Source organism: Tetrao urogallus (assembly GCF_951394365.1).
Source record: "Tetrao urogallus genome assembly, chromosome: 4".
Classification (NCBI taxonomy): domain Eukaryota; kingdom Metazoa; phylum Chordata; class Aves; order Galliformes; family Phasianidae; genus Tetrao; species Tetrao urogallus.
The window spans coordinates 46,614,649-46,736,544 of record NC_136817.1 but is presented as its reverse complement, the minus strand read 5'-3'; the positions used below and the strand labels follow the sequence as shown (position 1 = coordinate 46,736,544).

Below are 121,896 nucleotides of genomic sequence, written 5' to 3'. Positions count from 1 at the left end.
GAGACATTTCACATTTCTTTTCTCTAAAGAAAGTTTTGACGTGAGAGGCCACAGAATGCTCAAAACTTAAATGATCTGAAGTGCCTCAGTTGTTACAAGAAAAACTGGTGTGAAGGATAGAAATTGTTGTGTGATATAACAAAGGGACTAACTTATAAATACTAATACTTAATCATATACTAAGTATTTGAGAAACAAATATTCAAGAAAGCATTTTATACTAAGCTACTTTTAATATTGTGAAATAGAGACAAGTAATAATATTAATAGGACAGATGTTAACATAGACAAACTACATCAGCACTTCAGTGTCAACTAAGATTTACTATTTCATTATCTTCAGTGTGTGAATTTAGTTTTGTGCTGTGAATGTAACAACACAAAAGGTGACATTTCTTCCCTCCTCTTCACTTTTCTTGCAAATAGTGTACATACACAGTTTATGCATATTAATTTCTGTTGCATACAAACTAAACATTCTAAGAATAATAGCTACCTAAAGCCCAACTGAGGTATATTGAATACTGAGATGATTCAGTCATTGTAGACCATGAGCCACGCAACCATCACAACAGCAACTCCAAACATTGGCAGCATAATGAGGTTTTTATATTTTTGCCACAATGATTGTTCAATTTCTACTTCATCCCTTCTCCTCTTATTCTTTCTTCGTCCTTTTAATCTGTTTTCAAAAGCTTCCAGTTCAGCCTAGAAGAGAAAACCAGAAGTTGTTGATATTGCATCAGGAGTAAAAGCAAGAAAACACGGAGATTTTAAATAACATTCCCCAAAACCATTTATAAAAATAACTAGCAGGCCAAGAAAGTTATACATCTCTTAGAGATAAAGTGTAGCACCATATCTCCCATGCTTACAAAGCACTTTGCTTCCAAGTGTTAAACCACTGTTTAGCTTCCTACAAAGCACTGCCAAAAATGCAAACAAATGCAGTTTTACATATGATTTCTACCTCAACTTAAATATACTAAGCCAGTAGATTGCTATTTTCACACTATAGGTTAAAAATAGGGGAAAAAATACTTTCCTATTAAAGAAAAGCACTCGTATTTAAAGTATTTAAACCATTAAAATAACACATAGAAAAGCACTGGCTAAAATTTTAGAAGACGACCTTCCTGTAATAAGGAAGTACTCTTTTTTTTTTTTTTTTTTAATTAAAAAAAATAGACACGTGGCACTCTTCAAAGAAAGCCCTTATGTTCAGAAAAGAAGCAAAGCAACTGGAAAAAGAATGTCAAGCTACTATCCTGAACAGCAGTTTCAGAGTCTTTCTGGAATAGACACAATAGGATCCTCTGATCCCTCTTCCTCCCCTCACCACACTCCAGGAAGACACCTCCTCTTAAAAGGATATCAGCTCAAGGCAAAACTCTTCTTAGGGTGCAAAGCTGGAATAAAACTGGAACTATGCAGCTTGGATGAAAGAGTTTAAGAGTGGGACAGGACTCCAGTGATGAGCCTCCATTGGAGCCATCTGACTGCTAGGAATGCCACAAAAGATGCTGTAGGGGTGAGCCACCACAGATCAGAAACAGAAGAGCTCTGACAAGTATCTGGATTTTCAGTAGGGTTGAAGGAGTTAGGGAGCAGACATTACATGCACTGAAAGAGAGAACAGAGATCAGAGAGGCAGAGCACAGCAAGCCAGGACTGGCTGGGCAAAAGGCACAAGACTGAGTTTCAGCAGAGGAAATGTGGACAGTGAACAGAGCAAAGACTGGATATGAAACAAAATAAATCTACATGACTTCATGTAGATTTACACAACTTCATGTAGATGCCAGGAAAAATGGAACTTAGACAATAAAATAGGTCCATTAAAGAAAAAAAGAACCAGAGCGTTTTGGGAAATGGGCAGAGAAGCACTCCAGTAAATGTAATTTTAATTTGGAGCTCAAGATTGTCTGGTCTTCCTCTACTGACAGCAAATCCTTGTCAGCTTCATAAAGCACATCTTACTTCCCTTCCTGTGCCAGATACCACCAGAAGCAGAATTGAGGGGCCTGTTTTAATGTCTGTTACTTCGTACCTAATAAAGGAAGAAACTTGCACTTCCCTGACGATACAGGAGAAAAATTCAAAGTTCTACAACCTGCTACGCAAAACAAATTACTTTCAACTAACTAATCTTCCTTCTGAGAAGTATCTTAATGAAGCAGTTTTTCAAAATCCAATACGTGGAGGTAAGTGCAGAGTTCGTAAGATTTTATATATGTCAATATTTTACAAAAACACTAAATAAAATTTGGGTACACGTAAAAAATAGGTACACATAAAATTTGGGTACACATAAAAAATAGGTACACATGAACATCAAATGCCTCATGAACTGCAGTAATATGAATTAAAGTATAGGACTTGAATGATTATGTGACAGGTACTTAATTGCCTTCCTAGAGATTTTCATTAAAACCCAGCTAAAAATGAATATGTTGTTAAAAAAAAAAAGAACAAAGATTCCGAGATCCAGAATGAGAAAGATGCAATCTCTATCCTTACAGCTACGTACTGATTTTATATAGTTGTCATCATACCACAAATTTCAACTATCTCTGAACAAGTACCAAGGAACAGTTGTGCCCAGCCTTCAGATCACCTTATTTTTTCTAACTAAACAAGCGATTCCATCTGTAAGTGTCCTTATAGAAGTACAGCAAACACCAAAATGCAAGTTTGCAGACTTACCAAAGCACTAACTAGCTTACAGCATTAATAAAAACAAGTCTCAAGAAGCTGCAAGCAACAAACTATGCAAAAAGGTACTAATGACATCAAAAAGATGGTACAAGATGCAAACCTTTACAGAAGGTAGTAAGAACAACATATATGTATATACACATACATGAAGCAGCACCCTATGACAGTGATGTGCTTCAAGTCACATCACCAGATGGTAGATAATGAGATCAAATTGGAAAGGAACCAATGTTAGCTACCTGGTAGAAGTAATTTAGTGCAGTTCTAAAGACTATTTATTAGCTACATTTGTCCTTGAATAATCTTTGTTACGCTATACAACTGGCCTTTATTAATTAATCTATTAATTAATAGGTTTGATTACATATGGGTGAAGTCTTCCATCCCTGAAGTCACAGTCCATCACAAAAATATGCATACAGAAGTGTTTGCTGTACACTGCATGCTGCTGGACTGTAGCTCTGAAACCACAAGTAGAAAGCAATGGAGAAGTGACTGGAAGGAGAAACAGACTCTGCTGAACAATTAAGACAATAATGAACACACTGCTGGTGGAGCAATTCTGCTACACTGGAAGGATCATAAAAAAGTGGCTTCGATGCAGAAATCATTAGTGACTAGAATGCCTTCTGGAAGGCATAAAAACACAATCAGTGCAATACAAGCACCAGCAACTTTGAATTTCTTGCTCAGCAATTGTAAGCATATTGTTTATATGAATGCAAGTCTATTTGTATATTTCAGTACTTAACTTCCAGCCCTGTCATTTACAGACTATCTCTCCCCAACGACATGTTTCAAATGCTTTCTATGGGCTACACTTCCTGGCCTCTGTCCTGCAGCTTAGAGAACAAAAGAATTAGACGAACTGTCTATGAGACATATAAGGGAATGTATAATCAATATTGTTGACAGCTGAGGCATGACTGTAATAATAAACACTACACGATGACCACAAAGCAATGCCTGTCCCCCTGGACACCAGGCACAATGGTAAGTAGAGAAAATCCTGTAAGAGAAACAAAAGCAGGCCTTGGTGGAGCACCAGTTAACAGACACAGTACTTAGAGCCTCCTAGGCAATTAATTGAAGTTGTACCCAGCAGAGAAGCTCCCTACCCAAGAATGTCCTAATGAGACTGGGAGAATGGCACAAGATGATCAGCCATGTAAGCAAGTCTTCTGCACCCACTCCAAGCAGTGAGCCACTGCTGCAATAAGAATGGAATGTGCAATCCAGTTGAAAACTCGAGCATAATCTAATACAGCACTGTTTTGATAAATGAGTAAAAGTCAGAAACCACACACCAGACATAGAACACAACGTGTCAAATGCGCTGGCACAGGCATAAAAGCCAGTTGGTAGAAGTACATTGAGGCTGAAGCCTCCAGATGATAAACCTGAGCTAGCTGTCACCAGCAACCAAGCTACAGTTAATTTCTGAAACAAGATTAGCGATAGTGTTTCCATGCAGTTGGCACAGAAGCTTTCAGATTACAGTGCCAACAACATACATTCACTAGAGCCAGCAATTAAAAGAAATTCTCCACCCCACCAGACCTTGAAGGACAGAGACCAACTTAGGTTTCTTCATTTCATGAAGGGGAGAAGTTTCATTCAATAGTTCAAATCCCTACAGAGGCTACTTATTAATTCTGTGAGTTTTATGTATTATAAAATGATGGATAAAAATCAGAAGTATTTCATATTTGAAAAAAAAAAAATATATATATATATATATACACATAAAAAACAGTTATTCTAATGAGACATCAAACTGATTACCATTTTGCCCATAAGTATGAGAATTGTTAGAGAAAATATGCTTGCTTTTAACCACTGTAGATCACTCATGGCACACACCTAAGGGCAACATAACAGCTGAAAGCAGCAACTGGGAACACCACTGTACAAAGTAGACAACTTGGGCTGCACATGCATCAAATGATTTATTAACACAACAACGTCGGGGGGGATGGGGGGGCTGGAGAAGAATTAAGTTTGATACCTGTTGTCTTCGCTTCTCTTCTTCAATAGCAGCTTTGGCTTCTGCCTCTTTTATCTGTTCAGACATACAAAGTGATAAGCAACTGTTATAAAAGCAGGTAAAACTTATTCTCTTACAGAGCCATAATTACTCTATATAGAGCAGTTCTCAGAAAAGTGAGCAAAACTTCCACTAACTGAGCTATGAGCTTACTCAGATTCTAAAACATTCTGTGAAAAAGCTCTATCAATTCATGTTTGAAAAACATGGAACATAAGAGATGCTACCATGTTACAAAACCAAACTTCTGACTAACTGGAAAATTCAACTAACAAATACAAAACCTGGGAAAAAAAAAGTTTATTCATTAATGCCAGGGAAAATTCCTTAAGAAATTCACTGAGAGCTTTCAGTAACTCAATGCTCAATTCAGCACATTGTACACTGACGGGTAATTCCTACATATGTACATAATTTACACACGTACACACACACTTCTTTCTAAATAATTCAAATACACCCTGACTGCTAGAGCAGAAGGAAATCTCCACATTTGTACTGGATGACATACTGGATAATGCACACTCAAAATGCTCTAACGCCCTTGGCGTAATGCAAACTGTCAGTGTAATTACATTTGCTTCACCATCAGAAAGTTATATGGAAAATAAAACCTGATCATTCTATAGAACTCTTACATGGCATTCAAGGCAGCAAATTAAATGCCAGAAATTACAAGGAAAAAGAATGGCACAGAAAATATGAAAATATAAACATACAATGCACTTGAATCGTAGTTCCTGCATTATTTTGATCCTACAATAACGAAAGGATGTGAAGCCTGAACATACATGAAGAACAATGGGATGGAGTGGCTCCTGCCTAGATAAGAGCTGCTTAACTTGAATTCATCAGGTAAAAAGCAGGTGATTGACAGGACACAAAATATTCTATTTCAGCTTAACACTTGGCTAAACCTAGAAATCAAGCGCCACATGATATATATGCCAAAAATTTATGGCAGCTGAAAAGGAATTGGACATACTAGCAAATTGAATATAGATGCATCAAAGCCATCAAACATTAAGACACCAGCTCTGTCTCTGAAATTCCCTCAGGCAGGGATCAGTACAGTGACAGCAGTACCAGTATGCTGAGTCAGTGTATATGTGTCTGCTGCTTGTGTGTGTTTCCTGGACCTTCAACTCTGTATCCACTTAACAGTACCTAAGTAAAATAGATCACAATTATAGAATGTCCTAAGATGTAATAATATGATTGACAACTTGATATTAAAAACCATCTTGATCCCAATAATCAGTCCGTGTGTGTACATACATACATATATATACCGTTGCCAATATCATAATTTGCATACTAAAAATGGTAATTAACCAAATAAGGTATGCACAGGTGGAATTTGTTCCCATCAGTTTACAACATAAGAGCTCTCAAAGACTAAGCAGAAGGGATACCAGCTCATGCTTTAGAACACAGCAGCTCAAGCAGTCAAGCATTGTGCAAGCAGTTACATTTGTGGATTTTCAGATGATTTTTTAAAAATTGTTAAATCATATATGAAATATTATTAACAACTTCATTTAACCTAGACAAAGGCAGAATCTCTCATCAGGAAAATGTACAAAGATCTTCTCAGTCATGCATACCTGAAATAGGAAAGTTTGGTTTGCAAAAAACTGCACCACTATCCTCCTGGTATTTCACTGCCATCTAATGGCAGAACACCGGTTCCAAAAGAAAAATCAGCCCATGAACGTAGAATGAAGCAACAGAAGAGCTTCTTTTGTACACTGCTGTGGTCATATTTGTGTAAGATACATAAGTATAGCAGGCAGCTTAATTATTATAACCAGTGTGGAAAAAATAAATTTAGAATTACTTTGAGTAAAATCAACAGTAAACAACACTGAATTTCTCAGATGCACATGCTCACTGTGCCATATATTAAGAGGTAATTTCTTAAAAATTAACACACTTCATTTTTGGAAAAAATTTCATTTTGGATGGTCACTTTGCAAATAGTGCAAAAACTAAGCTCTCTTTGTATATAACTGCACTTTTAACAAAGCTATTTTTTCCAGTCTTAACATATTAAAAAGCAATTGACATTACAATCTAATTTTGCAGTGTGCATATAATAGAATACCATTCTAGAATGTCACCTGCAAGTCAACATAGGTTGCATCATACAAACCCGAAACAGAGAAATCCACATTCTTCTGTGAGAAATGAACACAAAGCTAGTTTATGCCAGAAAGTACATCCATGGCATTGCTTATCATAGCAACCTGTAGTCATTTGCTTGTTGTATTAGCATATTCCTCCTAGTTGAAGGCAATGGCACAGGTAAAAAATAGGAAATATTATCTGCTGAAGTAAAACCGCAGCTGACAATGCACCCCATCAAAAAGTGCGCCTTTGTTGATGCAGACTTCCATGAATTCACCCCACTTCAGTGCACTCCATGCCCTACAAACTCACTTCCACACTTTCACTAGAATGGTTTGTTATTGCTGGCTTTTCTATAAGTATATTCCAAGAATCTTAGCGTTCAAGCTCACTGCAAAGTTGTAGAATTTGGCTTATAGAGTACGTGCTAGAACTTGCCTGTCAATTCTGAAATTCTGAGCAGAAACAGACAGACGTTGTTTTTACAGTGAGGTTTTAGATTGAATGCTTAATCACATGTACTATTAAGTTGATAAAAGTGAACCAATTCATGCACCACTTCCTCGTGTTTTCAAAAAAGGCCTATAAAAACAATGTGGATATTCTATCTCTTTAGATGAGATTATGCAGCAGTTTCTTCACTTCAAACAAAACTACTGGAGAGCATTTATGTTTACAACAGGCTGAAAAGCACATGCAATTACTGAAAGCTCTCTATGCTTGAGGCAGACACCTAATACTGTGAGAGCCAATTGTGTGTCACACAATTTAAAGATCACACTTAACCAATCTTCAAAGTAAAAGTAAGGCCTAAATGAAGTGAAGTGCTTCTATAGCTCTTATTAGCAGCAATGATTTTATTATCATTGATTAGCACTACTTGGCTGAAGAGGAAAACTGCAGTTATAAGGTACATTAAAAATAAAGAAGAAATAGAGTTTTATCTTAACATAGTACTTCATTGAGTTAGTTAACACTATCTACAAGTAGTGCAATTCTCAAGAATAAGCCAGATTCAATAGTCCAAAAATTAAATGTGCAATTAAACCGTATACTGACTTACATCACATTTCTTGCTGTTATCATCTTGAAAAATAATGATCTGCTTGTTTTTTCCAATTTTTCTCAAGGCAACAAGGATAAATTATAGCTAAAATGGATACAATACCTCAGATGCCTTCCGTTTCATTTCCTTGCACAATGCATCACACTCCAGTGAAACTTGGTCTTCTTGTATCTTGCTGCACTGTACTTCCTGTTAAGTATAAATTGAGTTGTTTGTAACTCATTTCCCTACATAAAAATTGAATTATAATGTTCATTTTGTTAAGAAAATTATAAAACATTCTTATTTGGCATAATTACAGAATGAAGCTAATCAATAAATATTATTTGAAACCGTTATTGTATTCAAGCATCCTTTTCTATTTTCCTTCTTTCTGATAAGTTCTGATAAGCTCCTGAAATCAAGAATAAATCAATAAATCAGTTTAATTTTTCTTGTCTTTTTTTTCCACTTGTTTATTTATGACAAAGCAATATAACCTTGTGAACTCTGTTAAAAAAGATACCATGCAGAGTAACTAATAAGTAACTCTTATGTAACTTCATACCAATTCTCACAACTGGCTGAGATTACAGGGCAAGGTCTGGTCATGGGAAGATCTCCTTTACTTCCTCTCCTTCCTCCCCCTTACATTGAAGGCCAAAAAAAAACAAAAAACAAAACAAAGCAAAACAACAACAACAAAAAAGAGAATACTATCACAGACAGAAAGTTGTTATCTATACTACTAGCCTATGAAGAATTTTGTCAGGAAAGCACAGTAACATAACCTGAAGTTATTCTGGTTTTCATAACACTGACGATATTTACAACAAGTTTTCAATTGTAACATATAACAAAATCCAAAAACTGACTTTCCGTCAGAGCAATTCAAGCAGGTTAAGAAAAACCACCTGCCTAGATGGTTAAGAATATGGTCCACTGCAAGTTGATGGCTACAAATTCAAGTGGTTTATATGACCTTGTATGTTTACATACATAGCCTCATGATGCAACAGTTAATTTCAACACCAGAAGAAGAAGAAAAAATCCTCCCGTTCTGCACTCAAATTATGAACTCCTACATTTGATATTAGTTGTGATTGTTCAGATGAGGCATGTTTATAGGGAGCTTGGAATAAGTGTCCTACCAACTACCAACTTCACCAGTAGTATATACTGACAGAAGACTGGTACTTCTGTAGAGGAGAATTCAACTGTAAATATTAGATACTGAATTCTGTTTCTCCTTATCTTCAAGATCACATGGAAGGCCACAGGCACAAAGAGTAAATATAGAGGTACACTATCCTATCCAAAAAGCTAAGAAAGAAGTTCACTATCTGCTCTAAGCAAATATGCATAAGGAACTTCTGGAGTGAACAGATATGATCACTGGCAAGGGCAGATGCATAAGACAAACTTTAAAAAACATCATCTTTTACACTACAGAAATGGGCCAGATTTCACAGCTGCAACTAATACATGGTCCAATTATCAGTGGCTTATTCGTTCTATCATCATTTACCCTCTATACTACAGTTCTCTATGCAAACAAGAGCATGAATGTGGGGCTTGATCTGGAAACAGTGAGATGATATTTAAAGGTGGGGATAGTTTTTAATTCTCTTTCTGAAGGGAAACACCATTTCATTAGGAATCAGAAGGATCACTTCATGGCTATTTAAATGAGTGGCTATTTATTCTTTAAACAAGAATTAATAACCACTCATAACAACCTCTCCACCTTATTATAATCAAATTTACAAGACTAAAAAAAAAAAACTAACTGTCATCAGATTTAAAGAACATAAAACTTTCAGAATAGCAGATTCAGAATGTTCCATTTCTGGCCAGTCTACAAGTGAAAAAGTGAGCATCCTAAAAATTAATTTCACTGCTTCCTGCTACCACACTTTAGTTGGACATCCACATAAACACTGAACACATCCTGAGACAATAAAATCTGAGCTGGTCTAAACACAAATAGCTATACAGTGTCAGAACTCAACAGAAGATGATATCCAAAAACATTATGAATATTAAGGACAGTAACAACTAGATGTAACAGAACTATCATAGAAATACCCATTTTTCTTATTCAATTAAGATTGGCATAAGAAGCAGGCATACTTTTTAACAGGTATATAGAATAGAATCATAATAGATTAATTACGGTTGGAAAAGACTTCAAAGATCATCAAGTCCAACTGTCAATCTGTATCTTATGGAGGAAGAAGCAGAAGTACAAATACATACTCAACCAATGATATTATTGATTTTACTGAATACAGTAGTGAAAGACTGAAATTAATAAGAGCATTTAGTCACAACAAAATAATTTATCCACAGCAAAAGTCAACATTTCTTTGTACCACGGATCACTTGTAAATAAATAAAAGCTCACTATCCATAAGCAGAGACTGTTCAATTTGAAGCACTCACTGTGGGTATTACCATCCTTTCCCTTGAACATGCCCCCTGCAACATTTTGGATTGGAGAAGACATTTCTTGGAGAAGCTAAGAACTCTGGTGAAACTACAGTCTCTGTGGAAAGCTCAGAAGTAAACCGGTTCTTGAAAATAATTTAAGCATACTTTATTTAAGCCAGATAGTGATTTTTTCATTAAGTTATTAACACTTGCCAAGAGTTCCCATAAGCCTCTGTTCTTCCCCTCATAATACTTGATAGCCATAACAAGCCTCGTCCTTTTTCTCTATTAAAAGCTAAGGATGCTGATGTCTCTGTTTGCTTTAAGGGCTGCGGACAAACAAAACCAAAATTGTCAATTAGGGATTCAAAACATCTGTGATTGTTCCAATTTATGTAATTGTAAACTTCCTCCTTATCATTAGGAAAATGTGCTTTGACTTCTTAAATCACTCCGGATCATCTGATTATTTTCCTAATGGAACTACAAAAATTGAAGTGTGCTTGAAGATAAAGATATTGTGAGCCTGGTAGCTAACATGTTTCAAAATAAATTTTATGTTCCTCAGCAAATATTTCGACTGTTCCACCCAGACATTCAGCTGCTGCTATTGCTCTGCTGAAGTAACTGAATCTGTTCCAATCTGCACCAGAGACAATTCATGTTCACAAGCCTAGGAACATACAAAGAAAATACATCATTCTCAGAACTGTAACTTCAAAACTTACCTTTTTCAGTCTCTTACAAGGACACCTGAGTTTAACCTTCTGGCTGCAGTTCAGAGGACAATCACCTGAATGGCAAATCTCTTTACACCGGTGACCACAAGGCAGCTACAAACAGTTAAAGAAGAAATACCCTCAACAATAAATAACTGTAATTACATGCAATCTATTAACTAGCTTTATTTCAGACACAGCAGCTAAACAGAAAACTCATTCAGCTTATCAGGTTTGTTTTACTTGCAAAATTTGAAAGGAAAAAGTCAACTTATTTCACTGTTTCACAGTTTTTCAGTTCACGTAGAATTATTTCTTTTATTGGGACAGCTTGATCAAAAACCAATTTTTTCTTTCAAATATTACAGTAACAGTCATCTCCACAATGACTCATAGGACTACCCTAACTATCTGTATGCTGGAGGAATAAAAGTAGGTGAGGTAAGAAGAAACTGAGAACTGAAATGAAGTGTGTTGCGACTCAGCCTGACCTACATACTGCTAACAAGAGGGCAGAATTAGAAGCAAAAATACTACAAAACTAGGTGTTACGTGCATGAAGTATGCAGGAGTCAAATACAATCCACCAATATACTTACATCTGAATTAATTTCACAAAATCCTAAATTTCTGCATTTGGTAAATGCTGTTTTTGACATCTGATAAATAGCTTTTTGTTTTGTTTTAACTGTCAGTGAAATTTTTAACACTTGCACTGAAACTATTATTATTCATCACTGTATTAAGAACTGAGATAGTAATTTAAATATGCTAACATTATATGCATGTTGCATATGCATATATATATATATATATATGCGCATATGCAAGAGCATTCCCAGAATGATGTTAGATATTAAAAAAAAAAAAAATAAAAAAAAAATCACAGGAGTAAAAACAAGTTTTCTTCCACTAGCTTTTAGGAGCTCAACTGACCTTGCTCAGGTCCCATACAAAATCTTCACAATGATCATTTTTTCATTTTTAATTACATAAATCAATACTGTTCAATACTGTTGATAACCAAAGGTGATAACTCATGAAATACACCCAACTGATTCATTTTAGCACAGCTTGGAAAATGCTGTAATGTCTGCAGCTTTAAAATGCATATTTTTAAAATTTATTAGTAATTGAAGAGCTTCATATGCCACATCACCTGTTCCACAAGAATGAGAACACTAAATATATACATACACATATGCATATATATAATAAAATGCAGGTATATGCACTTTTTGTTGATGAGTAAATTTGGATTCTTAGAAGTACAGCACAGCTCAGTAAAGTTCAAAGCAAGAAAACCATACCTAAAATAGAACATATAACTTTCCAGCTTGAAATCACAGAACAAGTATGTCTGTTTTCATGTCAGTCCCAGTGACTTACTACACTGACAGATATTCTACAGATTGGGCATTGTGCTCTCAGTCACTGTCCCACAGTATTCCACACAGTACCAGGAGGAATGTCTCAGTCACCAAGTCCAAGCCCCCACTACAATCCCTGTATGACTGCATCACTCCTTGTTGAGTCTGGAGTGTTGCATCGCTCCAGAAGGAGTTGGGGGGGAAACACACTGAACACATCACCACAGCGGCTTTTTCAGGATCCCACTTTAAGAGGCAAGTGCTTTTTCTTTCATTTACCTTTATTTTATCCAGCCATTAGTTCTTATCCTCAAACTGAAATACTTATCTACTGTCCTTTCATAACAGGCTCTTTATTCCCATAATATTCCCTTCATTGAATTCCATGCAGCTTTAATCAATGTTTCTTGAATATAGTAGTCAGAACTGCAAGCAATATTTTGAATAACAATATAAGCAATATGAGCAATATATTGAAATAAGCAATATATTGAATAACATACAGTGCCTTAATTGCAGCTTATTCTTAACAGAATATCTTTCCCTATACATCTTCCTCTCTCATGCGCATTTCTCTTCAATTACTCATGATGTGACAATAAGAATTTCTGCTGTCTCCAGGAGGCTTATTATTGATCTTGACAAGCATAGCCTTTCTGTTTTTTCAGTATCTGAATCATGTCCCAAATGCCTGTGTTCTGCTGCACATGCATTTCCTCAGCTGTCACCTACTGACAACACACCACAGATTTTCAGAAGAAAATCCCAATGAGCTTCTGGTGCCAAGGTCATTACCAAAACCAGCGCATGAATAACCCTCAGTTTGAGCCCTGGGAAAATCCCCTTATTGCTAACATTGCTCAGTCCAACCACTCATGTAGGAATTTTTGTTATGGCTTACAACTTTCTTAGGTGATTGCTTAAAAAAAAAAAAAAAAAAAAAAAAAAAAAAAAAACAAAAACAAAAACAAAAAAACCACGAACCACAAGCAGTTGTTGTTGTTTCCTTCAGTAAACCCTAATCCTGGCATTGATCCTCTCAGCTTTACATGAATTAGCTGCCTACTACCTGGCACAGCCCAACTGTGCCCAACTGAAGCATGTAGGGAACCTCATCTCTTCTCTTTGTCTGGAGGAAAAAAGAAATTGGTCATACTATCAAAGAAGAAATTCGGTTTTGTCAGGCAGAACCAATCACCTGCAAATCAACTTGAACTCTATCTCATTTTTAAAACATGGGTTAGAAGCTCATGATTAAGCCTTGTACATGCTGAAGTCAGAGTACAGATCAGAGACATGGAGTCCTAACATGAATGCTGCTCCCCACAGCCTCTGCACAGTAAGGGAGACAGACTCCTTCTGGCTCCCTGCCCAACAGCATTACACACTGAAACAGCTACAAAGTCTCATCTGCCAGACATTCTGAACTAGAACCTACCATTTCAGATTCCTCTTCCATACTCATTAGGCACACTTTCAGTAATGATGTCAAAGCCCAAACAAACAGTTTTATAACTCACATGTCAGAGCTGCAAATTCTAGATAATCTCCATGTGCTACTACAGTAGAAATTTTCATGTTACATACCACCAGAGCACAGCACAGGAATATACTTAATCCAATACTGAAATCATATTTGCTTTTCTAGGGCATACAGTCACACAGTTCACACTCTGAAGGATGCAAGACAACAATGACACTGACAGTTTCAGTTGCTTCTCACCCCCTCCAATGCAAACACAACATATAAAATCAAGGGAAGCAGTCTGATGAGTGGTAAAACAACACCCCCATGAGCTAAGAGAACAGAAACAATCCTACCACTTCTGCCAGATAAGTGCTGTAGTTAGAAGGGAGGGGTTTTTGTCTTTTTTTTTTTTTTTTTTCCCAAACGTTGAGCTATTATAAAGTGCTAAAATATAATGTGTGTATCCCTTTAGATCTTTTTCACTGTAAATACTCTATTGTTAATAGCTAGTAAACTAAAGTCGGAAAAGTGTTTATATTTGTCAAGGCAAGCCCATTAAAAAAAAGCAATATAACCCACAACTCTGAAAGATTTGTTTGTTTTATAAGCATTTTCCACTTTGGGAATGCATATAAATTCTAACATTATGCCTGGCAGTTACAAAAACAGTCAACATTTATGGATGCTTAACCAATCTTCACCAGCAGGTAATGAACACGTTCTGTTAATACACACGTAAGAATCACCCCATTCTTGAGCAGCTGTCTCAAAAATTATAAACAAAAGTTGAGTTTATCACTTCCAACCCACTCAGTAGTTTTAAGTGCAGCTCTGCTCTCAAAGCTTTGTGAAAACTTCTGCTGCTTAAGCTAGACGTGGGAGAGAACATGCTTATGATAGAAGCAAATCTTCTGTAGCACAGCAACAACAAAATGTAATGGAATACTGGCAGGGAAGTTCAACCTCTACTGCATCCCACTGATGGTGCCTCTGATGTCATGGGCCAACATAATAAAATAGGAAGCATTATCTTCAGAGCAGCCCTCATAGATGTATCGCAATGGGGTCCCATGTTTCACATTAAGACAATAGCAGAGTGCACAGTAAAAGCACAAAGTACTGTTATTTTGTTGAAAAATTAGTAATTACACAGAGCAAAGAAAAATGTGTTAAACAGACCCACAAATACTGGTAATGGATATGTAAACAGTAGAAACTATGACTGTTAAAACTTGCATTTAAGATCTGTTCCAAAACATCTGCTAACATGATCATAAGAATTTAATCACCACTGATTAAAAAAAAAGTTAAGTTTCCTTCAATGGGATATTTAGCTATTGCTACCAAACAAAAAAGCAAAGAACTTTTTAATTAAAGCTTCCCATCCAACAGCTGTAGCAATATCAAAGACTTTGCTTCTCCCTAAAGCAGATAGGAAATATGAGCTGTACCACACAATATTTGAAGTCTTTTTTAATAGCTTTATATTACCACATCCAAAACAAAAGCATGAAGCCTGGCAAGACTTTTCAATTCCTGTTTTATTGTCCCAGTACAGTACAATCAGTAAATCAGTACAACTGATTTTCATGATGCTTCAAAGAAGCACACTACCTGCAATTCAAATATGGAAGTATACTATTTTCCACAGTTTCCATTAACCAAAAAAGACAAACATTTCAAAACTAAGACTTTAGTAGAATATTGTATTCTACTGAACCTAAACTGCACTGTGCTGAACTTGGAGGAGTTACAGAATACACTGATTTTTAACAGACATTAGTTTCACTGAGTTCTTCTGGTAAACCAAGTTCAGATTCTGACATTGAAAAGGAAATTCTCATAAACACTAACCTGGTATTTACTTTCAGGCTGCTAAGATAACACAAAAACTTTTCAGATTTGGTGTTGAGGGAACAATTTCTTTAGACAAAAAAATTAAGAACAAAGGTTATCAAAACAGGATTGGAGAAAGTAGGAGGAACTGAAAAACAATGATAGGAACTGTTTGAAGCAAGACTGTACTAGCACATTTCAAGAAAACTACTAAGATATAGAACTAGAAACACAGGAAGGGAACAGTATGCATTTTTATATAACTGATTACACTACAAAATTTTTCATGTAGATGAAACTACATACATCCATATCTACAGGAATGAGAATTTTAAGAGTTAAGCAAAAGCGTTATCCAACTAAAACAGATTCTGTTGTCCCAAGTTGTCTGTTCACATCCCACTGATTTCAGTTCTAAAAAGACCCTGTTCTACAGACAATGCAATTCTGAACTGCAAACTCGAATTCAATAGTACTACTGGATGGATTTTAAACCTCAGACCGAGTCTCAGGAACATGTCCAGAAAAATCACAACAGTTATATTAATCAAAGTCAAAGATGAGATATGGAAAAAATCTTTGAAGAGAACCTGAAGTACAGGAACACACAGTTCATGTTAAGAGATTAGAAGTACTATTGAAAATAAAGAGGAGGAAGTGTTGCAGCAAATTAAACCAAAGTAACAGAGAGGGAAATGGAAGGACAAAAGTAAGAGGTAAAGAGACAATGAAATAATATCCTAAAATGCTCCCCTGTTGGGGAGAGAACTTTCAGACATCCAGACGAGAAAACTGTGACAGACACATTCATTTACTCATGCAAGACACAAAAAGGATGAGCAAAATGAAGACATCTCAAAGACAAGGGTGAAAAGTAGAAGATGCAAGTAGGCATGCATCAAAGAGCTCAGAATTTCTATTGGGCTTTCACTGATTTGTTAACCTTGTCTGAAAAACAGAGACTCTTAGGAAGCAGGCAGGAATACTGTCAGTTCTGCAAGTCACTCAAAACCAGAAAGTCTATCTAGTAAAAGATAGGACACTTCTGAAACCAGAATATAATGAGATGAAAGTTTTGAACCCACATCTACTCAGTTGAGACAGAAATCAGACAAGGTGAGACAACAGATCTCAGACTAGAGGACGCCACAGGCAAACCAGCATAGCAGAACAAAATGCAACCAGTGGAGGACGAGCTGAACCAAATTACTTCTGAGTGCCAACTACATACTACTAGCAACAAAGTACAAGGCCAAAATGGAGCAAGAAAACAATTAACAAGTATGGGATTAAGTATTTTCAATGCATTGAAAATATGCACAAGCCTTTTCTTTATTGCAAGGAAGCAGATTTTCTGAGAAATTCTGAAGTGTTCAGCAGTGGAAACACTTTCCAAAATATCCCCAACTATCCAAGTTTTTCCACTCTGTAAATTTTCCAGTTCTACAGTAGGGAAACAGAGTGAAGAAAGGGCTATCACCCCTGTCACAACTAATGACAACTAAAGAACAAAGGCACAATAGTAAGTAATATATAGATTTTTGAAAACGCACAAACAGCGCAGAATAACAGCACTGGGAGGGACTAGAAAGAAGTCATTTCACCTGTCCCGTACGTCTTAAAGCAATAAAATCCATAACTGAACTAACCCCAATACATGCCTAAGCTGCTACTGATGAAAATTCTGTAGCTTTTCCAAACTGTTCTTCCCATGCTCTACAATCTTTACTACTCAAAGACAGTAATTAACATGAATCTTCCTAACTGATACAGCCACTAGTTCATAGTCTGTCATATAACAAGGATATTAATCTTCTTTACAGCAACCCTTCATACAGTCAGGTACAGTAAGGCAATTAACTCCCTTGTCTTAAGCTTCACACTACTTACTATGTTTCACTAGTGCACTCAGGCATTAAGAATTCATTTTACTTAGTTCCCAAATGCTTTTTCAAGTTTTTTTGTTTGTTTGTTTCCTAAAACTGTTGTGCAGTGATCACTAACCCTAGACAAGAAAAATCACAAATACAGTCCTTCGTATTTGTCCCAAACAAAGAATATCCTGTTATTCTGAGAACAAATATTCAAGATCAGTTTTCAACCACATCAAAGGACATACTCTTTCTCATTCAACCTCACCAGCTTCAAGCTTCAGCTGTCAAGCCATGAATGAAGTATTCATTGATATTGTCCTGGAGATATACCTCTGGTAGAATCTTAAGTTCTTTACTGTGAAAGTGGTGAGGTGCTGGAACAGGCTGCTCAGAGAGGTTGTGGATGCCTCATCCCTAGAGGTGTTCAAGGCCTGATTGGATGGGGCCCTGGGCAGCCTGGTCTAGTATTAAATGGAGAGGTTGGTGGCCCTGCATGTGACAAGGGGGTTGGAGATTCATGATCTTTGAGGTCCCTTCCAACCCTGGCCACTTTGTGATTCTGTGAATCAAAAAATCATTAAGGTTGGAAAAGATCTCTAAGACCAAATCCAACCATCAACCTATCGCCACCATACCAACTATACCACATCCCTAATTGCCACATCTTCACAGTTTTTGAATTGAACTCCAGAGTTCTTGATCCTCTGATACAACCTCCCAATTTGAGAGCTAGACATTAATAACTGTCCTACAGGTACAGTTCACAAACTACCCTTTGCACCTATCATTCAGCACATTTATTCAGATTAACCTTCTTTAGCTTGCTTGGCCTATGAAAATGTATAAAAACACTACATAAAGTAAAGTTTGCAAGCCACCAGACATTCATCAAATCAAATATTTATTTGTTAACACGGCTTACCTGTTTTGGACACTGATTTTTGCAGGAAGTAAGAAGATCTTTTTCTTTTACATCTGCGCTCGTTAGTTTTCTATAGAAGAAAAGATGTATTTGTGGTAAATTCCAAATTTAGAAAAAAGAGAAAAAAAAACAGGAGTCAATGCAATTAGGAATGTAATTTAAGTGCATCCCATTGCAAAGAGAAACGGGGTCATTTGTCCATATCCCATGGGACTAATATAAATGACACTAGGTCTCTATCAGACAAAAACACATAAATTAAGAGGATTTACAGTACTTTAAAGAGAACACAAAAAAAAACATATGTGCGTGGGATTAATGTTTTTGGAGCAACAAGCATACAGAGGATAATGTTCAAACCCACACTTCCAATTTATATCCAGTAAAGCTTATCTTCCCCCACTACCCACACACTCATAAATAATTAAAAAGGAGCACAAATGATTACTAAGATGTTTTCCAACTAAAACAGATAGGGTTTGAAGGACATTTTGTTTCAGAAATCCACATTTTTCTAAGAGTTTTAGCTGTAAGATCTTTTACAATAGCTACATTAATTCTAATTCTTGTTACAAAATTCTTCTTTATTTACTGTAATAAAAGAACTGTAGATAGATTAAAAACATCATGTACTATGTACATGCATAACTCAAAGTATTACCTTATTATAAAAGCATTAAGATCAATTCTGCTCATGAGAGCAGAATAACAAGTAGTTATTTTATAAGAACAACGCAATATATTACAAATGATAACCTTGAAAAGATGTTTTATAAACTTGCCATGGAAGTATCTCCCATCCCCAGACATTTCAAATGGTTTCCAATTAGAAGCATTCCAATGAAAAGTTGGGTTCAGTTCTGACACTTACAAGCATTCAATATACAGTACTGACAGTTTGCAGTGACACTTTATTTTAAGCATCTGGAGACATGATGGACAATCCCCAGGATGACAGGGTAAAACACATCGGTGAGGACAGCCCAATGGCCGTGGCTTGGTACACTCCTCTTCACATTGCAAACATTCTGGACCCGCCTAACAAAATAAAAACAAAGTAAGTGGCACTAAAGAAAGTGCCAAACATTTGTTTACTAGATGCCACTAACAAGCTTTTAGACAGAAGAAAGAGTTTGGGAATTTTTTCCCATCGAACTCAGCTATTCAGTAACTTATCCCCCAAGCAAAATATTAAAATGTGGGGTTTTTTTTTTTCTCTTAAAGAAATGTCAGTGTATATGGGACAAAAAGAGCTCTACTTTGTCTTTTAGACATGAAAGAACCTCTGAATATTATTGTTTTGGAAAAGAGCCATCAAGTCTGTTCATTTTCTATGGAAAACTGTTAGAAAAATAATTTCATATTCAGAACTAACTCTTCCCACCCAACGTGTTATTGTAGTACTTCAGTCATGATACACTGCTCTACAATACAAGGGTGTGGAGGTTTAAGAAACAAAATAATTCATTTTCCCTGCATGTATGATTGTTCATGTAGTCCTCCCAGAAAATATTTGATGAACATTAAGGTAAAATATGTTTCATTCCTACTTGTTCCTGTCCCAATAACTTAGACAGAACCCCAGTTTGGAAATATGCACAGATAAAATCAATGTGATTTAATAACTGAACCCATTCAGCACAGTATTCAAAACACACACAACCACATTCAAATGCTCAGTTTCACATAGAACCAACCAAAGTAAAGCCAATTTACCCAAGAATGAGGCTACACAATGCTTCTGCAAAAGAACTAAATCATAAAATCATCAAGGTTGGAAAAGACCTCCAGGAACACCCAGTCCAACTGTTAACCCATGAAACCATGCTCACTAAAGCACATCCCTCACTGCCACACCTGCACAGTTCTTGAGCACCCTCAGGGACAGTGACTCCACCAACCCTGGGCAGCTTGTTGCAGTGCTTGACCACTCTTCTGAGAAGAAATTTTTCCTTATGTTCAACTTGAACCTTTCCTGGCACATCCTGACGCCATTACCTCTTGTATGATCACTAGTCACCTGAGAAAAGAAGCTGAACACTATCCCTCTACAATCTCCTTTGAGGTAGTTGTAGAGAGCAACAAGATCTATCCTGAGCTTCCTTTTCTCCAGACTGAACAGTCCCAGTTCTCTCAGCCACTCTTCATGCAACTTGCATCCAGGCTCTTCAAAAGTTTCGTTGCCCTTCTCTGGACATGCTCCAAGGTCTCAATGTCTTCTGTGTACTGAGGGGCCCAAAACTGAACAGAGTACTTGAGGTGCAGCCTCATCACTGCCAAGCACAGAGGAACGATCACTTTCCTGAGTCTGCTGGCTGCGCTACTTCTGATAGAAACCAGAATGCCAGTGGCCTCATTGGCCACCTGCTGGCTCACCTTCAGCCAGCTGCCCACCAGAACCCCCAGATCCTTTTGCACCACACAGCTTTCCAAGCCTGTAGCGTTGTATGAGGCTGTTGTGACCAACGCACAAGACCCAGCACTTGGTCTTTTTGAACCTCACACAATCGGCCTTATCCCACAGATCTAACCATTGTTTTATGCTGTTTAATACAAGGACATAAGGATTTAAGTTTTAAATATTTTTCCTCTTATTTTCTTCCACTTACAGTTGAACAATCTTTGCTGCAGAAGTTTAAAAAGGAACCTTTCTACAATGATCATCTACAAAACACACCGTGCCTAAATCAATACCTAGGAAGATAGCAGCAAATGAAAGCATTTTTAGATTTGTGACAAGAAACGTAGCAAGCTGTGTGTAAATGCAAACAGCTGGCCTTTCTACTGTATTTTCTAACAGGCAGAAAAAAATCTTAGTTCCAGACAAAAATAATTACACACACACCAGCAAGAAATTTAAACAGCCCTTTTCTGAATACATTTGCCATTTAGTCTATTAAAACAACAGAAGTTTTAAGATATCAAAAACAATTGGAGTTCGTTCAAAGAAAATTGAGAAATGAGATCTATTCAGATTTCATATGTACATAAGCATCCCTTTTTTGAGAATGCATTGCCTCATCCAAAACGGAGCCAGGCATAACCTGACTCATACACACCTCAATTGGTTAAACTGCAGGAATAAGCAGACACTCTCTTATACTCATAACTAGAGATCTTTGAGTGCTGCCACTCTCAGTATTTATTGTTGTCATTCTATTGCTGGACTTTGTTGGTCCACAACAGCTTGCCCTAACAGCTCAAAATCTTCAGACAAAAAAATCTGCAGTCATTAATTAAATACTATCATAACTGCACTATAACTAGTTATCAGATAAACAACACCTCTTCTAAGACTCGAATTCAGAAATTAATAATCCTATTAAAGTTCACTGGAACAGGCTGCCCAGGGAGGTTGTAGAGTCTCCTTCTCTGGAGATGTTCAAGACCTGCCTGGATGCCTACCTGTGCAAAGGTGTAGGGAACCTGCTTTGGCAGGGGGGTTGGACTTGATGATCTCTGAGGGTCCCTTCCAACCCCTACAATTCTGTGATTCTAATACAATAAGCTAAAATATAATAGATATGTTTTGTATCCTATTGAATGCTTGCTCAGTTTTCTATATGACCAGAGGTGATGCTGTTTTGTTTTTTTTTGTTTTTTTTTTTGTTTTTTTTTTTTTTAAATTAATGCTTTAAAAGCTTAAAAAGTCTTTTTCCTCCAAACTATGACTCTCTCAAACCATAAGCTATGTGCTCTCGACTGATCAAAACTACAGCAACTTTCACCTCTGCATTTTCATTTGTTTTACAACATTATTTTCAGCAACTAAGATCTATAGCTCATAAGTAACAGTTTCTAGAAGAAATTGATAAACATGAATATATCGCTCCAGTGATTCAGAAAGTCTTTGCCTGCTCTGCAATCTGTGCTCTCTGCCACAGATGTCAGACCTTCTCAACCCATATCCAGCTCTTCTCAGTAAGCAGCTTTCCCAGTAGACTCAAGTGTGTTTGCTCAGAGGCATTATCAGTAGGTTGTTAAAAAAGCAACATAACATTAATCTACAAAAAACAAAATGTGCAGCATTTATGAAATACATAACACTGTCCCAGTTTTGTTGTCTAAGGAGTACAGACTAGTAACTGTCACAACATCAGTGGGAATAGAGCACACATATATCAGATTCCAGTGGAATCTGTAATAGATCCTATATGTTCGAGCAGCAAATTCTTTATTTTCCAGTTAAAACTGAAGACAGTATTTAAAACAAAGTAAAAGCAAAAGAGAAATCAACCTACCTTCTTTCCATCTGCATTACTGTTGATTTTAGTAACATGATGACATTCTTTCATACAAGTGTGATTCTGACAACTAAGAAGTCGCCCACAAAATCTTTTACACGAGTAGGGACCTGCAGAGTGACACGGCAATGGACTAACCTGGAAGTTAAAAATATAAGATTTCTATAAGTAGGTAACTTTGTATCTATCTGTTTATATTTATAGGCAGATAGCATGTGCATATAAGATTGTACATGTATACTGTGTCATATGTGTATGAACATTTATATACAACACACACCACCATTAGAGAAACTTTTGTTCTTAAGTACCTTGCAAAAGAACAAAATCAGCAGAAAGCAATCGACTTTATTTTTTTAATATATATACACAGACACTTCAGGCTCTCATCCCTACAATCACACATTTATTTTATGCTGATTAATTACACGTGGCAAAAAAAACCTTGCTAACTTTCACAACCTAGCTTCACTCCTTCCCATCTCCTTTTCCTTTTCTAAACATACTACTACAATCTTAAACCCCATAGTGCCATTTAGTCCTTCTTTCTGCTTTACATCCATGTCCACCAGGAAAGGTTCCCAAACAGCTCTATATCTATTACAAAAGCTGTCTATAGTTTGTTTCCACGGGGCGAATTGTGTTATGGTCATCACAGATGCAAAACATTCTTGCAATTCTACCTCTAACTTCCACTGATACTGAAATAGATAGTTAACAAGGTTAGCTAACAAAGTTACTTCCCTGAAGCTGAATGGTAAAAGTACCTTCCAATATAGAAAATATTAAAGGAAACTCACTCGTTCCTATTTTTCTACCATTATATAACATTCACGTGGAAAAAAAAAAATGTTTCTCTGGAGTTGTCACAAAATCCTTTTTTTAAAAAATCGTGATCATTGTACAGAGAAAAAGAGAAACTATTTCTGATGTTACCACGAAACAGGCTAATGTGACATAATTCACTTTGACTGTGATTTTATGTTACGGCTTTAGTTGACTGAATAGCTTCACTCTGCACCCCTTCTTTTTCTCTCTTCCAACTCTACAATCCTAATTGCACTCTCCTACCACTTACTTTGAACAAGCTCTACTACACATCTGTCTTTAGAGCAAAACAATGCAGCTAATTAAAATGGAAGAAAATAAATTGACAGAAAAACAAGTTATTTTATTTTGCCAGTCTCACAAGATGCTTGGCCATACAAGCAGGTGAGTAAGGTAGGAGAAAATGGAAGCACATAGGTTAGGGTGAGGAACATTCTCCCTTCAGCAGTGTGCACATGCTGATTTCCTTCAATCCTAAGTAAAACTACACAAAGCAGGATTTGAATCCACTTGCTTATAGAAATCTTTTTTGATCCCATACCAGAAAAAAAAAAAAAAAAAAAGAAAAAAGACTGGATTTCACATTAAGCCATTGCAAAACAGAATTCATTCACAAAACTTCTGAATTCCTTCTCATCCTGACCCACAGAAAATCTGTGAACAGGAAGAATCCATATGAGAGACTGAACTCCAGAGGAAAAAAAGCAGGGGGCTTCTCTTACATCCCCATATGAGAACTGCAGCTCATTATGCTGGCTAAGGCACTACTGCAGCTATGAAACATATCTGAATGCTGCCTGCCCCTACTGCCTCCTGCAAGCACACTACAGCTCAGTCCGTAATGGCTTTTGCTTTTGTTGACCAAATGAGTAAAAGCCAGCAACAGGCCTAATGAAAGAGAGCCTAAAAGAGAGAATACTGCTGTGTCCAATGAACATACACTGATTAGCTGAGCTTGCATCATTTCTGTTATCCTGCCCCTTCCCATTTCTCCATCTCCTTCCTCCTCCTCCCTCTCCTAGTCACTTCATTCCAGCAACAAGGTAAATAGTAAAAAGGATGTTGGAAGGTAAAAGAAGAAAAGACAGTAAGGAGGCATCATTCTCTGTTCACTAAAGAATAAGGGCAAAGAAAAAAAAAAGACATGACAGCTTTTAGAAGCTTTCCAGGACATTTTTCAAATGGAAAAAAAAACCATAACCAATAGATGCATCAGTTGGAATACAAAAATAAAAATCAAGCACAACAGAGCAGACTAACAGCATTCCTCCTATAAATTATCCACACATACACACAAAAAAAATCAGAATAATACAGCACAGCATTAAATTTCTACCAAAGAAAACACATACTCAACCCCCTTCCCTCCCCCCAGAAAACAAGAAAATAAGTATTCTTTCTTCCTAAAAACAAAACCGATTTTCCAGTATGTTCTAAATACTCATCATAAGGAAAACAAGAATATTTTCCTAAAACCTTCTGCAGGGGCTTTAAAACTTTTCCATAAAATTTGATTTTGAATATAAACATCAACTCTCAGAATTAAATTTTAAAGAGACCACAGGTATGTTACTGCTACGAAATGTGAAAGTCAAAAATAAAAGTAAACCACCAAGTTTTATTTTGTGGTGGCAACAATTATGACGACAGGTGATTTTCACACCTACAAGTTCAATCAGAATTGGGTGCTGCTTTTAAGTACTTTGATTTATAATAAAAAAGAATTAACAACTGCTCTAATTACATGTAAAAATACTTGAAATTGACACCATAAAAATACTTAAAAGAAAGCTGCAAGCTGTAGCCACAGAAAATCTTATTTTAGGCTAAACATCTTGTAGAATGGTATTTCAGTGAACACAAATTTGATAAAATTATGTTTCCTGAAAAGTAGTTTTAAGCCTGTTATCTCAAGGATAAATCACTTTCCTAAATACATAAAGACATGCAAGAAGTAGAACTAAATCTATCCCTTAAAATAAATTAAAATGTCAAAGAGAAATTTAAAAAAAAAAAAAAAACTTCACTGATACAATGCAGCACCAACACTAGTTAAAATTATTGTCCAAGGGGAAATGTAAAGAAAATAAATTTGTACTAGTAATAGCATACAATTCCTAAACTGCTTGTATCCATTCTCTCTTCTGTTCATTATCTGCAGGCATCTTGGTAAAGCACAAGGAGCCCTTGTAGACTGTTTCATCCTCAGCTAATTGCTTTTTGTACCTCACCCATTGCAGGCTGTATAACAAAGGTCCAACAAAAGCAAATCATAGTGCAGCAATGAATCCCCCTCTTCATAGGAAAACTTTCCTTGAGAAAACCATTACACTGCTCACCTGTGAAACTTTCAGATTTGCCTGTGAAAATCCCCTCAGGGGCTGGAAACTATTGCAGTAGAGCAACTGTTCAGAAATCTATACAAACAATTTCTCCTTCTAACAAAAGTAAATTACTTTGAGGTGAGAGTATTTGTTAAGAGCCAACAAGACCGTAAAACACTGAGCAAACACTATTGGTTTTAGTGGGTTTTTTTTCCTTCTTTTTAGAGATCTCAGAGCAACATTAAATGTACAAGGCACTGAAAACACACTGTAAACACACTGAACTCGCACAGTAATAAACAAGTCATTCTTTTCTTCTGCTACCAAAGTCTCTAAGATTAGGACACTTAATTCCTCTCTAGAGGCTGCCAAACTTGAGCAGGAAAGAAACATTGCACTCTGTTGGCCAAAAGATGGAAAGTTCCATCTAATCTCAGTAAACATAAATTCCTTAAGTATAAACTCTGAGATTCCTCCTTATTTTTCTACAGTAAGCTGTAACAAAACCATGACCCAAAGTCATTAACTGATTCTGCTAAGAGCATTATGCAACAGAGAGGGGATTTCCTTGTTCAGATATTTTGAAATAAGCAGTCATAAATACACTTTGAAATTTAAATCATTTTCTCTAATAAGAGAAGGGAGGTATACGAAGTTCACATCCTTGCAAATCTGAACAGTTCTAAAACAGCTTACATTATCTAGCGCACTTTAAGTTGAGCTGATTGCACAAAGTTGCTTTTTTTTTTTGTTTTAATGCAAGCTCACTAAAGATAGGATGAGATTTATTATGATCTATCACAAGAGATGTCATTCATTCAAAATAAGATACAGTTGATATACCTGGAAGTTTTGCTGTGGAAAGCAAAAAACATAAATCAGCTGTTCCAACTACAAACAAAAAGACATGGTTATTCCTTTCATGCAGTTCAAGAACATACTTTTCTTTGGCAACTAGCAAGCTGAAAAGCAGCTCTGTGGAAACTGTCTTCACACAGCATGTTTGGATCAATAAATGTATTGCACGAATAGACTGCTGTTTTAACTTTGTTAAAAAAATCTGTGACATTGCTACCACATATTGGGCCACCATTACAACTCATACCAAAAGATCATTAAAGAAGATCAAAGAAGAAAAAAAGTGGGTATCTTGAATATTTAAAGTTTACTATTTTCTAGAAATTTTCACGAGATTAAAATAGAATTAGGTTTCCTATACTGGTATCAGCTGTGCTTTGATAGTGCATTACTTACCAGTAGAGGTATTACCGAACCGAGGTGTAAATAGCAATATGTTTTTAAGATTAGTTTAGCAATTATTTTTTAAAAAATGAGAAAAACATGCTGATCTTCTATTCCTTGACTTCTAGAAATGACTGTGAATACTGACACTATTACTCAGGTTCAAGTGTTAATTTGATTTTCTTATTATACTATGTAAGCCAGAACAGCCAATGACTTGATTTGAGATGGAGAAGCCTAAATCTCAAAAAGGTAAGCTAATAATTCAACTGTGTTGTCTGACATTATCCATTTGCGCTTAGATCAAATCACTTGAGAATTTTCTGGTACAGCACTATATTCTCATTCTTTTTGAAATGAACACAAAGACACACCAGGTGCTGGGAAATTGAAGAAACAGAACAGGGAGAGAAGAAGAACTATACAATGAAGCGGGAAAGAAAACCACAGAACTACATAGTGAAGACAGAACAAATCAATTTAAACACTATTTGAACAAATATGCAATACACGAATAGCTTCACAAATATGAGTTTTCATTTCTGTCCAAGAACTCTAATTTAAAAAGGAACTAACACAGCTCTGATAGGTAAGCCTTTGTGATGTTATTTCATTGGTTTTAAAACATAAAAAAAGCTACATAACATTTCTCCCTCGGTACTTTTTCTTGCAGATTGACGAAGCGAGATACACTTCATATCTTACTTAAAAAGCCAGTTTCCAGACTCACCTCATGCTGTCCAAGACACTCCCTGTTAAAAAAGAGAAAAAAAATTTAGAAAGCATGTATTTCTTTAAGTAGATAAGCGATAGTGTCTTTCACAGGAAAGTAATACATTTTTTAAAGAAACAAAGTGCAATTCAGGCCAGTGCAGGCAACACATGGAGCTAAAAAAAAAAGTAGGTCAAAACCTAATTTGCTTTTGAGCATGAACTAAAATAAAAAGCCTATTTATTTATGTAGGTCAATGCCTTCACCTTTTCAACAATTTTTGCTATTATTTTATGATAGCAACTCCAGAATTTCTAATACAAAGCAACTACCTATAGCTACGTGAGGTCTTTAGTACAACAGGATATCAGCAAGAAGAATCAGACTTTTGTAGATCAAGGGACCCACACAGCAACCTTGCACTCAAGCTGGGATGTACTGGTACCAGATGAGCAATTACTTGCATGAAAAACTGGCAGGATCACCAGGTTCAAATTGGCTGCATGCTACTTGAAAACCAATTACAAGTGGAATTCTTGTTAATTTGAGGATAGCAATGCCGCTCAAAAGCATCTCGACAGACTGAAGGAATATTTTGTTAGGAAGTTCATGAAATACAAAGTTCTGCATCAGGGACTCTGTAGCACAGGAAATTTCTGTTATGCAACTTTCACAAAGAAAAAGAACATTATAGTTGCAACGATCTATCAGAAGAGTTTGGGTATTCCAGAATTAACGGTACCTAATACTAACAGAACTTCAATTTGCCAAGCACAATAAAACATAGCAATGCTATGAACCCAATAAAATTCTTATTAGAAAATCAAATACAGCTTTCCCAGTATAGGTTCCTTCTCACTGAGCAAACTATCTTCTGGAAAAGTGCCTTTGAACTGAAGGAGGTGATTTTAAGATGGGAGCTCAAAAGGACTAAGAGATGTGCCCTACATACACCTACCTACACAACACTGTTCCTGAAGTAATGCACCCAAATACTGAAACCAAGCTGTCCAGAACTCTATATTTTTCACCTTTTGGGAACCTGGCTTTGAACTCTGAGCACAAGTATCAGGAGTACTGAGTAGAAATACTTTCCATTAGCATATAATAAATTATAGGGAAGATCCATGCAGTGAACAACAGAAAAACAAAATAGCAATTAGTTATACAAAGTTACAATCCTATAAACTAAAGAAGAAAGAAACTACATGGAAAAAATGGGTGTATGTCACTTAAAGACTACCAATTTACAATGTCAGTCTTTGAGATTTTAATACTTTTCTTTTAAGGCAGCATTGTATTAGAAACAACCACTTTTTATTTTCCTTCCATATAATAAGTACATACTACCAGAACTATTAAACCATCACCAATACTTCCAGGTTTATGAATGAGAATGTTGTTCACATAAGCTCACATCATCTGAAGAGAGCAGTATCTACATGTCCAAACTTTGTTTTCTTTCTTTATTTATTTAATACTTACACAGGTATGGGAACTTCACAGGGTGGACATGGCAACACAGTCTGAATAAAAGCTGGCTCAGATGGCTGCTCCCAAGGACCTGCAAATTGATGCTAAGAGCAAAGTACAAAACACCATTGGAACCACGTGCTTAAACTTAAATAAACTAATTATCTAAAGAGATTCCTAAAATAATAATAATAAAAAAAAAACAATCCACTTTCTAGTAATTTAAAAAACAAACAAAAAAATGAATAGAAAACCCAATACCACCTCCCCAGATAGAACAACAATTTCACCTTTACAGATAAAAAAGGCCTGTGGCCCTACTGCTAAAAATAAAATGCAAAGCCAAAAACAAACAAACGAAAAAGAACAAAAAAGCAAGCATTTAACAGAGGAAAAAAAATGTAAAAAAATATATAGAAAAACTCCTACTAAAAGCTTGAAATCATCATACTGAAATTCACATATGCATCGTATGTGAAGATGTCAAACAATTTCTTCTAATTTCTGCACACTTTGATGGTTTAGTAGATACCAATTAAACTTAATTTTTTCCTTCTCTCTTAAGAATTACCAATTGATTATACTTGAAATTAAACATATGTAATGAAATTCCAGACAGTAAAGTTCTTATAATTTCCTGAATTACCCTAACTGCTAAAGGCTACCCAAGTATGTACATTACAAATTAGATTACAACAAAGGAACTAGAATCACTTAGCTTTTCAATTAAGCAGTATGAATACTTCTGTATTCAATTACTTATTCTGACTTCCAAAAGGCTTCAACAAAAGTTTAAGGCCAAACAACTGTTTCTTATTCTTCAGCACACAAATAACACCCCATTTTTCACTAGTTACTTACAATGCCAGTTTGTTTCACAAGTGCTTCATCGTGGCAGGAAACAGGGCACAAATGACCACACCTTAACGTCTTCTGGCAGGACTGACGACAGGGAGGACACCGGCCAAAGTGACAATAGTGCTTCTCCTGGGTAGGGTGATGACAGGTAGGAGGGCGACTGAAGTAAAATGCAGAAATCAATATGGCAGCAAGGAATAAGACCACACCGTCACTGGGCAATTATGGCTCAAATATAAGAATTAAAACAAACACTGTTTTTAAAAATACGTTTAATTTTCGCTTTCCTCGTGGTGAATATTATGGTCAAATTATACATGATTTCCAAGTGAAATTAAAGTAAAAGCCGGTTTTGCATATTACAGTTATTACAACCCAACTCAATTGCAAGCTAAGTAATCTTGCGGCAGCTCAGCAGAAAATACTGTTTTTGTTTTCACTGCCGAGATTTTATGTGAACTGCCTTCTGAAGGTACCAGAGACGACCTGAAGAAGGGAATGGACTACAGAGTCAAGGTTCAGTGGAGCAGAACCTCTCCGTAACGTGCTGCTCATGAAACCACAGCAGCTAAGAGTTGTCTTAAATGAAGAATTAGCACTTATCTCTCTATCCGCATGGTCAAGGATGCAGAAACTGACAAGCAATGTAATTTTTACTTTTTAAACTGATATATTTTACTACTTTCTTTGAAGGTATTTTTAATTCCACGATGGAACCAGAAACACGCCCACTTTCTATACTGACCTGCACAGCTGTTTACATTTGGGAGGCTTGATGGTGCGCTCTCTGCCACAGGGCACTTTAATTACAGTTTTTCCACAATTGCATTTCACATCTACAGTCTCTGGACACGGATTACAACTACCTAAAATAAATACATTAACAGCATGATCATCTGAATGAACAGCCGATTATGAACAATGGTAATCAATGTAAGTCTGAATTTGCATATGGTATCATTATCTTCCTCCAGTGATCTAAATAACAAATGGCTGTTAATTTATTTCTGCTTACTCAGTTAATTTATTTCAAATCCCTCTTGGGAAAGGCAATTTAATCATCATAAAATAACTGTAATTATAATATTGATTATGCTATCATTTGTTAACTGCTACCAAGTCTGAAACAAATCCACCCACTCATTTTATAAAAAGAAGCCAGCATCATTAGAACCCAACTGTTTGGACAACACAAAGCTTAATACTGTCACATACATTTTGTTCTTATATATGTATGAAGTCATTTTTCTTCAGAATACAAAAGAAAAAAAGAAGACATTGAAAAAATGGTAGGATACTGTTTTGGACAATATTAAGAAATGTTCATCCTTTACATATAATTAATGCTCTTTTGAAAAGATCCTCTTCATCTCTAAAGCAATTCATACTACTAATGCAATATATATATTTTTTTATTTTAGTGATAAAAATCACTAAAATATCTGTTTTTAAATCTAAAGCTCTCCCACACTATTTCTTCAAGTGCCAACTGTTGTTCCATTACTGAACAATCAACAGTAAGAATATGCATCTTAAAAAAGAGGGATTTTAGCTTACTGACCATGTTGCACTCAAACTTTAAGGAAAACAATGCTTTGCAAGCATTATGAACAGCACAAGTTTTTAAGCAATTCTGACAGACAGCTGCTGAAAAAAAAAAAAAAGGTTGAAAGAACACAATCTTTATAAATGGAACTGTAATATATAATCAGCACATACAAGTAGGTGCTTTTATAAAATAAACAAGGAATCTGAGGTTATGTTGCCCTGAGTGATTAGCACGCATACCATTTACTTACGATACACTTACAACTTGTACACTGCTAAATGCCAAGTGCTTATTATCAGCAGCTATCTCTCAGAAATTCTGAGAACAGGAACCTTTTCAAGGACATGACCTGGCAAGCTATTTCTAGGAGGTACACTATTTCCTTTAAAATCAGTGGTCAGTAAGATATATTAGGTCACTGCTAACGTAATCTGGATTACAAACTGACTATAAAATATGCAGTCACAACTTTCAGGAGCAACAAAACCACTATTGAGGAGGAGGAAGAAACACACAAATATATATTTTTAAAGTCAAACTCACTGCCTCCATTAGAAATACTTCCAAACACTGTGACAATAAAGTATCACAAATTGTAATAGGCTAAAATTTGTTAGCACGCAGGAGTTAATCTTCTACATCTGATACTATAATTATTTGCTTCGCTGGGTACAAATTCTCACAAAATCAACATCATTTGTTTATTTATTACTTAAAATACTTTAAAGTATTTATTTCTTTATCATTTCTTCTAATAAGAATGTAACTATGAGAAATCATTAATGTCACTTCTAGCCAGGTAATAAGATACAATCAGCAACAAATACAAGCTAACTATTGAATTTAAGTTTATCCTGTTATGCAGCGTTGGCTCCTTAAAGTTTTCCAACCAGGATTTTGTTCTGTTATTTAGTTACGATTTCTTCACTATGTTTTTGAGGGACCTTTCTACCCAAACCATTCTATGATTGTATCAACCAGCTCAAACTAATGCAGAAAAAAAAAAAAAGTAACCAGTTGTTTGTTTGTTTGTTTGTTTTTTTCCTCTGACAGTTCAAGAAGGGAAGGAACACAAATACTGGGGGGGGAAGGTGAAACAAAAAACCTACCAGCCTGTGGTAATAGATTTAATAGGACGTTAAATGGGACAACTAACATATTTACCTTTCATAATCCTCTTTAAGATTCACTGCCACAAAAGCAAGATTGACTGAACAAGTTGTGAATTATTTCCTGAGGCGCTGCAATTTATAGTTCAGAATAGCAAGGTAAATTATACAGGCTATTCTGCTGCTACTTCAGCAGGGCACTAGATTCTAGAAGGAAAACTGCTGAGAAAATAGCCCCCTTTCAGTCATTCCAATTTAATCCCCTACCAAATTAATGTCAAAGCAGTTGGTCAGGATAAAAGTGGCCAGGTAATTTTGGTATTCTTCAGGATATTTTTAACCAAGGTCACTAAGTGGTGTAATAAACTTTTTTTTTTATTGATACCTTTCATATATTCAGTAACAAATTTTTATTTTCTCATCTGTAAGACACATTCAAGTTCAATCAACATTTTTTTTCTGACTACTCATATCACACATTGTATGCTAGGATTTTCAAAAATGATGAATGATCAGTATTGACATTTTTACATGCAGCTGGACTTCATTACACATATTTAGTGACCAGAATTATTCAGGGAGAAGTCAAGCAACTCACTTTGAATTAAGCAGTTGGAAAGGGGATAGAGAATTTTCAGAGGAACACTGCTAAGTAAAATTGGCAGGCAAATATCCTGGCTGTCATTATGTAAGCCCTTAGGCTCCAACCAGCACCAAAAGTCTTTCAGACACATTGCTCCCACAAAAAGCCCACATGCAAAGGGGAAGAACTCATGAAGCACCACACAGAGTCATACAAGCACTAAAGTAAACCATATTTTGTTTACTATTATTGTTTATCACTACAGGCATCCTTCACCTGTTCTTACCTCTGTGGCAGCCTGAAGGACATTTGTGATTTCTGCAACCTAGGGTCCGTCCACAGACTTGATCACAAGGTGGACAGTTTCCAGGACAGCACTATTGAAACAAAATACTCTATGTAACTCCAAACTTCTGGTATAAATTTGTCCTCTTCTACTATCTTTTTTCCCTGCCCCCAATACTTCTTGAAATATTATTCATGAAATTTAGTCAAATTTCCTCAAATTCATTTTAGAAATAGAAATGAGGATATCAATAAAGTTGTTTAAAAAAAAAAAAAAAAAAAAAAAAAAATCAAACTTAATAAAAAGCTCACATATTTTAAAGTGACCTTTTGACACTAAAAAAGCAGAAAGCTTCCAAAAAACATTAGAACATCTTAAAAGTTAATTTATAAATACATATATGTTATTATCTAAGGAATATATTTCTAACAGACTGTTTCCAGACACTTACCTTTCTTCTGCACTGGTGCTTTTGGCAATCACGAATTTTAGTACACTTTGTCTCACATAAATAAGGCTTATGACAAGGCATGCGTTTAGTGTGCTTCCCACAGCGACACTGTTTTTCAACTTCCTGGGCAGCAAGGTAGGGAAAAAGCAAGGTATTTTTAATACACAGGAACCCCACCCCAAGAAGAAGAAAGAAAAGAAGAAAAAAAAAGGAAAGGAAAGAAAACCATGCAAGAGGAGTGATAAAAAAGATATTCTACTACTAGCTGGAAAAAAAAACATTCATGGCCAAGTAATATTACAATGCTCTAACACAGATAGTGTATTTCATGCTCTAAGAGCAATAGCCAACGTGGGATTCTGTGTCAGTACTGCAAATGTTGTGCTCCAGATGGTACGGAAAGACTTCAGCTTTGGTCTCACCAGGATGGCCACTTCACGAGAACCACTTGAGTATGCAGTGCAAAACATCAAGTGTAAATGCAAAATGAATTCATGCAAAGAACTACCTCACCAGCACAGTAAATTCATCTTCTGCGTACACAATTTAAGAAGTAGATGAGTGGGTTTTCTCTGACATTCATCCCAGATATAATATACTAACTACACATACTAACACCACAGACCTGGCTGTGGTGTTCAGTCAAGAGACAATCAGACAAGAGCTTTACAGGCCAGTCCACAGAAGCTCCACAGATACTCAGGTCTGAGCAAAACATTATTTGCTTATTAACAAGAAAACACCAGTATGTAACAGCATCTTCTCTTTCATGAATGAAGAAATATTAAACAGAACAGCAAGGAAGTTTAAAGAGCTGGGGAAAAATTGTTTTTTTCAGGGTGTATTTAAGTTACAGTAATAAGACATCTTTATCTCAGAAAAGCCACAGATTTTGTAACAGATGTCATTTCATTTTCCTCAGTAGACTGCAGTGTTCTGAAGATGGAGTGTTTGATAACAGCAGTGTATGTGAAACAGCTACACAGCTGGACCGACCTGTCGGCATATTTCACAGGGACCTCGATGGCAGCGCTGCAAACATTTATGGATGCCACATTCTAAAGCTTTGTCACAGCTATCACCGCAGGTGGGCACATCTTCTGTGCAAGGCAACATAAACTCTAAATAAAAAGAGAGAAGTACAAGCAAACATTAGCAGAACAAAATTTAGAAAACAATGCATTCTGCAATATGACTTCAAACACAAATTCTCTCTCTCATTTTTGCAAAGAGCTTCCCCAGAAATAATCACATGGACAATAAAACCCCTGCCACTAAATCAAGCTTTGAAAGAATGAAGCAAAAAGGTGTTTCAGCTTTTACAGTTGACTGTAAGAACTTTTTACGGACCTTGTACTGCTTAAGTAACCTAAACTGCTGACAGTCAAAGGCTGGATGACATTTATTTAATTTACTGGGAAAAAAAAAAAAAGGCTTACTTGATTTTCCACATGGACAGAACCTTTTCCCAGAACGAGGACAGTCTCCACAGGGACCAGCATGACAAACTCGTTCACATGTGTGATTACCACAAGGTAAAGCTTTTCCACACACCTGGAAAAGTCAGAGAACTCAAGTGAATGCAGTGTGACAAAATGACACATTAAGATAAAGCAATCCAAGAAAAAAGAAAAACAAAAAACAAACAAAAAAAAACACTATGGGTGCCTGATATCTGGATGGAATTAAACTTCCTCAGCAATGAGGAGCTAATTGTACCAATAGCTTTGTTAACAAGCCTTCTATTTGCTGAGTTTGCCAAATGAAACTGATCACCCCTGCAGCAATCCTGATTGGAAGACCACTGTACACTGAAGGGTCAGTGATCCACAAAACAGCCTGAGCAGACACAGGCCTGTAGTGTGGTAGGCTAGAGGCCCGTGTGCTGCACACATTCCATGGCCAGAGATTAAATCTAGCCAGTTAACAGCAACAGTGACTATGCCAAGCAAACAACCTTGATTTCATCTAGAAGCACAGCAAGAAGTTCTCACAGGAACATCCTTTCTGTTCGGCAGTAGCAATGATTAATAGAATTGTTTTCTTGTAACAAAATCCTGTAACAGTTTGAATGACCAAAACAGAGTAACACCTGCTATGGACAGGGTCTGCACAGCATGCTGAGCATAGATCCCAGATGCACTAAACGCTGCATAGCTTAGGATTTCCACCATTTAAGGGGTCATAATATTAGTTATACTATTCTTTTTCTATACAGATAAATAAACACCATTTTAACTGATACTTTATAGAGCCTTCATTATTATTCTCATACAGAATTGGGTTTTATCAATCCATAATACACTGAGTAAATTTTACAAAGACATGAATGAGGAGAGGAAAGGTGTCTTCATGAACATACCTGCTCACAGTGCCACTGAGGACTTGCACAAAGCCTTTCTGCTGTCTGCCTTCCACAGATGCACTGCTGTTTACTGACACGTGGACAAGGCTGACAATCTCCTGTATGAAATCGTGAAGTTACACTGAGCATAGGAATTAGATTTTTTGTATTCAGCTTGGAAAATAGAAATATTTCATAAAAAGTAAAACAGCTGCCTTTTTGAAGCCTCAGGAGGCGGTCTACCTGAGTGACAGGGATTCTCACAGGTATGTTGTCCACACAGCAACATTCGTCCACATGGCAGATGACATGACCACTCCTTGGCACTGCACCTTCGGGGCACTGGTTTAGCTTTCCTGCAGTGACAGGATGTTGTGACCATCTTTGGGCAAGGTGGACAGGGACCTAAGCCCAGCAAAGAAAAGAAAAAAAATCATTAACAGCTATTCAGCAAACGCATCCTTCATTAACACCTATTTTATTCTGAGAATTTTAAATACAGTCAGCTTCAATTTAAAGTAAAATTATGCAACAACTACATAAATAGAGGTCAAATAATCAAAAGATACAACAAATTTACCTGGATGACAAAGTAGCAAACATTTATGCCCACAAGGAGGTTTAAATTCCCTCTCACATATTTGACCACAGGAATGAGGTACCAGCCATGGGTCCACTGTTGGATTCTCTACTTTTCCACAGTAACAGTAATATTTATTGGGAGTTTCAGACCGTTTGTATTCAAACCTACATTTTGGGCTTTGAGAAGGGAAAATGGGCAGGAAAAGAAAAAACATTAGTTTTAATTATTTCAATTTCCCAAGTTTGTTAACAGCCTACCAATTAAGATTCTTACAACTAGTATAACCAAAAAAACTGTATCTATAATAAACAGTAAAGGTCTTGCTATACATATATCTGTCAGCCTTGATGGTGTCAGGTATTAAAAAAATGCAGAATTCCTAAAGATTGGTAGGTATGAAAGGCCTGGAGTTTGTCAGTTCCACAGGGCCTAAGCACTTTCCAGTGTGAACCACTGATAAGGGAGGCAATGCAAAAGGAACAAAGCAGCTACCAGGCAAAGACAACAGACAAGCAGCTCCTCCTCAGATAAGAGCAGAGTCCTTGAATGGACTTTATCATTATCATCGCCAAAGAAAGTCTCAATTTGCCCATATATGCCATTTCTCTGAAGTGACTTCATTGATTTTACTTAACATTTAAGTACACAATAAATGTCACCTGCCTTGAAATTTTTAAATGTACTGTTTTTAAGCACAGTGTTTATAGAACTAATCTGTAACAAAGCAGGCATTGTTAACTCGTACAGAACTTGAGACACTGCCAGCCAATAACTCTATACCTTATTTCCTAAGCAAACCTGAGCTTGTCTGAGATTCTACACTAGAGTTTTTGAATCCACCAGGCACTTTCAATCAAATTTGACAGAGGATTCTATTTTAGAGAGATTACATATACCCACATAAAAGCAGGTGAGAAAATTATGGTACAAAACAAACGTACAGAGAAACCTTAACAATCAGAGACAAAGTGCCAAAAAAAGTCAGGTTCATTATTTATGTACCCATAGTATTACCACCTCTACACAATCTCATGTAAAATTCACGACTGACTTGAGTTACAAATGGACTTGAAAATCGTAATAAGTAAAAGAAAAGTTATACACCTTCCTGCTTTAGAACTCACTTTTAAAAATTATAAATTTCATTTGCCAATTTTAAGAGACACAGATAAATAAGTAAGACCATTTAAAAATAATTATCAAAAGCTGACACAATGGATCATTTGCTTTTTTACAGATTAGAAAGAATTTGATACAGCAAAATATTTTTTAATATCACTGAAATATTATCAAAGCACATTAGCAAATACTTGAAAAGAATTCAGAAAAATAATACAGAAGCAAGTCTTCTAAACTTCTCCATGTATGTGTTTGCATGCCACTTATGGGTACCAATCCTTCCTAAAGCAACTCCAGTTTCACAACAAAAGTATCTATGTAAAAGTATTATGAAGAACTCACCATGGCCATGGATAATCCTTCTTCCCAAAATCATCATCTGTCAAGGGAGACGACACAAGGAAAAGACTGTCTTTGGCCCACTTTTGGATACACACCAGGTGAAATATACAGAAGCATCCACAACAGCTCCAGACCTAAAGAGTAGATATGTGCCACTTTTTGTTTTTTAATGAGTATTTTTTTCCCCGTTTCAATTGATGAAAATTCACATCAAAAGAAAGACAATCTTACTATTTTCCCATTAAAAAAAAAAAAAAAAAAAAAAAAAAAAGATTCCCAAAGGTAAATTACACCTGTTGTTATCTCAGATTAATAGAGAAAGTTTTGTTGCTACAGATTCACATCCCTATTATTCTTGCTGTTTTCACCAAAGCTTATGGAGCCCATGTAGCCATAGAAATACTGAGTTAAGCACACTTTTGGAGGTGATACAGAGTTACCTCTTGCCCAAAATGCAATTACAGCCACCTTAACAGTTGCCTAACTTTAAGTTCTGGGGGGCCCCTTAAAGATGGAGTCTCCAGTCACCTTGGGCAACCTATCAATGTGTAGCACTACCTTTCCTGCATCTAGTTTGCACCTTTCAAACCTCAGATTGTGCCACTGCCCTTTATTACACCGTCTGTCACCACAGAGAGGACTGGCTTTAGTTTTCTTCACAGCTTCTAAGTGGCCAGAGCCTGTAATCAAATCATTCCTTTGCATCCTGTCTGCCAGACTAAACAACCCCAACTATCACATACCCTAGGTCTCTAAACATTTCGGTAGAAGTGTCAAGAAGCTTTCCCTACTCAAGTTTCAACAGTTACCTAAAAACATTGAGAAAAAGACTTTTTTTACAAGAATGGCTTACTACATGGTCTTTTTTTCAAAGAGCTAAAGAAGTATAATGCAAAAGCAGCAGCAAACGCTTAAGAGAGCTGACTTTGATAGTATTTTCTCTCCATCACTAATCCTCTGTGGCTTCAGCTCACTCCTCACTGCTAGTTCTGGAGGGAATTACTATTTTGCTTAGAATATTAACCTGCTGCTGAAAATAAATTCAAGTTATAAAAATGCAGTTTTATGCCTTTGGAATCTTTCACATGATGTGTTAAATTGGCAGCTTAGAATGAATGAAATTTTCAGCAAAAGATAAGCAGCAGAAATTTCTTCGTCTTTTTAAACATGTATGATATTGCTACAATTAAAATACTTGAAAGCATACTGTGAAGTACTTACAGCTTGGTTCCTTTTAACTGAAGCAATGCAGATCAGACATGTCATAGCCCCTGACTGAAAAGCTTCGTTCATGTACTGTCTTGTACGTTCCAGTTCACTTGCATCTCCATCTTTAACGTACAAAAATTTTTAAAGCAATTTTTAAAATTACGTTTGATCTGCAATTCTGTACATGTTGAGACTGTTGTAAGAAGTGTTTTTTTTCCTCTGAACAGAGGCCAGTTATATTAATAAAAAACCACATTATTACAAGTACTTAAGAAAACTGCAAAACTGTACCACTGGTTCCGCTGAACAAGGCAAGAAGCACAGCAAGTATGCACTGCTGGGAACAAGTATTTTCAATACATCAGAAAGAAAGAAGTACATCAGAAAAACTGTTTTCCCTCCAATTGTGCAAAAAGTCTAAGTTATAACCAATAATATCATCCCTTCTACGCTTTCATATTTAAATAAAAGTCAATATACAATAAAAGTTTACCGGTTTGATTGGTGTAAATGGTGAATGTTTTTGCCAAAATCTTCCCTTGTTTTATTTCAGCATCTTCATCATCATCTTCTGATGAAGAACTAAACTGCTCCTCAGCCAGCTTTCTTGCTGCAGCCTGATTCGCTTTCTTAATTTCATCAAATTTCTTCTGTGAAGATAATTCTATTCAAAAGAAACAATTGTCGCGATCTTAATCATCATTAATCGTTACACCACATTCAGTCCTTCGCCCTTACAACCATTTTCTACTTAGCAAGTTTGCTTATCTTACGTTTCTGAGGATGCTATTTTGTTACACTCCCAATACCACACAGGAAAACATACACTACTTCCCCTCCTTCGCTGGGCATTATACATAAAATCCACAACAGGAATTACTGTCTGTCGATTACCTGTGGCCTTCAGAGGTTCTAAAGCAGCTGCTGTTTCCCACACGGGACTACACGCCCATCTTACCGCCCGATCCCTGCCCGCCGCCGCGCAGGGTCCCCACCGCGCTCCCCATCAGCTGCTAACCACCCCGCAGCCATTCCTGAGGTTCACCGCACCGCTCGAAAGGCACCGACTGCTGCGGACACCTCGGCTCAGCTCCGGGTCACTGCGCACACACGGGGCTCCCGAAGAGGGAGAAGGGACCCGCGATGCCCCCGCCGAGCCCCGGCTCGCTCCGCCGGCAGCGTGGCCGGGGCCGCGCTCGCCGCCACACGGGTCCGCCTCGCTCTTCCAGGTCCCCGGCCGCGTTCTGGGGTCTTCCCGAGGCCGGGCCGGGCTGCTGGGCCCCGCCGCAGCGCTGAGGGGATGCAGGGGCACTCACCACAGGTCCCCTCGCCGCCGCTCGCCGCAGCCCGAACGCACGCACCGCCGCGGCCGACAGCGGCAGGAGGCCGGGCGGCCGCCCCGGTACGGCCGGAGAGCCCATCCCCGAGCCTGGCGCGACCCCGGCCCCGGCCACCCTGCCGCCAGGCCGCCTCCATCCCTCCCCGCCAGCCGGAGAAGGGCCGCACTCCTCACGGCCCGGCGCCTCCCGGCCGCAGCCGCCCCGAGGCGAGCTCTCCGCCCTCCCCGCCGGCTCGGCCCCTCCGCACGGAAGCGGCAGGCGGAGGTCTGACTACAGCTCCCAGCGTTCCTCGCTCGGCAGCGAGGCGAGAAGCGGCGGGACGGGGCCGAGCGGCGGCCCGGAGGACTACAGCACCCAGCGTGCACCGCCGTGCGGCCTCCGGGCTCCTTTGCGCAGCGCGGAGGTGCTGCCGGCTGGGGGGGGAGCGACGGTGCCTATGGTACGCGGGGCATTCGTGTGCTGGCTCCGTGAGCTCTGTTTTTATGGGTTTCTTCCAACAAACACATATTGATGGCAGTTAATAAAAGGTTTCATAATAAAATTTCATAAAAGATCATAAAGAGCCTGAAAATGCCAATAAGCTAAATAAGCTGCTACAGGTCAATCATGGTTTCATTTGTTTTGAAATGTTAGTGATAGGAAAGTGGCAGCTAGCGGCTACAACTCGTCACTGAAAGATCCAAGAGAGACAACGTGCACAGTAGCCCTTTGTCTTTATTAAGACTCTGTATAATATTAGTAATTCCATAACATTTCTCTAATACAAGACCTTAAACTCTTCAACAAAGATGAAAAGTGCTTCTTAAGTGCCTAGTAAGCAATGACACAGGCCCTATATGATGCTGCTGCCATGTGGACTATCAGTTATAACAAGAATTCTGGTTGCAAAGTCCAACATTCATAATGCAGAAAATGCCACTTCTTGTTTGCATTGATAGGTCTGAATTAAATGCATATCCTTTTGCCTCACCAACACATTTTCCAGTGTGTTGTTCGAAGCACAGGATCAAGGGTGAATGAACAGCCATCTCATATAAATATTCCATATAAAATCTACGTGTTTATTACTTCATAACATTTAATTCTCACTGTGAAATCAGTTGTTTATAGATTTCTCCCATTCTAGAATCTTGTCAGCATTAAAAAATAAAAATAAATGAATACACTTTGCTCACACAAAAGATCCAATATATAGCATTTCCATCTTACTAAAGAACAGAACAAAATAGAAATATAGATACATTATCAAGTGATAACAGTTTTTACACATGTACTGTTTAAGACTGGAAGTCCAATTGCCCAAGACATTAAAAATACTCTAACTACAGAATTATGTATTCTCTCCGTGCACTCCCTTTCTTCACTCACAGTCACTAAATTAGTCCAACATCAAGTGACTATGGAAAAAAATATACTGAAAATACCTAGGCAAGTCTGAGACCACAACTAATAAAAACAATTTTTCCAATGAGAAAAAGACAAATTAAGAAAAAGCCATGGAGATGATGATTTTTAAATGGGTTGAAAACTTACCAGACTTAAACCTGTGAATTTAACTATATTAGTAGTAAGAACAGAAGAAAGAAATACCCAGACAATTTAAGGGAAAAAAAGAAAAAGTATTTTCCCCAGAAGTAGCTACAGAAGATGCTGCAGGGACAGTCAGGCCTCCTTCCATCATCTCTTCCTTTTGCACTCTGCTGGTATCCATAGCTGTTACTTTAGCAACATAAAGATTTTTAAGCAGTTATATTTGAGGAGGAGTAGTCAATGCTCAGCACCCATGTGTTTGCACAGAGCAGAGCATTCTTCAGTATCTGCTATCACTGTGGAAAGAACAGCTACTATTCTATCTATACTTCTCATACAGATATGTAAAAAAGGCCAGGGGAGGGGATTTTCTCCCCTCCATACTCCAGCCTTTTCCTGTAATATTCCTAAAAAAAACCCCACCATTTTAAAACTGCCCATTCTTACTTCAAGAAATCAGCTGAGGTGGACCCAATGAAGTCATAATATTTTCCAGATCCTACAACCTTCAATACTCACATCTGCATTGTAGATATACCTAATTTTTTAGGAACAGAAATATGTAATACTATCCCATATTTAATTAATCATACTTTAATCAGCAGATATTAAAATGTGTTTGTTTATACACAAATTATTATCACGATTCATGCCTATATTCACTTAAGATAATTAATACAGTTACCAAACTTTTTTTATCTTTCCATAAGAAGACATGAAGAAATGATTTTAAAGCAGTCAGGAAAACCTTCAATATTCCTACACAAGTAGAATGCATTAGGCATACAAAGGTGTAACATCAAGACTGAGATTTTATGTCCCATCCTCATTCTTGATTCTTCTTTCCTTCCTAAAGATGTCAAATATGTGTTGTTTTTAGGGAATTGGTGATATTACCTCAATGGATAATTTTTCGTAAGTAATTGTTGGGTCATACAAGCCTAGAGAAGAATGTATTCAGTCAGAAAGACTGGACCTTCAGTCCTATTGCCAATCGCTAGGTTTTTATTCTGTTTTTGTCACTCCAGGTTTATCTGTGGATGGATCTGCTTCTTCAAAGTCTAAGAATTCTTGCTCTATCACTGGCTTCAGTATTTTCTCGATTTGTGTAAGTCTTTTTTTCAGTTTCTGTTGTGCAGCATCATACTCAGCTAGCAACCTGGCAAACTTTGTTTGTAATCTGTCCATTGTTCCTTCCATATAAGCAACCTTCTCTTCCAGGTCTTTAGGATCACTTCCTAAATTTGCAACTTCTATGTCCAGCAATCCATCTTTCATGAGGATTTGTTTACCTTTTTCTTCCAGCATTGCCTTTGCATCAGGATACTCTGTTAAAGCCTCCATGAGATCATCTTTAGACAGACAGAATAAGTCTGAGTATCCGATACTTCTAATATTGGCTGTTCTTCGATTGCCAGCTTTGCTACCTTTGATATTAAGAATGCTGATTTCTCCAAAATAGCTGCCATCACTTAGGACTACGAATTGTGTCACTCCATCATCAGCAACTACTGCAAGTTTGCCTTCTTTGATAATGTACATTTCTCGTCCAATATCTCCTTTTCTGCAAATATAGTCTCCAGGACTGTATACTTGGGGCTGGAGTTTCAAAACAAGTTCAACCAACAAACCGGCTTCACAGTCCGCAAAAATCCTAACTTTTTTTAATGTTTCCAGGTGAACATTGATTGCAATCTCTGCTCTTAGTTTGTCTGGCAGATACTTCAAGACTTCCCTTTCATCCACAGCTTTTTTGTTTGTCCAGAGATAGTCAAACCACTTTATAACTCTTTTTTCCATGTCTTTACTTACATTCCGAAAGTGCATATACTGCTTGATAGCATCAATCTTTGCTTGAAATTCTGCCCTGGCAGCATTCATGTTGGAGATCATAGAGCCGACGTTACCAACGATGGTAGCAAAAATCAATACTCCCACCAAGAAGTCAACAACCACAAAGAAATACTCAGAATCTTGTACAGGAGGGGGTGTTTCACCAATAGTAGTCAGGGTCAGAGTGGACCAGTAGAGGCTATAGACGTACTTTCTGGTCAAACGGGCAAATTCAGGATGAGAGGTGTTGGGATAGACCCATGTGTCAGCCCCAAATCCAATGGCTTTTGAGATCGAGTAATACACACAGGCATTCCAGTGAATAATAATCACAATGTACATGACAAGGTTAGAGATCCTGAAGATATTTGGGTAGTTTGTCCTTGTTTCTGTTCGCTGGAAAAATTCAAACATCCGAGCTACTCTGAGCAGTCGGTTTATTCTCAATTCTGGGTAATTCAGCCCTAACTTAAAGTATAAGAGGTCAGTTGGTATGATTGACAGAAAATCTAATTTGAATTGCAGGGAGCTCTTATATTTCTCTTTAAGCTTTTGTTCTTCTTTCACTAGAAGACCTTGTTCCAGGTAACCTAAAATCAAGTTGCATGTAAGTATTAGATTTTTTTATTTTCAACTTTTTGTATTTAGTGTCAAACCAAATGTAAGCTGAAAGACACGTTGTGTGCAACTTCCAGATCATGCATAACTTTTTTTTTTTTTTTTTTTTTTTAAAGCAATTTCTCGTGTGTTCAAGCATTCGACTTAGGACCATATGGTTCAGCTTAAGCTAAAGTATACAGCTTTGAAAAGAATACACTTCTAGTTCTGACCGTTTTCCTTTCACTGATGAACATTTGGGGGGGAGAAAAAAAAAAACAACAACAAAACAGGCCATAGGAAGTTTAATGGAGGGAAGGAGTTAGAGCCTCGGACTTTCTGTGCCGTATTAGAAGTATCTAGCTCTGGGTGTAGTATAAGACTTTAAAATGAACATACTAATAGAAAGAATGAATTATCAAGTATACATACCTGTTCTTGTCCGTACAAACATGTCAGCAATATAGATGACATCAGAAACATAATCAACGATAAACCATACAGGTAAGTAGTCATTCTGAAGCTCATCAAAACAGGCTCTGAATAGGAAAGGAAAAAGTAAGTTACCATGAAAAGAAAATGAAATACTTGCATGAAATGAATGAATGAAGTGAATTTCCTACTAGGTATATGCATTACAGTTTGTCAGAAGTTTTATTAAAGGACTACCTCACCTAGCAATAATCATTGTCCAGTTGTACATGACAGGCATTGTGATGCAGAACAACCAGTTGTAATACATATTTCCTGCTGGATCAATGATGAAAATATCTTTCTTCTTCCTGAGTGATAGGTAGAGAAAAAGAGCGATGAGAAGAGACTAAAAATATATGCAATAAATTCTGAGGAACAAAGAATTCCAGAAAATATTAACGTTAAATAAAAGGTCTTTATTGAAGCTAAGCTTCCTTGAATGAATGCAATAAAACAATTGTGTGAATATGCATGTTATATGAGACAAACTATACCTTCCTCACTGTGAAAAATCTAGTTCTGAGCAAGATGAATTATCAGCACAATTTATATACAGAAACCAAAGAACATGAAAACAAACAAAACACTTTTCTCTTCACTGGTCAAGAAATGATGATTTTTCCAAGCATAATAAAAAGAAGAAAAAGCAAGAACTTTTAAGTCACATAAAAATTTACTTGTTTATAGGTGACACTGACATGCAGAAGACCTTCCTTTAGACCTTCCTTTGCTGCAGAGCATTATCCAAAATATATTACATAATCACAATCCACACGAGATCTTTTGTATTTTGTGTTTTGGTTTTTTTTTATGTCTTATTTTTTCCATGCAGCATTTATGCTCTCATTCTATTCTCTACATAGAAAAATAAATCAGAACAATTCTGTTCTAGGAGAACAACATCATTCCATGTACCAGTTCACTCATGAGTAAGCATCTTGTTTACACCACACCCATCAATGCATTTTTTTAGTTGTACTTAAAAAGTGATTTTGTCAAACTAACATAGCAAGACCTAAATGAAAAATACTTACTCTTCATCCTTTTCTTTCTTCTTCTTATCTTTATTTTTGTGTTTTTCCTTTTTTTCCTTGTTCTTTTGTCTTTCTCCATCCTTTTTATTTTCTGACTTGCTACAAAATAGATTTACGTTTGCAGTTATTACGGATTAAGCTAAAGCATGTTTGGAAAATTAAACGCTTTAGAAATAGTAGTAGACACCACTGGTAGCAAAAAACAGTGCTCCAATCAAGAAGTTAACAAGCACAAATAAACACTCAAAAGCCCTTAAAGTAGATTTTCTGCCTTACCTCTTCTTTTCTTTTTTCTTTTTCTTCTCTCTTAAGAAAAAGAAAATACAGCAGTTACTGTTTCCTCATTTAATTATTAGAATCATCTGAGTTTGTTAAGGACAAAGAAATATGCTTAGCTGCTTGGTCTTGAAAATTTGTTTTTCTTATTGCATTAATACAGAACTACTTCTATTCATAATTAATAGATAAAATAGCAATAGCTTTGGTGTTGAGGGTGATCTTAATATTTGATGTCTGTAAATTTCAAATGTACATGCAATCTCTTTTGGGATTACTTGCACACCATAACTGCTTGTAAGGAAACTATTAGGTACAGATTATTCCTTTTCATGGCTGCTTAAGCAATCAGTAAAGCAGCACTATCACTATTTGAGATTGCAAAGGTACTTACTCGTCTTTATTGCTATTGTTGTTAGCATTGTATTGTGCAAATGCACCGGGTAGATACCATTTCCTAGGGAACAGCAAAACAACAGTTATGTGTTATACTGCTGAAATAAAAAAAAAATTCCTCTACATTGTCACAAGCTATTTGTCACAATTTTAATCACGGACTAAGTAATCTATGCAAATACTTACTATAAAAAAAAATCTATATATACATCACATCATTATAAAATCAATTTATTAATAGAGGAAGAAGAAAATCAGATGAAGGCAAGTTATCTATGCTTAATTATTCCCAAATTATTAAATAATAGAAAAATAAACCAAACACATAAGATTGGAATGGAATGAAGCAAATCTGGCACACCTGTTTTCCCCTTTCTCTGTCAGTCCAGGATCCTCACTGGTGTCTTGCACCACCACGCTGGGAATGATTGCATGGGAGTGATGGGTCTCAATAACTCCTACCTTCATGGTGAAAATTGTCTTAGCTTGGGTAAGAGAGGAAGATTAATTTCAGAAAGTATCACAACTAGCAGAATATACCTTTTTTTTTTTTTCCCCCTAAAGATGAATCTCTTATTTCCTTGCTTCCCCCCCAAATTCCTAGCAGTTTTTCCAGTTTCGTCTCTCACGTGACATTCCCTCCAGGTAAAAATGGTGCTGTGGGTGCTGCAGTGTGCTGAATGATCAGGCAACTGAAAAAATAGGAAATTTTTTTGAAGCCTTTTTTGCTATTACATTTGGTTTTGAACCAAAGACTCAGAAGTTTTTTCGTGGAGATGGATAAATAGATTCATGAACAGGTGACATCCTGAATCCTCAGTATGTTTGACATCTGAAAGTTACAATCTGATGACAGCAAGAATAGCTGCTGTAACTCTGTATTTGAAGACTGCTGGAGAGTTCTCATTACTTGTGTAGCACTTAGGATAAGCACATCTTAAGAAGAAATGCTGGAAGCTATTTATGTCTGGCTTGTTCATTCCAATATATATATATATATATATTTAAAAAAAAAAAAAAAAAAAAAAAAAAAAAAAAAAAGCTGTAGGGTGCATAATTAATATATTCTATCCTGTACTGCATAAACTTCTAATCACTGAAGTAACTAACTTCTGCTGCCTCTTTGCCTCTTTCTGCCACTATTCTTATGATTTTGTCACTTATATCTTCATATCAATAGCACTGCTAATTGTTGGAGCATCACTGCTGTCTACAAGCGATCTGCTCTTGAAAGGGCCTTTTAGTTGGGATTTCAAAATAGATGCTATCCACTGCAATATCAATATCCTTCTGCATATGACATCAGACTGTAGAGATGCCTGTAAGCCACAAACTGAGAAATAAGTGCTGTTCCACTGGTAAATGAAGTAAAGTGCCATGGAATAAGCCAGTCTTAAAGTAATTCCATTCTGTAGTGAAGTACACAGCAAAAGAGAATAAGGGTGCTACAGCTGCAACAGTACTGCCAGACTTACCTGACTTGATTAGCCAATGAAACTAAAAAATATTCCTGTACAAGAAATAGGGGAGGAAACCCATGTTTCAAGCAGCTGACAGACATGAGTAACACGTGTAAGAAATGATACAGAAACATACATAACTCTACAAAACAGAAAGATGAAGATTGAAAGCTAACATCTGTTCTTTCAAGAATAGTCCTAAATATTGTCTAGCATTGCTGATCAATCTTTAAACACTCAACAGCAAGCATCAGGTCGAATGAAGTGTCACAGGAAAACACATAGCAAGTGTTAGGTCAGATTCACTAGCACCCTAAAAGCTGTAACAGAGTTTTCACTGACTTGCACCAAGGGTAGACAGTACTTGAGTGTGTGGAGACTGAAAGTATGCCAGGTTAAATTAAGCAGCTTTGTATCTGCTTACAGGTACTCTGAAAGATCTGCTAATGCTGGCACACAAAGCCCCACCCTGGTTTGACCTATATCCTCCACAGAACTCACAGAAAATGGTGTAAAATAAAGCTGTGTCCAACCACTTCCAATCACTTGGCATGAAACAACAGCAATAATGCTCATCCCAAAGCAAATCATGCCTGTCAGTGTACTCTAAATCAGTCCACATTAACACTCGCAGTAACAGCTTTTCTAGGAACCTGGTTTTCATGTTTATCTTTGCAGAAGAATGACAGCAAAATAGATATCCTAGACTTTGTGATATGGAGACGTATTAATTTGCCCATAAGATAGAAATTAGACAATGAGAAGTGTGGTGAAACAGGACGTGTAGAAAAACCACACCTATCCAGAATACATAGCCGGAGATACAGGACCGGAGATTTCATATTTCTGAGGCACAGAAAGCATTTATTGGGCATTAAGTATGCTTCAAAACTATCTACACATAGAAACTGGAAACATTTACTATCCTGTAGTCCCAAAGAATTAAATCCAAATCTCAGCTCAGGTGGTTGCTGCCCTAAGTTGTCTCCCTTCTCACGCAGTCAAGGACAAATAGCACAAGAGTATCTTCAAATTCCATTAGCTCCAGCACACACTGCTTAGAACCTTGAAACTGTTGAGTCTAAAGCTCAGAAATAATAATGCAGCGTGTGCCCCATGCCAACTGAACAGACACAACAGTTTCTCCTGGTCTGGGGACTGTAGTCACTTTGTTACAGCATTTGTATCACAAAACCTGGCATTAAGAGCAGCAGAACATTCTCTGTTAAGCCCACTGGGCCCAGGATCTCCCTTAAGGCATTTCTGATTGCCTTATAGAGCTTTTCCATGCAAAATATTTCAGGCTGCCTTTGCTACGTTGTATCACCACCGCGTTTCCTTTTCTGTGGTTGCACATTGTTTCTTGAACTGGTACATTGTCACATCTTGTTACACTGATGGTAAGTCAATGCCACATTGTAGCATTCAGGCGTAAAGTTTGAAAGTAACACAGATAAGTGCTTCCTTTGCAAGTATTTTAGGTTTCTTGTTGCTTTTTTTTTTTTTTCTTCCTGTATCACCAACAGTTGGCCTTCACTCCCTTGAATTGCTAAACGTGACCACTACAACAAACAACTGCCTTGTCAAATCTTATGAACTAAAAATTAAATATGTAATTCCTATGTGTCAAAATCTTCATGGCTGCAAGAAAATGAAGGCAGCATTATCCTACAGGACTGCAGAGAATGGAAGATTAACTTCCACCTCTCCTGCTTTCTTATTTTACCCATTTCTCACCTTGTCATTGGTCCACTGCATTCCAAGCCACAAAAAAAAAAAAAAAAAAAAAAAAAAAAAAAAAAAAAAAAAAAAATCATCATCAGCTTTAAAACATGAAGTCTATCAAAACATAAATCTGCACTAACATGCAAAAAGTGTCCCTAGCAGTTCTGTAGTAAAAGCTTTCATCAGTGCGCACACTTACCTTGGCAATGTAATCTGCTGCTTCTTGTAGCAATTCCACTCCTCTAAATGAGCCACGTTTCCTTACTACATAAGTGTAACCACCGTGAAAAGCTAAATACCATCAACATATCAGAATATCAGACTTAAATCCCTTATTAATTGATTTCTCAAGGAGCCAGCTCCATGTGTGGTTCCCTGAATTATTCCCAGGGAAGGACATGGTTGTTAGAGGAGGATTTCCTTGACCTGGTGATGGATTTTGAGATTTAGAGAGAGATGACAGTGACAGTGGCAGTCACTATTATCCTCCTCCTGAGCAGATGCTTACTAGCCCTTTTGACACGCTGAGGAAATGGCAAATATTGGAGCACACTCTGTCTTCAAACAAACAAACAAACAAACAAACAAACACCTGTTAATAACTGTATACTTGTTGTCCTTTGCTGGCCCATTTTTTAAATAATGCAGATGCATTTTTTACTGTAACAACAGTCCTTCACTGGAATAGAAGAAAGAGAATAAATCCAAATTTCCTGTTTATGATCTTATCGTATTGATGAATAATAAGAAACAGCTTCAAACTATTGGAGGTTCTTCATTTATCTAACATAATTTTTACATTCCTAGTTCTTTAAAACATAAAAACAAACAAATAAACCAAAACAATAACACCACTAATTGTGTATATGTATTTAGTGGAAAATCATTGAATCACAGACTTGCAGGGGCTCAAGACATATATCTTTCTGTAACCAAGAGCAGGAGAAAGCAATACTGCTAGCATTCCTATAAGCCAACATAAACTTTGCAGTGCGCATGATTGAGTTGTCTTTCATGAGTGGAAGCAAAACTTGTAGCTTTAATCACAAACCCAAAATGGTGCTCAGCACCACAGATCAGCCTCCTGACCAGGAGAACAATTCAGCCACCATCTGCTGCTATGACTTTCCAACGCTGAAGATAGTTCATTTTCTTTTATAAATCCAATACACATTTGAAATTTAAAATATAAGAAAAAAAGTTTTAAATGAAATAATGTTCAACAACAAGTAAATATGTAATATTATGTCCACTGGAACCCAGCTGTACAAATCTACAATAAAATATCAACATAGCAAATGGAGTAAGATGGAAATAGTTCTAGCCATTGTTTCGTAGTTGTTTTTGAAGGGCTGAAATTCAGTTCCTATCCCAAACTCACAGGCATTAAAAGAATTTCTGAAGGCCTAGTATTGAACCAGGATTGGTTTTATCTGTCATTCTCACAGCCTTTTGCCTGGTCTGCAGTCTGAATGATCCCAGTGTTGAATGCTGAGCAGCTATTTCATGAGTGGCCAGAACATGGTGGCACTGAGTGACCAGAACTTACACCTTGACTGTGAATCTCTTGAGCACCAAACTATAATTGTGCCCTTAATGGAGAGCAGATCTGTACTTGGCAGATGTCTTGCCCAGAAGTTTTAGGTGTTCAACAATGTCTATGCTGTATCCAAACACAAACTTCAAAGTAAATTCACCTTTTTAATCTGGTGGAGAACAGTGAGTTTTCTTTTAAAATAACCAATCCTGTAAAGGAACCCAAACTTCCATAAGTTGCTCTTACCTGTTTTACAGGAGAGCTTTTCAGCTCTCAAACATAAGAAGTGGAGCCCCACTGGGTCCAGCCAGTTCCCTATCCAAAACTGAGACAATTCCATCCCCCTTTAAAAGCCAGTTAACAAGTTTCCATTGACTGTGGTGACAATTAGACTAGTTTAGAGTCAATACCTCTTCCCAGGGATACTTTTCATACCATTTAGTATTTCAGTGAAGTAACCTTAACTGCTGGGAGGATCCTTGCACTATTGGATTATCATTGTAGCAGGCCAACTTTAATCTATTTCTGTATCCTGCTTTGTCAGTGTGTCTGTAATTCTTCTCAATCCTATTAAAGCTGTCTCTGGTTTCCAACACTCATAATCAACACACTTGATACATGGAACATAGGTATTCATAAATAAATGCATTTTAACAGAACAGTGCAGTGTCCCAGCTGCACAGGTTGTAGCTCTGCAAACAAATGATTGGGTGGGACTGAAGCTGGGGCAGGCTCATCTTCTGCGAATAATTATGTGTCTTCTAGTGCTGATGCTATTTCAGCATGCAGTGGATGTAATGTCAGAAAGGCCATAGCTGAGAAGGCTCCAAGGCTTCTGGCTAGTTTAGTACAACTTTGTGTAAATGTGCAATGAGGAATTCAGAATCAAGAAGTACAGTCAGCACCTGAGAAGCCCAGCGACTGGAAAGCCAGCAGTGCAAGCAGTGTCACCAACAGTAGGTGGCACTGCGTTTTTACTTTAGCGTTAGAAGGGTTCTGGGTGGAGAGGAAAGGACTACACGCGGTTTAAGATGCGCGTTAGTGTGTTACATTCATGGATGGAGATGAGGCTGGGATCTGAAAGCACCGGGCAGACTTCCAGCTCAACCTCCTGTGAGCGTGAGGACTAACGAGCACAGAAATAGCACCACGATGGGATCCTATGTCAAAGCTTGTATAGAAAATAGATAATGGTGGCCATACAAAAGTGCCCCTAACTCTGAATAGTCTGGCTGGATTTCTGTTTAGATTAGTAGAATTTTGTTTCAGACTAAAGTAACATGGGAAAGCTGGGCTGATTATTCAGAGTAATTTTGCTAAAATACAGACAAAAGTTATTCCATTGAGATTAAGTCTTTTTATTTCAAAGAAAATCATTGACATATGATACTGCCTCTGATAAAAGTGGTAGAAAATGCACTGTGGTGAAAATAAACTTGATATACATATTCTTGATTGCCATTCATTGTAGTATAGCAGATAAGAAGACACTCTCTGTGCATTTTTAAGGCACCTTGTACAGGGCTAGTAATTTCACAGCAAGCACAGCATTTTGATCCTATTGAACCACAATCCAGAAGCACAGTTTCTTGTACCAGTTGAGATTACTTCCTTTACACGTTGTTCCTACAGGTCTGAACTCCACAGGTTTTATCAGTGGGGCAGAAAAAGGAGGTTTCTGATGACAATTTTACTTATAAATGTAAAATTTTAAAGTTGTCTTTAGGTTGTTCTATTTTTATCAAAAATTAACAGTTAAGATCAGAGTTTGCTTGGCAGCCAGTTTCAGCAAAAACATTCTTTGCATAGGTTACAGAATTTTAACACAACTTTCTTCTCCATTTTCCAAGGAAAAACAGTACAAAAAACAATAACAGCTTCTTGTAGCATTTTCCTTTATTTTCTTTTGGAAAAAAAAATGAAAACTGCCACAGAATTGCTCTGACTGTTGATACACACAAATCTGTTATTTTGTACACAATAGGACTGATCTTTTCTTAGCTGTAGCTGGCAGAAGTCCACTGGCATAAGAGGAGATGCACTGATTTATTTGCATTAGCTGATGCTGCAGGCATTGATCTAAATCAGTCACATGTGCCATTCCAAAGGGTAAACTCACATTATTCTCCTCTTTATCTCATATGATAAGATTGTATATCAAGACCTTAATTTCTTACCCAGTTGACCTTTACACATCATCCAAAATAAAGAAAAATATATCACTGTTGATAAATGAATCTTACGCACTTTCTTTCTTCCAGGCATTGTCTCAAAGTTCTTTGAAACTTGCTGAGTATGCGGAGTACTATAAATCATCAATGAAAAATATATGCATGAACCCACTAACTTCTGTAATTATGTTATAGATTGCCAGTCTGCTATCTGTCTTGGATTTTTATTTTTTTTTTAACTTTTTTTTTTTTTTTTTTTTCAGAAAAGAGTTTTTATTGTGTTTTGACAGTTTATTGCAGATTTTAAAACATGAAATAGGAGCTATATAAAGAAATGTGTGTGTGTGTGCGTGTGTGTGTGTGTGTGTGTGCACTGCAGCCCAGATATCAAATATTCTGGGCCCCATCAGGAGAAGAGTGGCCAGTAGGGAGATGGAGGGGATTGCCCCCCTCTATTTTCTCCTCGTGAGGCCCCACCTGGAGTACTGTGCCCAGGCCTGAAGCACCAGCACAAAGAATATTCAGATCTGTTCATCCAGAGGAGGCTTGGATGATGTTCAGAGGTCTGGAGCACCTCTTCTGTGTGGAAAGATTGAAGAAGCTGAGCTTGTTCAGTCTGGAGAAGAGAAGGCTCCAGAAGACCTCACCACAGCCTTCCAGTACTTCATGGAGGATGGAGACCAGCTCTGTACATGGGCTAATACTGACAGAACAAGAGGTAATGATTTTAAACTAAAACAGGGAAGACTTATTTAGACTTCAGAAAGAAATTCTTCACTAGGAGGGCAATGAGGCACTGGCACAGCTGCCCGGAGAAGCTGAGGGTGTCTCATACCTGGAAGTTCTCAAGACCAGATTGGATGGGGCCCTGGGCAGCCTGAGCTAATAGGTGGCAGCCCTACCCACTCAGGGCGTTGGAACTGGGTGGACTTTTTCCAGTCCACGCCCTTCTATGGCACAATCTATATTTCAATAGAGAAATAAGTGTATCTCAGATTAAATATTCTCTTCCTTAATTAAAAATACTTCAACATCCATCATCTACTGAAGGAGCTGGCTGATGGAGAAATATACCTACAGAAGTATTAACCACATTGTTCCTCAGTATTCTTCTGGGGACCACAGTGAACACCAGAACCACAGTGAGCACTCTGCAGAATCATCAGTTGAGCTGCTTGCAGGAGCAACACTTAGAGAGCTTCAGTTGCTGTGCAGGAAACTGGGAACATGACACATGAGAGAGCCATAGGCTAATTGCTTCTGTTCACCCACCTCTGGGCAAACAGCACCAGAATCTGCTACCTGCTTATGGAACAAGTGGCAAAGAACAGCATGGGCAACATGTTGCATGCTTTTTGTAGTTGCATGCTCAAAATGCTCACCTCTTCTCCCAGAAGTGAATAGGAACAAAGTAAAATTAGAGCATCATTAAATCATTAAATCATTTGAGCTGGGAGGGACCCTTAGAGATTACCTAGCCCTGCAATGGACATCTACAGCTCAATCAGGTGCTCAGAGCCCCATCCGGCCTGTCCTCAATGTCTCCAGAGACGGGCTTCCACCAACATTGTGGGCAACCAGTTCCACAGGCTCACCATCCTTATTGTAAAAAATTTCTTCCTTATTTTCAATCTCCTCTCTTGCGGTTTGAAACCATTTCCTCCAGTCTTACTACAACACACCGTGAATGCACCCCTGGAAGTGCTCCAGCAGGTAGGTCTGTATCACTCCTGTACTGAGGGCTCCGGGTGAGGCCCCACCAACACAGAGCAGAGGGGCAGGATCACCTCCCTCGACCTGCTGGCCAAACTTCTTTTGATGCGGCGCAGGTTAAGGTCGGCTTTTTGGGTTGCGGGGGCACCCTGCTGTAGCAGAAATGAGAGAGCCGGCTGGATGCAGCAGCTGTCCAGGGACGGGCAGACACTGGTCCGGTCACGCCAGGACCTGGGCTCGCAAACGACGGACGCGGCACGCGAGGCGCCCCACGGGCCGCCTCCTTCGGGGCGGGACGGACAAGGGACAAACAAGGGTCAGGTAAGGGACCGGGCGGAGCCTTCGCCGCCGCCGCCGCCACCTCCTCCCGCCAGCTGCAGAGCCGGCGCGGGGCGCCCGCAGGCACGGGGCAGCCACGGGGCGCGATCGGTCAGTGCTGCGCGGGGGGTGCGCGGCTTTGCGCGGCTGCGAGACCACCGCGTTGCGCGGAGTTCTGAATAGGAAGCGGCTCGGAAGCAGGAAGCTCTGCTGCCGTGAGCAATGAGCATCTGTCCCCCCACCACGGGGCTGCCGCGATGACGGCTGCTTCACTCCGCCGTGAGGTCACGCAGGTGCTGGCCGGGGGCTGTGGTGCTGGGAGGGCTCCTGCCGTGGGTGGGCGGTGTGAGCGGGGGGCGAGGAGCGCCCGTCTGCTGAAACGGTGGTAATAATTCGCGTGTTTGTCTTTCGGGCGCGGTTTTGTAGCTGTAAACTCGCTTTTCAGTTTCTTTTGTGTGTTTCTGGGAACGCGGGTGTGCCGGGAAGCTGTAAACCGCACGGTCGGGGGTTAGTAGGGATGGGCTGGCATCTCCCCGAGTGGGAGAGGTGGGCACGGCTCCTGCCAGCGTGACCCGGCCTGGGAATGCAGCGAAAGTGGACGGTGATGCATCTGGTAGAAGCAAATGGCTGTTGGGATGAGGTGGGAGCGGCATGATGGGGGGAGGGGGGGGTGAGGCTGTAACTACCAGCCTGTGGGACACGGCAGTCACTGGCTTCTGTGGGACTGCAACACTGCAGAAAGTTACACTGGGTATGAGCAGTGAACCCTGCCTGTCTGCCACCTGTCGTCAGATGGCACTCGGGTGGCTGAGGAAACACCTTACCAGGAAAACAGTCAGAGGTGAATTGGTGGCCACCTCCATCTCTGGATGGTTTCCTGTTGCTATCAGTCTTGAGTCAGAACTCCCAGCGTTTATTTCTGAAGGAGCAGCCCTGGTGACTGTTTCAAGTTGACATTTGGGAGTGGGGAGGAGAAACCAGCTTAGCTACAGAAACCAGGTGCTGTGTGAACCACCTTCCTCGGGAGCCCATCGACTCTTGCAGCTTTTCCAAACAACCCTTAAATTGTTTGCAATGGGCCACAAAGCCACACCAGGCTCCTTTTTCCACCTCTCCCTCCATTCTTTGAGCTGCAGAATACCATCGTTCTTTTGCAAGTGGAACAAATGATAATAAATAATAAACAGTGGCCAGAGCTGCTCAAAGTGGCACTTCTCAGCTGTTAGAGGGGACATACCAAAGATCCAGGCTCTCTTTGTAAATGTGGGCAATGATTGGGTTTCAGAAAGGAGTGGCAGTCACTCAGTGATGTTCTGCAGGTGTCATGATGAAATTTTCATTATTAAGTGTCATACAGTCTGATGGGGAACAGAAAACTGAAGAACAAGTAGTAGTATCATATAGAAAGGAGTAAGCTGCCATTTTCAACAGGTAGACGAGTGCACCATTCACAAAAAAAAAATGAGAAGAGTGTTGTTTTCTTCCCTGTAAAAACACAGCACACTGGCACAAAAAAAAAAAAAAAAAAAAAAAAAAAAAAAAAAATTTACAACCTTGGGTTGTTAACAGACCATATTTATGAAGAGTTTTTGTGCTTTCTTTTAATTAAAGGCTGCTGCTGCCTCTCACACAAGGCCTGCAGTAGCCAAGTGGTGTTACAGCCTTCGCCAGTCCTGTTTAGCATCATTGTAAGAAGTTAAGCAATCCACTCGATGTTTCATTCCTTTTCTCTCTCTCTCTCTCTTTTTGATGTTATTTACTTTGCAACTTTTTCTTTGATCCAAGTACCTCTAAGAAACAAAACTAAAGCTGTATTACTTTGCAGATGGAAAAAAATACTGTAATATTTGTGAATTCTCCTTTCCTGAAGGATTTTTTTTAGATAATCCATAGAGTGTACAAGAGCAGTTAGCCATATATCCAGGTTTTCTTGGATATACACTTTTTTGCCAGATGGCAGTTGAGGAATCCAAAACTTTTCTGGGTTTTCTGGCCACTCAGCAGAGGAGTAGCTCTAGCCACGTTGCAGACATTTAGGAAATCTTCAGTGTGCCTATGGCACACATTCTGCAGAGGTGACCCGGCCATTTGCAGGAGCAGGTGACATATTCAGGTCATGTTGCATTTGCGCTGTATGCAATGACAACACGTATATAAACAGCTGTGTGGGAAATCCTGGCTGTCAAAATACATCAACCCTAACCTGACACTGAGTTACAATGATACAAAAGAAACTCGAACTGTAATGGAAACCTTTATTTCTACTGTCTAAGTAGATCAGCTCACCCAGTTTGATTAAAGTTACATGTTTTAAAATCACATTCTGCTACCTTTCTTCTGCATCATGTCTCAGATTATCTTTGTTTTCCCTCTTGTTCATTTACAAGTATTTGCTGCAGAGCAGCTAATGCCTCTCATAAAACATATTCAATTCACTCTGTGACAAAGCAGATTGAATAGCTTTGCTCTTGAGCCTTCACAATCCCACAGCAAATGGGAACAAATCCGTAAAGGAGTGCTCAGCAGGGTGTGCTGCAGCCAAAGACCACCCAAGTTAGCTGGCAGGCAGTAGGTCTCAGGGTAAGGGAGCAGGAGAGAGGAGCATGAGGCAGGCAGGAGGACATGACCTAGGAGCTCTCCAAGCTGGGAAACCATGGTAATACTTTACACTAATACTTTGGGATTTAAAGATATTTTCCGGTACAGATGCAAATCTGTATTTCTTGTTCCTGTTTCTTTTCTTCTATCCTATTTCTTTTGGATTATTCAGTTGCAATTTCTAGAAATTGCATGATTTCAGAAAAGTAGTATCCTCATACTATGAATTAATGTACTGTAACTGCAGGATTTTAATTTTCACCTGCAGTATAGGGGCATACCCATCCTGTGCAACCGTTTTTATAAAAAAGTCTGACTTAGCAATTCAAACCAACTTCTGTTAGATAGAAGCTCTCTTGGCAAGCAAGGAAATATGCTTGCAGAGCCTGAAAATCAAGTGGAATCTTACAGCAGTGTGCTTGCTTCACTGTGTGGCACAGGACACTCTAGAGCAAGTGTTCTTCACTCCTTACTTGTACACGGTGGTACCTCTTAGTGTCAGCATTCTCAGCTGCAAATGAAGATACCGAGAAGCTGTCAAACTTCATACCATTTTTAATTCTTCTGATGTTTTACATTTTCCTTCCTAAGCAGTATTAGGTGAATTATCCAAGGTTAATCATTGTTAATAGTGTAATGAAGTAATTCTGACACAACAGTAATACTTCTATAGTTTAGGTAGGAGGAGACACAGAGGCACGTCCTTTTCTACTAAATATCCAAATGTTTTTTCAGTTGAAAAAAAAGAAAAAGTATATTGGTGCCATTAGTAGGATGATTCCTTCGTGTGTCATTTAATTACAGGGGAAGCACAGAAAACAAAATGATTTGTTTTATTCAGTGCTTTCTGTAAATTACAATAGACTAAGCTTTTGTACTTATGTTAAACTATAAACTGCTGATGTATATCTTAGCAATAAAACCTTTCTTTCCAAAAACAGACTGTCCTCAAAAGCTGTTTCAGCCTAATTGTATGATCCCCACTACATGTGCGCTTTAATAACAAAAACCTGGAACTTCTGCCTAAACTGCTGTATGATGCACTACTGGTGCTCCCCCATGCAAAATAATTCCTCCTTTTGTTCTTTTCTTTTTTCATGGATTTGGCTCTGGGTTTGTGTTCTGGAGACGGGATCTATGCACAGAATAGAACACTTTATTGTGAGGTTTCAGGTTAGCTGGGACAGAACTGTATGTGTTGTGTGGATTTTGTGCTGACACCAGGATCTATCCGCAGGGCCAGAGGGGACATGGAAAGGAGCAAACAGCACAGGGTCAGGCACTTTCAGAGCTGTGCCTGGTGAGTGAACAGCTCTCCCTGCTTCCTCCCTCAGGTGCTGTTTTTGGGCTCATGCCATCATATCTACCAGGCCCGGGGCCAGGCCTTCAGTGGGGCCAAATCCCTCCTTCTCCCCTCTCCCCTATGGACGGGACTTTTAATGAAACGAGCCTGAGGCCTTCTAAACCTCCAGGAAGCCAGTACCAGCCCTACATTGGCCTGGCTCTGGCAGTCAGTTCCAGCATCTTCATTGGATCCAGCTTCATCCTGAAGAAGAAGGGCCTCCTGAAGCTGGCCACCAAAGGAGTTCCCCGTGCTGGTAAGCAGCGTTCCTGCTGGGCATGGCTTGATGGTTCCAGTACCAGTTATGTTAGCACTGCCATACAACTCCTCTGTGACAGCAGCCAGATACCAAATGAAGTTCTGCCTTTGTTCTAATCTTCAAGAAGTCTTTATTATTTTTCCTTAATTTTTTTTCTGTTTCCTTTGAGATGGGAAGTTGTGAAATGGTCATTAGATCTCCTGTATTCTTAAAAGCCAAAAGTGCAGTGAGCTATAGAAGTATTTATCATAAGAGTTTCTACAGATAGTACAACTAACTTCCATTGATGGCAGCAGATGCAGAACTAGAAACGTGTCAAGAGGTTTAAAAAAACCTCTTCAGACTGACCTGATAATTCCCTTTACGGCATTTACATGCATAGAGGTAGCAGTTATTCTTTTGTTTGTTGCATTTATTGCAAGATCTGTTATTCCAGAGATTTCAGCACTTGAAAAAATGATGTAACTGAACGCACAATTTACTTATATTTTGTGCAAAAATTAATGCATGTAGTGACATTTTTCTTTCTAATTTCTTTTGATTTAAATCATAAGCAGAGTCAAAAGGCAGATCTCTGTATAAGAATATACTGGATCTGACCTGGGAAGGCACTTCAAAACATTTGTTAAGCTCATCAAGAATCTTAGTTGACACTTCACTTTTTCTTGTCACTTTTCCTTGGTGTGAATTAGTCAAAACCATTTCTCACAAGTCATAAAGCAGCAGAGTGATTAATAAAGATGTGAGTCAAATTCAGACAAAATATTAATGTCACATCCAGATAACAGGATGTTTCTATACTCTATATGATTTGATCCAAATTTGAAGCTGTGCTTTTTTGTTAAAATAAGGTGATTTCTCTCTTCTAAGGTGAGATTTTTTCCCCCATTTCCAGGGCATGGTGGGTATTCCTACTTGAAAGAATGGCTTTGGTGGGCTGGACTGCTTTCAAGTAAGTCACGCTTTATCTCTCAACTATATATAAATGCTGCATAGAACAGTTCATTTTTAACAAATTCATTCTCTATTTTTTCACCCACCTCAGTTAAAAGAAATATCTTTGCAATCACCTTTATGACTGAAACGATTCTGTTATCTATTTTGTTTGCTCTTTGGGGTTCTTTGCAGAACAACAGCCTCTTCTTTATCATCTAGTCAGAAACAATATGGTTGAATCTGTCCAGCTTCTACGCATTGTCACTGTTCCTTACAGGAAGGTGTAGGCAGCGCAGAGCTGTTCTGTAAATGCCTGCCTTCAGCTTTGTCATCGTAGTCATACTGCACACAGTACTTAGGGGATATGCATATAACTTTCTCCAGTCCTTACTTCCATTGTGTTCATCCAAATGTTCTTTCTTCTGCAGTGGGATTGGGAGAAGCTGCAAACTCTGCTGCTTATGCCTTCGCACCAGCAACCTTAGTTACCCCTTTGGGTGCACTGAGTGTTCTCATAAGGTCAGTGCAAACTGGAAGCAAACTGATCATTCACTGCCTGAGGGAAAATAATGTCTTTGGTTAACAGCAGATAATTTTAACAAGAAAACTGAAGGGCAAATACAGATAAGAAAGGCTTGTTGTTCCTCAGCAAGGAGGATCCCTTGATTATTTAGAAATTAATTTCCTGGGTAGAGGGAATGAAGTCTTGTCTCAAAGACTGATCCAGTCTTTGCAGCAGCCTTCCACATATTCCTTGTGTGTTTCTTACCAGCATATACCTGGTATACAGCTGATGCACAGTGTTAGAAGGCTGCAACTTATTTCCTCCTAGAGAAATGACACTTTCCTAAAAAAAATCACCTTATTCTGTTTCTCAGTATGGACTGGACAAAACTTTAGAAGAAAATATGGCATTCTCCCCTTAAAATGTTTTCAAAAACGTTTTTTGTAATAGAAGCATAATTTTATATCAAGACTCACTTACTATGCATTTTTGGCAGATTCACACTAATCACCTGGCTGGATGCTGCCCCTCCTTTCATGCAGGTGGCAATTTTTCACAGAAAGCTTGTGAGAACTTAATGTCAATGCAAAAAATAACTGAAATTTGATCAACAGTTTGAAAAACTGTTCATGAATACATCAATACGCATGTGGCTATGCCTAAGGTTGTCTGTAATTCTTGATCATAGGCACTCTTTGGTTGCCTTTTTTTGGGTCATGTTATCCTTAGGTTAAATCTTAATCCTCTAGAGAGCTCAGAGAGAGATGGTGAGGAGCTGTTACCTAAACTTGCTTGTGTTTGTTCTCATGGCAAATGGAGTGATTTAAACCATTTTTATGAGAAAACAACAGCTCACATGATCAGCTGTGAGTATCCGAGGGCTCTGTATAAGCAGCCCATACCTCTGACCCAGGCAATCACTAATAACCAGTTCCTTAAGAAATTCAGATCCTTCAACCTAGAGGGATCTGATCAGAGTTGCTAAATTCCCCTAAAACTTCAGATTGACCTTTTTTGTGCAAAACTCCATGTAATTTGGTTGTTTCAAGCATGTTTCCCCTATATCCAAATTCAAGAGTCTTCAAGTTGCTCATATTACAAAGTCTCCCATGTCTGTTGGACCCGAACCTTTTATTTCTGTTTTGTCAAACAGTGCTATATTGTCATCCTACTTTCTGAAGGAGAAGCTGAATATTCACGGCAAGTTGGGCTGTGTTCTGAGTGCTTTGGGTTCTACAGTCATGGTTATTCATGCCCCAGAGGAGGAGGAGATCACCTCACTGGATGAGATGGAAATAAAACTGCAAGATCCAGGTCTGTACACTTAAGCTGACATATATCATGGCAGACACATGACAGATTTTGATGTGTTCTCCCTTCTTTGGATCTGTTGGTGAGTGAGTGGATTGGGATATCTAATCAAAACGTCCTGTCTGCAGAACTTTCTTAGGCTGATTGTGCCAGAAGCCCAGAATCCTTTAATAAATGCATGAGCACAAACGGCTTCTGCACACGTACCGTATTTCCCAAAGATGCAGGCTTAAAAGCAGCTCATCTTACATGGCTTCTTGCAGATTATTCGAGTAAGAAATGATGCACTGAGTCTTCCTGCCCTCCAGCACGTTGAGGAGCTCTAAGGCTCTATACGCCAAGTTACTTCCACTTAAAATAAATCACAGCTTTAAATAAGGTTACTTTCAACCAGTTCTTAACGTACTTCATTTGAAATGCTGTTCAATTCTAAGTCCCAATTACTACCTTGCTCTAAGTAAGCAGTCTTTCATACTAATTCAAACAAATATCCTTGAGGTAGCCCTGGAGTACACTTCAAAGAGAATGTGTGTTTGAGAAGCGGAAGAATTTCATATGGATGAGTGTAGCATAGGACAAAATGAGCTAAATTCAAGTTAGTTCATGAGTCAGCTCATAATTTAAAAGCTCCTACAATCAAAAATTAAACATATAGTTGGCATTTTAAATACAAAGCATGTATTTTGTGTTTATTTCAATGCACTGAGTTTGTGCACCAGTTCTTAGAGAAATTGACTTGAAGTTGAGTGACTTTTAGCATGTGTTTGAACATAGTCTGATATTTCATCTTTCCTCTTTCATACAGTGTTTGTTGCGTTTGCTGTTCTCCTAATATCTGTTGTCCTCGTGTTGATTTTCATTGCGGCTCCACGGAGAGGTCAAACTAATATACTGATCTACGTTTTAATTTGTTCACTTATTGGTGCCTTCTCTGTGTCATCTGTCAAAGGCCTGGGCATTGCCATTAAAGAAATGCTGGAGTGGAAGCCAGTTTATCGACATCCCCTGGTTTATGTTTTGGTGGGAATCCTATTGCTCTCAGTCAGCACCCAGATCAATTATCTCAACAAAGCACTGGACACATTTAACACATCTCTAGTGACACCTATTTATTACGTGTGTTTCACCACGACAGTGGTGACATGTTCCATCATCCTGTTCAAGGAATGGAGTAGTATGGACCTGGATGACATCCTTGGGACCCTCAGTGGATTCTGCAGTATAATAATTGGAATTTTTCTATTACATGCTTTCAAAAACATTGATATCACCTGGAGTCAGTTGATGTCCAGTGTTACAAAAAAAGAATCATCATTGCCACACTGCGAGTATGAAACCTCTCACACTTTACTGGAAAGCATGGAAGACCCAGCTGTGTTATATGGGGAAGACAATGTTTTATTCAGCCAATGAAACTCTCAAGTGACAGTTTCTCGTTCCACTGTCATGAACTGCAGACTTACCTGTATCTACCAGACCGCTCTTCATCACTGCTACCCTCTGGAAAACTGCCTGTAAAGGCACACTCCTCTGTGTGCCAGATGTTGGTAATAATGAATTAAAATGTTCAATAATTGACATGAGGGAGGGACAGAAACCTGGTGGTTATAATATGTCAAGAAGTGAACGAGTTTGTCTATTTTTTATGCAACATCTCCTATTGGAGAATTTTAGCAAGAAAGGATTTTTTTCCCACATCTTGGGCTGTTCAGGGTGATGCTTGCCAGAGATTTAGCAAGAGAGCTGGATTATTAAAAATGACTTCTGATCAGCTGAGATATATATGCCAAGCAGAATCTCTTCATAAACAGGCTGTGTAATGTGCAAGCAGTAGAGTAAATGTTGACACTTCGGGTTCCATTGTTCTGTGAACAGAAAGCTCACAATTTTTCCGTAGGAACAAAATGGTTGCTACTGCTTGCAGCATGCTTGCACACGTGCTTGTGTTGTGCCAAGTTTAATCCTGATGCCAAAGCCATGCACTTCCTTTCTGAAAGGTGTTCATGAAACTTCTTACTTGTTAATGACTTTTATTTTAGTGAGGATTTAGAAGCTATGAAAACCTGAGAAGTGGCTCTAGGGATACTTGAAGTTATTTCTAAACTGCAAGCATCTTTTTTTTCCACTTGAATAGGTTTGTAATTGACATATGTACAGGAGGAAGTAGTAATTGTACCAATCACCTAGACATTATTTCTAAATCCTTGATTAGATGAAGCAGGAATTCTGTATTTCCTACTGGACCTGCTTATCTACTTTTATGTGTAAATAACATCTACTAGGAAAATAATGTTATTTTCTTGCAATATCAGAAAATCAAAGTTGATGCTTATTTCCATGGTGTACAAGAACTCAAAAATGTTACAAAGTAAATTATTATCTTTTGTATAAAAGCTTTTGCTAGAAGAGATATTATTTTTGAAACTGTTCATATTTAGTAAATGATTTGGAGTAAGTTTAATTTTTACTGAAATTATGCTATTATTTTTCTTGTAATAAATTATACATGGTTTACGTATTAAATGACTGGTGTTTTGTAAGCATGGGAGAAAAAAGAGAGTAATCCAAGTTTACAGTCAGCAATAAAATCAGTTTTAGTAGCACATCCTGTGCACACACACAGATTCAAGATGAAAGATGTCTGGATGAAGTCCCTGCAGTTCATGTGAATCTGGCTTGATCGTGACCTTCTTTTAGTAGCTTTGACTTCTGATTTTTTTCCGATAGGAAAGAAAATGTTGTACTCTCTTAGAAAGGCCACATGTGAAACTACCTGTAAATAAAAAACCTGCAGTATTCTGATGCAGGTGGAGGGCAGAATATGGGGAGACCGAGAGGTTTTGGTGTCTTACAGAGTGACTCAATTTTTTTGGATGTGTTATTTTCACCCTTATGTTCTACAGAAAACATCAGCAAGGAGCATTTAATACTGATGATAACATTAGCTGCCAGAAGACAAGGATTTTGAGGAATAAGATTGGTAGGCAAATGAAATGTCTTCCCTTCTAAACTAGGGAAGGAAAACCAAAGCTGAATATTAGGGAGTTTTTTGTTGTGCTCATGTTTTATGGACAGTATTTCAGTGAACTTTCAGCAAAATGGCAGCAAAATGAGAGCTATTTTTTAAAGTAATCTGAAATTTTTGGAAAGAAGGCTGTTTCTTCAAAGAATGGTTAATAACTGCAACAAAGGAAACCTTAAAGGCAATACATCACTAACCAAATTAGGGCTTTTAAATGCAGAAATGGAACCATCTTGGTAGTTACCCATTGCCATACCATAACTTGGGACAAACAAGCAATTAAATTAATTACACAGCTGTGCTGATTAGATGTAGGTAAATCAAAAAGACTTGCATAGGTTACATGATCTGCAGGGAATTTGGAAGGAAGCACATAGGTCATTATTCCCTGTAAGAACCTGCCTTCCCAGCCACCCTTAAAACAGCCATGCCCCAGTCAGGTTTGCTCCCAAAGAATCCTCATTCAGAACTTGAATTTCTTTACTCATGATGGTTGTGGCCTGGAGTTCTATCTTTAATCATATACTCATAGCAAATGTCATCCTCTTACTATTTAAGTTCCAGCAACACCAAACCAGCAAATGCATTAGGAAACTTTTAAGTGTTTTTCCCAAAACTGACTCCTTTCTGGCAAGTTTCTAAACTGGATGAGAGGTAGGCAGAAGCCAGGCTGGATGATGCATGAGGAGTGGCGCTTAGGTTCGTTTGTTACCTTCTTATGAAACTTCATTGTGTAGGGGTGGGGAGGGAAAGCTGCTCTCAAAAACAAATGGCACTGTAGAAAAACTTGCCCAAACATGTAACACACTTGCCAGGAGTACTTTTGAGGATGAAAGTCATCTCATGTTCTGAAAATATGCTCCAGTTTGTCAGCAATTCAGCTTTTGATAGAAAAGGGGTACATCCTATGGGGTTGCTGCACAGAAGCTAGGACAACAGCTTCTTTTTTTTTCTCTCACCCACGATACCAGCTGGCTGGTAGTCTGTTTTATGATATTTGATGAGGAAACAGTGGCCAAATTTTTGCCATTGCTAAGCACTCTTAACATCCCTTCGGAGACACTGTGCTTCCTTCCAATCTTTACTGCTCTTTTAATAGAACCATTTAGTTTGGAAAGTCCCCTAAGAATATCATATCCAACCAACCACCCTTTAGTACAAACCATGGCCCTTAGTGCCACATCTACACATCTCTTTCATACCTCCAAGGACAGAGACTCCAGCACTTCTCTAGGCAGGCCATTTCAATGCCTAATCACCCTCTGTATAATCAAACACTTCCTGATAACCAATCTAAACCTCCCCTGGCACAGCTTGAGACCATTTACCCACATCCTATCAACTTGTCACTGAGAAAAAGAGACCGCCATCCTTCTCACTGCAACCACCTTCCAGATAGTTGTACAAAACCATGAAATCTCCCTTCAGCCTTCTATTCTCCAGATCAAACAGCCTCGTCTGCTCCTCAGATATCTTATTTTCTATCAAAAATCTCTTTTGAAATACTCAAAGGTTTATCAGGAAAAAAAAAACCAGCTAGCAGACACATATGCCTCTGTTATCAGTGGCATGAGTGATTCTCACTGCTCACCTATCATTTCTTTCTCCTTTTTTCTTTTTATATGTCTGGGTTTTGAGGTATGCTAGGAGCCACCACAAAGACTAAGTTGGCCTGTTGGTCTTTATATGGGTGTAGCTTCTCGAGTAAGTAAACATGCCCTACACACACAACCCTTGCCCTGCCGGACCTTCCTTCTTATTCCATTGATCCTGAAGCACATGATAGTGCTTTTTAATTTATTTACTGTAAGCCTTGTGACATCAGCTATTAAATTCATCTGCGTCAGAGTGGTGACATCAGCCCACTCACAGTTTGCCCAGCCTCCAGAAAGGTGGAATTCTGAAAATGAAGGAATGGTAGGCAAGTATTACTTTCCATCTGAGACCAGTGTGTGTCAAAGATACACTATGGGACAACTCAACAATGCAAACAAAAGCAGGGTGCTTCAAGAACTTGAACTTACCAGAGCCCCTTTTAATTGCATGGTACTGTGGTATTACATATTAACTTGTAGTAATTCATGTAGCAAAACCAGTTTTACAAGAGCTGTTGTAAAATATTCCTCTTATATTATTAAAAGTCCCTGAGTGCATTTATACTTCAGACAGTTTGAATTATTTTTTTTTTGTAGGGAATCATCAGCTCAAAAGCACTGTATTACTATACTACAGGCATAAACTTGCAATGAGCTCAAAGCAGTGGTTTGTACAGTATTGTATAGGTTTGTGTGCAGTTAGAGGGCTGAGATGGAACTGAATGCTCATGAATAAGTCAGTTATAAAAGTAAACAGAGCCATATGCTGGTGGCAGTTCTTTCAGCAGATTACACAAAAGGATGAGAATATCATGTTTCACTTGAGCAGAAGGATCTTAAAAGCGTGTGTGTGAAGTTACTCCCAAATAGTAAAGTACTCCCTTCCCCAAGGGGTGGTAACTATGAGAATGCTATTGCAGTAAAAATGAACTATTATTGCCATGAATTTGGCCCAGAGGTGTCATCACCTTCTGGAAATCCAAAACTCGGAATGATTGATTGTATTGTTTCATTTACTTTTAAAATGTGGAAATGAAAAAACTTGTTCAGATGTCCATCATTCTTCATCTACTGGCTTGGAAGTATTTTGTCTACGATGTGCTATAAAATGAAATATGATGTACTTACCTATTAACAATTCACAGCACAATCACATTTTTAAACTACTATTTATTTGTAATGACCTGACTGTTCTCTGTATTGAAAAAAATCACCAAATTCACTTGCCTTTTCTGTAATACATTTGCACTAACCAAAATTAAGAATTAGAAGTGAACGATAAACTAACAGGCACAGTTACAGATATGGTGCAAGTAAGGTCTCACAAACTCTATTTGAGCTAAACTAACACAAAACACTTTCTTTGATGGCCAATTTCCAGCCTCTCTTTGTTCACCATTTTGGGCACTGGCAGGAGGAGGACTAAGAAAAGCATTTGATGGGCATTTGAGTAAGCTGCAGCAAGCAAGAAATGGAAGACAGTAAAAAGTTCAGGGAGAAGCTTGAATAAAACAATCTTTACTTGTTCTCTCTGTTTCACACAAAATTAGCCTTTACCTATGAGCAAGATTAAAATTCCTCAGGGGTGCTGAGCCCTTCCAGCTGTTTGGGATGTGGGTCAGGAGCTGCCAAAGGACAACTGCTGCCTCCACCCCTTCTGTGTGTCTAGATCCCCAGCAACAGGCAGTGCAGTATCCGGGCAAAAATCCGCATGCTGCTCTGGTGGCTGAGTTACCTCTGAAACTGCTCCATTTCTCCAGTGTTATGCAGTGCAAAAGGTTTTGCCTTTAGTCCTGGAACTTTTTCACAGGTCCTTCCACCACTTTTGCTGCTGCTAATCACTATTTCCTTGTGCATGAACCATATTAAGTAACAAATCATCTCTTATCAATATTGTTACAGGAATTAGCGTAGCTCTGACAAAAAGAATAAGGAAAAGAGCTTATGTGGTGAGTAAGCTTGGTTGCTTCTTTCTAGATAGGACATTTTTCATGAAAATAAAGGCTTGAGAGTACAAATCCAGTAATCCAGTCTCCTCGGGTATCTTTCCCAAATTAGGCCAAGCCCAAACAGCTTCAATACAGGGATGCTGCTAGCATAGTTTAAGTAAAGACTGCTCTAAAAGGCTGAAGTTTTCAGTATAAGCTACATTGGCCAGCTCAATGCTCACTTTTCAGTAAATACACCTGCATAAAATCCCCAATTATCCCATCTCCATTATATCTGTGAGGGCTTCTACTAATTCTGCAAAAGTAGGACGTCCTTCAGGTTTCTGGAAAAAAAAAAAAAAAAAAAAAAAAAAAAAAAGCAGAAGAGACATTTAAATTAATAGAAGTTGGTTACAAGTACAATTAAAGCAACCACTTAAAATTATTATTCATATTATTATTTTATTTTGTTGACACAGATTGAAGAGATCAAGTTTATCTTGTTCTGCACCATCAGTGTGCCAGAAATCAATAGAATGAAAAAGTACTTTCAGAAGAAAGCATTTATATGCAAAATTCCTCTGCACACTACAGGAGGAAGCACAGGGGATATATCAACAGGGTATATATATTCAAAACCAGCGATGGCATAGACCTATTGTGTAGGTTATATGCTTGGTATTTACTGAATGCAACAGTCAAAAGAAACAGAGGCTTTTAAACTAGATGTGGTTTGTGAAAAAGCACAGCAAAAATTACTGAGGATTCTACAAAGTAGAGGTTTATTGCTCCAGTTTTTGAGGATAGCCTTCAGATCCACACTGCAAGTGAAGTAATGTCACAAGAAAGACCAACAAACCTCATGCCAGCAGCTGTACATGACTTTGTACACAGTGTGCGATGCCAAATGTGGTCGATAAAGTCGGTTACCTGCAGAAATCTCACGGACAACTTCATAATTTGATTTACTTTCAAAAGGCATTTTGCCTTCTGTGAAAACTTCCCACATCAGTACACCTAGAAATGAATCAAAATATGTAGGAGTAAACAAGTTGTCTAATAATACCAGAAGTCCCATTCTTTTCTATGTATTTAATAATGAATGAAAAATATAAGCAACCTGAGGTGAATGAAAAAAAAATTGAACTGATGTAATTATGCTCATATTGAAGTCAGTTAAAGTCATGGTTCATGAAAATGAAATTAATAAGCATTTGGTTAATGGAGACATATGTCTGTTGAAAACAATTTTTTTAGATTAAAAGTGTGTTAAAAAAAACACACACACTCTTCCTATACAGACAAGAATTGAAAAATGAGATAGACTAAAGATTAAGATAGGAAACATCCAGAAAAGTTGCTCTTTCCTCAGTCTTATCCGTAGTTTGGGGGAAACAGCTTGTCACACATTAACCTAACCCACCTACCAAATGACCAGATGTCAGATTTACTGCTGTACTTTTTGAAATGAAAGACTTCAGGAGATGACCACTTGATTGGAAACTTGGCACCTGAAGAGCTGACATATTCATCATCAATGACGTATCTAAAGAACATCAGCAAATACCGTGTATTTTAGTGAGAGTTAAACTGAAAGCAGTTCTGGCAGCACCTTGCACAGGTAGTTTACAATTCCATGAAAATACTGTGTCAGTTTGTAAGAAAAGAAATTATATCATTAATTTAATATAGAATGCACACTGGAATACATGCAGTTAAAGAAATTTTAATTTAAATGAGTAATTTGATTGCTTGTGAGAGGTATGTCATAATTAAAAGATTTAGTGCTATTTGTGTGCTCACAGGATGGCTGTTGTTATCACCTCCTGGGAAAAGTCCCTATGCTGCAGGCAGGAAAAACAGCAGCAATACATATTATTATTACTTTTTGAGAAGGAATGGTCTTAATTTGTGCCCAGGGAGGTTCAGTTTGGATATTAGGAAAAAATTTCTCTCCAAAAGGGTGATGAGGTATGATAACAAGCTGCCCAGGGAGGTGGTGGTGTGACTATCTGGAGGAGTTAAAGAAATGTAGACAGAGCACTAAGGGACATGGTTTAATAGGCAATACAGTGATGAGTTGGTAGTTGGACTAAATGGTCTTCGTGTCTTTCCTAACCTTAATGATTCTATGATTCTATGAATTTACGTGCCCAACAAGGGCATTTATACAGTAATATATTAAAAGGCTGAGCCCAATATCCAAACAAGCTCTGTAAATTTTCATGAGAAGACAACAGGTATGCACTACACAAATCTTACAACTGAAGACATAACGGTATCTTTTAAAGCACCTTTCAAAGGATGTTGCACTGAGAGAATCATAGAATTGCTCAGGTTGGAAAAGACTTTCAAGATCATCATGTCCAACCTCAACCTAACCGTATCACCCTATCTAACAACCCTCTGCTAAATCATGTCTCTGAGCATTTCATCACCCAAGGATGGTGACTCAACCTAAACCTCCCTGCGGAGCCTATTCCAGTGCTTAACAACCCTTTCTGTAAAGTTTTTCCTGATATTCAACCTAAACCTTCCCTGACACAACTTGACGCCATGAGAAATTGCTTCTTTGTGTCCCTTTCTTATTTTTGGGGCAGGCACAGAAAGATGAGAGGTTACTGGATAAAGAACATACAAAATAACAGTACTAAACTGGTGTGTTCTGAGCTCTGACTAATTAGGGAGTGTTCTCATCACCTCTCAACAGTGGACAGAGCTTTGCTTCTCTGGCCTGTGCGTGCACTCTCTCTTCATGTGTGGTTGGTCCCCTCACTAAGCAGAAAAACCACTTCCCTGCTAAGAACCACACGTCACACTTCCTGCCCACGTGTCTTCCTTCCTCACCTACCCTGTTGCTGAGGCTCCAAAGGCCAGCGCCAACACCTGCCTCTGTTCCCAGTGGCTTTCAGCTCTCACTGGGCTCGGAAATTTGGAGCACTCACTTTACTGAGCCTAGAACCATGCAATCATACAATGGCTCAGGTTGGAAGCGACCCCAAGGATCATCAGGTTACAAACCCACTGCCACATGCAGGGCCACCACCTCCAGATCTGGTACTAGACCAGGCTGCCCAGGGCTCCATCCAACCTGGTCTTGAACACCTCCAGGAACGAGGCATCAACAGCCTCTCTGGGCAACAGGTTCCAGCACCTCACCGCTCCCTCTGTGAAGAACTTCCCCCTGACATCTAATACAAACTTTCCCTTCTTGAGCTTAAAACCCCCTTGTCCTATCACTATCTATCCTTGTAAGAAGTTGATTCTTCTTCTGTTTATAATCCCCTTTTTAAATATTGGAAGGCTGCAATGAGGTCACCCTGCAGCCTTCTCCAGGAAGCAGAGTGAGCTTCTGGCAGCCCAGGGCACACTGGGCATTTCTATGTCCACAAACTACTGCTTTCAGTAGTTTCATTCACGAGATATTTTGTTCACCTGTCTTGCACTCAGCAAAAGGACAATATGACACTCTGTTCACAGTACAACAGATGAACAGCAATATTATTGATTTGATCAGAATTGCAGATGCTGTGTACAGTGAAATTTCCCACACCAGCAAGCAAGAAGTGAGGGTGGTGATGGGCCTCGTCCCAACTGACACAAAATAGGGCACTCACTGAGCTTGTATCTCCTACCTTGCCATGCCAAAGTCAGATACTTTAACAGTGTGTTCAGCATTGACTAAACAGTTCCTTGCAGCCTAGGAGAAATGAGAAAAACATATCTGAAATCCGGCCAAAGGCATTTTTAAGAGTACAATTTTTAAGAGGAATACAATAGATAATCTACTTTCAGCTCATGTATTTCATATCCTGAAAGGAGGTGTGTGTCTTGCTCAAAAAGATGAGAAAAAAGTAAAATTCTGGCTCAGTGTTGGTGAACACCTTTCACTGCTGTGCGATTTCATGCACATAGCATATACCTGCATGAATGCTTGTATCACGAGTTGCAATAATTTCAAATATCCTTGCACAATAAAATAACTTTTCAAATGCAGAGTCTAGTTATCCAAGCAGGTATTTTCTTGAATGTTAACATCAGGACACTCAATACAAATTACTAAAAAAGCGTTTCTGTGGCTCTTAATTCCCTGTGTCTGAAGGGCAGGGCAGACAAGCCACTTATATATCCCAGCACCAAGGTAAGGCAGCAGGGACCAGAAGAAATGTGAATACAGAAAGGCTTTGTTAAAGCCTTGCAGGGCACAGAAACACCCCTAAATTTCAATGGCATGTTCTATAGCATCAGTATTCAGTGAACCTCAGAAAACCCATTGTACTTACTAAATCACGGTGAATGAAGTTATTTCTCTCCAGATACTCCATCCCTTCACACACATCCAGGCACATGCCCAGCAGCATGTCTCTGCTGAGCTTCCCCCGCCACTGTCGCAGGTAGTTGAGCAGGCAGCCATTCTCCAGGAATTCAGTCACCACATAGAGGGGCTTCTGGCGTGTGCACACCCCGTACAGCTGGACCAGCTTTGGGTGGGATAATTTCCTGTTTAACATTGTTTAAAATTGCATTTCAGTTAGTAGATCATTTGTTTCTGGTAGGTAGAATCATAAAATCAAAGAATACCCCAAGTTGGAAGGGACTCATAAAGATCATCAAGTCCAACTCAAAAGGTAACTAGACCTTTCATTCATGATCAATTATCATGATAATTCTGAGAAACACCTTCAGTGTTTTGTAAACATTATTCAGTTCAACTATCCCTGGAGTTGTCCTCTGCCTAACGCATTTCTGTAAGCAATTTCCTCAAAAAGGTTCATTTTGCAAAATTGTGATAGTCCATCAGTTATACAGGTGGAATGACTATAAACCTTGATTTGGAAATATGAAACGGAAAGGTCTTATTTTGTCTGGCTTTCAGGCAGGGGATATGAGAGGCTGCAAGCCCATGGCTTTCCCTATAGGCTCTGCTCAGCCTGACATGACACCTCTGTTTTTACCTCTTTCTATGGATTGAGCCAACACCTGGTCCGGATAATTCCCTAATTTTCAAAATTAGCAGGAATGGCAATATAGCTTCTAAGAAGTTAGGTTTATTTAGTTCTGCCCATGCTCCTAGAGGCACTGAGTTATAGACAAAAGAATGGCTGTAGGAGTAACTGTCAGCACATTTATTGCCTGCTAGGCTCCAAGTGCAAAGCAGCACACATGCTAAAGAAAGGCCCCGGTGAGCGATTTAGCAACCATTACACTAGCTTTTTGGTCCACTATTCCCATCACAACATCTTTGTTTTAAATGGACTTAGGTTATGTTTGTTTCTTGGTCATCTCAGTGTCATCTGTGAGCCAGAATTTGTACTTACATCATCAATTTGGCCTCCTCCATGAAATCGTCTTCAGACATTGCACCTTCATTGATTTTTTTGATGGCAACCTTGATGGTTGCTTTCCATTTACCCAGATGAACAATTCCAAACTGCCCACGCCCAAGCTCTTTCATAAACGTCAGTTCTGAGGGGTTCAATTCCCACTCCTCTATAAAAACAATCCTGTATATTACAATAGTCTAGGAGACATGCCTATCTGCAGTTAATGTACACAGCAAAGTATCACAACTGTTCATCAGCTATAGCATGGATTTTGATTATCTGGAATTTTCCACACATGTATGTGCTCATACATGAGTGGTACTTTACAGCTTGTAGAATGCTGTTTAAATTGTTTAACGTAGGAAAGCCTGAGGCTTGAAGATAAGGCAAGAAATTGGCTTTGATTACCTCTGAGGATTTTTTTTTTTGGCACTGTCATCTATGTTTTTAACTTTAAATCAGTCCAAAAGGGCTAATATAGCCATAGAAATAGTCACTGTCTCTATTGAAACTACCAATAGTTCTGCCCTCCAGAAATATTAAGCCTTGATACTGATTCACAGTAAAAATGCACCGTACAAATTCTGGAAATTCATATAGATACATATACACGTACATACAAATACATATGTGTATATTCATACATACACATCCATCAGTTAATATTAACTTCCTGATCTGCATACACAGCACCAGCATTTACTGCTTGTTTTCTAACGCTGTGTAAGACATCATACTTATTTCTAAAACTTCCATAATTGACAAAAGAAAATCTTCCCCATCAACAATATTAATTTTATTTTCATAGACTTTTAAATAAAAAAATCAAATCTGTTAAATGTATATGTGAGTTTCTGGTCTGCTTATGGAAGTCCAGAAAGGCATTAGTGGTTGTGAAAGAAGCACTTCACTAAACTGAAGGAATTGAGTCAGGCCTTTCATTTGGATTTGACACCTGAGGTGTGTGAGCCTGGTGATTATGAAGCTGGTTATGTGTTTCTTATGGTTGGTAAATTTAACAGACACAATTATTAGCTGTATGAATGCAATCTCAACTCTTTCCCAGATACCCAGGTTTCCACCAAAACAAGATGAAGAATTTACCATAACTAAATCCTGCTGTTGCTGGTGAGGAACATCTGATTGATCTGACTGGATGTCGGAGACGGGTGATAAGACCTGCAGGAAACAAAGCACCATTATTCTGTTGACAAATTGCTCCATATTTAAGTATACTACATCATACTTGCTCTCAAAAAATATTTTTGTCTCTACTCACTCGTGGAAAAAAACGTTTTAATCCATATTGAAATGACAGGCAGAACCAAGAATGAATGGCATTTTGAATGCTAGAAATTAAAAAAGGCTGCCATGAGCCAACAAGCAGCGGTGGCTAAATCAGGTAGGCTGCAAGTCAGTGTTAGAGAGTCCTTGTGCCTCCCAATTCTGCCTTTTGTTTGTGTGTGCCAAAATCTGCAAAAGCTGCCTGCTGGTGCATAGCACAGCTCCTGTTTTTCTCCTGTTTTTCCTCACATTGCATGCATGCAAGCCACTGAGTTGAAGGCAATGAAAGAACTATGATCAAATTTAATGCAAGTCACATTCAATCAAATATGAATCAATAGAATACAGAGCGGGTAAGAACATAAGGCTTCTAGTTTCATTCATTTTTATGAATGAAATTTCATTCATATATATGAGTTTGGTATTTTCATTTCCCCCAGGATATATGCACATTGCAGCTACAACTTCAGCAGAAAGGATCACAGTATACTTGAATTTATTACCAACAGAAAAAATTGTGTATCTTTTTGGAAGGGAAGGATTAGTTCAAGACTGACATCCAATTTCTCAAAGTCTTGATGAGCTTCAGGACATCAGTAGTAAAACCTTATCAGCTTACATCCATTACCTGCAGCATTGTGTTGATGATATTGAATGAGCTCAGGAATAGAGGAGAATAGATATTTTTCTGCTACATAATACTGTTTCAAGTGGTTTTTCTTAATTTGATAATGTCGAATGTCTCCACCATGACTTCTGAAATCAACAAAAGATTATGATTGTCAGTAAAAATACTTGCTACTACAAATCTAACTATATTTCACAGGTATGGCAGCCAGAGCACTTTGTGTAAAAACAGGCAAAATGGGATTGTAAGGCTTTATTGTTTGTGCCACACTGCTGAGATGATCAGTCCTTGGAGCAGAGTATTTCAGGGTTTCCGTGAATGCAATTGATCTTATCGTAGGATATCGGCACACTGACTCCCAAAAGCCCAGCACCAGCATTTCAATATATGGGCTGCAATTCACTGATTGCAGTGCTGCACAAATAGTGCTGGTGCCTCACTGCTCCCTTGCACCATATATCCAGCCTGCCCCTCATCCCAAGGAGTTTTAGGGAAACTCTTCCTTCACATTTTCAATCAAATCACAACCATCAGAGCAACTCACCCTTTAGACCGTGAGTATACAGACAGTGTAAGGATTCCCTGTTGGCTTGAATCTCTGACAACAAATGAGCCTTCTTTGGACTAAAAAGAAATGCAGATATTTACTTTCTTGAATAAAAGTCTCCTGAAATAGCACTTGCAGATAATTACTGATTTCAGTGGTGTACCTATGACTACTTGGGAGGGTGATAAAGCAGCAGTGAACAAAGCAGAGCAAAATTAACCAAAGGAAAATATCAAGTGCCAGAGTTAAATATTTTGGGTGAATTACACTCTTCAGTGTGAAATAGTGAAAATTCTTTCATTTATTAAAAATTCGGAGTATACAAGTCACTAGATAATTGCTGTAAAACAATTTAATCTTTGGTGTTCTTCTCTGCTCTATCTTGCCCAAGCCCTGTGTTAGCCCTTGAGCCCTTGAATTTTACACAAGCTAGATGACATCTAAATGCCCATCAGAGATAGAGGATAGAACACAGCACAGATTGTTTGATCTGTATATAAGGAAGGATCAGGGGTTTTGTTAAGCTCTGCCACCTCACTAACTTCCTGCAAGGATTTAAGTCTTCAGTGTTTCATACCAAAGACAAGCACAGTAAGCTCCATGTAACTCATGTCATTCCACACGGAAAACCTTAATAGAATTTGCTGGGGTTACAATGTAAAATTTTAGGATGTCTGGACAGTCTGCACTACACTGTACCCCAGAAAGCCATCCTTTTATTTCAAAGTACCTTCTCTTACTGTGTGTCAAACAGAGTCGGATTTGGCTGTTGAAACTCTCATGATGCCTCTACTGATAATCCTTTGTAGATATTAACTCAACATACAGGCTGAATTACCTTCTGTCGTAAAAGTAGTTCTGCCTGGCTTCTGTTGATGCTCTTGCAGTACCACCTGCAACAAGAAGATGACACATCAACTTCAGCCAGTACAAATTAACATTTGTTCTGCTTCACAGAAATAAGGGTTAGTCTTAATAGTTGCTCTGTCTCCAATGTTAACACCTGAATAGAACCTAACCATTGTTGCATATCAAGCATCTCTTAATTTGGAAATACTTCATTAGACCACAGTAAATATGACAAATACTTTCCCCACTGAATGTGATTCACTATAATTAAACGTGAGGTGAAATAAAAGGAAAAAAAAAAGGAAACATTTATGCTAAATTTTGATGAATTTTACAGTGAAGCTGCTTCAGCCCCCTCTTCTCTGGAGTTATGATGTATTTTACTTTTCTCTCCAGGAAACCAGGGTGAAGAAACTGAAAATAGATTCTGGATAGTCAAATGGATGTTCACAAAGGGAAGAGATCAGAATAAAGAGATACTATGTAGTAAGCCTACAGAAATAGGACATATCTAGATTCTGTCATTATGATTTATCATAATTATATGATTATTATGATTGATTTCATCAATCACAACCCCTAAATTCTTCTAAGCAGGGCTACTCTCAAGGAGTTCTTCTCCAAGTTTGCATACACACCTAAGGTTACCTCGACCCAGGTTCAAAACCTTGCACCTTGTTTTGTTGAACCTCATTAGGTTCACATGGACCCATCTTTTGAATTTATCGAGGTCCCTATGGATGGCATCTCTCCCATCTGCTGTATCAACTGCACAGCTCAGCTTGGTGTCATCATCATATTATACAGTTCAAACAGATAGACCACAATAAAAATGTTGAACACATTCTAAGGGTGATATTTTGTAACAACAACAACAAAAAGAAGGCTTCAATGAAGAGAACAAAGAGAACAACTGTTCACAGTCAGTCTTCTGGTAAAAGCTGAAAGATCAAGCGCCAAAACTTACCACTCAATTTTTAGAAAAGAAAGTAGAGTCATTGTCTTCAAGAGTACTTACTCATATGTTTCTAAATTACTTTTTGTGTTCTCAGTAACATAGTTGCTAGGAATTAGACCTTCGTTCCTGAAACGTATTAAGGATAATACAGTAGTAAGATGTAAAATATTAACAGGACTAAGATACACATCTTCTTTTACTGAATGACAGAAGTTATTTATACTATATGCCTTTAGATACTGAATCCCAGCATGAGAATCAAATAAGAATATAACTCCTTTCACCTGAGGCAAAGTGTTTCTGCCCTAGACTGTGAATGGCTACTGAAATGACTGTACTTAGTAGAGTGCCAAGAACAGCATGTTAAGGAAAATTTTCAAGTAAAATCAAAAGAAAGATTAGAAAAAAAGTGACATTTCTTCCAAATCAGAAGTCACTAGCCTTATTTCTATCCTTGTAACAGATCTTCAATACGAAGAAATAGGAAGTGTGTGGTTGAACATATACAAAATAATAACAAAGTGGACTCTAACGGCAAATCTGACTTGAGAATAAGTGTTTAAAAGTATTTAAAGGAGGGATGTGAATGAAAAGGAGATAGTTATTACATAACATGTAATCACTCTTCATATCAGATTACAGGACACACTGAGAAATTGTGGAGAAAGAGAAACATCACGAAAAAATATATAAATGCAGCAAGGATCCTAAAAAAAGTTATCCAGTTCTCTAAAATGTCCAAGAACCTTTGATTAGGGGCTTTGTTCAACTTAAATGTCTTACCAGTCTCTGTGGTCTTTATGAAGACTTTACACATACACAACACGTGGTAGAGCACTCGAAGCATATAAAGCTGGATTTTCACATGGCTCAAAGCCCAGTGGTTCACATAGTCCTCAGATGTACTTATGTTGTTTTGGAAGTTACTAAGCCTATGACTTAACCTTGTATTCCCAGCAGAGAGGAGTTGCCACCTCATTTCTGGAGTGCTAGATACTGTCCAAACTCTTCTCAATTAACCCGTGTCCCTTGTACATACATTCTCTATACCTTCAAAGCTCCATTAAAATTACATGCACCTCATCCTACATGCTTAGAGAGGTGTAAGATAATCCTACAAAGGGCTGTTCTTTTTATTTCTCTGTAGGAAGAGGGTTTAAAATTAGATGCCCAGTCTCTTACCCATACTGGTCTCTAGCCTTCCACCAGTGAGGATCATACTGTTCAAGGATAATGTATTCTTCCGACTGCTTGAGTGTTAAATCAGAGGGTCCTCTAGCAAAAAAGTCATATAGCGCAATAACTCTGAGTTTCTTTGTGTAGTCTTCAAAAGCCTCAGCAGGTAGAGGAGGTAAAGGCTTGTTCTTTACATGCAATTTCTTCTTATGCTAGTGAAAAAGAAAGTATCTTCCTTAATTAGTATTTTCTCTCATCTATTTCTTGTATAATTCCCCTACTTCTATAGCTTTTCAGTAACTAAAAGGTAACAATCATGGTCATAAATTCCTGCCATAACAGCACAATAACCTTGTAAAACTATTACTTGTAAAACAGTACAGCTCACAGTTGAATAGTTTGGTATCAAAGTCAAAGTTAAAATGGGAAGTAAAGTAAATAAAAGACAAGCCATCTACCTAATCTTCCCCCTGTTCTTTGGGTGACTGCTACATAGTACAATTGCTGGGACAAGTTAGTGTAAATTAGCAGAGCAGCATTGAAAACAGTGGCAATTTGTCTGATGAATTAACATGGAGAGCACTACAAACATTTTTAACAGTTGAGCAGGGACATAAGCTTTTTCTTACGCATCAGGTTAGGTTTTAGTTTTGCCTTCAGTTATGCTCTGACAACTCAAATTAATTAATTCAATTCAGATCTAGCAAAACTGAGGTGGACTTTTCACATGAAGCTGAGCAAGGTGGATGGATGTGTGCATCAGTACAAGTTAGGGGGTGAAGTGCTGGAGAGGAACTCTGCAGAGAAGGACCTGGGTGTCCTGGTGAACAATAGGTTGACCATGAGACAGCAGTGAGCCCTGATGGCCAAGAAGGCCAATGGTATTCTGGAGTGCATTAAGACAAGTGTGACCAGCTGATCAAGGGAAGTGATCCTCCCCCTCTACTCTCCCCTGATGAGGCCATTTTTAGATGACTGTCCAGTTCTGGGCTCCCCATTTCAAAACAGGCAGGGATCTCCTGGAAGGAATCCAGCAGAAGGCCACAAAGATGATAAAGGGCCTGGAACATCTCTTGTATGAGGAATAGCTGAGTACCATCAGTCTGTTCAGCCTAGGGAAAGGAAGACTGAGGGGTGATCTCATTAATGTTTATAAATATCTAAAAGGAGATGGAAGGCAAATGGATGAGGCCAGGCTCTTCTCGGTGGCGTGTAGTGATAGAAAAGTAGTAATGGCTTAAAACTTGAACAAAGGAAGTTGCATGCAAGTATGAGGAAAAACTTCTTTACAGTAAGGAAGACAGAGTACTGGAATGTGTTGAACAGAGAGATTGCAGGGTCTCTTTCTACAGAGATATTCAAGACCTATCGGGGTGCCTACCTATGTGACATATAATAGGGCACCTGCTTTAGTACAGGGCTGGGCTCAATGATCTCTTGAGGTCTCTTCCCACTCCTTCAATTCTGTGATGATGAAATTGTGCCTTCCTAAAGGATAGTCCCACCTTTCCCACCTCCACCAGCCAAACTCAAAAGTTAGAGAATGAACTACCCTCATCCATGACAGCAAACTTGGGAACCCACTACAATCCTGTCTTTCCATCAGAATGAATCTTTTGATACTCTAATTTTTTAGATAATTACGCAACAAAGCAACCTATGTGCTCAAGAGCCAGTTACTCCTCTGCTTGTTTCAGCAGTGAGCCACTGGAATCATCTCAATTTTTTTCATCTGCCAAAATGTTACTTACCTTACACTTCCAAGTAGGTGCATAGGAATCCTCTGATTGAGAGGCTGTGTACTGGGTCTCCAGGTCAGTGTCGGGGTCCACATTTATCTTTGTTCTCATTGCTCTAATTTCAAAAAATAGGAAGTGTTTTTGTGATTACACTTATATAAACATCCACATGAAAATATTTATGGAAATGTACAGCTTCATTCACATTAGGGATGTGCAGGGTAGAGCTTCTTCAAAATTGTGCACAATTAGTATTTCTACTGAAGATAGATGGACTTTAAAAATTTTACAACAGTTTTTAAAATAGATGGACTACGTATAAACATTTTGACTGTCTCAATTGCTGAAAATCTGAAGGATTTCACATACCGTTTTTGTACCTCACAGCAGCAGCAGCAGCAGAAAACAGACTGGATGGTGTGATCTGTAAATAAGAACATTTTCCGCATATGCACTGATTGTTTGTTTATGAAATTTACATAATGAATGACTACTTAGCTTTATTACTAATTCTTTCTTGCTGTGAGATATCTAGCAAAACATTAAGGTGGAATTTGCATCCACCAGAGAGAGCTGAGCTTTCCTCCCAACCCACCTGTATCTACCACTAGCAGCATTAAAATCTCTTTTAGTTACGAGGCTGCTCATTAAATCAGAAAGAAAAAAAAAGACATCAGTGAGGTATGTACTGATCTAAACGACCATACTGCCTGTACACAGAATGACATGGGAATATCATTATGGACAAGAGATAGAGAACTGATCCTCTTCAGCAATCAGAATTTCTACATCACCTGAGCCAAATACAGACCAGCATTTGCATTAGATTTTCTTATTCTGAGACTTATTCAAAGGACATACAGTATATTTTATTATTTAAATCAATACTGATTTCCCTGATTCTGTTCCAGCCATTCACATAATATATTCATTAACCCAGGTTTAACAAAATATGTGCTTTACACTTACTTACTAGGTGGTTGTTAATTCTGAAATAAATACAACAGAAACACCATCACTTACATTGTACATTTACAGAAATGTTAGTGTGGTATATCTTGTATGAGGAGCAAGGATAATACACTATAATTCCAGCTGATTTAAAATGGATTAGAAGTCTTGAATGGATTATGAAGACTTGAAATCTTTAAAAGGTTGACATCCGCACTATTCCAGTTCGACACAGGCTCTGATATGGAGGTCATAGCACAAGAACAGGTCTCAGAATGTTATTTGAAATAGGGTTCCTAAAGTCTAGGTATTTTGCTCTTTTAGCTTGTTGACAGTTGGACTTGGTGATATTCGTGGTCTTCTCCAATCTAGATAACTCTATGATCATTTACATGATGTATCCTTGCACACACCACATCTTCACTTGTTTCTCCCTCATACAGTTTTTGGCTTGTTAATCCTAATGACCTGTCTTTGAATAAAAAGGTTTTGTTTTTCTGTCAACCTGTGATACTATTTGTCAATGTATTTTATCAGTAGTTCAGCAAAGTATGCTGATGTGCCACCAAAACATTTAGTAGCCCATGCGACAAAAAAGCAATTTTTTTCTTTATAAAGGAATGTGAGTCAGTAAATCTCACTGTAATAAAAGGAAAAGGAGAAAATAACAGATGTCAGAAAGGTAAGAAAAAGTAGTTCTCAGTCAGTTGTGGAAGAGACCTATTTTATACGTGTTTTGATTAGAGTATTTGTCATGAAAGTTGTAGGGCATTTCCCTTAGACTTAGAGCAGCATCCTGTAAAGAACCTGCTGTGTGGGAAGGTGGCCGACCTACAGTAATCAGAAGACACAATCAACTGTTTGATAAAAGTTTCCACTAACAGCTATGCAAAATACCCAAACCAGATGACAGTGACAATTTTCTTTGAAGAAACCAGGCCAAAAACTTGAAGGTAATGTCATTTATTTGCTGCACAACTGAAGTGTATTAAGCTGTCTCTCAGCTGCTTAAAACTACAGCAGCTTAACTTTGAACACAGTCTCTAGCATTGTTGGGCAGTAGAATTGAGTTTGCTAGTGTCTTCAGTGTGATCAAGCTTGGAACAAACAATCCTTTCAAAAAAATCAGCTGGGAAATATTTCTGTTTTATTTATATTGCTTTTCTGCTCCTGGGAAAAAAAAAAAAAAAAAAAAAAGACAGAAAGAAAAAGAGAAAAAAAGAGAAAAGAAAAACAAACAAAAAAACCCTAGAAGTTTAATTATTATTTAAGTGAGGTGCAAAAAGAAAACTTGTCTATTTCTGATGACACCCCATGTAGTCATTAAATATGTCATTTCTCATTAGATTTGTGGTCCTCATAGAAGCTTATTAGAAATAACTAGAAACACTTCAGAGTTTCAGCGTAACGTGAAATTGATGTTCAAGAAAGATTTTAAAGATGGCAACACATAGCCAAAGCTGGAAGTCAATGCATAGGTTAGACCATGGCTGTAGCCAGAAAAGCCTGTCCTACACCAACCTCCTTTTTTGACATATTTGGCCAACACTGCAAATAGTGACAGCTTTGCCGCGCTTAACAATTTGATTAAAGTGGCCTACATCCATATCTTTGCTAGCAACACAAGCAGATCTCTACATGTAGGACCGCCTCCAGATGCCCCTGTGATGCTCACTGCACAGCTACAGGAAACCTGCACTTCCTGCCTGAGGCTTTTATGGCTGCACACACCCTCCCAACGACTGAGGCTCTTCCTTTGTCTTTACCTTCTACTCAAAAGCTTTAAACCAAAATTTAAAAAAAGTTAAAATTAAATAGACATCTCTCCATATTTAAATAAAAAAATAAATAAATTTTAAAAAGCAAGTAAGAAATTAAAAGTGGATTTTTAGCATTTCTTCTTGAATCTCTTTCTGCTAAATCATATCACCCTAAATCATATTACAGGAATCAATGGAATAATTCTGATTTCCCTGTTTTGAATTAAGGACCTTTTCTTAAACAAAACACTGGATTCAAAGATGTTTAGTTGCATACATATTAGTAGCCCTTGATCCTCTGATCATCAAAGAGTTCATTATTAAAAAATTAAGCAGTGGTGGTATCGGTGAATGCAGCACTTCAGAAAGAAGAAAATTCTCCAGCACCCACAGCGCCACTCATCCTTTCAGTCCACGTTCCCTTGAGCTCTGTCAAAACATAAGCTACAAAAATACATTTGGCTTTGATCCTTAGGAAGTAAGGATCTCTAAGAAATCAGTTGGGTGGAGAACCTGAAATGTAGGTTCAACTCAAACAAGATGAGAATTTAGGCTACTGAATCCAGGATTCTTTAGCTGTGGGGAGAATTTTCTATTTCTAATTTCCAACAAACGTTTGCAATCTCAGAGATCAGCCAATTCTACAAATAATTTAACAGGGGGACAAAAAATGTGGCCCATTTCATTACTAGTATCTTTTTCTTCCTAGAAATTAGTTTTTTAAAAGTTGCATTTTCCTGATGACAGATTAACAAGTATGAAACCTAACACCAGCACAAACCATGATAACTTATAGGACTACGAAATCAATTTTTTTTTTTTAGCTTGCCTGGTTTTGAGAAGAGAGAAGATATATTGACAAGTGAGTCCTGTGGAAGAAGCAGAAATCCTAGGAATGAGATGTCGACACTCACTTGACAAACACTCACAAAGCAGAAAAAACAAAAACAAAAACAACCCAGAGAAGACACAGTGGAAAGATGTAAGTTCTTTGAGATGGTCCATTGCTACCAGTAGTTTTCCTAAAAAAGTCCTAGAACATCAAGCAGAATGCATTATGTTGATAAAATTGTGTGACAGTATGCATATTGGTCACAAATGTGCAATCTTCCCCATCTTTAGTTATACCTCACTCAATTTTGTAGACTTTGGGAAATAGTATCAAAGGATTAGACAAAAGCAACAGGTTGCAGATGAGCTCTTACAATCAGCATTTTATTATTTCTTAAGTCTCTTGATCTGATTCACTTTGATCACTTTTCTGATTCTCTGCATCTCAAAGTGCTACTGATTTTGAAAGTGCCATAGTCCATTTCTAGGATATGTATTTTTATAGTATGTTCTGCAGAGTTCTTGCGCTTCAGTAGGGATACGTTAACTCTGTACAACGCTATTCTGAGGAAAAACTCAAATTCAGCTTCACCCAGCAAAACCAAGTCTTTACCATAACACTCAATATGCCTCCTAATCAACTACGTCTGATATCTAATCTAGTAGAAAATACCAGTAGTTTGCCGCTAAAAATACTTCAAAAGACAAGCTTTCAGCTCTTCAAATGTACAAACTTAGGCTTTCTGTATTTTTCCGTGTGTAAACTCTGCACCAGAGGAAAGCAGGCTCAAGTTCTACCAAAGTTTTTATTTGTATCTAATTTTTATGTGCCACTAAGGACAGCATATGGGAATATCTCCACATTTATAACAATTTCCATCAGAAAAGACAGATGCTTTGCTGAATCCGTCATATAATGGATTCAATTCCTATTTATGTATTAATTTTGAAAGTCAAGAAAAGGAGTCCAAATACAGATCACTCAATCTGCAACCAAGCTGCACAAGAGAAAACTGTTGGGTATCGTTATAGCAATAATTAAGTAACTCATTTGCTATGTACACACAACTGCTGCATGAAAAAATACTTCAAGAGAAAAATGTGGGCCAGTTTACTTACAGGTTGAAAGAATCATATCTGGTTCTCTTCTTATATTCACATGAAAATGTAAACCTTCCTTCATCAGCTGTGCCTGTAAATACCCCAGCAGTGCTCTTAGCTCTTCTGTGAAGCAAGGTAAAACACCAATACAGCCTGTCCCCGCCTACTTTCCTTAGAAACAACCTACTAGATATTAATCTCATGCCCGTTAAGTGGCTTTTTTTTTTTTTTTAAAAAGGAGAAATCATGAAAAAAAGTCTGCTTTCTAAAATCCAACATACACTTTACAGAAAAAAAAAAAAAATATATATATATATATATATATATATATATATATATATATATATATATATATTGAACTATAATCAGTAGGGCTAACTACTGCTGAAAATGGTAAAAACATCCAGCAGCTGTATGCCACAGAATTTGGTCCCATTCTCATACATTTTTGATCCTGACATTCGGGGGGGGGGAAAAAAAGTTTTAATAAAAAGGAGGAGAAAACATGAAGTTGATTAAGGAGTGACTGAGCTCACTCAGAAGAAATGATGACATGGTATTTTAACCTGCCTTTGATTGCATGAGAAGGTTGCCAAGAGAGCTGCCTCAAAGCCTGTTCTGATTCATCCCAAAATTAATCATCTGAGGGTATATTCAACTGAAAAATGCATTCATCTAAAAATGAAGTGGCCTTGCAGTTCCTGATAGGTCACGTAAGTGTCAAACCCAATGAGGGATATGTAAAAATTATACTTGGGCAGCATAAAGAGGCAGGTGAAGTACAGCATTTCAAGAGTCATCTTAAGTGCACATCTTCACTAAGGAAATCTGCCAAATACCAGTACAGTTAGGGTAATCTTTATCATACAGATCAACACATAACTGTTGTAGAATAAAGAAACATCCGTATAGTTTACTAGAAATTATTACTCTCCTGATAATTCAATGCTTCATATATGTTTTAAGTGAAATACTACTTATTCCTGTAAAACTATTTACAGTGTCAGAGGTGTTGGCAATGCCATACCTTGCAGTGTCTCCACCAAGAAACTGGAATTCAAAGGAGCAGCTAGGAGGAGGATGAGCCTGGCTCACCTTAGGTCATCCACGTTACTTTTCCTGTTCCAGGTAGAAAATGCAAGAATTTTCCCTTTAACAATGTTTGCTGTTGGTATTAAATTGGTAGTGGTTTCGACTCAACACTTCAGCAAACTCATTCTCATAGCTGTGAGACTTGATCGTTTAAAAAATAATAATAATTTCAATCCTTTCTGACACCCTGTAAATTTCTGATGCAATATCACAAGGAAAAGAAAGCATTTCTTCATACAAGATACTTCTTCCTCATTCAAAATATAAAGGCTTAGACAAAGCAGTGAGAGGAAACTAAGCCCCTCCAAGACAGAAATGATGAAATGCAGAAATGATGGAATGTGTCAAGGTAACTATATTTACCTTTAATAACTTCATTCAAAATAACTTCGCTATCTTCTTCTCTGCATGCAAACTAGTTTTTTGAGAGCAAACTGGCAATCTATTCTGCATTACACACAGCACAAGGGCATAGATAGTGGTGGAAGAAAAAAAATAAAGCATACATGTAGCGGAATTAATCAAAAGGTTGGTACAGAAAATTTGAAGTGCAAATACTCTTCAGATGCTTTGGTCCAAAGTTAGGGGAATTGAAACAAACTTCAGCAAGGCTGAGGAGATGTCAGCCTCCAGCACAGGGGAAAGAGTATGCAGGTATTAAGGAGTTCAACCATTTCTGCACTAAATACAGACAAATCCAATTAAATATATATTCATATTAAAAATATATGCATTTAATAGAAAGCATGTGTACACACAGACATGTATATACACGGACAATCACAATGCCATATTTACACGAACAATGAGTTTGGCTTACGACGCACTGTCTTGACAGTAAATCAGTGGCAACTCTTTACATGTTGTTCCAAATAATAGTTAACACTCAATTTATTTATATACACATGTAGTACAGTGTTGTCTGTTAAGAACAGAAAGATTAAATCAATGTACATACACATGACAGTCAGAAAAATAAGTCCTCCTTAACTACATTTGAGTGCATTTTCTCTCATTTACAACCCCATGCATTGAGAGTTGTATGTAAGTCAAGGTAGGACAAGCTTGCATTTGAAAATGTCAAGGGGAAAACAGTTTATATAAATAAATGCATGAAATTTATATATTTACAATACCTACAGCATATAAATTATTTTACAATTAATCTAAAAAAAGGCACTACGGTATGTTGACAGCCAGCTGAATCTTGGACTGATTCGTCACGAGTAATGTCTTTGGAAGGTCTCTGGTTCACCAAACAGCCTAGAATAGCTCAGGGCACATCATGGCTCAGTCCTGAAGCAACACTTTTGAGTGTTACAACAAACTGAAGACTGTGCTGTTAACAACTTACTGCGTGCAAATGAAAGGGGCAAATTTGCGTTCCTGGTATGTCATGAAACATCCATGAATAGTGTTTCTGGAGAATCCCTAGAAACATTTGTACGTCAGTAAATAGATACCTTCATTTTTTTAAGCATGCACATGACTACTACTGCTACCTGTGTAAAGAGAAGTTCAGAAACATGGACCACATGTATATGAACCCAAATCAATAAATGCAAATTAAGCTCCCAGACTTGGGTCATTTTTACTTTCTTCCTCCACAAAGAGCACTACTTTCTGGCTACGCAATGCTTTATTTTCAGAGAAAATACAAAGACTGTTATTACTGTTGAAGATACCATGCCTATTTTCCAAAATCATGTGAAACTGTCCTTGTATTGAACTAAACACTACGGGCTCCCCACACTGTTTAGCAGCATCTAGCAGCATCCAGGACCAAACCTTTGAAAACAAAATATCTCTGGAAAGTGGTTTCCTTTCTGTACTTGTACTGATATTGCCTTTTCTCAGAAAGCATCTTCACCCTCCGCAATGTCAATAATTATATGGAGCAAGTCTTCAAAAGTTGGGCGTCCCTCCGGTTTCTAAAAACAAAAGTATGTACAGCCATGATGAGAAAATAACAAAGCTTTGTTGGTTTGGATAAATCTTGGTCTTAGTATCATTCTGCAGAAAAGACTTTACCACTTTATTAAATGTGATGTGGAAAAAAAAATATTTTCTCGTGTAGATTTTGGATGCATTGCAGTTTCATAAAGTGTCACTTTTATTTCCGTGCTGTGAAAAACTATAATATGTACTGCTGGACTACACCTTTCCTGCAATTCATTATTTTGCATAGTGCCACACTTATTCATTTCTCTCTCCATACCCATCCCCACCCCAGCCCCAATATATTATTCCAGTCTTCCTTTATGCAACTTGTTCATGCTCCTAAGCTTTCTGAGCATTATTCTCCAAAATCTTTTACTTCCATATGATTTTTCATATAATGCAATGAGACTGCACTGTAGACTTATGCAATATTATTCTTCATTTATTCTTCTGTCCATATAATTCCCTATGTGTTGTAATATCCTCTTTGCTTTGTTTAACCAAAACAGTACACTGAGACAGTCCCTTTACTGACCTTAATGACAGAGTTAATGTAGCATCTTTTGAATGTGAGTGTAAACTGCACCTTACCTCCACTTATCAACCTAAATAAATTTGTATTACCTGCTGAATTTTGAAGCCTTGCACACTTCTCAAATAATTAATAAATTGATCAAGCAATATCTAGAGATATCTAGAGTTAATCATATTTTATGACAAAGACTGACTGCATGTTGCCATTATTTGTGCCCCATTTGTGATTTGCAAAGATTCCTTCTCTCACACAATGTTTGCTTAGGTTTTACTGTTAATAACCTCTCATGAAATCAATACATTTTTAATCAATTAATTGACGTTCATATGAACTCTAAAAATACATCTATATTGAAGGAGTGTTAACAAATAATTTAGTTATCTCACAGGTGATTTATTAGTCCATTTTAATGGAGATTTCAAGCAGGTTATCAAATACAAACAAAACTTAATGATCTATAATTTCCTGGCTCCTGTGAAAAGCCTTTTGGGACCATAGACATGTTTGTTATTTTGCAGCCCTCCGGGACACTGTAGTTTTTAATCTGCTTTTCATTTCATAAACCAACTGCTTTGTAAGCTTTAGATATTCACCTGTCAGTTTGGTGACTAACTACTTGTTCCAGCACCTTCTCAATCAAGACAAATGTCAGACAGCATGTCATCTTTCTTACAGGAAAAGAGCAGACTCTCCTCAACAGCCAATGCAGAAAAGACAAACTAGAAAATCAGTCATTTAGCTCTTTCCATCACTAGTTCCTCTGATTGCTCTCTGAAAACTGGAGGCAACTAATGAAATACAACTAATCTTTTCATATGGCTTCTGTTTTAATATCATGTTTCCATGATAATTAGTAAAGTGAGGCAGTATCAAAACAAGTCCTCAATTCTGGACTATTTTGACTAATACAGTTTTGCAAGCAGTGCTTGTATGCAGAAATAATCATGATCAATTAAGACTTAGTGATTATTTCATTTTATTACTGAACTTATAGTTCATTTATTTCACAGAAATTTCTCCAGTGGCTGTTATCATTACAGCTGTACACTTGAAAACCTGAGAGAGATATATAGCTCCAAGACTGTCAACTATTAGATCACAGGAAAACAGGCTTGTACCTTCTTATTTTCTCACCCACATTCTGTGTGCAAAGCATGTGTTCAATTAATCTCAATTGTATCAGAACTATATTTGACTACTCTGCCCCACTTTCCCCCTCCCTCCCTTCTTCTCACCTAAGGTATATATTTGTCACTGAACTAAAACCATTCTCACATTGATCCCTATACAGAACAATTCCCTCTACTTGACTCAGCTGACTCTTGCTGCAAGAAATTTACAAGTTGTCTACAAACATTCAGCTGTGGTCTAGATCTCACCTACTGCACCCTATTTTTTTATGCACTATCTACAGTAGGTAAAGGAGAACCTTCTTATCCTTGAATTCCTTATTATGCCTCTCTCACACCAGCTGTACAGAAAAGACACCCTGTTCCTTTCTGTCCTAGCAGCCAACAGCCATTATCCTCGTATGGGCACCGTTCATTTAGAAATAAGTCTTCTGGGATCTCAGGCCTTGATGCCCTGGTTACAGGAAGAATGCTGCAATACAGATTGATTGTTGTTGCTGGATTAACCTTTTTTTCAACTCAAAGCCAAAATAAAAACGTGCCTACCTCCTGCCAGCACATCATCATGACTTCATATACCTGCTTGGAGGCCAGTTTGGGGCGGTACAAGCGATGTCCTTGGCTAACCATAGTTACCACATCATAGTTGGAATTTTTTTCGAAGGGCATTTTTCCTTCTGTAAACACTTCCCACATTAAAACACCTAAAAAATTTAAATAAACATTAAGAAAATAAGCAAATAATTTCTTAAAATAAATGTTCATTTTGAGCTCTGGACTCAGGCTTACTAAAAGAAAAATAGTTTGAGAACCATATTACAGAACAAGCACTTACATGTCATCACCGAATAAACTTTATTCTAGTAGCATGTGTTTTAATACATAACAGCTCTAATGACCTCTGCAGAGCTGAATGCAAGCATAAAACCCCAGCAAATGATTTCTGTGACCTCCTTCTTAGATGTGTGATACTACCTGATAACTAGAATTTAACCACAATTGACAAAATGTAAAAATAGTGCTTTGTTTCAGTGATAAACACCTTACCGAATGACCAGACATCTGACTTGCTGCTGAATCGACTGTAATTAAAAACTTCTGGTGGGCACCATTTCACAGGAAATTTAGCCCCTGAGGAACTTGTGTATTGATCATCAAGGACATACCTAAAAAGAAAACATCATGTCTTTCAGCTGGCCTCAAAGCCTACAAATCGTTATTTAGATCAGGAACTGAGGGAACTGAGTATTTGTAGCTCGTATTGCCACCTAAAGGCCATGACTTAGTATCACATGAGAAAATGAGCTACATCAGACTCGCACTAGGGTCTCAGTCAAGACACTGTTTCTTTTTCTATTACCTTGGAGTCTTCTCAAGCCTTAGCCACTTGCAAGACAAATGCCCATATTACAAGAAAAACAATGCAAAATATTTCATTTCTTGCTCTGTTTCTCACTGGTCAGTCTAAACTTAGACACAGGGACATGCAAGAGCAGTAGCACAGAAAAGTGGCAAAAGTCAAGCAGGTCGTGGTTCAACAACTATTGTGTTGCTTTTCTGAGGTTTTTGTTTTGTTTTTAAACAGAAAAATGCTAATAAAAGACCAGTCAGACCACGGAGTCTGTTTAGAGCCAATCCCTGAGATTCTGTGATTCTCAACGTAAGAAGCAGAGACACTTAATTCTCTAAAGAATAAACTACACAGTTTTATTTTTCCATAATTTAGAAGGCACAAGTCACATCACTACAGAGCAAATAATCTTTAAAGGCACTGGAAAAATAAATATAAGAATGTTCCTTAGAGAAGTCAAAAAAGATCATTATTACCTGTAACCTTGTTTTTTGTGTATTCTCTTACAGAAAAGAAAAAGGGCTAGGTAAATTTTCCAATATCACTACAATTATGTTTGCACACTCAGCCATACCTTGTCATCCCAAAATCAGATACTTTAACCACTCCCAAATCATTCACCAAGCAGTTCCTGGCAGCCTGCAAACAAAATCATTAGATTTACATTAAAACTTTCACTCTCGGACAAATTGCAACAGACTGATGAGTCTGTTAGCAAGTTCACTGATTCACCAAGCACATTGGTGTATGACACTATGGCCCAGAAGAAAAGCTGCCTGTGCATTTGGCTCCTGAAAGCGTTGTTTTGACAACTAAAACATTTTGTAAAAAGCCACCAGGAAAAATTATGATCTCAAGGCATTTTGGAGTGGTAAAAATAGCACAAATATACACAGTTATTTCAGCACAACTAGCTATCAACTTTCTATAAACATTTGAGGGACTTTATTCTATTTTCTCAAGAGAAAGACACATCATCTTTTTCTGTACACTGCAGCTTCGCATATTTGCTTAGAACCTAAAGAGGCAACTTAAATTACTTGTAGTCTTCTGTGAGAATAAAAGCTGATATTTACAAACATGCTGCTTCAAAACTGGATAGATAAGGTCAAAAACAGAAATTTTACGAAGTGTATTGCATGATAGGATGTTACCAGGTCTCTGTGGATAAAGCTGTTCCTCTCCAGGTATTCCATTCCCTCACAGACATCTTGGCACATCGTGAGCAGGACATCTTTACTCAAAACCCCACGTTTTTGTCTTAGGTAATTCAGAAGGCAGCCATGCTCCATGAACTCGGTTACAATGTAGATGGGTCTCTGTTGTGTGCACACACCATACAGCTGAACTAACTTAGGATGTGTTAGTTTCCTGAAAAAGATTGGCATCATTATTGCTTTCCACCTCTCAGTACTGCCAAAATACACCTGCCTAAAGCAATTTTTCCAGTATATGCTATCAGAGACCAAAAATAAAGGTCCCAAGCACTGTGTAGCAACTCACATCATGACTTTGGCTTCTTCAATAAAATCCTCCTCATACATCGCGCCCTCCCGAATCGCTTTGATGGCCACTTTGTACTGCGCTCTCCATTTCCCAAGGCGCACTACTCCAAACAGGCCACTCCCCAGTTCCCTCATGAAAGTCAGCTCTGATGGATTAATTTCCCATTTTTCTGTAAATCAAAACAAGCAAGAATCACTGACTGTTATTTTAGGATATGTGCTGAACTGGTAGAGAAGAGGAAGGGAAACTCTTCCTAGAAAATTAGGGAGAAAACTTTTTAGAATTAACACAAAAATGTAGTATACCCGTATCACCAAGAAAATATATATTTTTTCATCTAGACACAGCTTTTAGCCAGCTGTTGACAAACACAGAAGGTGAAAATCAAAATTTCCCGGAGCCAACAAATAAATATGGATATTATTAGACTTAATTCAACACACTCCCATCATATGAAGCTCTGCCAACACATAGAAGCTGATCACGTCACTTGGTCTGCCGTGGTTAAAAACAGACCACTAAAAACATTAAAAAACAAATTAACAAATCCACCTCTGTAAAGATCAAAGGAACAAGTTTGAGTATGAAGTCTGAAGGCTTATTAAGCAGGCAAAGGCAGAGCTCTTTAATAAGGCAGAACCCAAGGTGGCCACAAAAACATGGAGGAAGATACTGAACAGGCTCTGTTTCTCTACACAGTGCCCTTTGGCACCACACATGCTACTGGCTCTGGAGCCTTTCCATGGCAATTCTCTGTGCAGTGGTGTAAGGTACAATTTAAACCCACTAGTTAGTTAGAATAGGCAATGATAGTACAAAACTTCCAAAATTTTTTAGAAACTATCATGGCTGCTTATACATATAAAATCATCAGAAAAGGTATGTAAGATAAATACAACACAATTACCATAGCTGAATCCTGCAGTTGTTGGTGCTGTTGTCTTCTTTGGGGTCACAGGGTAACGCAGCCTGGTAACAAGACCTGATGATCAAAGGTAATTCAAGAGAGACTGTTTATTTCTGAAATAGTGCCAGGTAGCAAATAAGCCATTTGTTCACCGCAGACTACAACACTGACTCATAAGCTCATACACAGTTTTGACCACGTTCTCTGCTAACTCATTGCTTTGACTATTCAAAGTGGCTACAAGAGCACACAAGAGCACTCACTGAATCTAACTTGCTGCATCCGCATTACTGTTAAGAGAAAGACATAAATATTTGTGCATTACAATTATGCCAGCACCAGCAAAGACTGAGCAGAGACCATCTCTTTCCTAAACCAGATCAGAAAGACTGCCCAAAATACATATTCACAATGTTACTTTTGATCATTTCTATTTTGCACATACAAACCCCTCCAGTTTCACACTTATTTCCTGAAAAAATACTGTTATCCACATGTGTTTTCTACTTCCTTTTTATCATTTTAAGTTGTCGTGAACCACTAGTAAACTGGCACCTAGAGAGTACTTTAAAGAAGTACTATCCCTACCTCTCTGTTCTGGGCTAAAGACCAGCATTAGAAACAATACAAAATGAATGCTTTTTTTTTTTTTTCTAATCCAATAAAGCTGTTCTTCTGTTATGCTGTGGATCAGTGTGCACTGAATAGCACTAGAACTGTCAAAAATTAATTTTGCCACACTTTTGTTTTGTTCTGTGTTTGGACATCAGCTGGGAAAAAGGATATTGCTCACTGTACAACAAGCAAATAGGAATGGTAAAAGAGCAACGTGTACAGCGTTAAATAAAGTACTGATGGAAAGAAAACACCACTTGTCCTCATAAAACCAGAAACTCAGCCCTGGTCTCTAGCCACTACGCTCAGCTGATAATAGGAATAGCAAGCAGGTGTGGGTATAAGTACAAATTACATAAAGCTATATACACATTATTTTTATATATATATATATATATATACACACACACACACATATATATATGCACACAATCTTTCAAATGATTACATATATTGAAAAAATGTGAAATGCAGTTTAGTGCAATCTTCTATATTTAAGATCTACAAAATTCTAAAAGCCTTCATTGAAAATCTCAGATTCCTTATCAAAACAGCCCATAACGACAGGAAAATTTCAGTCCATCTACCTGCTGCATTATGTTTGTGATACTCAATTATTTCTGGAATGGAGTTAAAGAGATGTTTTTCTGCAAGGTAGTATTGCTTTGGTGATGTCACTGTTTCTTTTATATGGTAGTGCCTTATTCCTGATGAACCTTCTCTGAAAAAAGGAAGTAAAACAATGTCATTTGTTGAAGATTAACCACATGAATTAATTCTCAGTTTGGCTTGCTCCTCAACGCAGCTCCCCTCGTGAGCACATAGGCTGGCACAAAGGAAAAGACTCAAAAGCATGTCAGAGCCTCCTTCTTTTAGTGGCAGGTCAGATCTACACTAGATTAAAACCAAGGAGGCCTAAGCATATAGTCAAGAAGCTGATATTATGTCAACCCACGTTTTCTAACTGGCAGCCCTCCCCTCTTTGCTGAGCTTTCTCCTGACCTTGCCTCCAGGCCAAGAGTTTCAGTGTACGTGCACACAAATTCAGGCAAGGTAATGTATGCAGGGTGGACACAGAAACTTACCCTCCAAATTTTGTATAAAGGGAAACCGTATACAGGCCAGGCTGACTTGAATCTCTCACCACAAAACCACCTTCTTTGTCCTAAATTGCAAACAGATTGACAGTTTCATACCACAAATAACTTTAAGCTGCATGTCCTTCGTAATTGTTCTGTAATTTGCACATGCCAAAATGAAATGTTAGCTTAAATAGGTTTAAGTAAATGCTGTGGTTTGTACACAAGGCTGCCATACCTCATTTCTAAGGAGCTGCTCTGCCTTGCTGCGGTTCAGGTTCCTGCTGTACCACCTGCAACACAACATCAGCACCTAACCAAAAGTTCTCCGCGACACTTGATTTATGTAAAAGGCTTAAAAGCAAAGTTACCATTTCGATACTTTTTTGATACCAACGGCCAAGAACTGTACCTGAGTAAATGTAAAAAAAAAAACAACAACAACAACAAACAGTCCTTATTACATTGTAGAGTTTACCAATAAAAATGCCTTGAAATAAATCCAGAGAGATCTCACACAAACCAATAAAGTGCAGGAAATTTGACTAACTTTTGAGCAAAACATTTCCTAAAGCGGGCCAGCAGCCTCGCGGTGGCCCTGAAGCAGCTACCTGCACATGGCCCGATCATCTGCCAAGCTGACTGCCAGCTGTTACTCAGTACCTTCAGGAACAACAGACTTGGAGATCAGTCTCCAATTTTATCCTGGTGCTCCTAAATATCTACTTCATAATTAAATTGGAAAAATAAAAATATTAAAAAAAAACCTCTCTATACTTTCACAGCTGATAAATTGCATGAATACACTAAGACTTCAAATGCCCCAAGTGAAATACTTCGTTGAAAATGAGAGCTTCCATTCAAAATATCTGATGTTATGTTTACTTTGTACAATTTCTGCTGTTTTCTCCTCTATCTTCCTGCCACATCCTGGATAGGGATAACATTTTAATATTAAAACACATTCAGACATTCAGTACATTTAAAATGAAAAAATTTACTTTAATATTTCCTTCTGTCAACCAGGAAATTCTGAGAGTTTTGTGGTTTGGTTTATTTTTGGTGAGGTTTTGGGTTTTTTTTTGTTTTGTTTTGTTTTTTACTTTTTATAGTAATCTTCTAGAAACTACTCGCCTGATGACCATCTCTGTCTTGAGTCTATTTTATACATCACGTCAAAAAATCAGCAAGGAGAATCAGAACATATATATGCATATTTAAAATAATTAGGTGCTACGGTTTTTTCATTATTTTCAATGCTTATAAAAATATTTCAAAACAAAAAAAAATGCATTGTAATTCTTAAAGCATAGCTTTTATTTTATGATATTCCACATTTTAATTAGAACATTCACTTACTCATATTGATCAAGGTTGTTGGACTTCTTTCCTGTTACGTAGTTGCTTGGAATATATCCTTCATGCCTAAAAGAATATATAATACATACTCTGAGCAAAAAGATGCAAAGTTACATGCCCAGAAGACAGCATTAATTCTGCTATTACCAGAGGTCACTAGCAGTCATTCTTCTTTTTTTTTTACTAACCTATCCAATGCACTACTCATTACTGAGTAATGAATTTCCACATCAACATTTCCACATCAGCCTTTGCTGCACCTAAAGAGTTACATAGTCAGCAGAAATGAGCAACAAAGCCAAGAGGAGAGGAAAGGAAACAAGTGACCCTCTGGTTCTGTGGTCAGAGGTTGCAGTTGGTCACTGGAGACTGCCACAGCAGCCCTGCTGTATCTATTAACTCACAATTACCCTTCACTGCTCACAACATTGACTTGATCAATATTGCAGTTTGGTTAGTTTCACTTTTAAAATCAGGTGAAAAGTTTTAAACACGGGAGAACTGAAGTCGAGACATTGTGGTCATTTTAAGGCATCTCACTGCAGCTCTCAGCTCTCTCAAAGATCACCCTTAATGATCTACTTTTAAATAAGGTAATGATCATTCAAGCTTGGAACTCAGAGCCTGTTGATCTGAACATCAATCACAATTCTCCCAAATGACCTATTGCCTGAAACCAGGAATACCAGACCAGTCAAATCAGGTTTTGCAGCCTGCTGACACTATGACTCAGAAACCATAGAGTCTGACAGGAGATATCACTGTAAAAGCTTACAGTTCTGCATCAGATAACTGCAGGACAAGGGGAAATGGTTTTAAGTAGAGGGAGAAGAGATTTAGGTTGGATGTCGGGGGAAGTTTACAGAGACAGTGGTGAGGTGCTGGAACAGGCTGCCCAGAGAGCTGGTGGATGCCCCATCCCTAGAGGTGTTCAAGGCCAGACTGGATGGGGCCCTGGGCAGCCTGGTCTAGCATTAAAAGGGGAGGCTGATGGTCCTGCATGTGGCAGGGGGGTTGGAGATTCGTGGTCCTTGAGGTCCCTTCCAACCCTGGCCATTCTGTGATTCTGTGATCAGTCTCCACAGTCTATTGAGAATTACTTTTTTTAAATTGGATTCTATGTGGGAATAAAGAATTGGTGCAAATTTCAGCAATTTGTTAACACACAATCAATATAAACTATTAGAACGTGAAAATAGCCTAAATAACATCATAAGGAAAAATAAGAAACTCATGTTTACCCATGTTTGTCTCTTGCCTTCCACCAGTGAATGTCATTCTTCTCGATTACTGTGTATTCTTCACCTTTATCTAACCTTAAATCATGATGTTCTGTGGGCTGGAAGTCATACATCGCAACCACTATCTCCTCCTCTTCATTGTCATTTTCCTCAGCTGGAGGAACAGGTGGTGGTGGCCTTCGCTGAAAACGACACAAAATTATCATCATCCCCCTCCGTTCTTTGATTTCCCTCCACCCCACCTCTGCTATTACAGCCGTGTAAATGAGCTGAGCAGCCCAGAGGCAAAGGCTGAGCTGGTTCGGACTGTCCCATGACGGAGCTGTGGGGTCAGGTTAGGCATGCGTGAGACATTCACAGCATGGCAGCCCCCATGGTGCTTATTTTTGGACCCTCTCTACCAGCAGCACAGATACCTACCATACTTTTTTCTGGCATTGGCAAGGGCAGCGTTACTACACCTAGAAACAGAGCACAGAAAAGCATTAAGTGTCCTATGAAAAAAAGACTAGCTCAGAGAGTAAGCAGTGTTCATGGCAAGCCCTATCAATGGCTACTTTTTGTATAGAAACGTGTAAAGTTGTATAGAAAGGTAGTTTTTAATTATTTCTCTGGCCCAAAAGTATTTTTGTCTCCTGTGCTTCTTTTTTCCATTCAAAAGGTCTTGTAGAATGAAGGCAACCAAGAGCAATCTTTTATTTCTCTTTGAATGGAATGGAATCCACAGTTCCTAACCACTGCCACTCAAGGCTCTGATCAAGGGAACCAACCGGGCACTCCTGATTTCACCAGGTAGTGACCATTGGTGCCATTTCTTCTCTTACTAAGGAGGATTCCTTGAATCAAGTTCAAGAACAAATAATTACTGTATTGTTACGCAGAACAATATTGCACTGAGGGTCATGTTTCCACATCTTCATATGCCACAGCACACATTGTGGAATAAGCAAAGGCTGTGATTTGCATGCTAGAAGAGTCACTTCCAAATATGTATTTGGAAGTGATGTTTCATCAGGTTCAGCATTTGAATATTTGCAAACTACTAGGAAACCTAAGCTATGTGTCTGCAAATTCATTAAGTCTGGTTACCCTCTTGCATCATTTTCACGTTGGTGTAATTTCTCTCAATAATTCCTTGCAGATGTCTCCAAATGTTTTTTGGAAGGACAACTTTTTTTTTTTCCTTTTCTAAACACAAGTGCTTGGAGATGAAAAATATTTTGATTTAATCTAGGCACAGTGTCACTGACTCATCCTGCTCTATAAATTTCCCCATTACCTACAGCATTGAAGTGTGATGACATGATCATATGCCAAAACCATTTCATGTAAGGACACATGTACTTACTATTTTCAAAAAGATTGTATTTTTCACAGCCAGGTGCTAATTTTTCTGTCTGTCTGCAGCACTGATAAATTCCTTCTGTCCAAAATTTAGGATGATATTTTATCATTATATTGCTGTTGTTCTTTATTCCTACCGGAAATAAAAAGCAAAGGTCAAACAAACAAAAAAAAAAATAATAATAAAAAAGCATGACTGCCCCTAACTTTTAAAGTACTTTCAACATTAAGCATAATGTTCGTTGTCTGTCCTTACTGTAGCACTGCTTTTCTTGAGGAACTTTTCACAAGTCTACATGGAGGACATACACTGATGGCAGGTGCAATTTGTAGAACCATACAAGACTGTACTACAGAAGAGAGTGCTATACTCCCTGCCTACACCAGCTACTCCAGCAGGTTGCCCTCCAAAGGGCAGAGGGCCAGGGCTCACCACAACAGGCCGAGGCACCCACCTGCCCCCCCCCCAACACAGTCAGGTGGCTGTGAAGGCGCTGCAGCTCTGGCTGCCTCTTTTCCTTTTATTACTGCCACAAATGACTCAGAATTTCCTCTACAGTTAGCAATCTGGAGAGAGTTAGCTGACATGCACCACTATTCCATAGCACAATGCCTGTAGTTGGTTCAGCAAGCTCCTCATCCTTATCCTCAAAGCTTGCTGAGTTTCAGAAATCACTCTGTGAATGATGGCAGCAGAAAGCAATCAAGAGGCTCTTGAGAAAATGATCTTTATTCACTACAGCAGCAATAATCAGAATCATACCTCAGTGGAGATGTCCCCTCAGTGTTAGACCATCAATAGGTCCCTCATTCTGGCTAGCCATATTCAAATAAAACCTTTGAGTAATGTCATTAACTAGCTTGGATGAATTTTTTGGATGCTTTACATGTTATAGAAAAGCATAGATTCAAATTCTGATTGCAGTGAGACTACACTACACAAAATAAATGAAATTAGTCTGGGTGTTTGGAGACACTGGCATTGGCTGCTCACTGAAGCTGGGAATGCCTTATCCCTGGAGGCACTCAAAGTCAGGTTGGATGAGGTCCTGGGCAGCCTGATTTGGTAGGTGGCAGCCCTGCCCATTGCAGAGAGTTGGAGCTTGATGATTTTAAGGACCCTCTCCAACATAAGCCACTTTACGATTCTGTGTGCCCAATACCCATCATCAAATACTGCATATACAAATGACATTCTGGCCCAATTCAAAAGAAATTAAAAAAAAAAAAGTTTCACTAATTTATTTTTCTATCCTGTGGTGAGTTGTTCCCACCCGGCAGCAAAGCACCCACACACTGTGACAGGGGAAAATAATAGAAAGAGGAAAAGTAAGAAGTTGTGGGCTGATAGCAAGAGCTTAGTAAAAGAAGTACGTACTGAGTTAACGCCATCCTAGTCAGACCCAGCACACAGCTTTAGCAAAGTTATCTAAGTATACCAGATATTAAGTGCAAGCAGTTTTCATTACCTTCTTTCAGATTCCTCACCCACTGATCCCGGCTTTGTGCACTTGGTGCAAAAATATAAAGTGTATTAGCATCATATACAACCTGCGGGGGGGAAAAAAACAAAACACCAATGAGACAAAACACACAAAAAAACCAAAACACCAATAAATACACTCATATAGTACATTTATATCCATTTGGATCACAATGAAAGAAAATACAATAAGGTTTATCTTGATTTTCTTATGCCTATATAAATTAATGGTAATCACACACTTGATATAAGCAGTATGCATGCAAAAGAAGGCAAAGGCTCCAGCTCGTTCCAATCAAAACCTAGGCAGAGTGTGATAGGGAAAGAAAAAGACCAACTGTCAGAGGCAGAACTCCGAAGAGCAAGGAGTTCAGAGGGAGAAGACTTTTGGGGGATGGCTTCCAAGCCCTGACCCTGAACTGTCTCCTACAGTCCCACAGAATGGTTTCAGTGACAGAAGCAACAGTAATTTCAAGCAAGTCACATTCAAGCAGCTTGCTGATGTTGAAAAGAGCGCTGTATTTTATATAAACCAAAGGAGCATACCTGAAACGGATACTTATTTTGACAGGGAATAATACCATCATTTTGTACAACTTCCACACATTTGATCCTTGAAATATCCACAGATCCTTTTCTGTACTTTTTCTGTAAGAGAAGAGTAAAAAAAGATATTATATTAAATACAGCTGAAGACTGATTCATCTACAGGCACTCATTTAACTTCCTTTTCCTGCCCTGCCCTCCCCTCCCTCGCAAAGTCTTATCGCTTTCTTTCCCATTTACAATAGAAATACAGCTTTAACTGCAGAAGTAATTCAAAAACAAGAGAAAGAGAGCACAAAAATCTACACTGAAGTTCTACTGCTTAGTAGAAGGCACTACATTTTCCAAGATAAAGTTCCCAATCTTTAATAATAATAGGCTGGCCTACTCTTCTTTACAAAGAAACTTACAAAGGACAGCTTGCTGATCTCAAGCTATGACTAAAAGGGGTGAGTGAAAAAGGTTCCAACGCCATCTAATCTGCTCGCTTGCTCTGACACCAACGTGCTCCCACTGTTTTGTGGCTACTCCTGTGTCCCTCCAGCTTTCCAGAGAAACTGCAATGCACAGGCAAAACAAGTTCAGACAGAGTAGAAAGGAGAAGATAGGCTGAAACTGTCCTTGGGATAAGTTGAGGTCTGTGCTGAAAGAACTTTCTTTGACCAAGGCTGGCAGAAGTCTTGAAGAAGCAAGGTCAACCTGATCTAGGTGTCCCTGCAAGGGAGTTGGATCAGTTGACTTTTAAAGGTCCCTTCTACCTCAAATGATTCTATGACTCTACAATTCTTGGGGAAACAACAGCTGGGGGTAGCTTGTACTGTGCTTCAGTCTAGTAAAAGCAGTAAGTAACAACAGTGAAATCCACCCACATGCAGACATTTTTAAACTGGCTTTTTCTGAAATAATTGATTTATACTGTTTTCATTTAAGAGAAGTAGAAGAGATTGAGCGTGCCAGCACAACACAGGTTGGACTCGATGATCTGTAAGGTCTTTTCCAACCTGAGTGACTATATGAATTATACTTTTATTTTTTTTAATCAAGATGAGGTAATCTACAGACAACATAAGGGCCACCTCTTGCTTTTGGGAGAGGAAGTTTCCACTGGAATCTGGAACAAAAATAAGAATAAAATATTAAAAAAAAAAAAAAAAAAAAGCCAGCAACTCACGGCTGGTCCCATGTAAACGCACATTAAACTTTTGCACTATAAAGTACATCCAACAAGTGCAGTCCAACATGCAGCTTATGAAGGATGAATACTGTTCAGGCAATGTGGAAATAATTAGTAATTAGTGAATTATTGGAGATGCTCTAATCCCCACTCAGCTCCCCTCCTATCTCCTGAGGATGAGAATTTCAGCCCAAATAGCAGAATTCTGGCACAATAACATGCAACTGAAAACAAAAAGGGGAGAGCCACTTCCTGTGCAGTCATGGTGATTCTGCCACCCTCATAATACAACACCCTCGTAGCACCATCCAGAAAAAACAGAGGAGCCTCCTCAGCATTTAAAACATATTTAGTATTCCAACTCATAAGTTTGTTATGAAGAAAACAGAGAAACACGCATGAAAAATTCAGGATCGTGATGGTCAGCATCAGGAAGAATGGCAGGAACTGAATTCAGATAAAGCTGTAACCATCATGAAATACCAGAGATTAAAAAAAAAAAAAAAAAAAGAAAACGGAGCTTTTTTCAAACTGCAACAATAATTAGGCATTAGACATTCTACTGAGACATTAAAAGAATTCAAATCATTGCTGATAGCATGCAACGCTATCATGCATTTTGTGGATCCCATCTAGCAGTTAACTGTGGTGGTGAGACAGAAAGAGATTATATGTTTTCTTTTTTTTCTCCTGTCTGGAGTCACAAACTTTCATTAGAGGAACAGGCTGTATTACTTTAAGCCTCTCCTCCTCCACAGCTCCCAGGTTTTCAGGACAGTTCTGGCATCCAGTGAGTGCTCAAAAAGAGCATATGTGTGCTAGGATAAAAGATAAAGAACAGGAAACCAAGAAAAACCAACCAGTGCTTTGGAAAAATATATTAACTAAAATAAAGCAAAGCTCCTGATACACAGAGCAGATCATTCTAATATTGGTATTCCTTAAGTGATCCCTTTGTATACTTTCATGATTTAGGGAGGCTCGGTTTGCATCACCATAAGGTGCTACACTAAACCAATAGAAATCTGACCCTCTTTAAAATCCAGTTCAGCAAATAAAGCCTAATGAAATCACGTTATTCTACTTTTGCATATTTAAAACAAATTAAAAACCTTGCATATGTGAAATTAAACACAAGTGTACTGCTCCAGATTGCATCAGGAGCAACAGTTATTAATGGCCACCAGCTTTCAAATTGTCTGGTCTGCAGCTGTGATTTAGTTTAGAATTTCTCACAATTAAACTGTTGTGCACATGAGCAAGAAGGAATGACTCAAGAAAGATGCCAAAAAGACCATTAGCATTCCACCCCCATTTTAACAATTTCCTCTTACAGTGGGACTTTTTGCACACCATCACTGTAATGTATTTATTATGAATGCCTAATGGCATGCTCTAGACCAAGGCACGAGCAGTCAAGAAATGTGTGATCAAGTGAGAGCTTGAGCCCTGACCTATTGGAAGTAGAGGGGCAGACATGAGCCAGCCAAGAGAGAGCCACCAACAGCCACTCTTTCTAACAAGTGACAGAGATGGGATTATTGTAAGAGATAATAATGCAGTGCAAAACTACAGTGTAAAGAGGACCATTTTTTGCAGTTGTTCTTAGAGGAAGATGCCCAGCATAGTAGGAAAAAGTTGGATTTGCTGTAGCAGGGGCAGTATTTCACTTGTACATTCACACATGCTCTCTGGATAGAAGTGTTCACAGAGGATTTGAAAATCAAATGGTCTGTGAACACAAGGGACCTACCAAAGCAGAGTATATACCTCTAGAGGATGCTTACTGAAGGAAAAATGGAAAGGAAAAGGAAAGGAAAAATGGTTAAAATTGTAATAGAGGTACACATGGTGTATACCAATAAGGATAACAAACAGATAAAAGCATGTGTTTCGAAGCCACCCTAAAGGATAGTGGTGTCTTTTTTGTTGTTTTTAAAATTATATTTGCTTGATGAAAATAACAAAAGGGAAGCAACTCTACTGCCACAGGGCAAAGAATAAGCCATTCCTATTTTTTTAAATAAAATACAGTAGTATCAAAAGTTGTAACACTAGAAATACACCATCAGATATGGTAAAAGTACATGATTATGAAATTCCTATTAAAAAAAAAAAATCTTAGAGGAAGACAACAAATATCTGTGAGATAAGAAGCATAGATAATTCATCTTCTACACACTTGAAACAACAACTCAGCTGAAGATAGTAGCTTTACAAATTTTTAAGAAACCCATGTTCCCACTGTCAGAGAAAATGGTTCTTCAGTGCACTTCCTCTCTGTTTACGAAGGCATTATACTATTTATCTTCAGCAAAGTGGGGATGGGGTTTAAGCAGTACAAAGGACACTTTGGGAAAATAAACAAACAAAAAAAACACAAAAATATACAGAAGTCAATCCTGCTGTCAAGAAATATCTACTTTCTGTCTCACCCATGATTTCTGTTTCTTACTCTCGTTCTTCACACTATTTCTCTCTTCCTTCCTAATTCTCACACAGGAAATCATGAGGTCATCAATGTGTAACCTAGGGAACTTGTGACCCCTAATGTATCCGAAGGTCTCTGCCTTCATTACATCTCCTTTTATGGAGCTGCTTGGCAATGCTGGGAAACCTCAGGAAAGCCTGATTATTCCAGTAGTCATCTGAGCCTATTTCTCTGTAGAATATTCTCCAAAGTCGAATGCAGGATGCTTACATACTTTTAATTTATATATTTATCTTAAATATCCTTGCCATTAACAATAAGCACTGGATATGACTGCAGCTGCAACAGGAGAGGCATCTTAACCCAAGTCATCTCATTACCGGTTGTATAAATACAGTAATACTGTAGCTGGTTTTTAGATGGCCAGATTTTTATCTCTTATGTTTTCAGTGCATTAGTCATGTTAAAATACACACTGCCTCCCTTTAAGTTTTTTTGTTTTTGTTTTTGTTTTTCTTTTTTAAATTATTCTAAATTATTCTAGGAAAAGCAAGTATCAAGTATTTCTACCATAAAGGGGGAGCTATGAAAAAGAAGGGGACAGACTCTTTGTACTGACAGGACAAGGGAAATGGTTTCAAACTAGAAGAAGAGAGATTTCAATTACATATGAGAAAAAAATGTTGATAACCAGGGTGCAGAAGCATTGGAACACGTTGTCCAGAGAGGAAGTAGATGCCCTATCTCTGGAGACATCTAAGGTCAGGCTGGACGGGGCTCTGAGCAACTTGATCAAGCTCTACAGGTCCCTGATCATTGCAGGGGAGTGGGACTAGCTGGCCATTAAAGGTCCCTTCCAACTCAAATGATTCTGATTCTGCCCACCTTTCTGAAATGGCTAAAACTGAGATAAAAGTGAGAGGTAATTATTATTCTCATACAGCTTGAACTGATCCAAGATCAGATTCATGGGAAGAATTTTGAGAGGAAAAAAATAATGCAAACAAATCTCAGTGAGAAGGAGAAAGTCTTAAACCCTGTCTTGCAGACTGTGAAACTGAGAAATCTTTACAGTTGGTTGGTTGTGCAGCAGATGCCAACCACCAGCAAAGACCAAAACTAAAACAAACAAATGAAAAAGAAATTCTCTACTGGCACTGATGAAACTGCCTAGCCATTGCTGCAGTACATTGTATGCAACTTATTATTTTGCTGCAACTGAGATCAGTCAGTCAAACATACACAATTACAGCTCTGTTATATTGCTGTATTCACATCAGGTAGCAGTGCAAATAAGAGAGAAGGAAGCAAAATAAATCAGCCAGTCCCCCATCCAGATCAGGCCCTAAATGACATACAGTCTTCCAGCTGTCTAAACAAACAGCACTTAGCTTCAAGGTTCTTTCAGACAAGCATTTGCTTCCTTGTTTCCTGCGACATCCTCACAGAGCTCTGAGTCTGGCTAACCCAGCTGTAATACTTCTGCCCTATTTTCTCCCCTTAGATCACAGAGTTTTTGCTCTGTCCCACTGGAGAGTGATACCTTTCCTTCAGCCATCCTTCAGCAGACCTAGAGCAGTCTGAACTCTAAACCTGGGCAACTTGAGCCAAGAAGGGAGGAGAGTTGAAGTCATCAGGCTATCCAGACCCTCTCTGTGACATTTCCCTTCTTAGGTACTTTCCTGCTGCTTCCTTGCTGCTTGTCACATGGGGTTTCTGGGCCTCTGTTCCAGAACACAGACTTCTCTTCTGCTCACCTCTATAGCTCAAAATGCTGTCCAGATTTATATGCAGCTGTATTTTGAACAATTAGTTCCTGCTTCTTGCCCTACCTCATTTCCTAAAATAAAGCTGGTGGCTGATCAGAAGTGGCTATCTCACAAACATGCTATTCTACCAAAGCATAGGGACCCACAGGAGCAACACACCTTTGCTGATATGGCAATACCTACCTGTAAGCCTGCTTGTCAAATTATAACCTCAAGAATATCCATTGATCAGTCACCTACACGCTTGCTAAGTCACATGCTAATTTGCTGCCTTGATTTCTGTCTAATTAAGCACAAAAATAAGTTAAAATCAACTATCTAACAAACAGCGCTAAGATGTAAAAGCAATGGTTGTAGTTGCTACAGAGGCATTATACAAATAAATTAGAAAGAGTGACCATTCACATTCTTTGTATTTAAACGCAGATTTTGCAAAAATGAATAAGCAACAGTAGAATGGATACACATTAATCTCTATTTAAAAACTGAAAGGAAAGTAATTAGTATAGGCTTTTGTAACTCGATGTTGTGGTTATGTTCCAAAGGAAGCTTTTGCACAGAAGTAGCGTTGAAATGCAGCCACATAATTTTATCCTGAAACCTACAGCATTAGGGTGGGTTATTTTTTCCTTCCTTAAAATATCACCGCAGTCATGTCAGTAGCTTCTGTTTCTTCTCTATTCAAATTACAAGAACCAAGTAAAACTCATTCAGAAGAACCATTTTTCCCTAGAGGAGACTTTCAAAATTAGGAATTCTCAAGAACATTTAAGTTTCTTCCCTCTGCATTTGTCACTTAAATGCTGGTTGGTTTTGTTCATTGCAATAGTTGTGCTATTTATGCAAGACTGTTTTCACCCTGGACTGATCCTGATGGCAAATACCACTAGTGCCAGAGAAGAAGAGAGCACCCTGTCAGAATTTGGTCTACCTCTTTTGAAAATGCAAATGTTGATTCAAACATCCTATTACTGCAAACTGCAATCCCAAACACCAAAAGTGAGTGAACACTGAATATGTTAAGGTTTAAAGCAATTCTGCATGCCTAAGCTCATGCTCATAAGCTTCACTGAAGGTCAGTGCAAGTCAGTGTGGGCTTGAGAGGTTAATGAGAGATTGTGTGTGGGAGGGAGCAAATAAACCACACAGACCAGCACACTGCCAAGCTAAAGACTATCACTGCAAAGGAGGCTGAGAGGGGAAAAAACACCACAGCAAATGGAAGCACTCCACAGCTCCCACAGGTACAAAGATATTAGCAATCAGCACATTGTTACCTGATGAAGCTACAGCTGGATCTGTGTCAGCTCTGTGGAAGCACTGCACCCACAAGCAACATCAATAGGAAATTTTTCAAATCAGCAAGCTGGCAGGACAGCTTGCTTGCACAAGCCAGATTCTTTCAACTGCTCTAGTGGCAAGAAGTTGTTCAACACCTACGTTATCATCTTGTCCTCACCTCAAAGAATTTCCTTCAACCAAAATGCTATCTATAGTGCAAATCTCAGGTGCAGTGGTGCTTTTAGTTCAAGCGAGCTGCTTCATCAGCACAACCTGGCTAAAACTTGTGCAAAGTACACACCACCTGCTATCACAGCTATCCTGTAACACAGAAATAAGCTGACTTGACTGCCATAACATCGTCCAGCTCAGATGCATCTTCTGACCATGTGCTGAGAAAGAATTCACAGTAGTACAGCTTATTGCCACACAAGTAGAAATAGCATAAGCTGTTGGACTTGTGGACCATTCTGAGGGTTAGAGGAGCTTGAATTGCTCTTTCTGTGTGGTCTGCCCTGTTGGCTAGCCCAAGAGGAAAAAAAGATGCTGTTCTGACAGCAGCTAATGATCACTCCATGAAGGAGTACCTGGCCTGTCCTTGCACTGTCCACCAGTGGAGCTGTAAAGTGAGTATTCTTTTCAATTAAAACTGTGCAGCTGATATTTACAGCAGTATTTCCTATTTTTATGATAAGGTATGCTTCTAGATAAGAACCAAGTCTTGATTTTCCAGACAGCCAGTGGGGAGAACAAATGCACAACATTTCCAAAAAAAAGAACCAGTGCATTTGAAGTTGAATATACAAGAAGGATGCCACACTTGACAGAAAATGTTCAACGGTACTCAGAGCCATGCACTTCTTAACAGATGTCACTACCACTGTCTGAAAAAATCTATTTATAAAACTGGTTTGGTAAGTCTACAATGCATACATGAGAACACTGTACATATCTTAAATCTTACTGACTGTAGGGTAAACAGTTTTATAATACTCAGCAGTACATCTCCTTATTTTTATATGTCATGATCAGTACTCTCTGCTTAGAGGCCATTTCAGTTATTTCTTACTGCGATTAATTTTTGACTTCACCACGAATGAAATCAATCTCGTTCAGATCTCATTAGCCACTTTTGCAATGCTAAGAGAAAAGGGCAGAAAATGCTCTCCCCAAGGGCTGCCGATTAACCCTTGCAGACTTCATGAAACAGACAACATTAATGCTGCCTTTTCTATCCTTGCCATTACTTTAGCACAATTTTATACTGCAATAATGGTGTTTCCCCAACATTTTCACTTCACCATTTTGGCCTAAAAGCCAAAACCAGAAACCACCTCTAGCTTGAAAACAATACTTCTGTCTTCTGGCAACATTAAAAATTCATCTCTGTGACATTTCAGGCAAATCTGTTCCTCATGTATATTTATTCTCAAGCTTTTCAACGTCCATCTTTTTAAACAGCCTTAAAGCAAATATTCTTCACTGTTTCTGTAGCTATGCTCTATTGATTTGATAACCCATAAGCTGCTTCTATGACTCATGTTCCAACAGTACATCTAGACAAAGAAGCTTCATTTCTTCCCTCTAAAGACTGTAGTGCAGTTCCAAATTCAATACAGCTACATTGCACCACCGTGCAAAAATGACAGAGTGTCTGGGTTGCTTTAAAGTGCATGAAAAGCTAAATTTTAAACAGGTTATGAACTAGTTCTAAAACAATTTACCCTGTTGCTAGCAGTCACGCTTGTGAGATAATCACTTAATGCTCCAAGTAGACATACAGCACTTCGCAATACATAACAAAGAAAATATATAACAAAGAAAAACAGAGAACAGTACTTATATATTGTGCAGTTTGCTGCCAAAGAGCAAGTGAACTCCTGCCACTGGATGCAGAGAACGGGGGGTGGGAGACGGGGGGTGTCAATGAGATCTCCCAGAAGTATTTACACGAACAACGTTTTTCTGTGGTTGACTGCTTTTTGTTGTCATGAATGTTCCACTTCTGCCATCAGATATATCAAGTCTCCTCTTCTGTTTCTCTGTTTACAATCCCAGGTTGCCCACACTTAGAGTGCTGACTTATCTGGTTAACAACATTGAATCTTAATAAAATAAATTAAGAAAAAACGTTAATAATAAATAATATAAGTGATATGATTATTTACACGAACATAAACCCTGGGTTCTTCCTGAACACTCTCTGCCAGGTACCCAGTAGAAGTCAAAACTGAAAAAGTTATCAGTGACCATGCTGGGAATCACATCCTTGCCTGGAGGAGCAGAGCTCAGCACCCTGGACTGACTGCTCCCACTGCAGCAATGTGACCAAAATGATGCTGTGAAGTTCTCTTGGCCCTGGTTTCCTTACTTACCTTAACAGTCTGAATTTCTGTAAAGGACCAACAGGTCAGACTGGTAAGGTAAGTCCACTGTCAGCCCTGAAAAGAGACCAGTCTGTACATACCCTTTATCTGCCATATCTTTATGTTCAAACAGTAAGTCACATTTCATTTCAACAATAAACATCCAACTATTCAGAGGAACCACAACTTTCATTTCCAATTACTTTTTTCATTTCACATAAACTGCTTCAGCCAAAATACACAGCTGTCTTACTGTTAATACAGATTTACAACTACCAACATTGGCTTAAAATAGATGAATAAAACCCTCAATCTTTTTCCATTTCAGTTGCTCAGTGACACAAAGGAATAACTACTGCTGCATGACAGAGATCTTAGTCATGCAGTAAGTTCTCAAACAGCCCAAGTACTGCTGACATGAGATACTGCATGCTCCTCTATGATCAGAGCTCATTATTTTCAGACACACTCTGTAAAACAGAACGCTGATTAATGTTTAAAAGAATCTAATGTGGGAGGCACACTGAAGATGAAAACGGATTGGAGGCATGGGTTGTAAAGCTGTATGCTGTGGCTAAGCCAGTCTGACAACTTGTTGATGCCAACAGCTGGAGCATTCTGTCCTCCTCCAGAGACACTGTCTCTGGCACATCAAGATCCTACATGGAGCTAATGCAGCTTCCTAACCCAGCATAACGCTCACCTGGCAAAAACAAAAACGCACCAAGCATCCTTCTGCTGATGAAAAATGCCTTCAGAGCATCGCAGAGCCCAAGAAATGCCAGGACAGGAAGGAAATTGATTTGTCTCTTTCCACAGCTGGGTTGTGTAGGTGTAGTATGTAGTTTCATACCAACAGTCCTGACCTCAAACTGGAACATTTCAAGAAGCTACTGTCCCCACAGCTGAGGGCATGATGTCCTACTCCATCTCACTGCAAGCAAACCTGCAGTTTAAGCCTCCCCTCAGACAGATCCACCTTGGAGGCTGCAGGGTATCAACCTGCAGGGCAAAGGTGGTATAAAGCTGGAAGTGGTGACTTCTTGAAAGATAACAGCTAAACCTGAAAAACCTGTTAGTAACAGTTCTGCCTGGACTGAATGTATGCTCATACACACACAAAAAAAAAAAGCATGCAAGACATGTTCCAGAGGGCTTCTTAGCTTTCTCCTCCTGTTTCTTTGAAGGAAAGGGAAAGGAAGATTGGTTGTATTCTAAAGTAAATGCATATTTTATTGCAGCAGTCAGTGAAAAATACAGAAACCTGTTTCTTGTTTTTAATCCTTGACCGCACACAAACTACGTGCAGAAAAATGGCAGAGTAAAGGACGAACAAAAACCACTTTCTGTGGTATGTTTGGGTGAGATGTAACAGGCAGCTACAAGAGTATGCTGCGGTCCTCCAGTAAGAAAGCTCAATTCTGTGGTGAGCCCTGGCTCTAGCAGAGAACCACACTTAAACAGACTTCTTCACCAGAGGTAAGGCATCTAACAGAAGAGGTGCAGAGACATCTCCATTACATTTTATTCATTGTACAGCTATCCTGTGTGTAGCAAAAGCCCTTCTAGATATTGCAGCCATTTTAATTGCGGTCTTCACCATGACAAATCTGGAAGGCAGGCTCTGTTACATGGAAAGTGTGACCCCTCAGCACTAACTGCATGATGGGATACTTCAGAGACAGATGATCCTGATGAAACTGAATCCAGATCTCCTCTGAAAAATGCTGGTCTGAGGATTTGCCTAGTGTACACTGTTGACTTGTCACGTAACTGAATTTACATTAAATTTACATAGAGATGGGTTGTTAGTGCTGCCAAAGAAATTGCTTCCAGCTTCACTTCAATCGCTAGGCTGCAGGATCCATCCTAATTGAGCCCATCCATAGTGAACTTGGTCTGTAGTGCCTACCACATGTTCACGCTCCTGTTAGAATTTGGAAGCCAGTTACTTTACAGATGTGGAGGGAAGTTCACAGTCTCACTGCCACATACAAGTTGGGGCTGGCCAGCCCAATTTGGAGCAGAAAAACAATCAAGGCTTTTTCCATAGCAGTGTAAGGAAGTCTATTTGAAAAATCTTCCAAAACTCATGTAAAAGAAGTTTACACATGGATAGAAGCCAAAGAAGGGCAATAGCAAAGTTACAACAAACTCTTCAGTGAGAACATACCATACAGAAAATCCTATGTGAGAATCAACTGAAAAACTAAAGGATGTCCCATTAGTAGGGAAAATGTAAATTTCTTACAGAAGCCTTTCTAGCACAATATCCAACATGCCATATTCAGAAAGATGATGCTGTAACCACTTGGGAAATAATTATTAACAGCGAGTGACAAATGCCAGCAGTAAAATTATGCCAAGACCCTTCCATCAGAAAGATCCAGAAATAAAACAATTAAAGATAAGAGAGAAAGAAAACAGCTCTTAGCAACCATCTTTTACTTTGTTGTTGGCATCCTGGCCATGTACTACTGCCCCAATTAGGAACTAGTTTACACTACCGGATACATAATCTGCACTTCAGGAAACATACATTATAAATAAGAGGAATAAGAATCAGTGGTTTATGTTCACTGCCATCCACCTTATCCATTCCCTGACTGTATGATACCCTACAGGGAAAAAGATAAAAGCAAACAAAAGAACAAACAAAGGCAGCCTGTCATATAAATCTGTATCTCCTACCTCTGCTCGACCTTCATAATATGTTAACATAGAATTTGTAAGTACAAAAAGCCTCTCTTTGTAGTTTAAAGGAGAAGTCCTCTTCTTCTGTTGTGACCTTTTAATCAAGATCTCTTGTAGAATAGCAGTCATATTCATTTCAGCCACTTGTCGCCCCTGTTTCTAGCCATTGAATATCAGTTCCTGTGAAGATGAGAGAAACAAAGTCATTACTCTGTCTTTGAAGGATCACAGCTCTGGAGATTTCTGTAGTGAAAAGAACTTCTACTTACAAACAAAATTAACTGAAAATACAGACAGCTGGAGTCCATCTGAACCACACGGAAGTTCACAGAAGTTAACGATTACACAAGAAAGTTCAGGTATTGCCAAAAGCTGTATCTGGCTGGGCTGAAATAAAGTACACTGCAGCCTATCTTGCTCTAGGTGGGTTGGACTTGATTATCCTTATGGGCCCTTCCAGCTCAGGATATGCTATGATCCTATCCCAGAGAGAATAATGTGACCACATCTGACTATTCTTCCTCACCACAGTACCAACCAGACTTCAAGCATTTTAAGAGAATAATTTTCTGAAAAATTCCCTATGAAACAAGACTCTTGAAGCTCAGGAACTCAGTGCCATCCTTCCCATTCTACTAGGAGGCTATGGGTGAGCTGGGTGCCTATGAGATATTTTCGGGCAACCAGATTTTAATCATTAAGGCCCACACATATACATGTGGGCCTTAATGCCTTCTGCAAAAATAAATTTGCTCTGAAAAAATTGAACATGCAACAGTAAAAGACATTTTGGAAATTGTTGTCTATGAATCAATGAAAGTTTTCTTTCACAAACAGTGGTTTAGAAGATGTCAGTTTGGAAGCAAAGGATTAAAGAAGCCTAAGTCTCAGCAAATGCTGAATACATGCCTTCCACCTTCTACTTCCAAAGATTTCAGGCTGACTATCAAGATCTCAGTTACACAGTACATTTCACAGTATCATACAGAAAAGCTTGAAAAGCTGCAGGTCACCTCGCAGTATTATCCTACAGAAGAAGTGTTTAAATAAAGTTAGATGTAAACACAATCACTTCAGTACCTCTCCTTTTGCTTTGTTCCCAAACCTTTCATTATTTGTTTTGACAATACATGTACTGATGGCCTTTGCCTTTCAGTCGGTGTTACCACGTTTCACTCACTGTCTTAGCTGACTAATTTATTACATTCCACACTCCAACCATTTCACACATCTGGATTTATTTTCTTGTTCACTGCATTAAGAAGTACCTTTTTCTTTTAAGGTATATATCTGCAAATGTTGAAGGATTAGTCTCCAGTTTACACTTTACAGGATAGGATGCTTAAGTAAAGGTAACCAAATTGGACAAAATAATTACTACAAACAATCTCTTTTTGTTTTCCCTCTTCCTCTGATACATCTATGCACATAAACTCACTGGTCATCCGTCACACTGCATTATTGAAAGGAAGATGAATTTTTGAATTAGTAATCATCTTGAGTGCACTATTTAATTATCCAAGCTGCCACATTCTGTTTATTATCCTTCTGAATATAAATTCACAATCTTAAAGGTAATTAAGAAGGATATTACTGAAAATGCAAACACTGTTCAAAGAATTAAAGGTTAGTATTAGCTTTCAGACCACCTTAACACACACCAGACTACAAGGGTTCATCATAAGCTTTCTCTCCCAAAACAACTAGTGTGTTCTCCATAGTACAAACTCTCTGTTGGCACTTACAACAAGAAAACTGTCTTAGAAATTGTGATATCAGAAGTCTAGCACAGATACAAGAATAATTTGATACTAATTCTGATTTCAGATCTCAATATTGATAACATCAAAATATTTTATCTCCCAGTCAGCCCTCTTCAGTGATATTCACATTACACAAGAAACAAACAAAAAAATTCTTTTGAAAGAGTATCAGGTTAAAAAAATAAAATATAATTGGTCAACGTCTGCACTTTGCTTGCACCTGTTGCTACAGGTATTTATCTACATTGAGTTATTGCTGCTGCAGAGATCTCCACAGATTAGAACCAGTTTCCCAGGTCAGAAAATCAGCCTTTGAATCTGCACCTGGTCACAAGACCTGCTTTTTCACATCAGTGTTTCTAGCCACATTTCTGTTTCCATAAGTGAGGCTCAGGATAACAGAACTCTCACCTACAACTTCTACAAACTTCTCAGAGAAGAAGCTGCAACAATCACTCTTACCTCTTGTGAAACATCTACATCATTTCTTTTCTTCAGCAGTTTCAGAATGATTTTTCCACGCTTTTATTCCCAAACATTCAATTGTTTCCAAACTATTCCCAAGTCCATGAAGCTATCTTATGACACATTCTTATCTTGTTCCAAACAGCTGTGGGAGTTTCGTGCTGCCACCCATCTAAAATTTTCATAATACTTCCTGCCTAGGGCTTGCCCATCTCCCTGCCAACTTGAGTTACATGATAACAAATACAATCTAATTTACGAGTACTACAGATCATGACAGAAATAAGAAAGAATTACAGATGTTCGAAAATTTTTAGGGAAAAATAAAAAAGAAATACATTCCCAGCTTCAGGTATCAGTTTGCACTGATCAATCTTCACATTTTGATGCATTCAGATGTAAGGCCGTGAAGTCAGCGTATACTTTTCTCAGAACAAATTTTAAAAGCTTCTAAGATAAATCCGTTAAATAATAATGGTCAAAATGCACAAAGCCTGGCTTTTCCTTGTAGCTAGAGTTGCTTATGCATGCCACCTCTCCCTTGTTTCTCTAGGAAAACAAGCATCAAGCGATTAGGTAAACAGAGCAGTTGCAACATTGCTCCTGTAGTTGGGAACTACTTGTTCCCACTCCCTTGGGAGTTTCTCTCTTGGCCTGTATTCGTTTATTGAAACAATTTACCATTGCAAGTCCATCAGTGAGCACATAAATGGATGCAAGTCCCAACAGAAGCTCCACTTAGAAAGGAAGAAGTGCATCACAATCTGGCTAGAGCTCCTCCAGCCCAGAGGTGTTAATTAACTGCTGCTTTTCACAGCACAAATCCTTTCATCAGAGTCAGACTTGTTCAGAGGAGCAAAGGCATTCTATAAACACACTCAGTACAACAGTCATAAAACAAACACCAAGAAAACATTTGTCTGCATCTAAAAAAATCAAGCCAAGTCAGAGCTCTGTTTTCTGAGTTTCCTCCCTCCTTAGTGATTTACCTGATAATTCGGGTTTTCCCATGCAAAGTCTCAATGCTAACTGGATGGACTGCCAGTATGACAGATAACCTCTCTGACAAATGGACACCCTCAGCTTTCTGGCTTAGGTTTTATATATCCTGCACATATGATTTTTTCACACTTCGGGTGCATCAGTTCAAATTGGCAGCAATTTCAGGCCTCTGTATTTAACATCAAAAACATATCACCTGCTCCAGCACATTAATTAGAACACTGTGATATTCACCAATACAGTTTAGAAAATATAAAGATGTCAATTTTAAGTACACAGATGGTACTTCGGAATTTTGATGCAAATCTGAAACTCTTCATCAACTGTGTTGTTTTTTACAAGCTTTTTTTTGGGGGGGGGGGAGGGAAGGGAGGAGAAGAGAAGAAACTGGTTGGTTGGTTGGGTTTTTTTTCCCTCTTAAGGCAAGACTGAGAAGCCACGTGGCTCTAACATGTGCAAACTATTTTTTAACTGACAGAAATGTAATTCTGGGCAGCAGTTTTCAAACAAATTTGAAAATTATACCTAAATGTCTGTAAAACCCTAATCTTTACTTGAAAGTCAGTCAAAGTACCAGTGGGCTAGTTCTAAACGTCATCAGGCCGTGTGGAAAGAAAATGCCTATTTTCATGCACCATGTTTGGGTAAAGAATTAAACAAACTAAGGGGGTAACTCAGCGACAACCCTTTGACTTGACAATCTCTAAGTTAAGCACACAATGTTGCAAAACACCCTTTTTTCAATGGTAAGCTACTCACGTATGCACTGGGAGAATTTCATTTTAATCTGCACAGGTTCTCCAAAATTCCTTAGAAACAGGGTTACAACATTTTAAAAACTAAAAATGTTTGTTTTCTTTTAGCATTATAACTTAGGTTATAGCTGGGTTGGTAAGCAAACACTGAAAACATGCTGGTCCCTCTTGGATAGGGTGTGCTGACAATGAGGAGAGAAGCTTCAGTACACCAAACTGGAGCACCAATTCACTGCTGGCTATCAACCAGCACAAAAGAGAGGGCAAATCCAAAGAGCACTGAAAAGCATGGGAAAAAGGAATTATTTCCTTTTAGGTTCTGGAGAACAATGTATACATATCTCCAAACCCTTTGGTCATGCCCCCCTGTAAGGAGCACACTACAATGATGATGTTATCCTTTCACAGATTTATAAATACCTTCATCAATTCCCTTACAAAATATTAGAAGGAGGTGGTGCTTTATGAAACAAAATTACTTTATTATCCATGTAGAAAATGTTTTCTTTTTTAAAAATTATTTTGATTATCTACTAATTTCGAATTAGCAGCACTACCAGATACCACATGAAGGTTGGACTGATGAATTTTCATTTATTCCTCTGTAGGTAACTAGTTGTAGTTTTTCCTATTTTTTCTGCATGAGTGCCCTACAATACCTGTAAATTTTTTGCCCGCAGTTTATTCAGATCAAAAAGACTTCAGCATTTGTAAAGTTCTTAGCTGGAAGAAAATAAAGCTGAAATTTTGTTTGGGATGGAGGAAAAAAAGGAGGAAAAAAAAAAAGATCATGAAACATTTGCTAAAGTAGCAAAATCCAAGCAGCTTTCTCATCCTACAGACCTCAAACACTCTCAGCCACCTGTCCTTTTCAAAGATAAAAACCTTTGAGTGTGTCACGGCCTCAAGAAACAGCACTGGCTATGAAACAAGAGATTAGCTCTTGCATTATATTTCATTCCCAAACAGAAACTTACCCTGTTTATTAGCCAAAGGGTTTTATAAGGATGTCTTACAATTTCATTAAAGACTGGTAAAAATCAGCTTCGTTTCTGAATTGAGGAAAAGCAAAACCCACTGCCCAAGAGTTAGAGTTTCAAATCTCTTTGAATATGAACCTAATCCCCCACCTTTTTTATTGCATGCCAAGTGATGATGGTAAGGCTGCAACATCTGTAAGCCTGCCTCTTTGCCACTCTCAATGTTTGTGAAAAGTTTTTGCTGCTTTTCACCACCAGCAATATAAAGTTTAACCTCTACTTTCATCCACCCTCTTTTCATCTCAAAGTAATAGTAGTAAGACATGAAAATGTGATGGCTTTTGTAATTGGACAAAGGGGTCTTTATACGTATATACGTAGACAGAAGGTGGTTAAAATCATTATATTCATGGAAAAGTAATTTAAAACACACACAAAGTAAATCTTTAGCAGTAAGAGAATCTCAAATATCTGTTAGTCTGATTTTTTAGGCTTGAGAAAATAATTCTGTAACCACAAACATAATGTGGCTTTGTATCACCCCTGTTCATTCTAGCAGTTAGCATATCTAGCAGTTTATGGCTGCTATCACTTCCATAAATACTGTTGCTTTTCATACTAGCTACTATTACAAATTCTAATCCAGCATTCAAAATTACCATGTCATTTTTCGCTGTAGACAACGGCAAGCTTCTAGGCAACACATCGCAATGGCACAGTGCCTCCCGCAGAAGAAACTCAATCTCAAGTCTTCTGTAGGCTGAACTGGCCTCTACCGAGAGGCTGTGGTTTTGGGCTTACCAGAAGCCATGTGCAGTCTGACACAAACTAAAATATCCTTTCAGCAAGGTTAACTAACTCAGGCTTGGCTATAGTTTGTGCATTTGCCTTTGCACACAGTCAGATCAAACTTTAACAAGACAAAGTAGTATCCAGTTGGGCCTTCTGACCAGACCTCCTGCAACAGCCAGAGGAAGCACATGTGAGAAAATTAGCATGTTTTTAACTATTCTACATTTGACTCGTTAATTTGATTGTATCGTGGGGCTTCAGGATGCTGTTGTGATCAGCTGGACTGCAGCTGGCCAGGTGAGGCAGAGACTACAAGGATTTGCCTCTTCATAGGTGCAGCCTGAAAATCTGGTAAAGAACAGGAGTCCAGCTTCCTTGTGCAAATGTAACTGGAAGTGGGAACAGATGAACAAAAGGGTCAAGTCAGGGTTGGAACTGATAGGAGGTAGGTGGTATCCAGGCCCTGCTTGTATGTCTTTATGTATAGTATAGCTCATATGTTTTTATGTAAAAGAAATAGTCCTCTTCATTCTGGCAAGCATCTGCAGAGCAAGTTAAAGAAGAAAATGGAAGAACTACCCCCAAATCTGCATGGCACTGGCTTAGCAGAGATGAAGCTGAGAGAGAGCAGAGCACTAATTTCACTTGTACACAGCTGTGTCCCCTACAGTGTTCTCAATGTATTCTCCAATGTAATTCTCAATGTGTTCTCCACAGAGCTGAGCAGACATTTGGCAAAGTAGAATCACTGCCTCAGCCCTCCCCCTAAACACCCCTCCTGATAAGGAGGGAGGAGAAACAGCAACACCCACTTATTAAAACACAGGCAGAGGTGAGATTGGCAATGGAAATGGGTAATGCTGGTGGAAAAGCTTTTCTTCCTTTTACAGGAAGCTGGAGATTAAGAGGGATTAAAAACTAAACGTTCTGCTCAGAAGTTTAACTTAATTCTTCTGTTCATGGACTCTAAAGCTCACCATTAAGTAGCAGGTGAATTGCAACTGTACACAAAACTGGGAAAAAGAAACAAGACTGACATCAACAGTGCCTCAGGCAGTTCTGACCTTTTTAGTTTCGCTAAAGGAGAAATATTAATTCAACTCCCTCATAATTTGAATTTGGTTTTCCTAACATCACACAATCTCAGGTGAACAGTTGGCATATTATAGCACAAATGGCTCAATTTATTTTAGTGGTCAAGACACTCATTTGACATGTTCTAACTAAAATACAATAATTCATACAAATGGCACCTTGTTTTCTCTACAATGAATGTCTAATATTTCTAAAGTAACTTTTCTTTCTAACTGTAATGCTACAATAAGATGGAAAGCACTGTAATGATAGCAAAAGTCCTAGGCTGCAGCAAGTGAGAATATGCTCAACATGCGGCAGCCATGGACACAGCATAAAGAACCTGCTTACCCTC

At 38.2% G+C, this 121,896-nt stretch overlaps 5 protein-coding genes across 6 annotated transcripts; 1 reads left to right on the top strand and 4 right to left on the bottom strand.

The window, feature by feature from the left end:
- Positions 1-534: 534 nt before the first annotated feature.
- NFXL1 (nuclear transcription factor, X-box binding like 1) lies at positions 535-41,311 on the bottom strand (the record flags this gene model as incomplete). Its single annotated transcript, XM_079534410.1, has 22 exons — positions 41,135-41,311; positions 40,312-40,482; positions 39,831-39,940; positions 38,610-38,743; positions 37,146-37,324; positions 36,809-36,970; positions 36,584-36,684; positions 35,661-35,775; positions 35,218-35,342; positions 34,222-34,344; positions 33,771-33,861; positions 30,989-31,109; positions 30,247-30,403; positions 29,398-29,489; positions 27,931-27,952; positions 22,804-22,944; positions 19,434-19,600; positions 18,563-18,632; positions 11,102-11,206; positions 8,064-8,150; positions 4,727-4,780; positions 535-708 (listed from the first exon to the last, which is right to left on the bottom strand). The coding sequence occupies exons 1-22, from the start codon at positions 41,292-41,294 to the stop codon at positions 535-537; spliced, it is 2,661 nt and encodes an 886-aa protein (XP_079390536.1). The 5' UTR covers positions 41,295-41,311.
- Positions 41,312-43,693: 2,382 nt separating this feature from the next.
- On the bottom strand, positions 43,694-47,766 carry CNGA1 (cyclic nucleotide gated channel subunit alpha 1; the record flags this gene model as incomplete). The annotated part of the gene is made up of 7 exons (XM_079534411.1): positions 43,694-45,111; positions 45,551-45,657; positions 45,793-45,900; positions 46,627-46,725; positions 46,903-46,932; positions 47,297-47,359; positions 47,624-47,766. The coding sequence occupies 7 exons, from the start codon at positions 47,764-47,766 to the stop codon at positions 43,694-43,696; spliced, it is 1,968 nt and encodes a 655-aa protein (XP_079390537.1).
- Positions 47,767-58,715: 10,949 nt separating this feature from the next.
- NIPAL1 (NIPA like domain containing 1) lies at positions 58,716-64,586 on the top strand (the record flags this gene model as incomplete). Its single annotated transcript, XM_079535109.1, is given in 9 exon segments — positions 58,716-58,730; positions 58,734-58,826; positions 58,830-58,850; positions 58,854-58,878; positions 60,155-60,418; positions 61,317-61,373; positions 61,786-61,876; positions 63,016-63,176; positions 63,979-64,586. Coding segments are annotated over 9 exon segments (1,335 nt in total).
- Positions 64,587-69,993: 5,407 nt separating this feature from the next.
- Positions 69,994-86,951, bottom strand: LOC306945970 (tyrosine-protein kinase TXK-like; the record flags this gene model as incomplete). The annotated part of the gene is made up of 15 exons (XM_079534870.1): positions 86,885-86,951; positions 82,593-82,647; positions 82,236-82,338; positions 80,491-80,696; positions 79,369-79,434; positions 78,340-78,394; positions 77,499-77,578; positions 76,955-77,082; positions 76,147-76,221; positions 75,037-75,208; positions 74,002-74,218; positions 73,354-73,418; positions 71,146-71,264; positions 70,578-70,735; positions 69,994-70,062 (listed from the first exon to the last, which is right to left on the bottom strand). The coding sequence occupies exons 1-15, from the start codon at positions 86,946-86,948 to the stop codon at positions 69,994-69,996; spliced, it is 1,632 nt and encodes a 543-aa protein (XP_079390996.1). The 5' UTR covers positions 86,949-86,951.
- A 2,860-nt stretch (positions 86,952-89,811) lies between these two features.
- On the bottom strand, positions 89,812-114,851 carry TEC (tec protein tyrosine kinase; the record flags this gene model as incomplete). Of its 2 annotated transcripts, XM_079534868.1 has the most annotated exons (17): positions 89,812-89,889; positions 92,111-92,268; positions 92,612-92,730; positions 93,490-93,554; positions 94,070-94,286; positions 94,419-94,590; positions 95,329-95,403; positions 96,531-96,664; positions 97,029-97,108; positions 97,261-97,315; positions 98,382-98,447; positions 99,623-99,804; positions 100,043-100,083; positions 100,971-101,099; positions 102,436-102,517; positions 102,996-103,097; positions 114,708-114,845. In XM_079534868.1, the coding sequence occupies 17 exons, from the start codon at positions 114,843-114,845 to the stop codon at positions 89,812-89,814; spliced, it is 1,893 nt and encodes a 630-aa protein (XP_079390994.1). The 2 variants fall into 2 exon arrangements, with proteins under 2 accessions (XP_079390994.1, XP_079390995.1); XM_079534869.1 differs by lacking the exon at positions 100,043-100,083 and having other exon boundaries at positions 99,623-99,866; positions 114,708-114,851.
- Between the last annotated feature and the right edge of the window lie 7,045 nt (positions 114,852-121,896).